The sequence below is a fragment of the Adiantum capillus-veneris genome, chromosome 20 (genome assembly GCF_014529385.1).
Source record: "Adiantum capillus-veneris isolate H3 chromosome 20, ASM1452938v2, whole genome shotgun sequence".
Lineage (NCBI taxonomy): Eukaryota > Viridiplantae > Streptophyta > Polypodiopsida > Polypodiales > Pteridaceae > Adiantum > Adiantum capillus-veneris.
Genome location: NC_140950.1, coordinates 41,083,579 through 41,227,757, shown reverse-complemented (window position 1 = coordinate 41,227,757; position 144,179 = coordinate 41,083,579). Strand labels below are relative to the sequence as shown.

At 44.1% G+C, this 144,179-nt stretch overlaps 5 protein-coding genes and 1 non-coding gene across 7 annotated transcripts; 5 read left to right on the top strand and 1 right to left on the bottom strand.

The window, feature by feature from the left end:
• The first annotated feature begins 34,987 nt into the window (after positions 1–34,987).
• Positions 34,988–103,724, top strand: LOC147432412 (U-box domain-containing protein 44-like). The gene is made up of 3 exons (XM_086492384.1): positions 34,988–36,536; positions 36,618–36,921; positions 101,668–103,724. The coding sequence occupies exons 1-3, from the start codon at positions 35,304–35,306 to the stop codon at positions 103,161–103,163; spliced, it is 3,033 nt and encodes a 1,010-aa protein (XP_086348510.1). The 5' UTR covers positions 34,988–35,303; the 3' UTR covers positions 103,164–103,724.
• On the top strand, positions 94,879–95,955 carry LOC147432414 (uncharacterized). The gene has a single exon (XM_086491486.1). It carries the CDS (start codon positions 94,879–94,881, stop codon positions 95,953–95,955), a length of 1,077 nt encoding a protein of 358 aa, XP_086347612.1.
• On the top strand, positions 95,920–97,150 carry LOC147432413 (U-box domain-containing protein 43-like). Its single transcript, XM_086492385.1, has 2 exons — positions 95,920–96,131; positions 96,231–97,150. The coding sequence occupies exons 1-2, from the start codon at positions 96,032–96,034 to the stop codon at positions 96,782–96,784; spliced, it is 654 nt and encodes a 217-aa protein (XP_086348511.1). The 5' UTR covers positions 95,920–96,031; the 3' UTR covers positions 96,785–97,150.
• Positions 103,725–115,258: 11,534 nt separating the features above from the next.
• TRNAN-AUU (transfer RNA asparagine (anticodon AUU)) lies at positions 115,259–115,334 on the top strand. The gene has a single exon. It is a non-coding gene; the product is annotated as a tRNA-Asn (tRNA).
• Positions 115,335–115,499: 165 nt separating this feature from the next.
• On the top strand, positions 115,500–131,648 carry LOC147432410 (HVA22-like protein e). Of its 2 annotated transcripts, XM_086492382.1 has the most exons (4): positions 115,500–115,595; positions 125,790–125,816; positions 130,321–130,443; positions 131,287–131,648. In XM_086492382.1, the coding sequence occupies exons 1-4, from the start codon at positions 115,528–115,530 to the stop codon at positions 131,525–131,527; spliced, it is 459 nt and encodes a 152-aa protein (XP_086348508.1). In that variant the 5' UTR covers positions 115,500–115,527; the 3' UTR covers positions 131,528–131,648. The 2 variants fall into 2 exon arrangements, with proteins under 2 accessions (XP_086348508.1, XP_086348509.1); XM_086492383.1 differs by lacking the exon at positions 125,790–125,816 and having other exon boundaries at positions 115,510–115,595.
• A 2,297-nt stretch (positions 131,649–133,945) lies between these two features.
• On the bottom strand, positions 133,946–134,723 carry LOC147432409 (stress-response A/B barrel domain-containing protein UP3-like). The gene has a single exon (XM_086492381.1). It carries the CDS (start codon positions 134,656–134,658, stop codon positions 134,005–134,007), a length of 654 nt encoding a protein of 217 aa, XP_086348507.1. The 5' UTR covers positions 134,659–134,723; the 3' UTR covers positions 133,946–134,004.
• Positions 134,724–144,179: the final 9,456 nt, after the last annotated feature.

Below are 144,179 nucleotides of genomic sequence, written 5' to 3'. Positions count from 1 at the left end.
CTCTCTCCCACACACTCACACACTCTCTCATTGTGTGAAGTGCAAAGTGCAAGAGCTCCATCTCCTTTTCCAAGCTTGTTGAGAAGTTGAGAGCCTACACCAACACTCTTTGCTATGGAATGCAAATCCAACCAAGATCCATGCTTAAATGCTTAAGCTTTCCATCCTCGTCATCATCATTATTATGCTATTATGCTATGCTATGAAAGAATTAGCATTTTCTTAGTCCCATCCACCCTGCTTTTTGCTTTGCAAAAGCTTGAGAAATTGGTTGATAAGTGAGTCTAAAAATAATCCCTTGTTAAGAGTATCATTTTGAATGTTTTGTCCGCGTCAATATCTTATATAATGTCACAAACCTTCAAAGTGTAAGCATAGGCAAATTCTTTGGAGAGAGGCACAAGATCTTGTGGCTTACAAGAGATTTGAAAGATTTCCAGTTGCTTGGTAGCTCTCTCATGCTTGACAAGTGGGCAATGCTACGAAGTTTACCATGGTAATGGGTGTCATATTCAAAAAAATGTACCTATATGATAGTATACATGCATCATCTAGATAGTCACTCTTTGGTTGCTTTAAAATACAATTAAAAAAAACCCACAAAGCTTGTCAGCACCTAAACAATGAACGTCAAGTTCTCATGGTTGATACCCTTTTCAACAGATATGGTTTCTATCATCTTAATTTCTCTTGCTCCGCTCCATTCATTCTTCATTATCTTTACTTACAACATGGGTCATCATCAATCCCTCCTACTTCGGTCTCTACGTTCTTCATCATGACCCTTTTAGCATGGGTTATCATCTCGATCCCTCCTGCATCAATCTCTGCATTCATCATGCTCTCTGTGAGTACTTTGATTACCATTTTTTTTGTCTCTCAACCATGATCTCCATCACCGTTTTGATCATGTCTAATGTGATCTCCATCAACATCTCTTTTGCCGACTGTCACGTTCACATCTGGTTGCTATTGTGTCCACCATGTCTCTCGTACTTTCCATGACTGTGTCAATCATGTTTACTACAATCTCTATCGTCATCTCTTCTGTGAATTCTACTAAGGTATCAACTGTCATATTACTATCATATCTACCATCATCATTGCTGCTTCTCTTCTTTCGACATCAGCGTATCGAATGTCACATGCACTTTTGCCATCATGTCTACCATCACCACTGCACTCTTCTTTCTACTTAGCCTCATGGTCAAGCTCCTTTTGCAAATCTTTGATTCTCCCTCTATTATCAGAAACAAAAATCTCAAGGAAGGCCAAATCTGCCGTTCGTTCCCCTATCAACCATGATGATCTTCATCAACATCTCTTTTGTTGAATGTTGCCTTCACTTTTGCTATCATGTCCACTATGTCTACCTTTTTGAGGCTTTGCTTACAAAAGCTTCATATTCTATACACAAGGATTAGGCCTTCAAGTTTGTAGGAGACAGCTATAGAGGTAGTCACACTCCGAGGGGAAGCGCCAGACACGGAGTCGCACTCCAAGGGTGTACATTGCCTAGCTTTGACGATTGTCTAATTTAGCAAAAAGTTACATCTTCTTTTCAAAATTTAGTCCCCCAATCACCATTTTCCAAGTGGCACTACTCTCCTTAGTATGTCCTGCACATTTTGAAATTTTAAATAAGACAAGAATCTTGAGAGAATCTCTCTCTCTTTTGTATCTTGTGCCGCTCATAATGTTTGCATGAGACGATCGACTCCTCTCTTCCACACATGTACACATAGTTCATTAGTCGGCTTGCATTAGTCGGCTCTCTCTCTCTCTCTCTCTCTCTCTCTCTCTCTCTCTCTCTCTCTCTCTCTCTCTCTCTCTCTCTCTCTCTCTCTCTCTCTCTCTCTCTCTCTCTCTCTCTCTCTCTCTCTCTCTCTCTCTCTCTCTCTCTCTCTCTCTCAGGGCCTAGACAAGGTAAAAAAATTGTAACAAATGACCTGGCAGATCCTTTTTGTCATGATAACTAATATCTAATTATCCTAAATGATTTTCTTATGTTAAATTAATCATTTAATATATGAAGAAGTGCAAAGGAGAAAAAGCTAGAATATTGGTTAAGCTGGCAGACCGGCCACAGTAGGGATCCAAAAAAGGGAAATGGGGATCCAAAGGGGGGGCCATCTGCAAAAGAGCAATGTGCAACAATGGGCTTTAAAGACCCTAACATTCAGCCCATTAAGATTTCCAAAATGCTAAGGTTCCAAAATTCAAAGGTTGTGTCCAATGGTCAAGCTTAGTAAAATTGGATGCTTTGTGAGTGTGCCAAAAAAGTCTTCAAGGCTCCTACATAGGGGGGGGCAAGCCCTGTAAGTAGGGGATGAGAGAGAAACACATACACACTCTCACAAACTCCCTTTACACAAAGGGAATGAGGGACACATGTCAGCTCCCTAGGCCAATTGCCCACAAGGTGCACTCAAATCCTATTGGATGGCCATGGAGGTGGACCAATGAGAATTAGGCTAGAGTAAATCTAGTTTAATTCATTTAAAAACACTTAATAAAAGAACCAATAAGAATTAAGCTCTCTAATAGACTATTGTACAGTCCCCCAAGGGGTCCAATGAGCATTCAACAACCCAATGGCTTGCCTGATTCCTATTGGCCAGAAGGCAAAGGGGTCCAATGAGAGTTTAGTTGCATTAATTAATTACTAAAGCTCTCACAAAAGAGGAAAGGGGGACACATGGCAGAAGGCTATCACTTATGCTTCTTAAATCCTATTGGCTAAGCCTGGAGAGGTCCAATGAGGTGCCAGCATGAGGATTTAGCAAGAGGGGTCGACCAAGAGAGAGAAGGGACTGAATTTGTCAAGGCATTATCACTTACACACTCACACTAGCTCATGTGTGAAGCAAGAAGACTCTCTCTCTCCTTCTCAAGCTTTAATGGAAAGCTCATCATCTACTCCAAGCTTGTGATAAGGGAAGCCTACACCAACAACTCTTGGCTTTGTGATGCAAATCCAACCAAGAGCCAAGCTTCAATGCATGCTCATCTCCTCTACATGCTAATTACCAAGCTATGCTATGCTAATATGAGTGATTATGTGAGGAGATGTACTTCTTTCTCGTAAGACTACTCCTTCTTCCTCTCAATCTACTCTCATACCCCGCTAGCTCTCACCATCTTCGAAGGTGTGTGAGGTCTTGGGTCTGAGACCGTGAGGGAATTGATGTTGTGTTTTAGAAGTGTTTTGCTTAGTGCTTGAAGCTTCCATCTTCATTGCACTAGCTAGTTATTGAAGGAACGCAAAGAATCATATTGTAAAATGTCTCCCTTGATGGGGAAAACCTATAATACAAAGCCTTTTGGAGGGAGGACCGACTCCATGTAAATCCGGTCCTCAAATGTTGTCAATAGCTTAATTTCTCTCTCTTTTGAAGTATTGTTCATGCCTATCTAACTAGGTGTTATGCTTTTTGTTGCTCTCTCCACCCAAGCACTCTTGTTATGCATATTAGGAATATATTCTAATGAAATGCTCACTATGTTCATATTATTTTCCGCTACACACAAGTTACTAGGCCATTAAATGTTACATTGGTATCAGAGCACAAGGTTTCTCTTTTCTTGCTCAAGAAGGAGGTCCTCAAGCTAGCTATAAGTGGTTGGTATTATTAATTGCAATTGAGTAAGTAGAATAGGGATTTTTCAACCTTGCAGTGCGCCTGCCTTTGTGCAGATAACGGGGTATCACCGTCGAGAGCTATGGTCTTTATAGTGGATTCCTACGGTGCTAACCGCTATTGAGCTATTAGAAGCTTGACAGGAGCCGGTGCTATTTTGGTGTTGAAAGACCCTCTCTTCTATTCCTTGCAATTAATGGTATTTGAGACATGGGTACAGTAGCTTGAGTGCTTTTCTAAAGGGGTAAAAAGGAGTAGCAACTGGGGCTTGAAGTGCCAAAGTAAACCTAGAAATGTTTACATCTAAAAGTTTAAGTTAGAGTGGCTGACAATAGTAAAGAGAGTGAAATTAATGTTGATAGCTTTGATTTTGCTAATGAACAGGCTACTAGTGATGCCCCTATGCTTGTTAACTACCTTGTTTCTAGGCTTCAACAAGCCATGGGCAATCCATCCCTCCAAAGTGAAGTCCAACGGCAACTTTGTGCTCATGGGATTCTCCAAAGTCCCCACCATGATGAGAGAGTACCTAGGAATCCTCCTTGTGAGACTTCCAAAAGAGCCTCTCTCCGATTCGGGAAGAAGAAGAGGATCCATACGAAGGGCTCAAAATTTTTCTTCTTGATGACGCATCTCCTTCCCAAAGGAGAACTCAAGAGCCCCCACCAAAGGAACGAGAAAGAAGTGAGTCTCCTGCCACCTCGGCGGAGATGGCTCCATGAAGACGGCGGGCAAAACGCTCTCCATCACCTCCTAAACGGAGAAGACCATCGCACACCTCTCCACACCATAATTCAAAGAGGGAGGATAAAAAACAAGAGAAGAAAAAGGCGAAAAGGAGGTCACCCTCTTCTCCATCCTCTTCCTCTTATGAAGAAAGTGATGGTGCAGACAAGGAGGACCAAGGTAAGAAAAAGGTGAGAAATAGGTCACCCTCTCCTCCATCTTCCTCAAATTCTTCATCTTCTGAAGAAAGCGATGGTGCAACTTTTGTATCATAAAAAAGAAGAGGCCATAGGAAATCCTATGCCACGTGGAAGAGGTCGTGCAAGCTCAAGAAGTTCAAAGAGGGAGGAAAAAGCATCTCTTTCCTTACCTACAATGGCACCTTTGGTGCTACGGACAAAGTCTTGGCTTTCATCCCACAATTCAATGCGGCGTTTGGAGATGAGGGCTTCACGGAGTCCTCTAAGCTCCGCCATATAGCCATGCACTTTCAAAAGTCTCCAGGCAATGGTGGTCTAGCCTACGGGCCAACAGTGAAGCCCCACGAACATGGAAAGCTTTAAGATATTCCATTATGAATCAGTTTTTGGCCACCGATGCCAAAGACAAAGTACTCACCGAATGGCGAAGCTTGAAGCTCCCTCCCTACGAATCCATTCACAAATATGTCGACAAGTTTTTCCACTGTCTTCAAAAAGATGGATTCTAGAGAGCAAAAACAACAAATTTGTGTGGGCTTAATTGAAGCAATGGTGGAGTATGTCAACTCCCAAAGGCCACACATCATATCTGTGGTTATACACCACACTATGGTGGCTTCTCGAATCAATTTCCAAACAGGGGCTAAGAGAAATCTTAAGCCCACAAAAAGCAAGGGTTCCAATGAGCCTAAGGGGAAGGATAATGTCCAAAAGTCTCCTAAGGGCAATTCCAATAACAACAAAGCTAAGCAGAAGGGAGTTTACAAAGGCAAAAATAAACTCTCTCCTAAAGAGCTTGAGTATTATCGCAAGGATAACCGTTGTTTCAAGTGCGGCGAGCAAGGGCATGCGTACCGCGCTTGTCCCCAAAAGAACACCCGCCATGAGCCTCCTAGAGCTACCTAGGTCGAAATCCAAGAAGAGGAAGCTCACCACAAAGGATCTCCTCTATGCCATGCTTGGGGAAAGGTAAGAGAACATGATGCTTTTATTCTCTTTGACCCTGGTTCTACTCACAATTTCATATCCACAGAGTTGGCCACCAAGCCAGGCATCCAAGCTTATGAGATGGGAGATGTCCTACCCGCAGATGGTGCTTTCAAGGGGCAAGAAGCTTCAGTCACTCCCTTAATCGGGAAATTGAGGCTCCATGTCCAAAGCTATGTGGACAAAGAGGACTTTATTATCTCTCCTCTCAAGCACGAGGATGTAATCCTAGGGGCACCATGGTTTGATCGCATGGCTGCCAATTTAAATTCTTTGAAAGGAAAATCTACTTTAGTACAGGGAACACGATATGTACATAGATGCCAAAGAGATGGGTAACACCATACCCATTGTACATATGCAAGCTTTCAATAAGTCAATAAAGAGCTCTATTTTCGTGTACATGATTTTTGTTAAAGATTCTCAAAATGAACCTAATGCTGTAGCAAGAGAAAATATAAGCAATCTCAAGGAATTAGAGTTATCCAATTTTCTCAAGGGGTTTCAAGATGTCTTTATTGACGACATCCCTTGCGGATTACCTCCTAAACGAGGCAATGATGACGATGCAATTGAATTTCTTCCAGGAAGTTCACTGCCTAATAAACCTCCTTAAAGAGTTTCTCAAGCTCAACAAGAGGAGATTATGCGGCAAGTACATGAGTTAGTTGAGAAGGGCATGGTTAGGCCTAGCTCATCTCCATTTTGCTCACCCGTGTTACTACTTTAAAAGAAAGATGGCACATATCGTATGTGTGTTGACTATAGAGCATTAAATAGGATCACTATAAAAAATAGGCTTCCCATTCCATGGGTAGAAGACCTATTTGATAAGCTACAAGGATCGACCTACTTCAGTAAGATTGACCTAAAAAGTGGCTACCATCAAATAAGGATAGTTGATCAAGACATTGTAAAGACCACATTTCACACTAAGTTTGGTGTTTATGAATATATTGTCATGCCTTTTGGCTTGACCAATGCACCAGCCGCATTCAACCGCTTGATGGAGAAGCTATTCAGGCCTCACCGAACCTTTACTGGAGTGTTCTTTGATGATATCATCATCTACTCTAATTCACTAGACGAACACAAGCAACACCTCCATGTAATATTTCAAGTCTTAAGAGAGAATAAATTTTATGTTAATCAAAAGAAAAGCGAGTTTTTCTTACAAGAGATTCAGTATTTAGGTCACATTATCTCTCAAGATGGCATCCAAATGGATCCATCAAAGCTAGAGGTAATAAAAGGATGGCCTAAACCAAGGAATCTTCATGAACTAAGAAGCTTTATAGGTATGTGTGCATACTATAGACGCTTCATAGAAAGGTTCTCACAAATTGTGTGACCATTACATGACCTAACAAAGAAACACGTTAAGTATACATGGTCTACCAAGGAGAACAATGCTTTCAAAAAGCCTAAAGAAAAGCTTATCTCTCAACCTGTACTTATACTACCAGATCTCTCAAATCTATTTGAGGTCCAATGTGACGCTTGTGGTGATTGCCTTGGAGCTGTTTTGCTCCAAGAAGGGCACGCCATAGCCTATGAAATTTGAAGGCTCGGCCCTGTTAAGCAAGCTCTAGGCATATATGAAAAGGAACTCCTCGCAGTTCTACATGCCTTAGACTCATGGAAGCAATACTTATTGGGGACTCCTTTCATTCTGTGGACGGATTGTTAGGAAATAAGGCATAGCTAAATAGATAATTGAGTAGATTAATTAATGGAGAGAAACAGATTTACATACACGAGATTATAGAGTAGAGAGAGAGAGAGAGTACACACGATATACGTGGTTCACCCAATGTGGGCTACGTCCACGGGAAAGCAGCCACTCAATGGCTTTAGTACTTCAAAACAAGAAGTAATTTACAAAGGGATTATACCCTTAATGGAGCTCCCGCCTTGCTTCACTCTCACCACCTCACACTCACCTTGTTGCATCAACTTCACACTATGAAATGTGTGTAGAAATGGCCTCCTTTTATAGGCCAAAAGGGCTGCCCTCTCTTATGAGAGACAGCCATGTGTAGCCGCCCTTGTGCGAATAAGTCCAAATCGGACCCTCCAATCCGCCCATGTGTGGCCGCCCTTGAGAAGGCAAGTCCGCTTTTGAATTCGGCCACCGGCCATTGAATTCGGCCACCGGCCATTGACTTCCGACCACCGGCCACCGGTCATTGACTTCCGACCACCGGCCACCGGCCAACCGACCGGTTGTTTTCTGACCACTTTCCGACCGCCGTCCGGCCATAATATTCCGGCGAAAAAAAGTCTCGGGGGCCTCCGCCCCCGAGGCCTTTAAAGTTGCCCCTGATTCTTGTCCGTGAAAATTTTGGTTTCCGGTGAGTGATTTTCCTTCACGCACGATGGCTTCTCCTCATAATGGGGGCCTTACAAATGTGCGCTTTTACCACAAAAAATTACAAGGGTAAATCAGGCTCCATACTTAACAATCTCCCACTTGGAGACTGATCTCCAAACCAAACCTGTGACTGCTTTCCATTCTGGCTTTTTATCCTTGAATGCCGATTGAAGATGAGCAAAAGCTCAACTTCTCCTTGTTGACCACCTTTGTAAACATGTCTGCAGGATTTTCACTTGTATGCACCTTTCCTAGCTTTAGTTGTCCCTCTTCCAAAAGAGTGCGTATGAAGTGATATCTCACCTCAATGTGCTTTGTCCTTGAATGAAAGGCTTAGTTCTTTGCAAGATGGATAGCGCTTTGGCTATCACTGTACAAGACACAATTGTCTTGTTTGAGTCCAAGCTCTTCTAAGAATCTGTGAAGCCACAGAATTTCTTTGCTTGCCTCCGTCATTGCTACATACTCTGCTTCCGTGGTAGAAAGTGAAACCACTTTCTGCAGCTTTGAAGCCCAGCTTACTGCTGTGCCTCCAACCGTGAACACATAGCCAGTAGTGCTCCTTCGAGTATCTTTGTCACCTGCCATATCTGCATCAGCATACCCTTCTAGAAAAATATCAGTTCCTCCAAAATACAAAGCATTTGTTGTTGTCCCTTTTAGATACCTAAGTATCCACTTCACAGCTTGCCAATGCTCTTTACCTGGGTTGTCCATGAACCTACTCACAACTCCCACTGCATGTGCAATGTCTGGCCTTGTCCAGACCATAGCATACATTAGAGAACCTACCGCTGCAGCATATGGAACTTTAGACATATAGGCTATCTCCTCTTGTGTCTTTGGACACATATCCTTCGTTAGTTTAAAATGACCAGCCAAAGGTGTAGAAACTGGTTTTGCATTTTGCATTGCAAACCTTTCTAGTACCTTCTTGATGTAATCTTCTTGAGATAGCTTTATTGTCTTCTTCGTCCTGTCCCTTGATATTTTCATACCAAGTATCCTCTTTGCAGCACCTAAATCTTTCATTGAAAAAGATTTGGACAGCTCCTCTTTTAGGTCTTTGATGTCCTGCATGTTAGCACTTGCAATCAACATGTCATCAACATACAACATTAGGATGATGAATTTCCCATCTCCCAAATTCTTCGTGTAGACGCAGTGATCCGAGTTGCATCTTGTGAATCCATGATCCAACATCCATCGATCAAACTTCAAGTACCATTGTCTTGATGCTTGCTTTAAACCATACAAGCTCTTCTTTAATCTGCAAACCATTTTCTCCTTACCTTTTACTTCATACCCCTTTGGTTGAAGCATGTAGATTTCCTCCTCTAAGTCACCGTGAGGGAATGCCGTATTTACATCCATTTGCTCGAGATTTAGATCATGAGCAGCCACAAGGCTTAAGACAAGCCTAATTGAGTTCATTTTTACAACAGGAGAAAATATTTCATTGAAGTCAATACCTTTCTTTTGAGAAAAACCTTTTACCACAAGCCTAGATTTGTACCTTTTCTTCCCACCTTCTTCTTCCTTTATCTTGTACACCCATTTGTTTTGAAGTGCCCGCTTACCTTTAGGCAACTCAACCAACTCCCATGTTTGGTTCTGATGTAGTGAGTCCATCTCCACTTGCATACTCTTCGTCCATTCTTCTTTGGATTCATGTTGCATAGCTTCTTCATATGATTTCGGCTCTCCAGAATCTGAGATCAAGAGATGGTTGAAGGAAGGAACAAACCTTTCTGGAGGTCTACTTGCTCTTGTAGATCTTCGGGGAATAGGTTGAGGCTCCTCATTTGGTTGATGTTGTTGCACATTGTCACCGTTTGCAGTCCTTGAGTCTTCACCGTCCTCAAGCTCCATGTACTCATCACCTGTTTCTTTTGTTTGTTTTCTTTCCAAGTAATCTTTGTACATATTTTGTTCATTAAAAATTACATCCCTACTCCTTAAGATTTTACCATCTTCAGGATTCCATAGGCGATACCCAAAGTCTCCTTCTCCATAGCCAATGAAGAAACACTTTTTGGACTTTGCATCTAACTTTGATCTTAGGCTTCTATCTATGTGCATGAAAGCCTCACACCCAAACACTTTGAGAAATGCATAATTCACCGGTTTACCTGTCCATGCCTCTTCTGGAACTCCCCCATCCAATGCCGTTGAGGGTGACCGATTGATTAAGTACACAGACGTACTTACAGCTTCCGCCCAAAGTTCAAGCGGTAGGCCTGCATGTAGCCGCATGCTTCGTGCTCGTTCCATAATTGTCCTGTTCATCCTTTCCGAAATCCCATTTTGTTGAGGTGTCCTTGGGGTTGTCCTTTGCCTCCGAATTCCATTGCTAGCACAAAAGCTTTCAAAAGCTTGGCTACAATATTCACCTCCATTGTCGGATCTGAGGCATTTAACCTTGGTACCTGTTTCATTCTCCACAAAGGCTTTCCACCTTTGAAATATGGAAAATACATCGGATTTATTCTTCATGACATAAACCCATGTTTTTCTAGTCGCATCGTCTATGAATGTTACATAGTACAATGAGCCACCAAGTGATGGTGTACTTGCAGGACCCCAAACATCAGAATGAACCAACTCAAGTTTTTTATTTTTTCTTTCATTTCCTGATTTTTGAAATTTTACCCTCTTTTGTTTACCATAAGCACAATCTTCACAGAACTCTAAGTCCACTTCTTTCAAACCTGGTAGAAGCTTCTTTGTTTGAAGGATTTGCATTCCTTTGGCACTCATATGCCCAAGTCGGTAGTGCCACACCGCACTGTCAACTTCTGTAGTTGCTGCACAAGCTGAAGGTTGCGTGCTAACAGCACACAAGTAAAGTGTACTGACTTTTTCACCCTTGGCAACCACCAAAGATCCCTTTGAGATCTTCCACCGTTTGTTTCCGAATGCAATGTTGTGACCTTCATCGTCCAATTATCCTGTAGAGATCAAATTTTTGCGAAGAGAAGGAACATGCCTAACATCTTTAAGCTTCCATTCATTTCCGTTAGCAGTTTTGATAGAAACTGTACCTTTGCCGACAATCTCACAAGCTTCATCATCTCCCAAGTATACATACCCAAAATTACCTTTGGTGTAGTCTTGGAAATGTTGCTTGTGTGGTGTCGCATGGAATGAAGCCCCGGAATCTACTATCCAGGAATTAGACACATTGTCTAATGAGAGAATTAGAGCATCTTGCTCTACTTTACCTGCCACATTGGCCTCCGATGTTGGCTTGTTGTCTTGAGACTCTGTCTCCTTCTTCTTCTTGGACCAACAATCCTTCTTGACGTGGCCCTTCTTGCCGCAGTTCCAACATTCAAGAACTGCCTTTGTTCGTGATTTGCTCCGTCTTGAGCGATCACGACCCTTTTGGTTTTTGAACCTCTCCTTAGGCCTTCCTCTTGTTTCCACTGATAGTGCAGCACTTGATGATTCTCCTGTGCTTCTCCTTCGCATTTCCTCGCTTAGAAGAACACCCACAACATCATCAAACTTAAGAGTATTTGTGCCAGAGATAGAATTACTTACAGCCATCACAAGGCTGTCCCAACTATCCGGTAGAGATGATAGTATAAGGAGAGCTCGCACTTCGTCATCGAAATCGATTTTCACTGATCGAAGTTGACTTATGTTTGCGTTAAAGTCATTTAGGTGTTCTGCAACTGAACCATTCTCTGCCATCTTTAGATTGAACAAGCGCTTCATAAGAAATACCTTATTGGATGCCGATGGTTTCTCGTAGAAGTCGTCAAGTGACTTCATCAAGTCCTCCGTGGTCTTCATCTCCGAAACATTGAAGGCCACCGTTGACGCCAAGCTTAACCGGATTGTTCCCAGTGCCTTTCGATCAAGGACAATCCATGCTTCATCTGCCATTGTTGCGGGCTTCTTCGCAAGACCGCCTAGTGGCAAATAGAGGTCCTTCTGGTAGAGATAGTCTTCAATCTGCATCTTCCAATGTTGGTAGTTTTTGCCGTTGAACTTCTCAATCTTGAGCTTCCCCTCCTCCGCCATAACTCCCACTCAATTCAAGGAATCCTTTCCTTGAGATAATTTAGCTACGAGCAAACCTTGCTCTGATACCAGTTGTTAGGAAATAAGGCGTAGCTAAATAGATAATTGAGTAGATTAATTAATGGAGAGAGACAGATTTACATACACGAGATTATAGAGTAGAGAGAGAGAGAGAGAGTACACACGATATACGTGGTTCACCCAATGTGGGCTACGTCCACGGGAAAGCAGCCACTCAATGGCTTTAGTACTTCAAAACAAGAAGTAATTTACAAAGGGATCATACCCTTAATGGAGCTCCCGCCTTGCTTCACTCTCACCACCTCACACTCACCTTGTTGCATCAACTTCACACTATGAAATGTGTGTAGAAATGGCCTCCTTTTATAGGCCAAAAGGGCTGCCCTCTCTTATGAGAGACAGCCATGTGTAGCCGCCCTTGTGCGAATAAGTCCAAATCGGACCCTCCAATCCGCCCATGTGTGGCCGCCCTTGAGAAGGCAAGTCCGCTTTTGAATTCGGCCACCGGCCATTGAATTCGGCCACCGGCCATTGACTTCCGACCACCGGCCACCGGTCATTGACTTCCGACCACCGGCCACCGGCCAACCGACCGGTTGTTTTCTGACCACTTTCCGACCGCCGTCCGGCCATAATATTCCGGCGAAAAAAAGTCTCGGGGGCCTCCGCCCCCGAGGCCTTTAAAGTTGCCCCTGATTCTTGTCCGTGAAAATTTTGGTTTCCGGTGAGTGATTTTCCTTCACGCACGATGGCTTCTCCTCATAATGGGGGCCTTACAAATGTGCGCTTTTACCACAAAAAATTACAAGGGTAAATCAGGCTCCATACTTAACAATCTCCCACTTGGAGACTGATCTCCAAACCAAACCTGTGACTGCTTTCCATTCTGGCTTTTTATCCTTGAATGCCGATTGAAGATGAGCAAAAGCTCAACTTCTCCTTGTTGACCACCTTTGTAAACATGTCTGCAGGATTTTCACTTGTATGCACCTTTCCTAGCTTTAGTTGTCCCTCTTCCAAAAGAGTGCGTATGAAGTGATATCTCACCTCAATGTGCTTTGTCCTTGAATGAAAGGCTTAGTTCTTCGCAAGATGGATAGCGCTTTGGCTATCACTGTACAAGACACAATTGTCTTGTTTGAGTCCAAGCTCTTCTAAGAATCTGTGAAGCCACAGAATTTCTTTGCTTGCCTCCGTCATTGCTACATACTCTGCTTCCGTGGTAGAAAGTGAAACCACTTTCTGCAGCTTTGAAGCCCAGCTTACTGCTGTGCCTCCAACCGTGAACACATAGCCAGTAGTGCTCCTTCGAGTATCTTTGTCACCTGCCATATCTGCATCAGCATACCCTTCTAGAAAAATATCAGTTCCTCCAAAATACAAAGCATTTGTTGTTGTCCCTTTTAGATACCTAAGTATCCACTTCACAGCTTGCCAATGCTCTTTACCTGGGTTGTCCATGAACCTACTCACAACTCCCACTGCATGTGCAATGTCTGGCCTTGTCCAGACCATAGCATACATTAGAGAACCTACCGTTGCAGCATATGGAACTTTAGACATATAGGCTATCTCCTCTTGTGTCTTTGGACACATATCCTTCGTTAGTTTAAAATGACCAGCCAAAGGTGTAGAAACTGGTTTTGCATTTTGCATTGCAAACCTTTCTAGTACCTTCTTGATGTAATCTTCTTGAGATAGCTTTATTGTCTTCTTCGTCCTGTCCCTTGATATTTTCATACCAAGTATCCTCTTTGCAGCACCTAAATCTTTCATTGAAAAAGATTTGGACAGCTCCTCTTTTAGGTCTTTGATGTCCTGCATGTTAGCACTTGCAATCAACATGTCATCAACATACAACATTAGGATGATGAATTTCCCATCTCCCAAATTCTTCGTGTAGACGCAGTGATCCGAGTTGCATCTTGTGAATCCATGATCCAACATCCATCGATCAAACTTCAAGTACCATTGTCTTGATGCTTGCTTTAAACCATACAAGCTCTTCTTTAATCTGCAAACCATTTTCTCCTTACCTTTTACTTCATACCCCTTTGGTTGAAGCATGTAGATTTCCTCCTCTAAGTCACCGTGAGGGAATGCCGTATTTACATCCATTTGCTCGAGATTTAGATCATGAGCAGCCACAAGGCTTAAGACAAGCCTAATTGAGTTCATTTTTACAACAGGAGAAAATATTTCATTGAAGTCAATACCTTTCTTTTGAGAAAAACCTTTTACCACAAGCCTAGATTTGTACCTTTTCTTCCCACCTTCTTCTTCCTTTATCTTGTACACCCATTTGTTTTGAAGTGCCCGCTTACCTTTAGGCAACTCAACCAACTCCCATGTTTGGTTCTGATGTAGTGAGTCCATCTCCACTTGCATACTCTTCGTCCATTCTTCTTTGGATTCATGTTGCATAGCTTCTTCATATGATTTCGGCTCTCCAGAATCTGAGATCAAGAGATGGTTGAAGGAAGGAACAAACCTTTCTGGAGGTCTACTTGCTCTTGTAGATCTTCGGGGAATAGGTTGAGGCTCCTCATTTGGTTGATGTTGTTGCACATTGTCACCGTTTGCAGTCCTTGAGTCTTCACCGTCCTCAAGCTCCATGTACTCATCACCTGTTTCTTTTGTTTGTTTTCTTTCCAAGTAATCTTTGTACATATTTTGTTCATTAAAAATTACATCCCTACTCCTTAAGATTTTACCATCTTCAGGATTCCATAGGCGATACCCAAAGTCTCCTTCTCCATAGCCAATGAAGAAACACTTTTTGGACTTTGCATCTAACTTTGATCTTAGGCTTCTATCTATGTGCATGAAAGCCTCACACCCAAACACTTTGAGAAATGCATAATTCACCGGTTTACCTGTCCATGCCTCTTCTGGAACTCCCCCATCCAATGCCGTTGAGGGTGACCGATTGATTAAGTACACAGACGTACTTACAGCTTCCGCCCAAAGTTCAAGCGGTAGGCCTGCATGTAGCCGCATGCTTCGTGCTCGTTCCATAATTGTCCTGTTCATCCTTTCCGAAATCCCATTTTGTTGAGGTGTCCTTGGGGTTGTCCTTTGCCTCCGAATTCCATTGCTAGCACAAAAGCTTTCAAAAGCTTGGCTACAATATTCACCTCCATTGTCGGATCTGAGGCATTTAACCTTGGTACCTGTTTCATTCTCCACAAAGGCTTTCCACCTTTGAAATATGGAAAATACATCGGATTTATTCTTCATGACATAAACCCATGTTTTTCTAGTCGCATCGTCTATGAATGTTACATAGTACAATGAGCCACCAAGTGATGGTGTACTTGCAGGACCCCAAACATCAGAATGAACCAACTCAAGTTTTTTATTTTTTCTTTCATTTCCTGATTTTTGAAATTTTACCCTCTTTTGTTTACCATAAGCACAATCTTCACAGAACTCTAAGTCCACTTCTTTCAAACCTGGTAGAAGCTTCTTTGTTTGAAGGATTTGCATTCCTTTGGCACTCATATGCCCAAGTCGGTAGTGCCACACCGCACTGTCAACTTCTGTAGTTGCTGCACAAGCTGAAGGTTGCGTGCTAACAGCACACAAGTAAAGTGTACTGACTTTTTCACCCTTGGCAACCACCAAAGATCCCTTTGAGATCTTCCACCGTTTGTTTCCGAATGCAATGTTGTGACCTTCATCGTCCAATTATCCTGTAGAGATCAAATTTTTGCGAAGAGAAGGAACATGCCTAACATCTTTAAGCTTCCATTCATTTCCGTTAGCAGTTTTGATAGAAACTGTACCTTTGCCGACAATCTCACAAGCTTCATCATCTCCCAAGTATACATACCCAAAATTACCTTTGGTGTAGTCTTGGAAATGTTGCTTGTGTGGTGTCGCATGGAATGAAGCCCCGGAATCTACTATCCAGGAATTAGACACATTGTCTAATGAGAGAATTAGAGCATCTTGCTCTACTTTACCTGCCACATTGGCCTCCGATGTTGGCTTGTTGTCTTGAGACTCTGTCTCCTTCTTCTTCTTGGACCAACAATCCTTCTTGACGTGGCCCTTCTTGCCGCAGTTCCAACATTCAAGAACTGCCTTTGTTCGTGATTTGCTCCGTCTTGAGCGATCACGACCCTTTTGGTTTTTGAACCTCTCCTTAGGCCTTCCTCTTGTTTCCACTGATAGTGCAGCACTTGATGATTCTCCTGTGCTTCTCCTTCGCATTTCCTCGCTTAGAAGAACACCCACAACATCATCAAACTTAAGAGTATTTGTGCCAGAGATAGAATTACTTACAGCCATCACAAGGCTGTCCCAACTATCCGGTAGAGATGATAGTATAAGGAGAGCTCGCACTTCGTCATCGAAATCGATTTTCACTGATCGAAGTTGACTTATGTTTGCGTTAAAGTCATTTAGGTGTTCTGCAACTGAACCATTCTCTGCCATCTTTAGATTGAACAAGCGCTTCATAAGAAATACCTTATTGGATGCCGATGGTTTCTCGTAGAAGTCGTCAAGTGACTTCATCAAGTCCTCCGTGGTCTTCATCTCCGAAACATTGAAGGCCACCGTTGACGCCAAGCTTAACCGGATTGTTCCCAGTGCCTTTCGATCAAGGACAATCCATGCTTCATCTGCCATTGTTGCGGGCTTCTTCGCAAGACCGCCTAGTGGCAAATAGAGGTCCTTCTGGTAGAGATAGTCTTCAATCTGCATCTTCCAATGTTGGTAGTTTTTGCCGTTGAACTTCTCAATCTTGAGCTTCCCCTCCTCCGCCATAACTCCCACTCAATTCAAGGAATCCTTTCCTTGAGATAATTTAGCTACGAGCAAACCTTGCTCTGATACCAGTTGTTAGGAAATAAGGCGTAGCTAAATAGATAATTGAGTAGATTAATTAATGGAGAGAGACAGATTTACATACACGAGATTATAGAGTAGAGAGAGAGAGAGAGAGTACACACGATATACGTGGTTCACCCAATGTGGGCTACGTCCACGGGAAAGCAGCCACTCAATGGCTTTAGTACTTCAAAACAAGAAGTAATTTACAAAGGGATCATACCCTTAATGGAGCTCCCGCCTTGCTTCACTCTCACCACCTCACACTCACCTTGTTGCATCAACTTCACACTATGAAATGTGTGTAGAAATGGCCTCCTTTTATAGGCCAAAAGGGCTGCCCTCTCTTATGAGAGACAGCCATGTGTAGCCGCCCTTGTGCGAATAAGTCCAAATCGGACCCTCCAATCCGCCCATGTGTGGCCGCCCTTGAGAAGGCAAGTCCGCTTTTGAATTCGGCCACCGGCCACCGGCCATTGACTTCCGACCACCGGCCACCGGTCATTGACTTCCGACCACCGGCCACCGGCCAACCGACCGGTTGTTTTCTGACCACTTTCCGACCGCCGTCCGGCCATAATATTCCGGCGAAAAAAAGTCTCGGGGGCCTCCGCCCCCGAGGCCTTTAAAGTTGCCCCTGATTCTTGTCCGTGAAAATTTTGGTTTCCGGTGAGTGATTTTCCTTCACGCACGATGGCTTCTCCTCATAATGGGGGCCTTACAAATGTGCGCTTTTACCACAAAAAATTACAAGGGTAAATCAGGCTCCATACTTAACACGGATCACCAAAGCCTTAAGTACTTCATGACGCAGACCAAGCTCTCCGACAAACAAATGAGGTGGGCAAATTTTCTTTCGCAATTTCATTTTCATATTGCTCACATTGCTGGCAAGCATAATCAAGTAGCTGATGCACTCTCAAGACGGCCGAGAGTGAATGCGGTTTCCATAGCAACTCACAATGATCTATCTTCTTTGATAAATGAGTATGCTATTGATCTCGATTTTATTTCAGCCCTTGCACTAGGGAAGAAAGAGGAACCATTTATCTTACAAGATGGTTATCTTCTCTAAGGCAATAGACTATGCGTTACTAGCTCACTACATGAGAAAGTAATGTATGAATCTCATGCTCCTCCTTATGCGGGCCATAGAGGGATTCAGTCTACCCTAGAAGGGATTGAAACTTATTTCTATTCACCTACCATGAAACCAAACATACAAGAGTATGTTTCTAAATGTGTGGTATGCCAAAAGACGAAGTTTGATAGAGGGAAGCAACCTGGATTGCTTCAACCGTTGCCAATCCCTAATTCACCGTGGGAGAGCATATCCATGGATTTTATCTTTGGATTGCTTAAGTCTATCCATGGGAATATAGAAATATGGACGATAGTAGACAGGTTCAACAAACAAGCTCATTTTATACATGTCAAAAAGACTATCAAAGCCCACCAAATGGCAACCCTCTTCATATCACAAATCTTCAAGTACCATGGCGTTCCAATGTCCATAGTGTCAGATAGAGATCTTAGAATGACCAGTAGTTTCTCGAAGGGTCTCTTTGAGAATTTAGGGACAAGGCTAAATTTCTCTTCGGCCTATCACCCGCAAACGGATGGCCAACGTGAAATAGCTAACCTAACAATTCTTGATCTACTAAAAGCCTATGTAACCGAAGTAGATCAAAGGTCCCAATGGGAGAAGTACTTACCCTTAGTGGAGTATGCCTACAATAACACTATATATACTTCCACGGGAAAAGCACCTTTCGAGGTAATTGAGGGAAGATCAAAAATTCCCTTACTACTTTATGTACACGGGAAGATCTTTGTTGCAGATGAGTATAGATGAGACCTACAAGAATCTTTTCAAAAGATTAAGGATGCTATCTCTATCTCACAGCAAAGGCAAAAGGCTGCTGTTGATAAGCACAAAAAATCCCAAGCCTTTAAAGAGAATGATTGGGTCTTACTAAACTTTCCCAAGGCTCGATTAAGGCACACGACGGGCAAGAATCATACGGGACACCAAAATTACTATGCTAAGTTAGCAAAAAGGTACTATGGTCCCTTCCAGATTCTTAGACCAATCAATGAGATGGCCTATCAACTCAAGTTGCCCAACCATTGGCTCATACACAATGCTTTTCATGTCAGCCTACTAAAGCCTTACAAAGGAGACCCACCTCAAGAACCAACTATAGAAAACCCACCGGAGATTGAGGACCAAGAAGAGGTGTTGCAACCCGAGTCCATTCTCCGACATGAAGACAAGGTATTAAGAGGCGGTAAGACTATCCGACGATATCTTATTAAGTTTAAGAATTATCCTTTTGAAGATGCCGAATGGATGCAAGGCGTACAATTAAAGGATAACCTAAACCTTATCAATGCTTACAATGCTTCCCTAGAGTAAGCAAATGTACAAATATTTAAAATGAACAAAGTTTTTGTCTTATAAGACTCTCTTTTTCTTTATTGTGCACAAATGTCAAATAATATGCATGCTTAGAATCAAGTTTGCGGAGACGACGTCTCCTAAACACCAAGTAGAGCTTGTCAATCTACTATGGAAGATTGATAGGACTAATGTGCAGACATTCTTGTGGCAGCTTAGGCTCTCAATCGCCAAATGAACTAGTCATCCATTTTGGAACGATGTCGTAGGTTAAGATAGGGATCCTCTACCCGCTAGAAAAAGGACTAATGAATACGCTTTATCTTCTCTACCCCATAGTCGAGGACGACTATGATTTCAAGAGAGAGGTAATGTCATAATAACTAATATCTAATTCTCCTAAATGATTTTCTCATGTTAAACTGATCACTTAATATTGGGAAGTGCCAGGGGAGAAAAAGCTAGAATATAGGTTAAGCTGGCAGACCGGCCACAGTAGGGATCCAAAAAAGGAAAAATAGGGATCCAAAGGAGGGGCCATCTGCAAAGGAGCAATGTGCAACAATGGGCTTTAAAGACCCTAACGTTCAGTCCATTAAGACTTCCAAAGTGCTAAGGTTCCAAAATTCAAAGGTTGTGTTCAATGGTCAAGCTTAGTAAAATTGGATGCTTTGTGAGTGTGCCAAAAAAGGCTTCAAGGCTCCTACATAGGAGGGGGCGAGCCCTGTAAGTAGGGGATGAGAGAGAAACACATACACACTCTCACAAACTCCCTTTACACAAAGGGAATGAGGGACACATGTCAGCTCCCTAGGCCAATTGCTCACAAGGTGCACTCAAATCCTATTGGATGGGCAGGAGGTGGACCAATGAGAATTAGGCTAGAGTAAATCTAGTTTAACTCATTTAAAAACACTTAATAAAAGAACCAATAAGAATTAATCTCTCTAGAAGACTATTGGATAGTCTCCCAAGGGGTCCAATGAGCATTCATCAGCCCAATGGCTTGCCTGATTCCTATTGGCCAGAAGGCAAAGGGGTCCAATGAGAGTTTAGTTGCATTAATTAATTACTAAAGCTCTCACAAAAGAGGAAAGGGGGACACATGGCAGAAGGCTATCACTTATGCTTCTTAAATCCTATTGGCTAAGCCTGGAGAGGTCCAATGAGGTGCCAGCATGAGGATTTAGCAAGAGGGGTCGACCAAGAGAGAGAAGGGACTGAATTTGTCAAGGCATTATCACTTACACACTCACACTAGCTCATGTGTGAAGCAAGAAGACTCTCTCTCTCCTTCTCAAGCTTTAATGGAAAGCTCATCATCTACTCCAAGCTTGTGATAAGGGAGGCCTACACCAACAACTCTTGGCTTTGTGATGCAAATCCAACCAAGAGCCAAGCTTCAATGCATGCTCATCTCCTCTACATGCTAATTACCAAGCTATGCTATGCTAATATGAGTGATTATGTGAGGAGATGTACTTCTTTCTCGTAAGACTACTCCTTCTTCCTCTCAATCTACTCTCATACCCCGCTAGCTCTCACCATCTTCGAAGGTGTGTGAGGTCTTGGGTCTGAGACCTTGAGGGAATTGATGTTGTGTTTTATAAGTGTTTTGCTTAGTGCTTGAAGCTTCCATCTTCATTGCACTAGCTAGTTATTGAAGGAGCACAAAGAATCATATTGTAAAATGTCTCCCTTGATGGGGGAAACATATAATACAATGCCTTTTGGAGGGGGGACCAGCTTCATGTAAATCCGGTCCTCAACTGTTGTCAATAGCTTAATTTCTCTCTCTTGTGGAGAACTCGAATTCGTGTCTACTACACGTTGACTAAAATTTTGGTCAACTGGTTGTGGCCCACTTGATGTGACTGGAACCGGAAAGGAGGGAGGCAAGCACTCCGATAACTAACCAACACCAACCATAATAAGATTTGGTATGATCGATCTTGCCAAGCTTTTCTGTCCTCATGTCCACTTTGACGTTTACAAGTAACAAGTTCTCTATTGCTTCTGGGGAACCTGAGAACTGCTTCTGAGCGTAATTGAGCAAAGCAGCAACGAAGAACTTCGACCTGCTTCTGGGGAACCAACGATGCCTATGGAGAACTTCGAACTGCTTTTGAGCGCAGTTGGTAGCTTTATCTAGATGGCAGCGTAGAGCTTTTCATGGTAGCACAACGTTTTTTATTTTTTATTTAAAATAAATGCCTTTGCTCACAAGGAAGAGCTTTTCAGTTGGTAGCTTTATCTAGATGGCAGCGTAGAGCTTTCCACGGCAGCACAATGTTTTTTATTTTTTATTTAAAATAAATGTAATGCCACGTGGTGGCTTCTCTCAAACCAATGGACTGCCAGGTCCCGGTCCATCCTGTTGGAATTAGGGTTGCAGAGAAACACACACAGCTTGGAGAAGACAAAGGAAGCTCAAGGCACACAATAGAGAGTGTGTTACTTAGTGTGCAATGGAAAGATAGATAGCCCTAGAGTGATGGGCGTATATACAATGCACGGGGGAAAAAACCTCCTCAAGAGGGAAAAAATGCCCCGGCGGTCCTAGTGTGTTCACACACATCACTACCACATGTATATGGTAGCAAATCCCCCCTGGAGTGATGCGGTGAACGAGAGCTGGCACATGAGTAAAGGGAAGTGCCATGCCCTGAGGACAGGATCAGTCCACAAAGGGGAGTAAGCCCAAAGATTTGCGGAAAGCTTCAAGCTTCTCACGAGACAATGCCTTTGTGAAAAGATCTGCAAGGTTGTCCTGTGTTGGCACATAAGCCAAGCTGATCTCTCCTGCTGAGAGCCTCTCCCTGACATAGTGGTAATGCACCTCAATGTACTTTGTGCGAGCATGAAAAACTAGGTTCCTCGCAACTGCCAATGCGCTCTGACTGTCAGTGTAGATAGTGTTGGCAGTGTCCTGTCCAACACCCAAATCAGCCATAAGGCGTCTGAGCCATACACACTCAACCGTAGCTGTGAAGACTGCCCTGTACTCAGCCTCACAACTCGAAGTGGCCACAGTAGGTTGCTTCTTGCTCAACCATGATATACATGAACTGCCAAGCATGAAACAAAAACCACTTGTGGACACTCGCGTGTCAAAACAACCAGCCCAATCTGAGTCCGAAAAAGCATGTAAGTCTGGCGGCAATGATCCCCCCTTGGGATAAAACAAGCCAAGATGTAAAGTGCCACTAAGGTAGCGGAAAATCCTCTTGACAGCCTGCCAATGGTTAGACCCTGGGCTATGCATAAATCTGCTGACCTGCGAGACTGCAAACTGAATATCTGGCCTCGTGTTGCATACATAAATGAGGCAGCCAACAACAGTTTGGTAAAGAGTGACATCAGCAGGATCGCCAGCATCATGTAGACTCAACTTCAAACCTGTTTCCATGGGAGTGGCAATAGGTTTGCAATCCTCAAGTCCAAACTTACATAGCAATGTCTCTATGTAACTTTTCTGACACAAGGCAATACCACCATCACACTGCTTAAACTGTATACCCAAGTAATGATGCAACAACCCCAAATCTTTCATCTTGAAAGTAGCATTCAAATCAGTCTTAAAATCAGCAATATGTCTCTCATTTGGTCCAGTGATCAGCAAATCATCAACATAAAGAACCACAATGAGAAATACATCATCCTCACGCTTTACATACAATGTGCTTTCTGTTGGACTATTACGAAAGCCTTGTTTAACCAAATGAGTGTCAGCTTTCTCATACCAAGCACGAGGAGATTGCTTCAACCCATACAAAGCCTTCTTACATCTGCACACTTTGTCCTCTTGTCCTTTTATGACAAAACTTCGAGGCTGCGTTACATAAACTTCCTCAAATATGTCACCATTCAAGAAAGCAGTAACAATGTCTGATTGATGTACATCCCAACCAAAATGAGCTGCCAATGCACATAGAAAACGCACAGTAGTCATACGACAAGTGGGAGCAAAAGTCTCTTCATAATCTATGCCTTTTTGTTGTGCATAACCCTTTGCAACAAGTCGAGCCTTATGGCGATCGATCTCACCATCCGGCTTGCGTTTCAACTTGTAAACCCACTTCGTACCAATGGCCTTTTTGCCAGGAGGCAAATCACATAAAGTCCATGTGTCATTCTCTATAAGTGCATCATATTCTGATTGCATGGCAGCCATCCAATTTTCTGAATTCTGTGCTTCATCAAAAGACAGAGGCTCCTCAACATCATGTAAAGTAGACACAGCCAAAGCATAACAATCTGATGCATAAGATGCATGGCGAGAGCCTGAACGATTACGACTAGACAAAGGTGCATCCAATTTATTGTCACGCAAAGTGTGCACCAGCCATTTTGGCATACCTCTAGCCTGCTCATTTTCAGCCCTTTCCTCATCAAGTACATCATGTACATCTGCATCAGTAATAGGCTGTTCTAAAACATTTTCAGAAACCCCCATAGGCTGTACATTTGCCTCATTGGAACTTACATTCGTATTTCCACCACTGAAAAGAGGCAACAAAGTGTCATAAATGTCCTGTGAGCTTACATTACTGTCTCTAGTACATGACAGCAAGGGCTGAACAGAATCTTCCACAAACACTACATCCCGTGAAACCAGAATACGTTTTGTTTGCGGATGATACAACCTGTAACCTTTGCTTTCAGCACTATAACCAACAAAAATACATTTGACAGCCTTATCATCCAATTTTCTGCGCTGCACTTGTGGCACCAAAGAATATGCCAAACAGCCAAAAACACGCATGTGCTCAATAGAAGGTTTTCAATCATGCCATGCTTCATATGGAGTAATAGACTGCAAAGCTTTTGTAGGACACTTGTTAAGTACATAAGTGGCACACATGATGGCCTCAAGCCAAAAAGAATGCGGCAAAGCTTGACTTTTGACCATACATCGTGCCATTTCCGTTAGTGACCTGTTTTTCCTCTCAGCAACACCATTTTGCTGAGGTGTATAAGGCACTGTACATTGGTGTTTTATCCCACGACTAGCCAGAAATGCATTAAATTCATGAGACATATACTCCCCCCCTCTATCGGAACGGAGGGTGCCCATAGTGCATTTTGAGACATTTTCAGCCATAGCCAAAAATTGTTTGAAGCACATAAAAACTTCGGACTTCGCTTTAAGCGGAAATACCCATGCATGCCTGGAGTAATCATCAATGAAAGTCACGAAGTACAGGTAATTGCCCAAGGACGGAGTTTTCATGGGCCCACAAACATCACTATGCACAAGCTGCAACCTACATGTGGCCCTAACTGAACCATCCTTTGGAAACTTAGAACGCTGCATTTTACCCAGAATACAGCCTTCACAAACATGTTTGACAGGTGCTTCAAGAGGCGGCAAAGAAGCAACCATATCAGATTTCTGCAAACGCGGCAAACTGGCAAAATTCAGATGACCAAAACGTGCATGCCAAAGTTTTGCATCTGAAATAGCCCTTGAATCTGCAACAGCATTTGCAAAATTTTGTCCACACTTGTCATACAAAGTGAGCTTATACAGCCCACGGCACAAAAGCCCAGATGCAACAATTTCATCACCAAAACTGAGATCATGAACTGTACATCTGTCATCCACAAATTTGACTACAAGTCCAAGTCTAGCAAGTGCGGATACACACAAGAGATTCTTCTTGATCCCAGGTACGTAAAGTGCATCAACAAGTGTGAAGGAACTGCCATTAGCAGCAGTGAGCACAATCTTTCCAACTCCCTGAACTGGATAAGAGGCATTGTTGGCACAAGTGACTGAGTTCCCATGAGGGACTGACTCGAGAGAGGTAAACAATTCACGATGTGAGGTAATGTGCTTTGTAGCACCACTGTCGAAATACCACACATGTGAATATTCAGCAACTGACAAGCATGCATCATGGACAGCAGGATTGTAAGTGCACTCTGCGCTAAAAGCCCATTCTGCATCAACATCAGCATTACAGTCTCCTTTCACAGAAGACTCAACAATGGCTGCATTTGTAGTGGAACCAGCATTTGCAGTGGAACCACCCTCTTTCTTCTTAGCCTCTTTGGCCTTCAACTTAGGACACGACTTGATCAAGTGATCATTAGCTTTACAATAATGGCAACGCATCTTCTTTTTGCCCTTATCACCAGAATTGCCAGACGAAGTGCTGCCAGCAGAAGCATTAGGAACATAATTTTTTGCCACTCGCAGCAGAACCATAAGAAGTGGCTGCATTACTGTTACCACTCTTTCTTTGAGAAGCAATAAAAGCCTGTTCAACTGCACGCTGCCTAGTCCTGTTTTTTTCTAGAAAGTGACTCTTGCAACAGCAATGTGCATAATGCATCAAACTTGACAACTTCAGGATTTCCTTGGGTCATAAGTCTCCAAGTACTAGCAAAAGTCTGGTAGGAATCTGGTGAGGCATCAAGAACAGTCTGCAGAAGGGAACTGTCTGAAATGACTTCACCTGCAGAAATAAGCTGCTCATTGATATCCTTGACACTAGCAAGGAAAGTGTCCATATCATCTTCCTCATGCATAATCTTCGACTCCAGCTCTTTACGCAGCAAAGCAATTTTAGCCTCATTGCGGCTTGCATAAAGACCTGCTAGAATATCCCAAGCCTGTTTTGCAGATTTTGCTGAACGGATGTGAGGAATAATGGTGCGCTTCACAGACAACGCAATCAATGCATGAGCCTGCGCATCCTTAACATCCCAACGAGCTTGTTCTGTCGTAGGCAAAACAACTCTAACAGCTGCAATCCTTGCAGCAAGACCTGCAACATCCTCAACATCGCCTACATCCTCAGAACCAGGACGTACATCAATGCCCTGCACAATGTTCCAGACACCTTTTGACACAAGAACATGTTGCATCATATAAGCCCACATAGGGTAGTTGTCCCCATCCAACCTGTCCTCAGCAGCAAACATCTTGAACACATCTGTGTTGTTGTTGTCAGCCATGGTAAATGCTGCACCTGATGTGAAAACTGCCCGAAAATAGGAGAAATGGAGCGGGAACAACTTGTGCTATATAGCACAAACCGTAGAAGACTATAAGGCACTTGTTATGCAGAAAATAGCACTGACAGAAAATCTGCACAAAATGACGAAATAGCCTGTGCAGTACTGCATGTAGTGGAAACGGAGGCCGAAATGAGCCCAAATCAAAATTCTGAGCAGACTGCGCTCTACGAGCACACCCAAAATATTTGTCGACCTGCGAACGCTCGCCAAAGCTCACTGAAATCGGAGAAAGTGAGCAGGCGTGTGCTGGAGCAGCTGGCGACTAAGCCCGGGAGGACGTGACCTGCTCTGATACCAATTGTTGGAATTAGGGTTGCAGAGAAACACACACAGCTTGGAGAAGATGAAGGAAGCTCAAGGCACACAATAGAGAGTGTGTTACTTAGTGTGCAATGGAAAGAGAGATAGCCCTAGAGTGATGGGCGTATATACAATGCACGGGGGAAAAAACCTCCTAAAGAGGGAAAAAATGCCCCGGCGGTCCTAGTGTGTTCACACACATCACTACCACATGTATATGGTAACACATCCGCCCAACCTCCCTTTAATAGTCTCCTAGCCACTTTCGGACCCCTTCCCACTGGCAGCCGGCCCTTGGCCGAGTCTGTGACCCCTTGGTTGGCCCTTGGCCTAACATTACTGCCCCCTTGGAGAAGCGTTTTCGTCCTCGAAAACAAAAGTGGGGAAGAAAAGAACACTAATGTTTTCCCAAGTGGCACCCTCTTCAGGGCGATCTTTCCACTTGACTAAAGCTTGACTACGTACATGATGACGAGTACGGAGTTCATGAAAATCTAAAATGCGTTTAGGTTCATGAGGTTGAATGGGAGGTTCAGTGAAATCAACCAATATCTGCTGGCCGATAACATTGTCGTCCCCATGCAAGCGTTTACGTAAACGACTTACATGAAATACCGGATGGACATGAGAGTGCGCAGGTAACTCAAGTTTGTAGGCCCTATCTCCAACTCGCTTGAGTATCTTGAATGGCCCACAATAACGTGGAGATAAATTGGGTGTAGGCCCAGTCTTCAGACTTTCTGAATGTTCTGGCACACGCAAAAATACTTCTTCCCCTTCCGTGAAGGTAACTTGCCGACGTTTCTCATCAACATACTTCTTATACCGATCCTATGCTTGTTGAACATTTTGACGAGCAAGTCTCAGCATTTCCAGTCTTGGAGAAACTCCTTGACCTGTTGGAGCTTCTCAGTTGCCAACCCCACCGTCAGTGGTGATCTAGGTTGAAAACCATACATAAGCATGAATGGACTAAAACCAGTTGTAACATGCTTAGCACTATTATATGCAAACTCAAGAATAGGAAGATAATCTTCCCAATCGGATTGCTTCTTGCTAACGTATGCTCGTAGCATATCCTCTAGCACTTGGTTGACTCGTTCAGTCTAACCATCTGTTTCAGGGTGATCAGCCGTACTTAAATTAAGTTGTGTACCCAATCGTTTAAAAACAACCCTCCAAAAATGACTGTTAAACTTGGGATCACGATCACTCACAATGTTACTTGGCAATCCATACAACCTCTAAAGATTGTCCACAAATAACTTAGCTAATTCTGGAGTCTTAATGGTTGACTTGGTTAGAATAAACCGACAAAGTTTAGTCAACCGGTCTACGACCACCCATACCGAGTCATGTCCTCGAATAGTGGTTGGTAAACTCACAAAAAAATCCATGGAGATACTTTCCCATTTACCATTGGGAATCTCTAAAGGATGTAAGAGTCCTCCTGCTTTCAGGCACTCTGCTTTATTAACTTGACATTTTTGACAATGCAAGACATAGTCTTGAACATACCCATGCAAACCTGGCCAGTTAAACTGTCGTCTTACGAGTGCATAAGTTTTCTTAATTCGCGGGTGCCCTGCACTTGGACTATCGTGACATTCATAAAGAATTTGGCGCCGAATGTCTGCGTCCGTCGATACACACACTCTCCCCTTGTGGAGTAGGTACCCATCATCTATGGAAAAATTCTTCCATCTCTGCAGTTCATCACTCGAAAGAGGAGAACTGGGTGTGGAGGAAACAAAACCACTACCAACATTGGAATGAGAAGGATCCCTCTTTCTAACGTAGCTCCACACCTTGGAGTATGCAGTATCATGCTCGCACTTACCTTTGAGAGATTCCAAAAACTCACTCCGCAATTCCGTGAAAAGGAGAGAGTTGATCTCTGGCATTCGGCTGAGAGCATTAGCCACTACATTGTACCTCCCTTTGCGATATCGTAGCTTGGTATCATACTCCTGAAGAATCTCAGCCCACCTGGCCTTGCGACCCTTCAAATCACTTTGTTGTGTAAACCACTTGATGCTTTCATGGTCAAACACAATCTCGAAGTGTGCACCATACAAATAATGTCGCCATGTCTTTAAAGCAGACACTATTGCATAGAGCTCTCGTTCGTCAGCAGAGTAATTCTACTGTGCTGAATCCAGCTTCTTGCTTTCAAAGGCAATTGGCCTTCCCTCCTGCAGAAGGACTGCTCCAATCGCACGATTACTAGCATCCGTTTCCAAAATGAATGGCTTTAAGGGATCCACAATAGCCAAAACAGGAGTTGTGGCTAATGTGTCCTTAAGTTTGTCAAAACTTTGTTGTTGTTCTAATCCCCACTGAAAGGTCTTGCCCTTGGCTTTCAGCTGATCTGTCATGGGAACAGCAATATGGGCATAGTTTTTAACGGATCGACGAAAAAAACCTGCAAAGCCTAAAAAAATCTGGAGCTCTTCCAAATTTTTGGGAGAGGGCCACCTCCGAATGGCATCCACCTTGGATTGATCCATGTGTAACCCTGCAGCCAAAATAACATGCCCCAAGTAGTGAATTTCCTCCTTGAGGAAATCACATTTGGATTCCTTGGCATATAACTGATTTTGGCGTAACAAATGAAACACTTGTTTCAAATGTGCTAAATGCTCTTCCTCAGAGGCACTATATACAAGAATGTCATTGAGGAAAACGATAACAAACTTTTCCAAGTATGGTCTCAAGACACTATCCATGAGTGTCATGAACGTAGCTGGAGCATTGGTTAACCCAAAGGGCATCACCAAAAACTCATAATGTCCAAACCTTGTTTGGAACGCTGTTTTGGGTATATCCGCAAGCCTGATACGTACTTGATGATACCCAGATCTTAAATCAATCTTTGAAAATATACGAGCGTGGGTGAGCTTATCAAACATCTCATCCACTCGTGGCAATGGGTACTTGTTCTTAATAGTAACCGCATTTAATCCACGATAATCTATGCACATGCGCATACTACCGTCCTTTTTCTTCACCAAGAGAATGGGAGAGGCCCATGGTGAAGAACTTGGTTGAATAAACCCTCTACTCAGATAGTCAGCAGCCTGACGTTCCACCTCAACAACCTCAGAATGACTCATTCTGTAAGGCGGTTTACTCACTGGCTTACTGCCTGCAACCACGTCTATGCCATGTTGCACAGAACGTGTCGGCGGTAGCCCTGGTGGTAAATCATTTGGGAAAACATCCTTGAATTCCCTTAAAAGTTCCTTTAATTCATTAGCAACATTTGCTTGTTTTGAATTAGTAGGCATAGCTGGAAGGGGAGAGAGAGAAGAATGCGGCGTTGAAGTTTTATTCAAAACATTATCAACATTAAAAACATCATCCACATTGGAAATAAAATGGCACAGTGAGTGACACAAAAAGAGTTCTTCTATTGCATCATCAGAAGAGAGCTTCATAAGCTCAGCTGTACAAATAAGTGGTGAGGAAGGTACATCCTTCTCCCCCAACAGCAGCACGTGCACACCATTGGATTCGAACATTAGACTATTATGCTCATAGCTACGTCTAAGTCATGATCCTAAACTATGTAACCATTCACGACTAAGAACCACATTTGCCCTCTCCATATTCATGACTTGGAAATCCAAAGAGGTACGGTGTCCTTGAATTTCCAGAGGTACATCTTTACCCTGAGTTTCCCATATCTCAGCATCATGGCCGTTAATCATTGCTACCTTGTAGCGATGAGAACTCGGGGTTTGGGGCAATTTGAATCGTTTCACCAATTTATAAATGATGAAATTGTGCGACGCACCATCGTCTACCAAGATCCGCACCCTGTGCCCTTGGATAGAGCCATGCATACGCACCAACTCATGTGGTCCGAAAGTCTGCTGCCACATGGAGGCCGTGATACAGCACTCATGCACCACCTCGGTGTGTGTTACCTCCACATTAGCAAACTGGGAAGAGGATTCAAGAGGTAAAAGCTGCACCACGTGCACTACTTTTTCCTTCCCCTTGTCTTGAGCAGCAGATTTCCCCTTGGGACAATCCTTTTTGCTATGTCCAGTTCCCAAACATTTAAAGCACAACTTTTCTTTTTTGGCTTTCTCAAACTCTTCTGTTGAGAGAGGACCTCTAGACCCCTTGGGCTTTTTGGAGGTCTCTGATGCAGCAGATGCAAATTTTCTTTTATGATGTACATGCTGTGGACGTGTTGAAACAGGTGTAGTGTCATGCACATGCGAACTATGCAATGCCCGATCATCGTGATCATCATGGATGTGAGCTTACACTATTGCGTCCTCAAGTGTTTGTGGATCCTGGGTTTTAACGTGCTTCTTAAGCTCGGGATTTTACCCACGAATGAACCCACGTACCTGCTGAAAGGTGTCCATCCCTTCCAGCTTGAGGATCACATCCCGATAATGGGAAATATATTCCAATAATGTTTTATGCTGGCGCATAGAACATTCGTCCCAGGCGGTCCAATTTCTATCCTTCTCATTAGTAGGTAGAAATTCCTTCCTGAAGACAGTCTCAAAAGCTGCCCAAGTCTATGGTAGGATGCCCTTCTCCTTGAGAGACATCCACCATTTGTAGGCCTTGCCGTCCAAAGTCAGACTTGTCTGCAGCACCTTGGCTGCATCTGGGGTACGTCGAAGGTCATGAATACCATCCCACTTACTGAGAAAAATATTCACGGTGTCCTTGTTTCGCTCACGCTCTTCTCCCCGAAAAATTGGTGGCTTTGTATTTTTCAACAAATCGTCCACCTCTTTTTGGGTCAGAGAGTGCAACGGTCCCGGAGGAGGGCCTTGCCCGGCACCCGGCCCCTGGCCTGGTGTGGAGCCGTGCTCCTGATTTTGCTGACTAGCAGGGCCCGTGGCCTGCTGCCGCATATGCAACTTAATCAAATCGGATAATGCTGTGACATTCTGATTTAATTGTGCAAAATTCGTTTCAAGCACAGTCATGCGTGTTTGCAATGCACGGAAATCTTGCATGTCCAGCAACTCATACGCATCGTCTGTCGCCGTTGTGGCACGATTACCCTCTGTGAGAGGAACCGTCCGCGTGGCATCCGCAGACGAAACGTGTGCGAACTGCTCGAAATCGAATGCATGATGCATATCTATGTCCGAATCCATGCTGTGGACGTACTGTGCGAGAAAAGAAAGGAGAATACCTGATTCTCAACGAGCTCGTAGCCGGTGGCGTTAATTAACTGTAGAATTACGCCGTTGATGGAAGAGAACGCCAAATTCGAAACCAAACGTCAATCTCAAACCAATCGCTGGCTTTTGAAAACTTTAAAATCCGAGTTTCAGCAGATTCGGACTGTAAAATTTGTAGTAATCCACAGCCGTTGTGTGCTTTGTGTGCCCACGATGAAAGGATGGGAGCGGAAGAACAAAACTCGCCTTGCCAATCCAAGTACCGTGGGTAGAGCCCCTTAACTAGGCCATTAGGGTTGGCCAAGTTCAAGGAAAAATTTTTTTTAACGAAAATCTGAGACCTGCATGTCGCCGACAGCGCGTGGAGAAGAAGCGGCTGCAACTCGCGATGGCGAGGTCCTTTGAGGCCGTCCCAAGCACGGGATCCTGCTATTTTTCCACAGCGCTCCCAACGAGCCCACTTTCGGCCAATTCCGTGCAGGTCGGAATTTCCTCCCTTCCCGTTGGCAACCGGCCCTTGGCCGAGTCCGTGACCCCTTGGTTGGCCCTTGGCCTGGCAGCTTCTGCGTTCAGATATTGCAAAGAGGGCCTTGGGCTCACCAAGTAACTAGAGGGCATCGTTAGCTACGTTCGTATCGAATTAAGATTAAGTAAAATATCAAAAACTGTATATGCCATTTCAACACTTCTCAAATGAGAAAAAAATTTGTTTATTTGATGCTGTTAATTTGTCTAAGATATTTATTAAATGGGAGGAGAGAATTCAAAATGGAGGAGAGAGAGAGAGAGAGAGAGAGAGAGAGAGTTCATCAAAGGTTTTTTGAAATTTTTATCCGAGAGGAAATGAAGCACGGAGAGAGATTTCATCAAAGCATGTTAGATTTTTTTACCTGAGAGTGTTTGGGATACCAATTGTCGTGGTTCAGAGGCGTTCTTTGCAAAAATGGGATACCGATCGTAGTGCTTCAAAGGGGTACCTCACAAAAAACCACAAGGAGGGTTAGAATTTTGTCAAGCTCAACGTTCGTGACCATACGAGATGTCAATGTTATTAATTGTTTGTTGTTCCATTTTCATGTTTCAAAAAAAAAAACATGCAAGTCTCCTTACATGGGGGAGTTTGCACAATCGTCCCCAATTTTTATAATACGAGGGAATGTGCCATTCCCACGACAACGTGCAATTTTCAGTGCATTCATTAACTACGTTCTTAGTGTCAAAAATAAAAAAATGATAATGCTTACTCGCCGTGGGATTGAATGTCTCTCGTTGATGCACTTCCTTGCATCAATGATGTTGGGCATTTGCAAAGAGCCACGTGCCTTCAAGATGCATGCATAGGTGATTGCATTTGGAGAGAGGCCTTCGCTTCGCATCGTTGAAAACAAATTAGAGCTTTCTGGCCCTGCCCCCGTGGGACAAATCTGACAATTAATGCATTCCAAGAGTCCACACTCTAGATCACAGGAAGCATGATAATTTTTTGCAACAGCCCGTGACTAGTAATCTCATCATTAATTCTCTCACCCATGTCAACGTCTTTCATAAGACTACACACCTTCAATGTGCAAGCATAAGTGATTGCATTGGGACAATTGGAAAGAGGCCTTCTCATGCTTTTGTGAGTCTACTTGATGTCTTTCACGAGTATTGCTTCTTCCCTAGAGTTGTTAGTGGATTTGTTGCCTTTCTGTGAACATTGTAAGTGCACCACATTTGCCATACATATAAAGAAAAGCCTTGCTAAGAACAACCTGTTTTTGAACAGCTTGTGACTGACTAAAACTCTCATCATAAATTCTCTACACCCTTGTCAGCATATTAGGGTCTTTCAAGGTGTTAGCATAGGTGCTTGCTTCCATAGATGATTGCATTGGAGAAAGGCCTTCTGCTTGCATATGCCTAGAACAGCCTTGACGAGCTTCCTTGCCAACATCCTGCATCGATTTGAAGCGATTACCCATCTTGTAGTTTTTTTCTGAAGGTACCAATAAAGAACAAAGGAAGCCGATCTCCTTTTTTCATTGAAAGGCTGTAATTTTGACGATTTCTCAGTTTGCGATGGGAAAGACGTCAGAGGGCCGAAACTATAGTTTAGAACAGGAATAGCTGAATAGCTGCATGTCTTGACAAGTCGACCGATGAAGGTCATAAAAAAAGCGAGCAAGCACTTGCTGTTGGATGGTCGATGCCACGTGGATGAAGGATTCTTGCTTTGCATCTGCTGGAAACAACCTAGGGCCAGAAGGCCCTGCTCTTGTTGCGCACATCTCGAATTAGCGCATTCCAAGAGATGACATTCCAAATAGGAAGCTCCTCAACCACATTTTATACATATCGACCAAGACAATACTGCCAAGCACGACATCTTTCTTCAATAGCCTCTGGCTCACAATATACTTCTAAGTTTTTGTGCCCATATGAGCATCTTGTGTAGAGCCATATACCTTCAAGGTACGTGCAAAGGTAATTGCATATGGAGAGAGGCCTTCGATTCGCAATTGCTGACTTTCCAAACAGAACATTAGACACCACAACATTGTGGTGAAGAGAGAGGAGAGAGAATGTGGGGATGAGCTGCCGCTCGTAATAAGCACCAGAAATTATCCTAACATAGCAGCGAGGTCTCTTTATGACTGCTAATGTAGCTTTGATAAGAAAACCACGCAAAATTTTTGTACAAAGGAAGCATGCAGCAAGCCGGGCGCAATGCAAGGAAGCCAAGAAACTTGCAGTTGACCATTACCCTGCAGGTATTGACGAGAATAATGAAGATGTTGCAAACGACGTGGACAGGCCATGGACTGCCAAGCGCTGCCTGCGATTAAAAAAGCGCTCACTCATTCAGGCTGCCGAGTGTTGCTTGCGATTAAAAAAGCGTGCGTTGGTTTGATCTGTCTGTGATTAATAAAGCGAGCATGAGCCGTTGGAAAAGCTCTTCCACGTGGGTTAACGAGATTACCCTGCAAGTATTAACGAGAATAATGAAGATGCTGCAAACGACGTGGGCAAGCCATGGACTGCCAAGCGCTACCTGCGATTAAAAAAGCCTGAACGAGTGTTGCTTGCAATTAAAAAAGCATGCGCTGGTTTGATCTGTTTACGAGCCGTTAGAAAAGATCTTCCACGTGGGTTTAACCAGAGACCACGGATTTGAAATAGGCTCTTACGCTAACGAAGTAAAGATAAAGGGACGTTGACAAGGAAAGTGAGCAGTTTCCACATTACTTTGGCGTCGACAAAACATTCCCTCTTCTTTGCTTGTCACAACGAGTTGTGCTTGTGCCCATTTCCGTGTGTGCGTGTGTGTGTGTGTGTGTGTGTGAGAGAGAGAGAGAGAGAGAGAGAGAGAGAGAGAGACCTGATTGCTACATGGCTTGACTTTGAGCTTGGTCACCATGAATATTGAGTGTCATCGATAAAGACCTCTGCAGAGCTCCAGAGAGTGATTGGCAAATTTTTACAGACCATTCCCAATCCTTCCCAATCCTTGCTTGGATTGGTAAGGTTTCTTGGGGTTTTTCAGTACATGGGCAAGGCTGAAGCTTTTTATGCTTGTCGCTTCTGATTGTGTCTGTATGCTCAACTATGCCCCCTGTGGCACTCAATGAAGTAACAGTCGCCCCAATCTCGGAGCTTCTGTCACAATCGCTGATTCAAATTGCCGAGACGGTGCATGCCACGCGCGATGTGCTTATTGAGAAGGAAAGCTTTGCTCAGCTCTCATCTTATCTTGGAAAGGTGAGCCCTATTCTCGCCGAGCTTCAGCTCAAAAGAATCAGGGACTCACCCACATTCAGAACTACTTTGGAAACTCTTGCAAGAGAGCTCAGAAATGCCAAGGATATTGTTGACACTTGTCGGACGAAGAGCAAGTTCTATCTTTTAATTAATTGCAGGTCTCTCATGAAAAAAATGCAGCACATTACCAATGAGGTTAGCAAGGCCCTGAGCCTTATGCCTCTAGCCCATTTGGAACTCTCCTGGGATTCTGAACAGAGGATCATGCGTATTCTTCAAGAGATGCAGGATTTTGAGTTCAAGACAGCCCTTATTGCAGATGAGGTTGTGGGTAAGATTGAAATGGGCTTGAAGGAACATAAGGAAAACAGTAACTTCTCCAATGAATTGCTGATGCAAATTGCGAAAGCAGTTGGCGTTGAGCTGTGTCCCTCATTGCTGAAAATAGAGCTTGAGCAGCTCAAAAAAGACAAGGAAACGGCAGAGCTGCAAAAGAACAAGGCTGAGGCACTCCAACTAGAGCAAATTGCAGGGCTTCTTAGTTGGGCAGATCTTGCTTGTTCTTTAGATGAACGGGAAAAGGTGTACCATGCGAAGAGAGTCTCTTTGGGTTCACAACCCTTCCCCCCTTTGCAGTCATTCTGTTGTCCTATAACACAAGACATCATGGAAGATCCAGTTGAAATTGCGTCTGGACACATGTTTGAAAGGGCAGCCATTCAGAAATGGTTTGCAGAGGGGCACACAATTTGCCCCATTACCTTCATAGCCATAGCAAACTTAGAGCTCAAGCCAAATGCAATTCTCAGACGCTCTATCAATGAGTGGAGAGAAAGGAACACAATGATTCAGCTGACAACTATGAGAACTAAACTTGCTAGTCAGAATGAAGAAGTCGTCCTTGCTGCATTGGGGCAACTCTGTGGTATGTGTGAATCAAAATTGATTCATCGGCATTGGATTGCAGCTGAAGGCTTAGTGCCTACCTTAGTCAACCTATTGAGATCCAGCAAAAGTAGTATAAGAAAGAAGACGCTCTTAACCATAACTATGGCATTGAAAGGGAAAATTGAGCTCAAGGTGAGTGCAAACTTAGGCTTGCTTTGTTGAACTCTCTCATCTTGCTTTTCTAAAAGTGGTGTGAACTGGCCTTGCACACAGGACAGGGCTTGTGAGTTTGGTGTTGTAGCTCTTGCTGTGCAGTCACTAGCTCGTGAGGTTGCAGAGTCAAGACTGGCTGTGGCTCTCCTTTTGGAACTGTCGAATGAGCAAAAAATATGCAAAAAAATGAGCAAAATCAATGGCTGCATTTTTCTTCTGGTAGCCATGACAAATTGTGAAGGACAACAAGCTGCTGAAGATGCAAAAGCTGTTCTCGAAAACCTTTCGAAAGTTAAAGAACAGAATGCAGTTTTTATGGCAGAAGCTAGCTACTTTGGGCCTCTATTACAGCATATGATTGAAGGTATGTCAAGTTAAACAGGTTGGTCTTCCTTACGCGCGCACGCGCACACACACACACACACACACACACACACACACACACACACACACACACACACGTGCATCAAGCCATCTTCATGCGTACTCACTCTAAACAAGGATAACCCATTCTCCACAAGTAGGTAAGATTGTTTTACAAATAATCAGAAATAGCTGGAATATGCAGAGATGCTAGTCCGATTGGCTTCTGGAATAGAAGGCAGGGAGAGGAGCATGCCAGACATAGCAGGCCCTAGAAAGAGATAGCTATCGTTGCCGAAGGCTCTTCCCAATGGAGGCAGCTTGCCTGTCACATGAAGGATCTCTCTCCTCTCTCTCTCTCTCTCTCTCTCTCTCTCTCTCTCCCCCCCCCCCCCCCCCCCCCCCCCACCCGTCCGTTACAGGCATGGCCACTCCAAGCGGGAAATCAATAGCAACACGAATAAGAACTAAACTTAAATAGAGACAGAGTAGGAGAGTCGACACGGCACGGTGGAGTTCCGAGCCAAGACGCACTGGCCCCAAAGACTGGTGCCCCTTTGAGTTGTTAGGTGCAACGGAATTGAAATGGTGAAGATCTAGACTTTTACACTTACTGAGTTCTTTTTTTTTTCTGACACACCAGAGGGCCCACAGGGGGAGGTGCTTATCCCTTCCAAATATTAGCCATGTTACATGGTCAGGCAAGGGCTGCGTACCATTGGGCAAGAGCCACGCGTAGGCATCACCATGGTCACCTAATTGATGCACAACGTGCTGGGAACGACGGAGAGAACTCGTAGCAACCAGCTAGGAACCTCCTCCGCGGGTGACCCACCCCAGGAGGAGGATGCACTCGAGTGTCCAAGGGCAAGAGCCCTAGCAACGTGAACACCAAGTGAGCACAAGGTGTCCCTCTAGAGTATGACCCAATGGGGGATTTGATCCCACAACCCATAGGTTGAGAGGCCAAAGCCTTACCGTTAAACCAACTGCCAAGACGCATTGGCCCCCAAGATTGGTGCCCCTTTCGGTGTTTCTTTATTATTTCACTTCACAAGGTACAACTCCCGAGGGTCTAACTCTCTAAATGCTCTGCGAAGAGTGGCCCTTTGGGCACTTTCAAACTTACAAGGGGTGCCCAAAAGCAGAGTCCCAAAAGCGCTTGGTCCAAAAGCATTGCACCCAGAAGCTCCACGCGGAAGTGCCCAAAAACTGCCAACGCAAATTACGGAAATCCGTATAGCCTACCACCTCAGCACTACGTCGTGATTTACGAAAATTTGTGCAACTGCCATGTTAGCATGTCAACGAGTTCCAAAGGTCAAGCTTTTGATAATTTTGGGCTAGGCCCCTCGGCCGGTGCTCATAAGTTCTTTATGTTGGTAGGGTTTAGGGTTTTTAATCCCTAACCCTCCTTAGGCCCCTCGGCCCATCTCTCTGGGTTCAGTTCATCAAGTTTCAGTTCCTCTTGTCCACTCAACCATTTCTCTTCCAGTTGGGCACGCCGCCAACCCCCCCCCCCCCCCCCCCCCACCCCCCCCCCCCCCCCCCCCAACACACACACACACACACACACACACACACACACACACGAGCAGTCTCTCTTTTTGTGTCTGACGGCGGAGGGGATGGTGAGGCTATGGGAGGGGTGAGTGGAGGGGAGCGGAGCAGAGCGGAGTGCTGCGAGGTCATGAAAGGAGTTTAAGTTTTCTACCATGCAAGAATTGATGTATCATGCAACAATTGCGATGATAGGAAATCTTACTTTTGCCAATGCATGCATCTCCTCTTCTTTTTTTTGGCAAGAAAAGAAGGGCTTCGTACCCTTTGTATTATGCAATCAAATCACAAGCCTGAAGGCATTACATTCGTGTGTAGGCACAACAAAAGATAATGGAACCTGTAGTGAAAAAAACCCTGCGATATCCAATAACAATGAAAAATAGGGGAAAAAATACCAGTGATGGAGATCAAAAGATGGGTGATGCATAAAAAGCTAGGAACAAGGGAGGAAGGAAGGAAGTAGTAGAGAGCTGAAACAGAAACAGGCTACCCAGACTTCGGCTTGGAGGTCGAAAACTCCACCAAAGGATCTCCAATATCAAATTTTGGATCTATAAACTCGCATGGCGCATCCCAACAGAATAAGCATCGCTGCACCTCCTCTTCCTACTCCTACTCTTCCTGACTCTAGTACCACACTTGCCGCACCTTCTTGCACTAACCAACAAACCTTTCAATCTATAAACTTGACTCTCTTACAACGAGAAGTTTTGAGAAGAAATAATAAATGCGATAGATGACATACATTTCGAACTCGCCCTACTCTTCGACAAAACCAAATTTACCCACTAATTCTCAACCTCCGAAGTGTGCCAAATTCTCTGTAGGATTGTTTGTTGGAATGGTTGGTATAGTCACCTTTGATCAGTCCCGAGAACTTCAAGTAAAAGCCTTGGTGTTCTTTGATCTGGGAGCCACATAGAATTTCCTTTCCAAAAACTTAATAAAAACATAGAAATAACATTCAAGCTGAAATGGCATTGGGGGAACCTGGCTCTTGCAGCTCCCCTCATTTTTTCTCTCCATGTTAAGGTACAAGATTATTCTAGATCTGTTGATATTCACATCATGAAGCTACCACAATTTGATGTCTTGTTGGGCTTGCCTTCGTTCTATGAAATTCTACTATTCATGATTCTAGAAGGAAAGTCATCACTCTGTTGAAGAGGCTGCAAAAATTGCGCTGTAGGCCTGTAAAATGCAGAACTGTTTGTATAGTCTTGACATGGCAGTTTTTACGCGTTGCAGATTTTGGAGCTTTTGAGTTATGAAAGAAGAAGACTTTAGGGGGTTGTTTTTTTAGCCCGTACTTTTCAAAGTTGCTTTTACAGTCAAATGCCTTTATATACAAGGCGTAGCCTCAGTTGTAAGGAGTGATCTTGGAGTGCGTGGTCGCACAATTGTCGATTTTATGATTAATATAAAAGATATACTGACAAGCGTGTTCTCTAGAGCGGAACCCTGCTGCTTATAAAAGATATACCGACAAGCGTGCTTGACCTTGAGGGAAAATACTCTCTAGATGGAACCCCACTGTTCTCGTGTCGCCAACAAAGTGCAAGTGTAATCTTTTCTGTGGTTTTCAAGTCTTTCACTCGCATTTTATGAGATTCGGTGAGTCATCCATCTAGTGGGTGATTACATTTATCACATAGCCCTCGACTTGTGGTGCTCTAGGCCTATAAACCTCTATAAAAATAGCCCCTCTTCCCTCATTTTCCCAGATTCAGCTAGTGCTACCCATCAGCCTTCCTGGCGATTTTGCTTCATACTGCAAGGTGCTTGCTGCTGCTGTGTTTTCAGCCTTGAGCAGATCGATCTAGCAGCCATCAGCCCTGTGCAGCCACTGGCCCCTCATCTTGAGCCCATTCCCTTGGCTCTGTCGGGTGCCTCCGCTGCCCATTCGCTGCACCATCATAGCCATCATCACCCTCTTTTCCCTTGCTACCCATACCTGAAAAAAACGCAAAGATCTGGCTGATTTACCAGCGTTTTCTACAGCCAGTATTCAGCCAAAGGAAACCTCTCACACAGGTGTACAAAGCAGCCCCAGGCAACCCATCTTTGGTGCCATGTGCTGCCTACTTCGAGAGGATTCATTGGCTACATCAGATCAGCCTGGAGGTGCTGTGTCAAAAGTGCTGACGTGGCTACTTCTCGGCAGAAGAGAGAGAGAGAGAGAGAGAGAGAGAGAGAGAGAGAGAGAGAGGGGAAATTATCATACAGAGTACGGACGTGGCAGCCTGCGAAATGCAGTAGGAATTCTGGGATCGTATGTAACGACACGGCAGCCTATCTGGTTTCTTTCTTGGTCAGAAAGTCAGAGAATCACTGTTTCTAGCAAGTGCCAGCTTTTGGCAACGCTAGCTTTTTGTATTAATTGCTTTTAGGCCTGGTGGCTTTAAATATGAACTTTGGGGTCAGTTCTGGCAGATTCAATGCATGGTTGCTTATCTGTAGATTGACTCCCTGGCAATTGTACTCTGTTGATATATAAAAAGAAGTACTGAAAGGGGCGCCAGACTGTGGGGCTAGTGCATTGGGCAATGGAACTCTGCCACTCCATGTCTCTTATCTATTTTGGAGAGTTCTCTCTTTCAAGTTTATGTGTTTTGTTTTTTCGATTCAGTTCGTTGATTGTTGTATCGATTTTACCACCTTGCCAGTTATATGCTTCATTTGGAAGAGTTGCTGTGGCGGTAATCCATCTAGAGTCGAGTCTTTTTTTTTCCCCCCGAGAAAAAGATCCTTCTATTAGTTAATGAAACTGCCCATAGGGCTACAACCACCTCTCGAGAGAGAGCTACAACAACCATGATGGGGAGACTCTCCCAATGAAAAAAAAACACCATATGTACAATGAGGCTAAATCAAGAAATGGGAGGAGGGAAAATCCACACAGGTGGACGGTAGTGCCATCTGAGTACACCCTGGACCATGGTGAAAAAAGGCCCAGGACGCCAGAGTCGAAGGAAAGCCTCTCTGCGCTCCCGCATGCGGTCGGAACTGCCCTGGAGTCTCTCGAGCTGTCCTCTGAGAGTGTGGATCAGCTCTAGCGCTGCCAAGAACTCAGCTGTGAGACCCTCCTCCTGCCAATGAGGTGCTGCAGCAGGGCGAGCCTCTCTGTGTGCTGCCAGTATGTGACGTCCCAGTCGAACAGTGTACTGAAAGAAAGGGACACCTGGGTGGTCTACAGAAGAGAAAGGGTCCCTCCAAAGCCACTCTTCAGGGTCCCACTGTACTCGTGCCAGTGGACAGCAGCCCACAGCCTCCAATGTCCAATCTCAAGAGCTACTGGGTCAGGATCGATGACACAAGTCCTCCACAGATGCCCACCACTCGGATCCTCTAAAAACAGCACTCTACCACCTGTGGGGCCTCTAGTGCAACTCCCTGTAAGCGTCTCCCACCCTGTAACTCGAAAAACAGGGAGGGAACAGTCTGAGCAAGCCCGAACTGAGACGAGAACCTCCAGTCGTGTGAAGGCTCCCATTGCTAAAAGTCTTTTCAGTATGTTCTTTTCTATTGGCACGTGGTGCCCGTCTTGTGACATTACTTCCTGTGCAACTTCTGGTTTAGAAGGGTACTGTTTTGGCATGTTCTTTTTCTTCTTTCGGTTATTCCCTTTTGTTTATCGATTACCTTCTACTGTTGGATCATACCAGTTGGCGGGGCATATGACTGATGCCGAACTCTAATAGATGTTCCTTGTCCTTTTAATCACTTGTGGCCTTTGGTGGTTTAGGTTTTTGATGAAGAGCTACAGAGTGCTTTTTAGGCGGAAGTGCCTACCTTTCAGAGGCTGTTGTCATCCTCTTTCCACTTAGCTTGCAGGGAACTTTTTCCTCTACTTACAAGAGGTTTTTACCTTGGCTTTCAATTTCTACAGTCTGCCTATGTGTGTCACAAAATGGTGACGTGGCAGCAGACCCCAGACACACTGACACATGGCAGCAGTACGGTCCATGGACCTCCGCATATTGCGCTGGCTGGCTGCCGTGGCCACTGTACGGATTTTCCGGATTTTGCGGTGGCATTTGCGGAGCTGCTGACGTGGCATTGCGTACGGAAATCCGCTGGCTGATTTACACAAGCTTTTGGGATTGGATGCTTTAATTTAAAAGGCTTTTGGGATAGATGCTTTTGAATTGGAAGCTTTTGATTTTAATGCTTTTGGGGCATCCCTTGTACTGATAAATAAGTGGGCTAGGCCTCACTTCTCAGAGCATCTGGACGCAGAGTCTGAGAGTGAGCACCTACCCACTCTCTTGTATTTTGAACACAGATTAATACAAAAAGAAAGACCGAAAAGGGTGCCAGTCTTTGGGGCCAATATCTCTAGGCACGGAACTGCGTCGGGCCGTGTCGACCTAATTGTGAAGTTTGAACGGTTTTGAAGTGAATCTCTGCTGTGTCGCGATAGAATCTTTGCGACACTCCAACAGAAATCAATCGACTTCTTTTGCATCTGCGAATACGGGAGGAGATCGCGGAGAAGAGCAATTAGAAGAGTACCGGCCATCTCGGCCTACTCAAGCTGAGATTGAAGAGATGGAACGTCGACAATTGTTTGACGAAGCAACAAAGCAGATGATTAAAATTGTGAAGGATCCAAAATTTACAAAATTTTTGAGACTCAGCAATCCCTCGCAGAGGTGCACCCCAATGGGGCAGAAGGCCACAGAGCCATCCATCAAACCGGCACTCAAGAAACCTCCTTCTCTGAGGATGTTTATAGAGCAAGAATTACAAGAGGTGGTTCAGACACAAATCAGTCGCCTTTTGGGTGCAAACAATAAAGCCAAAAAGCACGACAAAAAGCATAAGGAAGGAACTGACTTCCCGGGTTATTTGGGTCGTCAATCTACTTTTGCATTGGCAAGAAAGCAGAAGAAGCGTGTACGATTCGAAGGACTACCCAGTTCTTCTTCTTCTTCTTCTTCTTCCTAGAGTTCTTCTAGCTCTTCTGACTCGAGCAAAGAAGTCAGGAAAGGGAAAAAGCGAAGCAAAAAGCAAAGCTTCGGAAAGGGCAAGAAAAAGGCAAAGAAGCCTAAATTTTGCCCAGTTTCTGACAGTTCTATACAGAGGACTCACCCTCAGTTTCTGACAGTTTTATACAGAGGACTCACCCTTAGACAATTCAGACTCCGACAATCACATGTTTTATGCAAAGAAGAAGCATTTTTATAAAAGCCAACCAATACGACTTCCTCGAAGATAAAAGCAAGAAAGTAAGAGAATTCAAAGAAGGTGGACAGTCAATTAAGTTTGACTCTTTTTCTGGATTTCGAGATGCTCCGAGGGCTTTGGCCTTCATACAACAATTTGACATAGCTTTCTCTGGAGGGCATTACTTAGAGCACTCCAAGATTCGGAGGGCTATATATTTCTTCAAGGGAAATGCTCGAACATGGTGATCCACCCCTCTACTGAGAAAGGATTGCGTGGAATCATCTTTGGATGACCAAGGGAGATTCTCTGGACGCGTATTGCAAGAGATTTTGGAGCTCTTTTCGACCAACTTCTTCATTTAAGAAGGTCTCGTTTAAAGAACAGATTGAGTGGTTTTGCTGCGGACTTCCTACAGAGATCCGAGACTATTGCTTGAAACAAAAGTCAAATTCTATTCAAGAATTGATGGGTCATGAGAAATGGGGTTTTGCCATACATTCAAGCAATCTGACTTACCCTACTGATGAGATCTTGACTCAGAGAACCCAACAGACTTCTAATAATGAAAGTAGAAAAAGAGAGAGAGTTCCCAAGAAAAGAAAGACAAGGATTCACGACCCTGGCTCACTCTTCGAGAGAGGGCCAACTACATCAAAGAGGGGAAGTGTTTCGGATGCGGGGAACATGGGCACGTCTCCGCGAAGTGCCCTAAAAAGGCACAGCAATAACAGAATGAAGACAGGCTAGAGAGCTCGAGAGCAGCCGAGGAACGTGGAAGAAAAGGCAAGAGGAAAGCAGGACTGGTTCCAGATTGCATGGGTACTGATCCAAGCACGAATGATGAAAGTATAGAACTTTGCCGAGCTTGGGGCAAAGTGAAAGATCAAGAAGCTTTGATTTTCTTTGATGGAGGAGCCAAGGCCAACTTCATTTCATCTGAATTGGCGACGCAACTCGAGATTACACCCGATCGGATGGGACCACAAGCAGAGGCAGTTCTAGCGGCATCCGGACGAGACGTGGCCATTGCACTTGTCATGGGCAAACTTCGGTTGCATTGTCAGGGGTATTTGGGGCACGAGGACTTCTACGTAATGCCCTTGGAAGGTTTTGATGTCCTCCTTAGAGTCCCTTGGTACCATAAGAACAACGCCGTGGTCGATTATCGGGCGAAGAAAGCGACATTGACAAATGAAAAGGGCCAAAAAAATTGTACTAGATATGAAATTGAAGGGCTTGTCAGTGAGGCAACTAGAAAAGCAGATGCGGTGGGCTAACATCTTGTCATGGTTTCACTTCCAGATTGTCCATGTCTAGGGACAAAAGAACTTGGTGGTAGATGCTGTGTCCCAGAAGCGGTTGGTCTTGGCTATTTCCGCGATTCATCATAGAAGCTTCGAGGACATGGTCGATCAGTACGCCACAGATCCAGATTTTCAGATGTATTCAGTCGAATACAGAATGGGGAGATAGTAACGGGATATTCCATTTGGGATGGCTACTTGATGAAGAAAACGATGTTGTGTTACACAGCCGTTGAGGGAAAAGGTTCTAACCGAATGCTACTGATTACCATTTACGGGTCACCGCGGCACCTTGAAAGGTGTGGAGGGATACTTCTTTTGATCAAGACTCAAGAAGGATGTGGACGATTTTGTACGTAGTTGCTTGGTATGCCCGAAGGTCAAGTTTGACAGGCATAAAGCACAGGGATTGTTGTAGCCTTTACCCATTTCCACCCGCCCTTGAGAAAGTATTACTATGGATTTCATTTTTGATCTCCCGAAGACACAGAGTGGGCACGATGGTATCTGGACTGTTATTGACAGATTTAGCAAGCAGACTCATTTCATTCCAGTGAAGGACACAGTCAAGCCGGATCATTTAGTGAGACTGTTCATTGCCTAGATATTTAGATTACATGGCATGTCTGAGACAATAGTCTCTGACAGAGATCCCCGATTCACGAGTTTGTTCTAGAAGGCTATTTGGGAGAACATTGGCACTCGGTTGCAGTTCTCGTCATCTTTCCACCCGCAGACAGACGGGCAATCTGAGAGTGCAAATTTAGTCATACTTGATTTATTAAAGTCTTACATTTCTGATCAGAAGACTCAATGGGAAAGGTTTTTGCCCTTGGTGGAATTCGCCTACAATAACACGATTTACTCTTCGACGGGGAAGGCGCCATTTGAGATTATTGAAATTGCTACGAAGGTTCCACCCTTCCTAAGCACGAAAGATAAGATTTTTGAAGCCGACCAGTACACGAGGGACTTGGACACTGCTTTTGCCAAGGTCCGGGAGGCTTTAGCAAAATCTCAGGAAAGACACAAGAAGGCAGCACATGAACACCGTTGCAATTTGAAATTAAAGGAAGACGATTGGGTGCTCTTACAATTTGAGAAGGCAGGCCTGAGAAAGAAGGAGCGGCTTTTTCCAAAGCTTAGCATGAGATACTATGGACCTTTCCAGATAAAAGAAAAGATAAATGATGTCTCCTTTAGACTGAAGCTGCCCGATACTTGGAGAATTCACAATGCTTTTCATGTGAGTCTCTTGAAGCCTTTTAAAGGCGATGTACCCGATGATGGGGAGCGAGATGAGCAACCCAAAGTGGAGGAAAGCGAGGAGATACTCGTTCCAGAACAGATATTGGCACATAAAGATAGAAAGATTAAAGGTAAAGTGATTAGGCGGTTCTTGGTTAAATTCAAGAACTATCTTGCATTGGATGCAAAGTGGATGGAGGAGGAGGACCTAGCAGATACTCCTCAGATTGTGGAACTTTACCTTGAAGCATTCGGTTTAGCATAGCCTACTCCGATAGAACCCCGATTTCAGCATGGGCGAATCTAGTGTAGCGGGTTTGCACAAGAGGGGAGTCACTCCGCTTCTTTGTCAACAGATTACCCCGATTTTTGATATAGAGTCACTGATGTCTCTCTTGGCTTCATGGATACTGCTGAGCTGACAGTATACTGCTGTATGACTTTATGAACTGGAATTCCCAAAAATGAAAATGATATTGATTGATTTGTACTTGACTTGTTTGAGTGTAGGAACTGATAAACGAAAAGACTGCAACATTTCAGTCTCATAAGTCTCTATAGACATGATTGCAATATGGATTAGTTAATCGGGCTTTTGTGAGGTCCTGACTAGATCTAGATGCGATTGCTAAACACGTTACCGATTAATCATGGTCTGAGATTTGGAATGATTTTGAATGTGATTTGTATGTCATGTCCTGTGATGTCAAGTGATGTCCTGTGATGTCCAGTGATGTGACTGTCGATTGGTACATGTGCTATATGTGTTGTTCCTAGTGCGTCTGTACTAACAATCAGTGTCTGCTAAGACAATTTATGGACTTTGTCTGTTTTGCAGGTGTAATCAAGGGTGATTACAATGCTTTCAAGAGGGGGGTATGTCACAAAATGGTGACGTGGCAATAGACCCCGGACACACTTACACGTGGCAACTGTACGGACCCCCGCATATTGCGCTGGATGGTTGCGGTGGCCATTGTACAGATTTTCCGGATGCATTTGCGGAGCTGCTGATGTGGCTTTACGGAGTTGCTGACGTGGATTGCGTACGAAAATCCGCTGGCTGATTTACGCAAGATTTTGGGATTGGATGCTTTAATTTAAATAGCTTTTGGGACAGATGCTTTTGAATTGGAAGCTTTTGAGTTTAATGCTTTTGGGGCATCCCTTGTACCAATAAATAAGTGGGCTAGGCCTCACTTCTCAGAGCATCTGGACGTAGAGTCTGAGAGTGAGCACCTACCCACTCTCTTGTATTTGAACACATATTAATTCAAAAGAAAGACCGAAAGAGGCGCCAGTCTTTGTGGCCAATATCTCTAGGCACGGAACTACGCCGAGGCGTGTCAACCTAATTGTGAAGTTTGAATTGTTTTGATGTTCTGGTAGAGGAGGCAAACATCCCCATCTCCGTTTGCTTTCCGGGTTTGCGGCGGGAGTACTTACCACTTTTGTCCAGGATAGGCTCAGCCATTGGGACTGTCCTGGAGACACCTTGCACGGCAGCCTCAGTAGCTGCCAAGGCGGCTGGCATTCCCTCAGTTCGCGTTTTGGTCAGAGACACTCACACGCTCCCGAAGGTCATTCTTTTGCCTCGGGTGAGTGGGGGTTGGTTTAGGCAGAGTGTGGAGTATTCGGGCCTCCTGAACCAGTGCTTCATTTGTTGACAGATGGGCCATCTTGCGAAGGCCTGTCCACGGAGGAGGCCTCGACCTACATCATAGACTTAGCCCCAGCTTGCAAGGGCTGGCAAGCAGCCACAGACAGAGACTCAGCGCACACATGCAGAGCCACCCTCTGAGCCTGGGGCTCCAACGGAGGAGGGATGGCAGCAGGCCCGTGGTCGACGACGGCAGGGGCCACAGCGACAGCCTGGCACTCAGAGTGGTCCTCAGGCGCCTACCCAGCAGTAGTGGGTTTCCACGGGGAACTGGTTCGGTCCTCTTGAGAAGGATGAGGTCCCTGCTCCAGCCACCACCCCAGCTTCACCCTCGACAGCCTCTCCCCCCCCCCCCCCCCCCGCCCCCCAGAGTTCCCCCCCTCCTCATCATCCTCCCCCCCGCCTCTTGCTTCTACCGCCTCTTCCCCCGGCCCCTCTACCTCTGCCGCTCCCCCCCACCCCTCTTCTCCACCGCTCCCTCCTGCTCCTACTCCCCCCCCTCCAGCTTCAGTTCCACAGTCGACCCAGGGGGCAGGGCCTTCTCTTGCTGCTAGGAGATCTCTTGGCAGCGCCTTTGCCACGAGTCGCTTGGCGAGAGAGGGACAGCCTTTCTTGCGACCCCCTCTACAGGTACAGACGTCTCCCCTTGCAGCTATCCCTCGTGGTCTGACGAGCATCGACATTCGGCGCCGATGGACTTCTTTGACTAGGACTTTACTCGTTTTCTCGGCGACCCCTCAGCAGACTATGAGGTAGCTTGCTTCAGGGTCCATGTTCTATTTCTTGCAGCTAGGGGGACAAAGGCCTTGGACTCAGCAGTTGGCTTCTCCTTTCCCCTTTGCGGCAGGGGCCAGACTGAGTGGACTCTCGACTCAGTGTTGGGATGGTTGCACACACAGGTCCTAGAGTTCTCTCACCACATGGGAGAACTAGGAGTTACAGACATGCTTTAGACTTTGTGGCCATTGGCCAAGTTTGCGGTGACACCTCCAGATACAGCAGGATGTAGACACATTGTGGTTTACTTCTTTGCCGATACACAGTGCTTGCCATGCTATGTACACATTCATGAGGACTCCTGGACAAAGGAGGTTGCTTTGTGTACGGCTCGCTCTGCTTGGGCTTGGGCAAGACACTCGTTGCAGTCACGCCTATCTAAAGGACGCTCGGATGCGGATTACTCCCCATCTAAGCTAGCCTCGAAGATAGCCCGTTTAGCTGCTGCGGCAGCATCTGTTCTCTCTCGCTCCCCATGAGGGTTGTCTCGTGGAACGTGCAAGGACTTGGTGGGTCCTAGTTTCAGCGTCAGCAGGGCCGACTGCGTCAGGAGCTTCAGCGCTGCCTTATGGGAGGAGAGATTGATCTCCTTATGCTTCAGGAGCACCATCTGTGTGAGAGCCGCATTAGATGTTGTGGTCAGCTCTTGCGTGGACGATATGATACTTTTTGGTTAGCTGCTTTTGGACCTGGAGACATCTAGGGTGGGGTATATATGACTATTGCAGACTCTTTGCAGCAGACCATTGTGGGCAGAGGGATTATTGTGCCAGGCAGGGCTCAGTGGATTACTATGCAGGTTTAGGGTTGCCTTGTGGGCTTCCTGAACATCTATGCGCCCAATGTGGCGAGCGCTCGAGCAGAGTTTTGGTCACAGATAGTTGAGTCTCTGCCGCATGCAGAACACTGGTGCATAGGGGGGGACTTCAACATGTTGGAGGACCCTTTTGACAGGATTGGTGGTAGCCATGCTACTGTGCATGGAGTTGAGCTGGCAGCTTGGGAGAGGTTTTGTATGACTCTGAGGGTCTCAGATGTTTGGCAGCACTCTAGTTTTGTGAGGCCCCCAGACAGCCTTGCCTTCTCTCGTTTGGACCGCAGAGTGGGAGGAGTGTCCTCTTGAAGGTCCCCTTCTCCCCGGAAGTGATAGCACATTATGCCACGCAAATAGTCTCCCGGGACCGCAGAGTGGGAGGAGTGAATCTATTGCGGATAGATCACTTCTACACTAGTGACCATTTCAGTGACTTGGGAGGGACAGTTGGCATTCTGGTAGGGACTTCCTTCTCGGGCCATGCACCAGTGATCCTCACAGTGGCAGACAGGCAGAGGAGAGGGAGCATGATGCTTCGCGTCCCAGAGAGGGTCTTGTTGGACACTGCACATACAGAGCGAGTAGAGGCTATCTGGACAGAGAGCTTGGACAGGCAGGATTCTCTTGCTGACAGAGTGGCCTCAGGACTAGCTCAGATTAGCCGCTTCTTTCTCCAGGAGTCTTTGGCTCGTCGGGCTGCAGCGAGAGAGGAGCAGCAGCGTCTCAGACGGGGCATTGCTTCGTAACAGAGGATGCAGGAGCAGCATCCAGACAGTCCTTGGTTGGAGGAGCAGTTACAACAGGCTCGACAGGAGCTTGTTAGCACACAGGAGAGGCGACATGAGTTTGCTTTCCACCGACATGCATCTCATTGGACACAAGTGGGCGACAAAGTGACTGGTGCTTTCTTTGAGGCAGTGGGACCTTGGCATTCGCATGCCAAGGTCAGTCAGTTGCGGAGGCCGGACGGGTCAGTTGCTTCTGAGCGCGAGGATATGCGTGCAGTTGCTACTGACTTTTACCGTGAGTTACTGTCTGTAGAGCCTCAGTCAGAGCGTCGAGATGCATGCAGGGAGTAGGTTTGGGCACAGATGCCTTGTCTTGTGACTGAGGAGATGCGTCAGAGGCTTGAGCTGCCACTTCAGCTTGAGGAGCTGCACACGGCTCTTAGGGCCCTCCCCCATGGTAGCTGTCTAGGTGAGGATGGACTAACTCCCAGTTTTTTCTTGGAGTACTGGGACCTGCTTGGCCCAGATCTCTGTAGTGCTTTTCAGTACATTTTGCACAGTGGAGTGATGCCTGACAGCTTGAGTGAGGGCTTGATCTACCTCATTCCCAAGGAGGGTGGCTCCTTGGATGAGATTCGACAGTTGTGCCCCATCACCATCCTCAACTCAGCCTACAAAATTCTTGCCAAGGCTTTGAGTTTGAGGATTCAGCCACTTCTAGAGAGCCTTATACATGGGACTCAGACAGGTTTTGTCAAGGAACGCAGTATCCTTGACAACATCTTTACTTTTTGGGAGGCTTTTGCCCTAGCACGGTTCCGTGGTGAGGACCTAGTGATTCTTCTTCTCGATTTTGAGAAGGCGTACGATAGAGTTGATTGGGACTTTCTAGAGGGCACTCTACGCAGGATGGGCTTCTCAGATGCTTGGATCAGAGGGGTGTCAGCTTTGTACAGATAGGCTCACAGTCGGGTACTTTTGGCAGGAGGTAGAGGTGATCGCTTCATGCTCACACGTTCGGTTAGATATGGCTGTCCTCTTGCCCCCTTCCTCTTTCTGTTCTATGCGAAGGCGATGAGCAGGTTTTTGGTGTCGCAGCAGGTTGGTCTACGGGGCTTAGCACTCCCTATTCGGGGAGATGAGCTACTCGACGCTGAGTTTACCGACGATTCACCTTGTACTTAGATGGCCAGGAGGCCAAGCTTCACAGGTGTGAGCAGACTCTGGAGACCTTCTGTTGTGTATCGGGCGCACTGATCAACTGGAGAAAGACAATGGCTTTCTCGGTTGGTAGTGCTCCTATGCCCGATTGGATGCCAGTAGAGGTTTTTAGGTGGATTCCCCCAGGGATTGCAGTTCGGTACTTGGGTTGTCAGGTTTGTTTGGACTTGTCTCCCGAGCAGCAGATTGCTCCCCTCCTCCCGTCTATCAGGAGGAAGTTGTTACACTGGAGCTCAGCACGACTTTCTTTGGCTGGTAGAGTAGTAGTGGCCAACCAGGTGTTGTTGGCGATTATGTGGTACATCACTTCTTGTTGGATCTTCTCGAGTTCTTGTATCAGCCAGGTAGAGAGGCTGATCAGGAACTTACTTTGGTCAGGACGTGACACTCAGATAGCCCGAGCCAAAGTGGCTTGGCATGTCATCACTCTTCCTTGTTCACAGGGAGGGCTTGGGATCATTGACCCAACACAGCAGAGCAGAGCCCTTCTTGGGAAGTTCATAGTCAGAGGACTTCTTCCAGGTGAGGAGCCCTGAAAGGGTTCTTGCTACAGCGGCTTCGTGCCAGGGTGCCTCAGGCTGGAGGCCCCTGGCGACCCTCGACCAGATGGATCTTCATAGAGATGCGCAGAGTTGGTTTGAACAGAGACTGGAGGACCGCTTCACTGTGAGTTTGCTTTGATCTTGGGAGCTCTTGCGGCGAGGCCTGGAGCAGAGACAGCCTACTTGCACGGAGGAGCGCCTACGGAAGCCCCTTGTCTGGAACCCCATGGTTAGCACTCAGAGAGGCCACTTGGTTGGTATTTGGCCTCATGTTTCCTGGGGTCCCATGGCAGCGGGTCCAGCGCGCTCTTTAGGTGACTGGTTAGAGTTCACAGGCTTGTCAGAGGAGGTGCAGGGTTTCCAGCTATACAGGGCATGAGAGGGGTGCAGAGCATGTGCCAGGACATCTCAGAGGCAGTTCCAGCTGAGTGGCTCACGCCTCTCGAGCCAGTAGCACCCAGGTGGATGGGAGCCTTCACACGATTGGAGGTTCTCATCTTAGTCAGGGCTTGCTCAGAGACTGTTCCATCCCTTTTCTTCGAGCTTCAGGGTGGGGGACGCTTAAAGCGAGTTGCAGTAGAGGCCTTGCAGGTGGCAGAGTGCTGTTTTCAGAGGATCCGAGTAGTGGGCATCTGTGGGAGGACTCGTTTCATTGATCCTGACCCAGCAGCTCTTGAGACTGGACACTGGAGGCTGTGGGCTTGGGAGTGCTGTCCACTAGCACGAGTACAGTGGGATCCTGGTGAGTGGCTTTGGAGGGACCCTTTCTCTTCTGTAGACCACTTAGGTGTCCCGTTCTTTCAGTACACTGTTCGCCTGGGACGTCATATACTAGCAGCAAAGAGAGAGGCCCGCCCCGCTGCAACACCTCATTGGCAGGAGGAGTGTAAGGTGCAGTGGAATGAATGTTGTATTTTTTCAAGATTAGTGATCTATATTTGCTCAAGGTTCCTTTTAGTTCTTAGGGAAGGAGAGAGACTTCCGTCTTTATGGAGAGTGCTATGATCATGAACAAAGTGAGTGGATATTGTGCGTGCAAGTGTATGAGACTGAGAGAAGGAGAGAGAAGAGATACGACACCCGAGAGGTTGTAAAACCCTCCTCCGAAGGCCTCACTCTCGTCGGCGAGAGTGGTCTACTTTTGATTGCACAAAGGTGTACAATGATGATGCATGGACTGATGCAAATGGGGACTATACCGATGACGACGATGATGACTTTAGGGCTGAATTCGATGCTCTTCTATCTGCTGTCCACAAAGGGGTAATGGCTGAGAATCTGGACCACTTTGGGGGGGCTGAAAATCACGGTTTGCTGCTGTTTTTATGGCTGAAAATGACTGGTTTGTCGAGGCTCATACGGTGATGAAAAACGCTATCAAGCTGCGTTTTTGGGGGCTGATTTTACCTGCTGTAAAACGCTGTCATGGCTGCGTTTCCCATGCTGAAAACGCTGATCCAAAACGCTGAAGTCTGCAGTGGGCTGGCGATCAAAACGCTAAGTGTTGTGGCTGTTGGTCGCGGGGAAAAACGCCAAGGGGGGGCACTTGATGGCAATGGCTGTTGGAGGATAAACGCCAAGGGTGGAGGCTTGATGGCGATCCCAAAAACGCTGGGTTGATGGTGGTGGTCTCACCAAGGCATGCTTGACGAGGTTCTTGTTGAGAGAGGGAGGGAGTACCTCTTGCTTGGAAAGCCTGTTGTGCTCCTTGCTCATCTGCCCAATTGTGCTAACTTGGGTTTGCTTATATATTAACTTAGCAAAATTGCCCTACCTACTTTTGTTGGAAAGTCACTGTCACAAAGTGATGACGTGGTGGACAGCAGAAACCCTAATTTCTGCCAGAAACCCTAAGATTCCTGCAAACCCTAAAGATTGTCAGAAACCCTAATTTGCAGCAAACCCTAACTGCTGGAAACCCTAATGCTGGAAACCCTAACTGCTGGCTGAAACCCTAATTTCTGGCGCCAGTGCCACGTGGCAGGGTTGTACGGATTTTCCGGAAATTGCGCCGCAATTTGCGCTGGCAGCTTTTGGGCATTGCTTTTTGCATGAAAGAGAGAGAACTTGCTTTTTTTTTTAAATTAAAAAAAAAAAGAGACTCTCTCTAAGAGAGAGAACTGATGCTTTTGATTTTGAAAGCTTTTGGGGCTCTGCTTTTGGGCATCCCTTGTAACCTTTAAATTAGTGGTGAGGGCCTCACTTCTCAGAGCATTTGGACGCAGAGTCTGAGAGTGAAACCCTACCGCTCTCTTGTACTTTGATGATTGATTAATACAAAAAGAAATACCGAAAGGGGCACCAGTCTTTGGGGCCAATATCTCTAGGCACGGAACTCCGCCGGGCCAGTGCAAATCTATTGTGATCTGTGAATTGTTTTGAAGTGGTTATTTGGTGCTGTCGCGGTTGATTCTTGACTTGGAGTGTCCAAGTCTGTTACAGTGGTATCAGAGCACGGCCGATTTCTCTTCTACGGGAAATCCGATCCCCGAATTGTTTTTCCGCGGCACCTATGGCTTCAGGCAATGATCAGTCGACTCCCTCTGCATCTGGAGATGCGGGCTGGGATCACAACGAAGATTCAGGCAGAGAGTATGGCCCGCCTTGGCCTACTTAGGCGGAGCGGCGAGAGATAGAGCGTCGCTAGTTGATCGGCGATCCAACAAAGATGATGCTCAATTTTGCCAAGGACCCGAAGATGGAAAAATATATGAACCAGACCTCTTTGGAAGAGGTACAGACAGAGTGGCAGAGAACCACAACACCACTACCGAAACCCGCTCTCAAGAAACCTTCTGCCTCCAAGAAATATACGGAGAAGGAACTAGAGAACGTGGTTGATGCACGGATTGCTCAGCTTTTTGACACGCAAAAGAAAGCCAAAAAGCATGGCAAAAAGCAGAAGGAAGGCACTGACTTCCCGGGATATTTAGGTCGTCGGTCGACATTTGACAAGGCAAAGAAATTGAAGAAGCGCGTCAAGTTTGAAGACCTACCCAGTTCTTCTTCTTCTTCTTCTTCTGACAGTTCTTCTAGCTCCTTGGATTCGAGTGAAGAAGACAGAAAAGGTAAAAAGCGAAGCAAGAAGCAACGCTTTGGAAAGGGCAAGAGAAAGGCAAAGAAGGCTAAATCTCGCCCAGAGATTGACAGTTCTACTGAGGACTCGTCTATAGACAGCTCAGATTCCGATGACGGAAAGTTTTATGCGAACAAGAAGAATTTTTACAAAGCCAACGAGTATGACTTTCTCGAAGATAAAAGCAAGAAAGTCCGAGAGTTCAAGGAAGGTGGCCACTCGATCAAGTTTGATACTTTTCAGGATACTCAGATGCTTCGAAGGCTTTGTCTTTTATACAGCAGTTTGACATCGCTTTCGCGGGAGGACGCTATTCAGAGCACTCCAAGATTCGGAGAGCTGCCTCTTACTTTAAGGGGAATGCTCGTACTTGGTGGTCCACGCTTCTATTAAGCAAGACTGTGCCAGTTACATGGCTGAAATTCAAGAGGCTTTTTATTTCTTCTTGGTTGACTCAAGAGTTTGAGCGAGATATACGAGCTGCTTGGAACCATCTCCGGATGACCAAGAGCGATACAGTGAATTCTTATTGTGAAAGATTCTGGAGCTCTTTTCTACCCGCCTCTTCATTCAAGAAGATCTCGTTCAGAGAACAGATTGAGCGGTTTACCTTGGGTCTACCTACAGAAATCCGAAATCACTGCTTGGAACAGAAGTCAGCTTCTATTCAGGAGTTGATGAGTCATGCGAAGCGGGGCTTTGCCATTCACTCTTGCAGTTTGACCTACCCCACAGATAATACACAACGAGCCGAACAGACTTTTGGGAATGAAAGTAGAAAGAAAAAGAGCAAGCCAGAGAAAAAGGTTACACAACCCAAGCTTACTCCTGAGGAGAGAGCTCGCTTCATCAGAGAGGGGAAGTGCTTTGGATGCGGGGAACATGGACATATCTCCGCGAAGGAGCCAAGGCCAACTTCTTTTCACTTGGAATTGGCGGCTCGATTTGGAACTACGCCCGACAGACTGACGCCACAGGTGGAGGTAGTTCGACTGGCACCCGGATGGGATGTTGCCATTACACCGAGCATTGGCAAACTTCGTTTGCAATGACAGGGGTGTTCAGGGCACGCGAGTGACGTTCTACTCGGGATCCCTTGGTACCACAAGAACTACGCCGTGGTTGACTACCGGGCCGAGAAAGCGACTTTGATAAATGAAGGGCTTAGAGATTGTACTTGATGAACTTCAGTTTTCTTACTCATTCTTTTGGGAGAACTGAACGATGGATAAAAGTTGAAAATGTTTTGACCTAAAGAAAAGAACGCCAAGATTTTTTTTCTCCACGCTCATGCCGATTGATTTTGAGAAGGCCTGAAGATCATACCATTGATCTGATATCTGGAAGCACGCCACCGAATCGGCCACCTTATCGTGTGAGCCGAGTACAGAATGAAAAGATTATGAACTCAGTGAAAGACCTCTTGGAAAAGGGTCTTGTCCAGCCTAGTACTTCACCGTATTTCTCTCCAGTGTTGTTGGTTTTGAAGAAAGACGGATCTTGGAGAATGTGCATCGATTATAGCACTCTCAACGAAATCACCATCAAGAACAGATTTCCGATTCCTAGGATCGATGATATACTCGATAGGTTACAGGGATCCTCGTGCTTTAGCAGGATTGACTTGAAGAGTGGATATCATCAGATCAGGATAGCGCCAGGAGATGTCTACAAGACAGCTTTTCGGACGACTTTTGGGTTATTTGAGTTTTTGGTGATGCCTTTTGGCTTAACCAATGCTCCTGCGACATTTAACCGGATGATGGATAGGATTTTTCGAGAGTACAGGCTATTTGTTGGCACTTTCTTTGACGACATCATTGTTTTCTCCAAGAATGAGGCAGAACACAGAGATCATCTGCTTCAAGTCTTTCAGGCATTACGAGATCACACATTAGTGATTAATGCTAAGAAAAGTGAATTTTTCCTACCAGAGATACACTTTTTGGGACACATTGTGTCAACAGCAGGAGTGCAAATGAACCCGGCCAAGATAGAGACTATCCGTGATTGGCCCGATTTGAGGAATGTCCATGAAGTTAGAAGCTTCTTGGGACTGTGTTCGTACTACAGGCGGTTCATACGAAAGTTTGCAGAGGTTGCTTCCCCTTTGCATACCTTGACACAGAAAGGAGTACCTTTTTCGTGGGGACCCACAGAGGTGACTGCCTTTTAGACATTGAAAGAGAAATTGACTATGGGACTTGTTTTGACTTTACCGGACTTGCAGAAGTCATTTGAAGTGTATTGTGATGCTTGTGGTCGTAGTCTCGGTGCGGTCTTGATGCAAGAAGGCCATGTCATAGCTTACGAGAGCCGTTTGTTCTCTAGGCCGGAGATGACAGCACAGATCTATGGGAAAGAGCTTTTGGCGGTTATCCACGCTCTTACTCAGTGGCGGCATTACCTACTCGGAGCGGATTTTACTGTCTTTACAGACCATCAGAATTTGCGCTACTTCTTGTCACAGAAGGAGCTTTCGGAAAAGCAGATGCGGTGGGTGAACATCTTGTCACAGTTCCACTTCCAGATTGTCCATGTGCAGGGACAGAAGAATGCGGTGGCAGATGCTTTGTCTCGAAAACCGTTGGTTCTGGCTATTTCCGCGATACATCATAGGAGCTTCGAGGATATGGTCGATCAGTGTGCCACAAGTACAGATTTTGCAGATATTTTCACACGGATACGGGATGGGGAGGCAGTAGCTGGATACTCCCTTCGGGAAGGCTACTTGATGAAAAAGACTATGTTGTGCGTTACACAGCCGTTGAGGGAAAAGGTTATGACTGATTGCCACTGTCCACCTTTTACGGGTCACCGCGGCATTGCTACCACCATGAAAGGGGTAGAGAGAGATTTCTTTTGGCGGAGACTGAAGAAGGATGTGGAAGAGTTTGTGCGCAGTTGCTTGGTATGCCAGAAGGTCAAGTTTGACAGGCATAAGGCACAGGGATTGTTACAGCCTTTACCCATACCCACCCGCCCCTGGGAAAATATTGAAATGGATTTCATTTTTTTTGATCTCCCAAGAATACAGAATGATCACGATGATTTTCCGATTACATGGCACGCCTGAGACGATTGTCTCCGACAGAGACCCCAGATTTATGAGTTTGTTTTGGAAGGCAATTTGGGAGAACATTGGCACGCGGTTGCAGTTCTCGTCATCATTCCACTTGCAGACTGACGGGCAATCTGAGATTGCCAATTCAGTGATTTTAGATTTATTGAAGTCTTGTATCTCGCATCAGAAGACTCAATGGGAAAAGAACTTACCTTTGGTGGAATTTGCCTACAATAACACGATACACTCTTCGACGGGGAAGACGCCATGTGAGATTGTTGAAACTGCTGCGAAGGTTCCATCCTTCCTGAGCACGAAAGATTAGAAATTTGAAGCGGATGAATATTCGCGAGACTTGGATACGGCTTTTGCCAAGGTTCGCGAGACTTTGCAGAAGTCTCAAGAACGACAGAAAAAGGCAGCGGATCGCCATCGTCGCGATTGGAAATTGAAGGAGTATGATTGGGTGCTCTTACTTTTGAGAAGGCACGCCTAAGAAAGAAAAAGGGAAAGGAGAGGCTTTTTCCAAAGCTTAGTATGTGATACTACGGACCTTTCCAGATTACTGACAAGATAAATGATGTCTCCTTCCGATTGAAACTGCCAGATACTTGGAGGATTCACAATGCATTGCATGTGAGTCTCTTGAAACCTTTTAAAGGTGATGTGCCTGATGATGGGGAGCCTGATGAGCAACCCGAAGTGGAAGAAAACGAGGAGATCCTTGTTCCTGAACAGATTTTGGCACATAAGGATACGAAGAATAAGGGTAAAGTCCGAAGGCGGTTCTTGGTTAAGTTCAAGAATTATCCTGCACTTGATGCGAAGTGGATGGAGGAGGAGGACCTAGCAGATACTCCTCAGATTGTGAAACTTTACCTCGATGCTTTTGGTTTAGCATAGTCTACTCCAAATGGAACCCAGAATTCAGCTTGGCCGAAGATCTGGTGCAGTGGGATGCACAAGAGGGGAGTTACTCCACTCCTTTGTCAACAGATGCCTCGATTTTGATACTAAAGTCACTGATGTCTCTTTGAGCTTCAGGGATACTGAGAGCTGATAGTATTCTGCTGGATGACTTTATGAAATGGAATTCCTGATTATGATACTGATTTGTTCTTGACTTCTTGTGAGTGCAGGAACTGATAGACGAAATGACTGTAGCATTTTGGTCTGATTGATCTCGAATAGACATGGTTGCAATAGGGGTTAGTCAATCGGACATCGTTGAGGTCCCGATTGGACCTAGATGTGATTGCTAGCTACATTGCCGATAAATCATGGTCTAAGATCCGAATGAATGTTGAATGTCATGTGATGTCCTGTGATGTCTAGTGATGTCCTGTGATGTGACTGTCGATTTTGTACATGTGCTAGATGTGTGTTCCTAGTACGTAGGTACTAACAGTCAGTGTCTGCTACGACGGTTTATGGTTTTTGTCGGTTTTGCAGGCGTAATCGCGGTCGATTACAATGTTTTCAAGAGGGGGGTATGTCACAAAGTGATGACGTGGCGGACAGCAGAAACCCTATTTTCTGCCAAAAACCCTAAAATTCCTGCAAACCCTAAAAACTGCCAGAAACCCTAATTCGCAGCAAACCCTAACTGCTGGCTGAAACCCTAATTTCTGGCGCCAGTGCCACGTGGCAGGGTTGTACGGATTTTCCGGAAATTGCGCCGCAATTTGCGCTGGCAACTTTTGGGCGTTGCTTTTTGCATGAAAGAGAGAGAACTTGCTTTTTTTTTAAATTAAAAAAAAAGAGACTCTCTAAGAGAGAGAACTGATGCTTTTGATTTTGAAAGCTTTTGGGACTCTGCTTTTGGGCATCCCTTGTAACCTTTAAATTAGTGGTGAGGGCCTCACTTCTCAGAGCATCTGGACGCAGAGTCTGAGAGTGAAACCCCATCGCTCTCTTGTACTTTGATGATTGATTAATACAAAAAGAAATACCGAAAGGGGCGCCAGTCTTTGGGGCCAATATCTCTAGGCACGGAACTCCGCCGGGCCAGTGCAAATCTATTGTGATCTGTGAATTGTTTTGAAGTGGTTATTTGGTGCTGTCGCGGTTGATTCTTGACTTGGAGTGTCCAAGTCTGTTACAGTCACTTAAGAATAATAAGTGAAAAATACCAAAATAGGAAAAATAGGCTAAATGCACTGGAAAATTCCCCTGACTGAATCTGATGGATTCTGAAGGGAATACTGATGATCATGCTGTGTGCAACCAGAGGATATGCATCTATGCTAAGTGATTGGGCATGCACGGTCTACGAATAGACTCACAAAAGTGTCAGATTACTTTTAAATCTAGACTGACTGGACTGACTGAACCCTGATCATGCTGTAGCTTGTCCACGGACACATAGGGTTAGATGTGTCACGTGGCATCCCCTCCTTTTCAAAGTGAGGTACTGGTACCGAGCTGCATGGCTTCCTTGTAGTCTGCCAACAACTCTGGATAATCCTTGAAGAACTCTTTGTCTACCCACGCTGCTTCATGGGTTCCTCGATCTTTGAACTTCAAAAAATATTGTCGTACTTGTTTCTTTGAACTATGGCGAAACCGATGCAACAAGACTTGCTCCGGCTCCATGACTTCAGCTTCATCGATGATCTCCGGTTCTTCTTCTTCCGAAACGTCCTTTGGAGGTGTTCCCTGAAACACTTTCAACCAAGAAACATGGAAAACGTTGTGCATTGACCATGAGTTAGGCAACTGCAATTTCATTGAAACCTCATTAATCTTTTTGATGACTGGAAATGGACCATACATACGGAAAAGACAACTTAGGACATTTCTTTCCAACTTGCTTAAGACGCTGTTTCATGATTCGTAGATACACCCCATCTCCTTTCTTGATCGAGACCTCTTGACGATGCTTGTTAGCCTGTCGAGAATAAGATTCCTGAGCCTTGCTTAGCCGAAGCTTCACTCTCTCAGAAATCTTATCCAATGACTGACTCTCAGCATTGGCATCAGGTATTTGACTGACCGATCTAGTCAAAAGTGACTGGAACGGACGGCCAAAAGCTGCCTCATACGGAGTGCGACCAATAGCAGAAGAAAAGGAATCATTTAGAATAGCCTGAACCAATGGAAGATAGAGCTCCCATTGAGACTGTTGATCATGAACATAAGATTTCAACACATCAAAAGCCAACTGATTATAAATTTCTGTTTGACCATCTGACTGTGGATGAAAAGCGGATGAAGAATTCAACTTTGTGTCAAAATTTTCAAAGAGTGTATGCCAAAAGTTGGACGTGAACTTAACATCCCTATCTGAAACAATGGACTTTGGGAAACCACAAAGGGGGTACCAATGCTTAATGAACAATGGTGCAACATCTTGTGCAGTAACTGTGGCTTTACAAGGAATCAACATGCAAAATTTGCTGAAACGATCAACAATTTTTAAACATTGAGTGTTCCTTGAATGCAAACTTGGTGGTAAGTTAGTCACAAAATCCATAGAGATATCCTGAAAGGTCCCTCGGGAATAGGCAGCGGAAGCAAGAGGCCTTGCTGCTTACCTTGAGGAGCTTTTACTTTTTGACATATAGTGCACTGTGTGACATAACGAAACACATCTTTTCGCATTTTAGGCCAATAAAAAAATCGTTCAATCTTTTCCAATGTGGTGTTCATTCCCGTGTGCCCACCCGTGAGAGAATCATGTGCATCATGCAATATGGTTGGCATGAGAGAGGGCAACACACATAAACGTTGACGAAAAAATAACAATCCATCACGAATGAGATAGTTACTGGGCCCTTGGGAAGCAAGAGCTTGCAACCAATACTTACCAAACTCCGAATCTGCATACTGATTCTTCATGCTGTCAAAAGACTCACCCTGTATAGAAAATGTGGTTCTTGACTCAAGAGCCGCAATCTGTTCTTTGCGACTCAACGCATCTGCAACAATAGGGTTAGCTTTTCCAGGCACATATTCAATCAAACCGCCAAATTGCTCAAAAAATTGTGACCACCGTGCTTGGCGATCACTCCAATGTGCACTAGGCATAGACTGGAGCCACTTGAGGGCTTGATGATCTGTGTGCACTGTAAACTATCTACCATACAGAAAATGCTTCCAATGCTTAAGAGAGTGAATGCAGACAAAAGTTCTTTATCATAAACTGAATAATTCTTTTCTGCACTATTGAGCTTCCGGCTAAGGAAAGCTACAGGACGACCATGCTGCTAGAGCACAGCGCCTATGGCGACATTGCTCGCATCCATCCATACCTCAAAGGGATCATCCCAAGAGGCAAGGATAAGACACGGTGCTTCTGTCACCGCAACCTTGAGAGCTGCGAAAGCCTCAATGGTTGCCTCAGGTAAGTCTACACGCTGACGGCGAGTCTTTACCCCTTGCAAAACATCAGTCATAGGTGCAGCAATGCTTGCAAAATTCTCTATGTGCGAACTATATGCTTGACATAGACCAAGAAAAGAACGCACATCATATGCAGTTTTGGGCAAATCCCAATTACGAGTCTGTTCCACCTTCGCGGGGTGTAGCTTGATGCCTTCGGTAGAAATGATATAACCCAGATAAGTGACTTCAATAAGAAAAAATTCAGACTTCTTAGCTGCAATGTACAACTGATACTCATCCAAACGAGTTAGTACCCTTTCAACATCTCTTTCATGTTGCTCCCACGATGCAGAAAAAATGAGAATATCATCTAAAAAGATGAACACACATACACCTACTACATCGCCGAAACGACCTACCATGAGACGATTGAACGTACCCATTGCTCCTGTCAATCCAAAAGGCATAACAATATACTCCCATTGCCCTCGCTCGGTGCGAAAAGCGGTCTTGAAAATGTTGCCTTTGAATACCCGTACCTGATGGTATCCACTTTTGAGATCAACCTTGCTGAAGACCTTTGCCCCATTGAGCCTATCGAGGATATACTCAATGCGAGGCATCGGAAACTTGTTCTTGACGGTCATCTTGTTTAATGCCTTGTAATCAACACACCAACGAGACGAACCATCCTTCTTGCGAACAAACAAAATAGGGGCAGCAAAAGGACTTACACTAGGACGTATGAATCCTCTAGCCACCAACTCCGTGAGTTGTCGCTCTAACTCTTCCTCCTGTGACTTGTTCAAACGGTAGGGAGCCTTACCGACAGGCTGTGCTCCCTCCATAAGCTCGATGCGATGGTCCTCTGGCCGCTCGGGTGGGAGACGAGGTGGAAGATCATCCTACAAAAAGAGATGTTTAAACTTCGTAAACAACTTCGAATACTTACCTGCAGCCTAAATGCTCTGGGAAACTGGAGCAACATAGATGAATGCCGCTTGTGCTCCTCATCGTAATCAACGCTTTACCTGCACATGAGAGATGAGAGGCAAAGAATGCAAGCCCTCCTCAACACGAATGATGAGGGGGGAATCAGAATCGGAATGTAAAGTGATCGTGTTAGCACCAAATTTAATGTGAGCGTCGAGTTCACGAAACCATTTAATGCCCAAAATCATATCACATCCTGAGAGAGGAGATACAAGAAATTTCTTGCAAAAAGAAGCTTGTTGAACGGTAAACATCACATCAAGGCACTCCTTGGTGATGAGAGAGTCCATACCAGGAGCGAAGCCAGAAACCTCGAGAGGAGCTTTCTGACTAACCTCAAGGCGGGCTCTCTCAACGAGAAGGGGACTTATCACATCATGCATACTGCTTGGATCAAACAATATGATAAAACGTTGTCCCTTGACATGACCATAACACTTCAAGAGAGATCCATCAATGTGTGTGTCAGAGTCAGGAGAAGATGCAGGTTGTGTTGTGACAGTGCTTGTGGTAGCTGTGGGCGCCTTTGGTTCTTTAGGTGGGACTGTCTTAGGACAGGCCTTCTTAATGTGACCCTTGACGTGACATTGAAAACATCTACCTTCTTTAGCATCAATCACTTGTTCTTCAGCCGTGATGTATCCTCCTATAACTCCTTGTGAAGCTTTTTCATCAGGGGTTAGCTTAGGTTTTGCAAGTGCTTTAGCTTTACCCTTAGATTCATTGTTAGTTTTCTTTTCCGAGGAATTAGAGGAAGGGTAGAAGAATTACCATTCTTACCGTTCTTACCATTCTGTGTGTTCTGAGAATTCTGAGAGGTCTCTTGAGAAGACTTGTTCTCCTTAGGCTTTCCCTTGTTGTGCTTCATCTCTTGGGGAGAGAGCGATTGCTATCGCCTTGTTGAGATCCGCGGGGTCAAAGATTTCAACATCAAAGTTGATGTATTCGTCTAACCCAGAGAGAAAAGCCTCTTTGCGCTCATCATCCGATTTGCGTAATTGAGTGCCTAGCTGCAAAACACGGTTAGAAAAAGACATGACTGGCATACCGCGTTGCTTGAGATTGCGCCAATCCTCTTTCAATCGTGCGAGGTACTGAGGTGGCATAAACCGCGCCTTGAGCTTGTCTTGGAAATCAGCCCAACTAAAAGAGAGGGGCGTGAATTCGTCGGCTTCGTCTAGGTGCGCAGCTAGCTGTGCCTCTTGGCATGCGTGGTACCAATTGATGGCATCACCGACAAGGTACATAGCTGCCGTCAAAACTTTGCTATTTCTTGTTTTCTTAGTTGTTGCAAAATAAGCATTAAATTGATGCAACCAAGAATGAATCATTGTAGCATCCATCTTACCATCATACTTACTGAAAGTCAACTTTTCGGTGACTGGGTTGTTGGAATCCGCATTGTGGCTTGCACCACTTGAGGAACTCCCACGATCTTTGGGTGGTTTGGTCTTCGAGGCTAGCACTTGGGAAAGCAATTCTTGAGTGCGTAGCTCCCTTTGAGCTTCACGCTCGGGCTCCCTTTCTGCTTTTCGTTCATTTCGTTCATCGCGCTCGCGTTCGAACGCAATGCGATTGGTTTCTTGTTGTGCCAACGCAACTCGATTCGCTTCTAATGTAAGGCGAGTAGCTTCTTGTTGTTATAGTGCGTTTCTTTCATTTCATTCCATAGTAATGTGAGTCGCTTCTTGTTGTTGTAGTGCGTTTCTTTCATTTCGTTTCATCGTAAGGCGAGTCGCTTCTTGTTGTGCCAGCATCATGTCCATCATTGACTTGACCATCATTTCCATAGGAGTTAGAACAACTCGTGGTGTAGATGGCGAAGGGGGAGGGTTGGAAAAATCTCCTGGTGGGGAGAATCCTTCGTCGCCTCTCTCATGCTCATCACTTGTATGCGAAGTATCCATTCCGCTTCGGGTGACGACCATGCACTAGGATCTTTGGTTCTTAAGTTCACGAGGAACTTGGTTCTTGAGGGTCTTGAGGTTCTTGAGGTTTTCTTTTGCTTGCAAATCGCGTTGGAGAAGGATCTTCTCTTCACCCGAGTTATACTCTTTTCCGCGGGTGCACCCCTTGGCGGCCTTGCGCTCACACCAAGGTTGCTTTTTTCCACCTCACGTCGATTGGCCGGACGCTAAGTGCACGGTCCGCTCTCAATGAGTGAAAAGAGACACAAGGGGAGGCTGGACAAGCCCTTCTTTCTTGGGATTCCTGTCACTCTTCAACAAAACACGATTAGAAATCGCCATGCCCAAGTAAACTTGGGTTCGTGCGACCGCAACAAGCAAAAAAATTCTTGCGGTTCTTTCCTTGAGTAATACAAAACACTTCCAAAGCTCTGATACCAATGTAAGGTGCAGCGGAATGAATGTTGTATTTTCTCAAGATTAGTGATCTATATTTGCTCAAGGTTCCTTTTAGTTCTTAGGGAAGGAGAGAGCCTTCCGTCTTCATGGAGAGTGCTATGTCACGAACAAAGTGAGTGGATATCGTGCGTGCAAGTGTATGAGACCGAGAGAAGGAGAGAGAAGAGATACGACACCCGAGAGGTTGCAAAACCCTCCTCCGAAGGCCCCACTCTCGTCGGCGAGAGTGGTCTAGTTTTGATTGCACAAAGGTGTACAATGATGATGCATGGACTGAAGCAAACGGGGATTATGCCGATGACGACGACGACGATTTTAGGGCTGAATTCGATGCTCTTCTATCTGCTGTCCACAAAGGGGTAATGGTTGAGAATCTGGACCACTTTGGGTGGGCTGAAAATCACTGGTTTGCTGCTGTTTTTATGGCTGGAAATGACTGGTTTGTCGAGGCTCATACGGTGATGAAAAACGCTGAGGTTCCGGCACTATCAAGCTGCGTTTTTGGGGCTGATTTTACCTGCTGTAAAACGCTGTCATGGCTGCGTTTCCCATGCTGAAAACGCTGATCTAAAACGCTGAAGTCTGCAGTGGGCTGGCGATCAAAACGCTAAGTGTTTTGGCTGTTGGTTGCGGGGAAAAACGCCAAGGGGGGAGCACTTGATGGCGATGGCTGTTGGAGGATAAATGCCAATGGTGGAGGCTTGATGGCGATCCCAAAAACGCTGGGCTGATGGTGGTGGTCTCACCAAGGCATGCTTGACGAGGTTCTTGTTGAGAGAGGGAGGGAGTACCTGTTGCTTGGAAAGCCTGTTGTGCTCCTTGCTCATCTGCCCAATTGTCCTAACTTGGGTTTGCTTATATATTAACTTAGCAAAATTGCCCTACCTACTTTTGTTGGAAAGTCACTTAAAAATAATAAGTGAAAATAACCAAAAATAGGAAAATAGGCTAAATGCACTGGAAAATTCCCCTAACTGATGCTAATGGATTCTGATGGGAATTTGGATGATCATGCTGTGTGCAACCGGAGGATATGCATCTACACTCAGTGACTGGGCATGCACGATCTACGAATAGACTCACAAAAGTGCCAGATCACTGCTAGTCTAGACTTGACTGAACTGATTGAACCCTGATCATGCTGTAGCTTGTCCACGGACACACAGGGTTGGATGTGTCACGTGACAAGGAGGGTCTCACAGCTGAGTTCTTGGCAGCCTTCTGGGAGAGGTTGTGGGACTCCATACAGCTGAGGAGAGTCACCTTGTTTCAGTGGCTGATTGCACACAGAGCTACAGCAGTTGGGAGCTGGCTAGTGCATAGTGGTCTCTCGGCCGCATGTGTAGCTTGTGAGCATCTTGTGGAGAGTCAGCGTCACTGTCTTTGGGACTGTCCTTCGGCACAGCAGGTGTGGCTTCGAGTTCTTCGGCTGATGCCTGCTCTCTCCACGGCTCGACAGTACACTTAGGGAGCAGCGGCTTGGTCCACCCTCATGGGCCCGGCATTTCAGTTTGAGCTATCTTCCAATAGCAGGATGATAGTGATGCAGGAGGTCATCAGTGGCCTGACACTCTGGTTCATCTGGCGGGCCCGTTGCTTCCGCATCTTTGAGGCTCGCCCTGTGCCACCAGCAGAGACAGTTCGCGATTTTTAGCTAGAGCTGATCCACACTCTCAGAGGACAGCTCGAGGGACTACAGGGCAGCTCCGACCGCATGCGGGAGCGCAGAGAGGCTTTCCTTCGACTCTGGCGTCTTGAGCCTTTCTACACCATGGTCCAGGGTGTACTCCGATGGCACTACCGACCACCTGTGTGGCTTTTCCCTCCCCCCATTTCTTGATTTAGCCCCATTGTACATATGCTGGTTTTTTTATTGGGAGAGTCTCCCACCATGGTTGTTGTAGCCCTCTCTTGAAGAGGTGGTTGTAGCCCTATGGGCAGTTTTAGTAACTAATAGAAGGATCTTTTTCTCGAAAAAAGAAAAAGAACTAGGACAAAGATACTACTACTAGAATCCATCCTCATCTGCACTCTGGATGTCGAGAGAGTATGGCTCGAATCCTCTGCTGTAGTCTCCGTCGATGTTGTGTAGCCCCTCTCCTCAATCGTGGCCGTCTGGATGTCCGTAGCTCTAGTGCTCGGTCGAGTCAGTGTGGGCGGAGCTCTACAGTGATGGCTGCTCCTTTGGCTGTCCCATATCTAGTGAAAAGAAATGTGTAATCTGTCTTTGGGATTGTCTCTCTCTATCTCTCCCCAGTAAAGTGTCTCTATATCTGTGTAACTCAAGTAGATATAGCCCAAGACATCTCTGATCCTCATAACTCATGACCGAAACCCTCTTTGAATAAGCAGTGGAAATGGCCCCGTATCTCATAGTACACTGTGCAATGACATATGTAATGTTGCTCTGTCTCTGGCTCTAGCTTGCGTAAGGGGCATATCCTGCTGGGCATATCCTGCTGTCTGTTGGTATCCCTTTGAATCTACAGTCTCAATCTCCGGCTGATGTGAGGATGTGCGTATTTGACCAATGGCACACCGCAAATCATGAGACATATGTGTGTCCATGTAGCTGGGTCGAATCACAAACCCATCTTCTGTGAGGTGGAGAAGATTCTCTCTATAGAAAGCCATCTTCGTGTCCAACTCCTGTGGCGGCTCTATCCATGTCCTCATGGTATCCAGCTGGATTAGGTCCCTACGAATGAGTCTAGTAATCTCCACCCGTGTAAGAGACATTGAGGGCAGAGTTACCAGGGAACGGACATTTCGGGCCTTGGAACGCCGGAACGGCGTTCCGGCCGGCTGGGATTTTCTGGAACGCGTCGGAACGGAACGGCGTTCAGGCTGGAAACTGTCACTGGAACGGGACGACCGGAACGGGACGACCGGAACGGCCAGAACGGCCCCAACGGCCATAAACGGCAGTTTTTGAAATTGAAAAAAATGACTGTTGGGCAGCCAACGGCCATTTTCAGCAGTCAAAAAAGTATATAATGCCCCCCTCCTCCCCCATTCTTCACACACTCATCAAGCCTCAAGGCCCATTCTCCCTTGCTTGAGCCTTGCTCTCAACTCTCAAGCCAAGCTCATTCTCCCTAGCTTGCTCTCAACTCTCAAGCCATAGTGTGGCGCCGCGGCATGCCTCAAGGCTCAAGCTCTCAACCTCTCTCTCTCTTGGGCTAACTTCTAAGTTCTAACCCTGGGCTCAAGGCTCAAGCTCTCAACCTCTCTCTCTCTTGGGCTAACTTCTAAGTTCTAACCCTGGGCTCAAGGCTCAAGCTCTCACGGAATCAAGCGGCAAGCCTCTCTCTCTCAAGCCCTCTCTCTCTCTCAAAGTTCAAGATCAAGCTCTCTCTTTCACGGATAATCCATCATCCATGGCCTCTTCTTCTCGTTCAACCCCCTCCGTTTTGGATTATCCATGGCCTCTTCTTCTCGTTCAACCCCCTCCGTTCATGCGGGCAACACTCAAAAGGCGAAGGAATGGTCGTGGTGGGATGAAGTGACCTCGGAGGGCACCTTGTCGGCGGCGGGAGGTTCTCATGCATGGGGATGCAAGCTATGCTCTTACACGCGGAAAGGGGGGCATGACAAAGTGAGGGCACACTTTCTTCGAGTGCCGGGACATGAGGTGAGATTTTGTGCCAACGTAACCATCGAGAAGAGGAAGGAGCTCGAGGAAAAGGATCGACAATTCAACCATAAAGCCAAGCCGGCACGCAAAGGTATTGATCCAAAGACCCTCATTTTCCTTTCTTCCTCTCTACCCGGTGTAGGTGTTGGTGCATCTTCACAAGGTCCAATTCGTCGCCAAAAGACCCTTGCCACCTCTTTGGACCCAAAGAAGAAGGAAGAGGTGGATGCGGCCGTGGCCCGATTCTTCTATCACGACCATATCCCATTTGTCGCAGCGAGGTATGCTCATTGTTTTATGATTTATCAATCTTCTCTCTCATTTCTTCCGTTATTGTCGTTTCCACCTTTTTGATACTAACCTCTTCTATGTTTGATCGAAATAGGTCGGAGTATTGGAAAGTCATTGTGCAACGGATAGGAGAGTATGGCACCAGCTATGTGCCGCCATCTTCAGAGGCTCTCCGAACCACCTTGCTCGATCGAGAGAAGGCTATCGTGGAGCAAGCAACCCTCAACATTCAGCGTCTTTGGGCAAAACATGGCGTTTCCCTCATTGCCGATGGGTGGAGCGATACAAGGAAGAGATCTATCCATGGTCTCGTCGCATACTCCAGTGGTGGAGAGATGTACTTTGTGCACTCTCATGATGCCACTGAGAGTGGCAAGTCCGCCGATGTCCTCTCTGCAGAGTGGACAACGGCCATAGAAACCATCGGTGAGCAACACGTGGTGGCCTTTGTCACAGATGGGGAGGCATCAAACAGGGCAGCAACAGCTATCATAGAGGGCCACTATCCGCATGTGACAGTGTGCTTTTGCATGGCACACTGCTTGAACAACCTTCTAAAAGACATCGGCAAGCTAGACTGGATTGCTCCAATCATTGCTGATGCAGTGAAGATGGTTACTTTCATCAACAATCACAACTTGGTTCGGAGTGAGTACCTCAAGAGGTCGGGCGGCAAAGTGATTCTAAAGTATTCAGATACCCGCTTCGCATTCAACTTTCTTCTTGTGCGCAGGCTGTCTGAATGTCAAAATGCGGTTCGACAGGTCTTCATCAGTGATGAGTTCACCACCTCCCCCTATGCAAAGACAGTTGCAGGGATTTTGTGCAAGGATAAGGCAGAGGATCTTGAGTTCTGGAAGAAGCTCAAGAGTCTAGACGCACAGGTAAAACCGGTGGTTCATTTGCTTCGAGTTCTGGATGGCATGGATCCTTGCATTGGCAAGATTTATGAGGCAATGGACCGCATGATTGAGCAGCTTGCACAGCTTGAGCCGAACGCAGAGCGATATGAGGAGATCCATGCGCTTTGCAGCTCGAGGTGGAATTCATATGTCTCTCCTTTACACGGGGCAACGTACATGGTGGATCCAGAGTTCCAAGGTGCAGGGCAAGAGACAGATACGGAAGTCATGAACCAATTTACAGAGATCTTAAACAAGATGGTTCTAGACAGAGATGGGCGACGCATTGTCAGAGATCAGCTGAGACAGTACAGAGAGATGCGGGGGTCATTTGGCAGTCCAGATGCTCAGATTGATCGCAGGAAAATAGGTTCAGTGCTTTGGTGGGAGGACTATGGCTATGATGGCCCTGAGCTTCAGAGATTGGCGATCCGTATTCTCAGCCAGTCAGTTAGTACCTCATGCTTGGAGCAATTGTGGAGTACCTTTAGCCACATTGCTTCCAAGAAGAGGAATCGGATTGGAGTGGAGAAGGCTAATGATCTTGTCTTCGTCAGCGCAAATTTGAAAATGCTTTGCAAGAGTACAGACAAACAGAAAGATCCTTTTACACAGTGGGAGATGGAGCAAGAGGCTTCTCAGGCAGGTGGAGATGCACATCCACCAACACCAGGGTAACTTTGATTGAGGGTGCGTGAAGAGAGTATTGGAAAGGGGGGAGCCTGTCCATGGTGAAGCCATGCGTATGAAACCACGATGTCATTTGTGGATACCAGCATGAAGTGTCCCCTTGAAGAGCTAACTGTCTGGAAGACTCAAGGGCCAGTCTAGCATATCTGTCTCTAGTAGTATCCCACAAGCTGTGCACAAAGGAGATTGATCTGGTAATGTCACGTGACACATCCTCTGGTTGCACACAGCATGACCATCAGATTCCAGTCAGATCCCATCGGTAGCATTTTTACAGTGCATAGGCCTATTTTCCCTATTTTTGACATTTTTCACTTCTTATTTTTAAGTGACTTTTGTTGGAAAGTAGGTAGGGCAATTTTGCTAAGTTTGTATATAAGCAAACCAAAGCTAGCACTTTCTGGCAGAAGAGGAAGCAGGAGCACCTTGCTCAACAGGCAACTTCTCAGCAAGACCAACCCCCGCAACAACTCTGGCGTTTTCTATCAACAGAAGGCCTAGCGTTTTTGCACCAGATCAGCCAGTGTTTTTGCACTTGCAGATTCCCGGCGACAGTAGACAGCAGATCAGCCCTAGCGTTAGCAGATTCCCACAGCAACACAACGGATTTCCTAGCATTAGCAGATTTCCCCGCAAGGTCAGTTTTCAGCCCTAGCGTTTTTGGTTTGCAGATCAACCTCAGCGCTTTTGCAGATTATCGCGACAAAATCAGCCATAGGACCAGCGTTTTCAGTTTTCAGCCTTTAGCACTCGCAGAACAAGTCCCGAACCTCGCAGATCTCACCTTCCCGCAACAGTTCCTCGCCGCACGGTGGGATCCATCGAAGTTTACAGATGCAGCCCGGAAATTGCAGATTTCAGCATCTGCGTTATCAGCGCGTCGTCGTCCATCGTCGCCATCGACATCGTCTCCGACATAGAGTCAGAATTCAGCAGATAAAGGTCTGCAGATTTCAGCCATTAGAGTTTTCAGATTTCAGCCCGTCTCGTCGTCGTCCTCATCGTCGTCAAGTCCAAGCATTGTAGAGATTTGTGCAATCATAAGTAGACCGGTCTCGCCATAGAGAGTGGGGCCTTCGGAGGAGGGGTTTACAACGTCTCTGGTGTCGTATTCTCTTCTCTATCTCTCAGTCTCATGCACTTCCATTCACAGTGTCCATTTGCTTTGTTTGTGTCCATTGCACTCTCTCACTAAAGGAACGGAAGGCTCTCCCTTCCGTAAGTAAAAGGAACCCTTGAGCACATTTCGGAGCACTCATCTTGAGCAAAGTTAAACATTCATTCCGCTTTACCTTACATTGGTATGAGAGCTTTGGCAGTGTTCTGTATCACTCAAGGAAAGAAACACATAATTTTTTTTGGCTTGTTGCGGTCGCACGTAACCCAAGTTCAGTTGGGCGTGTTGATTCCTAATCGTGTTTTTGAAGAGTGATAGGAATCCCAAGAAAGAAGGGCTTATCCAGCCTCCCCTTGTACCTCTTTTCACTCATTGAGAGCGGACCGTGCACTTAGCGGCCGGCCAATCGACGTGAGGTGGGAAAAAGCAACCTTGGTGTGAGCGCAAGGCCGCCAAGGGCTGCGTCCGCGGAAAAGAGCAGAATTCAGGTGAAGAGAAGATCCTTCTCAAACACAGATTGCAAGCTAAAGAAGAACCTCAAGAACCTCAAGACCCTCAAGACCCGCAAGAACCTCAAGAACTTAAGAACCCCAAGAACCAAGACTCCCAAGAACCCAAGTTCCTCGTGAATTTAAGAACCCAAGACCACAAGAACCCACAACTTCAGTAAATGGTCATCACTCGAAGCGGAATGGATACTTCGCTTGGAGGTGATGAGCATGAGAGAGGCAAAGAAGAATTTTCCCCACCAAGAGATTTTTCCGACCCTCCCACTTTCCCATCTACGCCAAGGATTGCACTAACTGCTATGGAGGCTTTCGACAAGGAGCTAGAAAGCGACGAAGGTATGGTAGCCATAGATACGAAGAAAGAATGGCAGCCATAGAGCGTGAGCACGAGCGCGAGAATAAAGAAGGAGAAGCAAAATTTGATCGCGAGAACAAAGAAAGACAAGCAGCAATTGATTGTGAGAACAAAGCAAGACAAGAGAAGGGGGACCAACACATGAAAGAGTTGTGGCGACTTTTTTCTATTGTGTATGCCCAGTTTGCACCGAATCAAGAGAAGGAGACTTCTCAGTCTCTTCTTCTCCAAAGTATAACACACAGGATTTGCATGATGATACGCATGATTATTTGAATGATAATGATGAGCATGATGAGTTGGATGACACTGACAAGCATAATGATTTGCATGATCAAGATGTGATTTCTCACAAGCATGATGATTTGCATGAAGGTGACATGATTGTTCACAAGGATGATGTGTTAGTTGATGCTTTTTCTAGCGAAGCTAACCTCATTTGCAGATTCGATCAATCACGAAGGATCGATCTTGGCTCTCGACCTAGGTCCAAAGAACCCTCACAGGAAGTATTATGTGTTCACATGATTAGTCAGCATGCATTGATCGAGTGTTTCATTCGTGGTCGTTTCCTGTATTTTTGTCAGCGTCTTTATGTGATCCCTTTTCCTAGGCATGACATATTGTATGTTGAGCACATTTCACTCATGAATGAGCACGAATGTATGCGGATTGTTCATGAGAAGCTGAAAAGTATGCATTCAAGGAAGTCACATTCCATGTCTCTTCCTTGTCATGACACATTTGTAGAACGAGCACAAGAAAGTATGAGCACCAAGCATGGGCATTTCCGTTGTGAATTGCCACAGTTGATTGCTTTAGATCAGAAGAGAAAGATTCGATCTCATTGTTTGCGTGTGTGTGGTGAACGGTTTGACACTCCGTCTCTTTGTTCATCTACATTGCATGCACAGTCTTTGGGGAAGACAAGATTTTTTCGAGTCACTTTACATGGAATAGGTATGTTCATGGTTTTGTGTTGGAAATGGTTTCAGGAATTTTCAGCCATGGAGATTCTTGAAGAAGAAAGAAGTAGGACTATCGACGAAGTTGAAGCATTGAAGGAGCCACAAAAGACTTTGTGTCGCTTTCGGCGCGGCCCAAACAAGCAAGCGTTGCAGACCTTTATGAAGTTCAAGTACCGTACGACCCAAACATCAGGGTGAGTCGGCGAAGAGTCCCTTCCAAGATTCCGGATGCTATTGGCGATCTCCCTCGACGCCATACAGTTCGGTACAAGTACCTCACTTTGAAAAGGAGGGGATGTCACGTGACACATCCAACCCTATGTGTCCGTGGACAAGCTACAACATGATCAGGGTTCAGTTCAGTCAAGTCAGTCTAGAATAGGAAGTGATCAGAGTCTAGATTATGAATCGATCTGGCACTTTTGTGAGTTTGTTCGTAGACCGTGCATGTCCAGACACTTAGATTAGATGCATATCCTCTGGTTGCACACAACATGACCATCAGATTCCAGTCAGATCCCATCAGTAGCATTTTTATAGTGCATAGGCCTATTTTCCCTATTTTTGACATTTTTCACTTATTATTTTTAAGTGACTTTTGTTGGAAAGTAGGTAGGGCAATTTTGCTAAGTTTATATATAAGCAAACAAAAGCTAACACTTTCTAGCAGAAGCACCTTGCTCAACAGGCAACTTCTCAGCAAGACCAACCCCCGCGACAACTCTGGCGTGTTCTCTCAACAGAAGGCCTAGCCTTTTTGCACCAGATCAGCCAGCGTTTTTGCACTTGCAGATTCCCGGCGACAGTAGACAGCAGATCAATCCTAGCGATAGCAGATTCCCACAGCAACACAACAGATTTCCTAGCGTTAGAAGATTTCCTCGCAAGGTCAGTTTTCAGCCCTAGCGTTTTTGGTTTGCAGATCAACCTCAGCGTTTTTGCAGATCATCGCGATAGAATCAGCCATAGGACCAGCGTTTTCAGTTTTCAGCCTTTAGCACTCGCAAAACAAGTCCCGAACCTCGCAGATCTCACCTTCCTGCAGCAGTTCCTCGCCGCACGGTGGGATCCATTGAAGTTTACAGATTCAGCCCGGAAAACGCAGATTTCAGCATCTGCGTTATCAGCGCGTCGTCGTCGCATCGTCTCCATCGACATCGTCTCCGACATAGAGTCAGAATTCAGCAGATAAAGATTTGCAGGTTTCAGCAATTAGAGTTTTCAGATTTCAGCCCGTCTTGTCGTCGTCCTCATCGTCGTCGACATTGTCGGCAAGTCCAAGCATTGTAGAGATTTGTGCAATCATAAGTAGACCGCTCTTGCCATAGAGAGTGGGGCCTTCGGAGGAGGGTTTTACAACGTCTCTGGTGTCGTATTCTCTTCTCTATTTCTCAGTCTCATGCACTTCCATTCACAGTGTCCATTCACTTTGTTTGTGTCCATTGCACTCTCTCACTAAAGGAACGGAAGGCTCTCCCTTCAGTAAGTAAAAGGAACCCTTGAGCACAGTTCGGAGCACTCATCTTGAGCAAAGTTCAACATCCATTCCGCTGCACCTTACAGGTAAGCGCCTCAATCTCCATAGGAGGGGCAGCTAGCTTTGCTCGAATGATAGCGTGGGGTACGGAGGCCTTGGCTCTGATCAGTCGAGAGGTCATAGATACCAAGGGCCTCTCCATACATCTCCAATCATCTTGACCTACAAAAGGTCCCCATATCTGCACCCCATACAACATAGTTGAGGCTACTAAAGTATCAAAGAGCCATAACTTTGTTCGAGGTTCCTGGAACTGAACCTGCGAACACATCCTCTCCAAGCCACAAAAGCTCTAGTCAGTCTACTCTCTGCTGCTCTCCCCATAGAAATGGCCCAGTGAAGACAACCCCAAGGTAAGTGTATGCATCTGTATACTCTACAGTCTCCTAACCATATGTGAAAGTCGGTGCTGATTACTCGATCCACTGTGGTGTGGTGTTAAACACCATAACCTTGGTTTTACCAAGGTTTATAGACAATCCACTACTGTGTAATGCATCCAACTGTCACCGCATATCCTCTGGTGAGTCAGACATCAACACAATATCATCAGCATATAACAACAATGGGATCCACGTCCCTGCCAGCTGGGCAGCTCTATCACCCTCTTTGTCAATGTAATCAGACACCTCATCAACATACATACCAAATAGAGTAGGAGACAATGGGCAACCCAGTTTCACCCCAATGGTGGAGTGAACTAAATTAGATATCCCCTGCGGAGTGCATACCATAGTAACAAGGAATGGCCATTTTCAGGTCTCCGTTTCCCGTTCCCATCCCTATTTCCTGTTCCAGATTCCCGTTCCTTGTTTCAGACGTGAGTGTTCGAAACAGGGAATGGCATTTCATGCATGTTGCCGTTCCCCATTCCCGTTCCGATTTCCCGTTCCGGGCAACTATGGTGCATACATGTCCCATCACTGATCTGTATAGAGCCATAATCCCCCAAATCAACACTATGGGCATCCCCATCTCTTGCAGTCTGCCCATTAATCGGGCTCTCGGTACGATGTCAAATGCTCTGCGGAAATCCACAAAGCTACAATAAATTCGTCTCCCATGTGACCTGCCTCCTCAATGATGGCTTTGAGTGTCAGAATATGATCAAGAGTGGAGAAACTCCTTTTGAAACTGTCCTGGCCCTTTGCTCGAACACCCTCACCCTCTACCCAATTACTCAACTGCTGCTCAAGAATGAATGCATACAACCATGCCAATATGTGCTCAACCATAATAGTGCGGTAATCCCAGGCTCTGTAGGGTCACCTGCTTTGAAGATAGGCACAATAGTAGACAACCTCCAAGTCTCAGGTAACCCCTCACACATGGCACGATTGAACAACACTGCAAGAACCTCTACCAGCATATCTCTAGCATGTGTAACATGCTCTGCTACTAGACCATCATGATCATATGCCCTGCTGGTTTTCATCCTGCTAATAACTCTCTTTGCCATCTTAGTGGTAAAGAAGGTGCTGGTAGGTGGGCATGGCTCTATAGGATTTGGAAGGGGGTCCTGTCCAGGAACCGTATATAACGATAAGGCATACTGGCCCCCACATCAGGACAAGTAATTATTGGGGGAGGGGAGTGCTCAGAAAGAATCGCCATGCCTCTCCTGAGTCTCTACTGAAGAACAACTGATACAAGTCTCGCTCCATCTGGTAAGCTCGTTTCTTCTGTCGCACAAGGCGCCGGGTAGCAACCCGAGATTGTCTGTAAGTGATGACTCCTAAAAGAAGATCCCTCTGAAGCTGGGCTCTCATCTCTCTTCTGAAACCGGCCCGTAGGGCGGTAGGCGTTGGCTTTCACCCGAAATTCTTTACTTTATACACACACACAGAGCACTTTGCAAAGAGAACCTGTGACAGGAGTTAACACTTGAATACACACACGGCTCGGATGCTAGAATGCTCCGAGCAGACGCCGACAACCCGTAGGCCCCAAAATTGGCGCCCCTTTCGGTATTTCTTTATTCTTTAGGAGGGTAAATTACAAGGTAAGGTCCTGGGAATCCTTCACGTGTATCCACCTAGATACCATTTGATTTGGCCAAATTTCGGCAGCATAACAGCCCCAAAACTTGCGCGAAACCAATTTCCCTGCTGGAACTCGCTTGCACTGTCGTATACCCTCTGATTCCTATCCAAAAACAGTAAATTCAGTACACTATATTCACTGGTTTTTACATGTTTTCAGCCCCAAACAGTCCCCTAACTGTCCTCTACCAGTGGGGCACGATTCCCAATGGTCCTGGCGTCCGTATGGCTGAAAAACAGTGAATTTACAGCGCCTACACAGCGCTGATTTTGCACCTGTACGGTGAGGTTATGACCCTCACCAGTGCCTGCTTTGGAGCAGCAGTTAGCTACCCCTGTTCCTGCTCAAGGAGGCTCTTGCCTCAGCACAAAAGCATGAACCCACACAACTGTATATCAGTCAAATGAGTAGCCCTCTTGTGGGGCATCACATAACTGCACGTAGGGGAGAGAGAGAGCAGTGTGTAGTGTGCAGGGCATCACTCCTAGCACCACACTGTACATGAGAGGGAAAGGAAGCACTCCATAGCTCTTAACCTGTGACAAAAGCTGAAATGAGGCCTCTCCCAGCATAAAATTCAGCGCCCATTTTTCTGCAAGAGGAAAGTTCACGAAAATGTGACACTTGGCGCATTTTCAAGCATTTTCCCGTTTCGGGTTGGCCGCTTAAAAATATCCCAACCGACGCGTCAGTTGACTTCGCGGCAGCGATATAAAATGTTCCCCTAGTCATACCGGAGGTAATGACGAGAACACATTTCACGGCCCAAAATAGCAGTTCCCTAAATTTTAGGAGATGCTTCCGTTGGGCTCCCACTGGTCTTCTGACCATCTATCCTCATTGGAGCCGCATCCAAAAGTGCAATGTGGCCCAAATGTCGGATACTTTTTGTTGGTAGTCCCACCTTGACTTTACGCCTTAATTGAGTTCACTTCCTAGTATCCACCAACTTGCTAAGTGCGACGGGGGGACCTATATGATCTTGCTCTGAGCCTAGACATCCTCTTACCATACGAATTCCAGTGCCGACCACTTCCCGTCTGCGGGTGAATCTACCGTTCACATTGGCCATACAATGTACGACCGTTTGCTACTTCAAAAAGAGGGTCTCAAAACAAATAAAATAAACCCCATTGGAAAGAAACCAACAACCAAGGTTAGCAGTTGCCACATCTCTGTGACATGGTTAATAACTGCCACATCCTCGTGACATACCCCCCTCTTGAAATCGCAAATGTCCTCGATTGCATACCATAAATACATGCCACTGATGATCTTGTGCTATTAACACTCTTTTATCATCGCATGTATCCGCAAGAAAGGTCGTAACATACATAGATACAAATGACTTAATGAGGCCTTCATACTTTTGCCATTTCCATCTATGGCACTGAATTCATATGTACATTTGATGTACTAGCTCTATCATTACCCCTCCTTTGCACACGTTGGGTTGGGGCATAAGTAGGCTGTAACCCAAAGGCTTCAAGGTAAAGCTGCAATACATTTGGTGACTCTGACAGTTCATGCTCTTCCATCCACTTTGCATCCATAGGTGGATAGTTCTTGAACTTCACCAAATAGCATCTTGCAACTTGTCCTTTAACTTTTCTGTCCTTATGTGCCAAAACTTGCTCAGGTACCAGGATCTCATCAAGTTCCTCAACTTCTGGCTGATCCTCAACTAGCATATCTTCTGGCACATCACCCACGAAGGGTCTTAGAAGACTCACGTGAAACGCATTATGAATCTTCTACGCATCATGCAGTTTCAGCATGTAAGCCACATCGCTGATCTTGTCAAGCACTTGAAAAGGCCCATAGTAGCGCATGCTGAGCTTAGGAAACAGCCGTTCCCTTCCCTTCATCTTCTTTAACCTTGTCTTTTCGAACCTTAAGAGAACCCAATCACCAGGTGATAGTAGCAATTCACGACGGTGACGATCAACAGTCTTTTTCTGTTTTGCCTGAGTTTTCTCCAAGGTAACTTTAATCTTCTTATACATCTCATCCATGTTCTCAACATATCGATCTGCATCAAAGATCCTGTCCTTTGTGTGCAAAATGGGAGGAACCTTTTTGCCGCCTTCAACAATTTCAAAAGGTGCTTTGCCAGTAGACAAATGCACCGTATTATTGTACGCATACTCAAGCATAGGCAAATACTGTTCCCACTTGCCCTTATTATCTGACACATAGCATTTCAGCAGATCTAAGACAGTAGAATTGGCCTCTTCTGACTGTCCATGTTACGAGACTGGGCACCCTCTTGTTGTAGTGGTTAACTGCAATTGGGATAGCTGGGCGTAATGGTTAATTATGTGCTGTCTATTTATTTTACTAATTGAGTTGATGATGATTTTGTAGAGTGGAATGCGGGGAGTTGATGAAGAGGCGACGGCAATTATTCTTGGTTATTTTATAGTTGCACAGTATCTTAGAATCTCATTTCAATAAGCCACTATGGCTCTGTAAATATTTGTAGTGGGAACTCCCCTTATGGGTCATGCAAGAACTAATGAGCTTCACTCATTTACAAAAGTGAAGTGGTTGTAAAAGAGGGGCCTCAATTTTTGGCACCTCAAACTCAAAAATAATATATTAAATACAAACTCCACAAGAGAGGTGCCGTGGAGTTTGGGGCTAGATTTAAGCCTTTCTCTTGCAGATTCTCTTCTCTACTCTCTTAAGCTATGGTTATTTTGCTGTGTACTCTCTAATCTAGTCTCCACCTCTTCTTCCAATTTCCAAACACACACACTCACCTAGACTATGACACACACACACACAGTAAACAGAGAATTGATATAGACAAGCTTGTAAGGAGGTGTAAGAGATGTGCATCTCTTACACCTCCTTACAAGCTTGTCTATATCAATTCTCTGTTTACTGTGTGTGTGTGTGTCATAGTCTAGGTGAGTGTGTGTGTTTGGAAATTGGAAGAAGAGGTGGAGACTAAATTAGAGAGTACACAGCAAAATAACCATAGCTTAAGAGAGTAGAGAAGAGAATCTGCAAGAGAAAGGCCGAAATCTAGCCCCAAACTCCACGGCACCTCTCTTGTGGAGTTTGTATTTAATATATTATTTTTGAGTTTGAGGTGCCAAAAATTGAGGCCCCTCTTTTACAACCACTTCACTTTTGTAAATGAGTGAAGCTCATTAGTTCTTGCATGACCCATAAGGGGAGTTCCCACTACAAATATTTACAGAGCCATAGTGGCTTATTGAAATGAGATTCTAAGATACTGTGCAACTATAAAATGGCCAAGAATAATTGCCGTCGCCTCTTCATCAACTCCCCGCATTCCACTCTACAAAATCATCATCAACTCAATTAGTAAAATAAATAGACAGTACATAATTAACCATTACGCCCAGCTATCCCAATTGCAGTTAACCACTACAACAGGAGGGTGCCCAGTCTCGTAAGAGTCCATCAGTTTGTGGATGAAACGAAGACGAGAACTTGAGCGTAGTACCCATGTTCTCAAACAATCCTCTCCAGAACAAACTGGTCATGCGAGGATCACGATCACTGATAATCGATTGTGGCATACCATGATACTTAAACACATTGTACATGAACAAGTGTGCCATCTGATCAGATTTTATCTTCTTCCTGACAGGGATAAAATGGGCCTGCTTGCTGAACCTGCAGATAATGGTCCATATACCATCATTCCCTGTTGGCGTTCTTGGAAGATCAAAGATAAAGTCCATAGCAATGCTTTTCCATGGCTTATCCGGAATCGGCAGTGGTTGTAACAACCCTGGTGCCTTTTGCCTGTCAAACTCGATCTTTTGGCAAACTATGCATGCTCGCACAAAGGCATCCACATCTCTCCTCAAGGTAGGCCAATAGAAGAATGTCTCTACCGCCTTAACTGTTGCATCAATGCCACGATGCCCTGCATACGGTGGGACATGACTCTCTTCCATGACCTTATGTCGCAGTGGTCTAGTGACACAAAGTCTGCCATGCATCATCATAAAACCATCTCTGAGGAGGTAGTGCTCGTGATGTTGCCCCTCTTGTAACTGTTCAAAGATCCTTGCAAAATCTTCATCAGCAGTATACTGTTCCTTCATGTCATCTAACTCATGATGATAAGGAATTGACACAGCTGAAATTTGTGGCTTTCTTGATAACGCATCAGCCACAACATTCTTCTTGCCTTCCACATGCATAATCTGGAAGTGGAACATGGAAAGAATGTTTGCCCATCGCATATGCTTTTCGGATAACTTTGACTGTGTCAAGAAGTATCGCAAGGTTTGATGATCTGTTTGGACAACAAAATCAGCACCTAAGAGGTAGTGCTTCCAGCTAGAAAGCGCATGAATCACGGCCAAGAGCTCTTTCTCATAGACTTGCATAGTCCTCTCTTGCCCTTGCAAAATTCGGCTTTCATAGGCTACTACCCGTCCATCTTGCATTAGCACTGCTCCGATGCTACTGCCACACGCGTCACACTGGACCACAAATGACTTCCTGAGATCTGGCAAAACAATAACTGGATCTGAAGTCAACTTTTCCTTTAAGAGACTAAAAGCTGAAATCTCTTTTTGGGTCCATCTGAAAGTGACCTCTTTCTTTTGCAATGCGTGAAGAGGCGATGCTATCTCTGCAAAATTTCGGATAAACCTTCTATAGTAGGAACACAATCCCAAGAAGCTTCTGACATCGTGCACAGTCTTCAAGTCTGGCCATGTCTTGATAGCTTCGACCTTTGCGGGATCCATTCTAACACCATCCTTTGAGACTATGTGGCCCAGAAAGTGGATCTCTTCGAGGAAGAATTCACTTTTCTTAGGATTGACAAGTAACCTGTGACTGCGCAGCTCTTCGAACACAATGGTCAAGTGACGCCTATGCTCCTCTTCATTCTTTGAATACACAATCATGTCATCGAAGAATGTTCCAACAAATTGTTGATGCGAGCGGAAAATCCGGTCCATCATTCTGTTGAACGTGGCAGGAGCATTTGTTAGCCCAAACGGCATCACTAGAATCTCATAAAGACCAAATGTCGTTCTAAACGCAGTCTTGTGCACATCCTCTGGGCTTATACGAATCTGATGGTATCCACTCTTAAGGTCTATCCTGCTGAAAATTGCAGCATCCTCTAAACGATCGAGAATATCATCAATGCGAGGAATAGGAAACCTATTCTTGATGGTATTCATATTCAACGCACGGTAATCAGTACACATGCGCCATGAGCCATCCTTCTTCTACACTAGGAGCACTGGGGAGCAAAAGGGTGAAGAACTAGGCTGAATCAGCCCCTTCTCTAATAACTCCTCAACCTGGCCCATAATCTCTTTCTGCTGCGCCGCACTAACCCTGTAGGGAGGTCTATTTGGTGGGCTACACCCTGGCACCAAATCTATCCGATGGTCCTCAAGTCTCTCTGGCGGCAATTGCGACGGTAATGAATCAGAAAAACAGTCACTAAACTTTTGCAAAAATGCTGACCTTTCTTTATCTAACACAGATAAATTTGACTGATCCCTATCTGAGACATCACGTGCAAAAATCAAGTACACAGAAAGATGATTCTTTATTACAGAAGTGATAGCAGAAGCAGATACAATAGGGACCGACTCTCCTCTAAGCTTTACATCCAAGATGTGAGTTTTGCCCCTATGCTGTACAGTGATCTTTTTGTTGTAGGCATCCAAGACTCCATGCACTCGGAACATCCACGGGATCCCCAACAAGGCGTCACAACCTTCCAGCGGCATGATGTAAAACTCTTCAGTGTCCACATACGACTGAATATGCAGACGCAGTTTTCCAATGATGGGAGTAACACACTCTGAGTGGCCAGGACATGCCAACCCTGCCTCTGCTGTGTACCCCATCTCTTCAGCTCTGATGCTCAGCTTCATAGCTAACTCTGGTGAGATAAAGTTGGCTTTGGCACCTGGATCAAAGAAGATGAGTGTCGTCTGATCCCTAACTTTACCCCATGCCCTGCATAACTCACTGGCATCTGTGCTGGGCTTGTCACCCACCATGTCTGGCACTAAACCTGCCGTGGGTTTTGGCTTCTTGCCTTTCTGGTCTTCTTTATCCTCTGAGTCAGCTGGCCTTTTCCTTTGTGGACAATTGATAGAAATATGACCAGGCTGCTCGCATATAAAGCATTTGTTCTCAGCCATTAGGACCTTCTTTTCCTCGAGCGACTTGCGCACGAAAGGCTTCCTTTTCTGTTTCTTTGCCTGCGCTCCAGAAGTCCCAGCTGAATCCTTGTCTTTGGTGGCCTGTTCTGACCCCTGTGACGCATCAGGAGCCGTTTTCACAAAGGGCTTCTTCGCTGAATTTTTCTTTTGCTGCCCTCCTTTGTCACTGCTCGGAAATCCACTGTCTTCTCCTTTCAACAAGGCAAGACCAGTGTTCGCAACTTCCATAAGCTGAGTAAGAGTAGCCACTCTGTTCTTTGTACAGTAATCGCGAAGCCCTTTAGGCAGCCCACAACAATACTTCTCTATCTGCTCTGTCAATGGCACAAATCTGTAGGAGGTCACTGAGAGTAATGCTTTACAAAACCTCCTATTGTACTCCAGCAAGCTCTTGCACGAAGCTGCCGTAAGCTGGTGCCAATCTGTCAGGACATCGGCTTCAAATTCATTTGATAGCCAAGCAGATGCAAACATTTGCTTGAAGTAAACCCAAGTGGCGGGTGCCTGTCCTTGCATTAACAATGTCGTCCACCATGTAAGCGCATTGTCCTTTAAGAAAGTGGCAGCTTTCCTGACCTTCGAGGCCTCTGTAAAATTCCCTCCCGCATAAGCTGTATCAAACTGCTGGAGGAAAGTGAGTGCCTTTGTCTTGTCCTCGAAACCACTGAAGGTACTGAACTTTACTGCTGCACCACCCTCTTTGTAGGCCTTCGGCTTCTCTAGTGCCCCCAAGTTGTCATACGGGATGGTCTGCAACATGGGCACTGTACTAGGCATGATCGGCAGGCCTTGGCCATTCACATTTTGCGTCAGAGGTGCGATATCTGGCTGCTGTCCAGAAAAACCAGCCATGCCAAAATGAGCCTGTGGCACCCCAAACTGGCCCTGGTTGCCGAGGAAACCTTGCTGCATGCCGATAGTACCATACATGGGGTTTGGCATGATGCCTTGCATACCCCCGAACACTGTTCTTGGCATGTACAGCTGACTTCCAGACGCATAACCAGCCATACTTTGGAACACTGATCCACCCCCGAAATACCCAGGATGTACCGTGGGTGGTGGAAAAACTGAGTGCATAGCCTGGTATCCAGCTCCCTGTCCATTCAAGACAGCATGCTGGCTCTGAAAGGTGGCGGGCTGAACTGGCATAACCTGTGGAATAGGCGTTCTAGCCACCTGTTCAAGCACGGGAGGAACCTGCTTTGGAGCCTCCGACTCCGCAACATGCGAGTGTTCCCTTTCCTCCTGCGCCTCATGAAGTACGTGGGCTTGAGCTTCAACAAGCTCCGTACGCGGCGTAGGTTGCCTATTTTGATGTTGCACTGGTGGCGCTTGCAAGAATTCCATAAACCTCGGATTCTGCACCAGCTGTGAAAAGACATTCAACGCGGCAACTAACTGAGTCTTAAACGCATCATCCTCAAGTTGCCCTGTCATAAAGCCCTGTACTACTGGAGGGACATTCACGTTGACAGGAGGTACAGACTGACGTGGCCGTGAGCTCTCGCCAATCTCAAAAACCATAGGAATCTCCTGCCTGTCCTTTGGAGAGGAACCCTCTTCCATAATTCCCTTCCCCTTGTCGGCCATAGTGTAATCCCCGTGTTCTTGCACTGTGTGTCTTTACCCTGAACAATCCAGGCTCACTCTTTGAGGAAAAAGTGATTGATGTCCCGGCAATGGAACCATGAAACCGGCCCGTAGGGCGGTAGGCGTCGGCTTTCACCCGAAATTCTTTACTTTATACACACACACAGAGCACTTTGCAAAGAGAACCTGCGACGGGAGTTAACACTTGAATACACACACGGCTCGGATGCTAGAATGCTCCGAGCAGACGCCGACAACCCGTAGGCCCCAAAATTGGCGCCCCTTTCGGTATTTCTTTATTCTTTAGGAGGGTAAATTACAAGGTAAGGTCCTGGGAATCCTTCACGTGTATCCACCTAGATACCATTTGATTTGGCCAAATTTCGGCAGCATAACAGCCCCAAAACTTGCGCGAAACCAATTCCCCTGCTGGAACTCGCTTGCACTGTCGTATACCCTCTGATTCCTATCCAAAAACAGTAAATTCAGTACACTATATTCACTGGTTTTTACATGTTTTCAGCCCCAAACAGTCCCCTAACTGTCCTCTACCAGTGGGGCACGATTCCCAATGGTCCTGGCGTCCGTATGGCTGAAAAACAGTGAATTTACAGCGCCTACACAGCGCTGATTTTGCACCTGTACGGTGAGGTTATGACCCTCACCAGTGCCTGCATTGGAGCAACAGTTAGCTACTCTTGTTCCTGCTCAAGGAGGCTCTTGCCTCAGCACAAAAGCATGAACCCACACAACTGTACATCAGTCAAATGAGTAGCCCTCTTGTGGGGCATCACATAATTGCACGTAGGGGAGAGAGAGAGCAGTGTGTAGTGTGCAGGGCATCACTCCTAGCACCACACTGTACATGAGAGGGAAAGGAAGCACTCCATAGCTCTTAACCTATGACAAAAGCTGAAATGAGGCCTCTCCCAACATAAAATTCAGCGCCCATTTTTCTGCAAGAGGAAAGTTCACGAAAATGTGACACTTGGCGCATTTTCAAGCATTTTCCCGTTTCGGGTTGTCCGCTTAAAAATATCCCAACCAACGCGTCAGTTGACTTCGCGGCAGAGATATAAAATGTTCCCCTAGTCATACCGGAGGTAATGATGCGAACACATTTCACGGCCCAAAATAGCAGTTCCCTAAATTTTAGGAGATGCTTCCGTTGGGCTCCCACTGGTCTTCTGACCATCTATCCTCATTGGAGCCGCATCCAAAAGTGCAATGTGGCCCAACTGTCGGATACTTTTTGTTGGTAGTCCCACCTTGACTTTACGCCTTAATTGAGTTCACTTCCTAGTATCCACCAACTTGCTAAGTGCGACGGGGGGACCTATATGATCTTGCTCTGAGCCTAGACATCCTCTTACCATACGAATTCTAGTGCCGACCACTTCCCGTCTGTGGGTGAATCTACCGTTCACATTGGCCATACAATGTACGACCGTTTGCTACTTCAAAAAGAGGGTCTCAAAACAAATAAAATAAACCCCATTGGAAAGAAACCAACAACCAAGGTTAGCAGTTGCCACATCTCTGTGACATGGTTAATAACTGCCACGTCCTCGTGACACTCTGCACTCCTCATCATACCAACTATTCTGGGGCATGCTCCTAGAATATCACTTCCGACCCAGCTGAGTGTGTAGGTATGCCTCTGATGTTGCACCATGTAGTGTCTCAGTTAGTAAAGTGGTGCACTCCTCCACTAAGAGGCCAGGACCAGCTGTGCATAGACGGCTATAGATCTCCTTTGTATAAACTGAGTCCGCTCTGGTGTAAATGTATATTGGCTATGTGACCTACCTTCTTATGTCTGGACTGTACTATACTGAAATGAAATAGACAATGTCAAAAGTGCATGATCCATTGCTACGCCCAATGGTCTGGCTTCCACTATGAAATCATGAATACAAGGAATAAAGATCAGTTGTGCCATAACATAGTCCACTGTACTGGCCACGTGTCTATGTGGAAAGCAGTGAAACTAGCTGCTCCAGGAAATCGCCATGAGCCATTAAGTATGGCTAACCCATGTGTAGTCGTCATCTTCGTGATGTATCTCCCATACTCCGTCTGCTCTCTATCATGTGAGAATCTTTCAAGCCCCAACTCACCCACATCCAGCTCTCTAAGCATCTCATATGAAGTGTCGTAGAAGACTGTCTGAGAGTTACCCGTTCGGCATTAAGTTCCCTAAGAGGATGATATCACCATCCCTAGAAAACTATCATCTTGTATAGAGAAAGGCGATTGTCCTCTGGATGTAGCATATACTGACGTAATGGGGGGTAAGTAACATATGGCAATGTATAGAAATTGGCCTGCGTCAGCTCTCAATGTCACCCACATGTATCTAGCATGATCATCTCTCCATACAATATGTAGTAGTGGCTGTAACTCCTCCTTAAATAGCACTGCTGCTACTCTTGAACCTCTACTCCCAGGCTCAGATCTGACGACTGTCCTGTGGGTTGTCTCCCATTTGTATCCCACCACATGTGGCATAAGCTGTCCAGGAGCCTGAAGAGTCTCTGAGAAGAAAACAATGTCCTTGTCTCTGAAATTGTCCTCAAAGGCACCAACATCCAACCTCATAGATCCATTACAATTTCAAGTAGCCATCTTCAGTGTGGTCCCGTAGGTCTTGTAGAGCTCTGCAATCACCACCCGACCATCTTTGTAAAAGGCCATCTTTCCCTTCTCCCTTGCCGCCGTAATCTTTGGCATTACCTCTCTCATATGCGCAAGCTGTGAGAGAGAGAGATCATCACCGAGGAAAATACCTGTCTTCTTCAGAGTAGGCCTCTTTCTCAAGAATTCCTTCTTCTCTTCCAAGGAGGGGAAGCGTAGTATGAGAGCTCTCCCTTTTGAAGATTCTCCCGGGCCATCACTCTTCTTGCCCACTCTCCATGCCTTTGTGTGTGAAGGCTTGCCCACCCCCATCATGGATGTGAGGCTTGTGACCTCTTTTTCCACATTGTTTATGTCCTTGAGGCCGGTTACGCTCACATGTAGAGCCCGCATCCTCCTCCTTTGTTCCTCTTCGAGGGTCATGTTAATAAGAGTGGGTGTACAAGGAGCTTCCTTACCTTTCTCTTTCTTGGCAACCTCAATCCATTTTTCGGTCTCCTCTACTTCTTTTGTGTTGTGGAGATGACCGCGGTCCATGACTTCTTCTCCTCACCTTCCTTGATAACCCGTATTTCTTCTCTCATGATATTCAATTCTTCCATTATGGATGGCTGAATTTCGTCTTCTTCGAGCCGCCCATTTTTTGCTTGTAGATTTCGGATGATGGAATCTTGGATGACCACTTTCTCCTTGAGCGAAGCGATCCTCCTACACATGCCATTTCTTTCTTCGGTCCATCTTTGAAGAATAGTGCTCCTCTTTTTCCTCCACTCTTCCACTTCGTTTCTCTATTCTCTCAAGTCTTCACTGCAAAACTCGATCGCATGCTCAATGCTGTGACAGTCACCAATAGATGGCATGGATCACCACCGCCTTGTCAGTAGGTAGAGTGTCCTCCAAGTGAGACTAAGCAATGGCTATGTTCTCTGAGAAGAGGGATGGCCAAACTACGTTCTGTGTGCTGTAGTCGTTCTTCTCAAGGGTAGCCAGACTAAGTAGTCTCAGCTATAGTCATCCTTGTAGAAGAGAGCTAGGTTAGACAAATATGCATCATACCTGTATCTCCTGCCTCCAAATGTGTCAACCAAAGCATGATCCACACCGACAATGTCATATCCTCACTAGAGGAAGTACACCTGCAAACAAATCATAATATGAAAATCGTTACCTTTAAAGTCTCGACACTCGAAACGCAACTCGATTCTTGAAAACAATTCCTCGGAAGAGATCTCTACATAGAAAATCCTCTCTTCCAATCCTACACACAAAAGAGGTGTGTGTTGGCATGTCCTGGCCACTCAGAGTGTGTTACTCCCATTATTGGAAAGCTGTGTCTGCATATTCAGTCATATGTAGACACAAAAGAATTTTATATCTTGCCATTGGGAGGGTGCGATGTGCTACTTGGAATTCCGTGGATGTTCAGAGTATATGGTGTGTTGGATGCCTTCGGCAAGAGGAGTACCCTTCAGCATAGGGGCAAAACTCATGTTTTGGATGTAAAGCTCAAAGGGGAGTCTGTCCCTATTGTATCTGCTTCGGCTATCACTTTTGTAATAAAGAATCATCTATGTACTTGATTTTTGCACGTGATGTCAGTCAAACTTATATGTGTTTGATAAAGAAAGGTCATCATTTTTGCGAGAGTTTAGTGATTGTTTTTCTGATTCATTACCGTCGCAATTGCCGCTAGAGAGACCTGAGGACCATCGGATATATTTGGTGCCAGGGTATAGCCCCTAAATATGAAAGCGCTAAGCAGAAGGTGCCGGTAGGTGTGCGTCGCGATGTAGTGCAGGATTGGGGCAAGAAGCAGGAGGCGGAGTGCAGCAGAGAGGAAGCGCTAGGGATCAAAGCAAGGAGAGAGAGAGCTCACGTTTTTGGGGAAAACTCAATAAGTGAGTTTTGGGTTTTCCCACTTTTATTATAAGTGACTTAAAAAAATGTGTCCATGTTTAATATGAACCTGGACAAAGTATAAAAATGTACAAAAAGGGGTTATTTAGGCCTTTAACCCAACAAAATAGACCTCCCTACAGGGTTAGCGCGGCGTAGCAGAAAGAGATTATGGGCTAGGTTGAGGAGTTATTAGAGAAGGGGCTGATCCAGCCTAGTTCTTCACCCTTTTGCTCCCGAGTGCTCCTAGTACAGAAAAAAGATGACTCATGGCGCATGTGTATTGATTACCGTGCATTAATTAAGAATACCATCAAGAATAGGTTTCCTATTCCTAGGATTGATGATATTCTCTATCGTTTAGAGGGTGCTGCAATTTTCAGCAGGATGGACCTTAAGAGTGGGTACCATCAGATTCGTATAAGGCGAGAGGATTTGCACAAGACTGCGTTCAGAACGACATTTGGTCTTTATGAGTTCCTAGTGATGCTGTTTGGTCTAACAAATGCTCCGCCACGTTCAACAAGATGATGAACCGGATTTTCCGCTTGCATCAACAGTTTGTTGGGACATTCTTCGATGACATGATAGTTTATTCGAAGAATGAAGAGGAGTTTAGGCGTCACTTGACCATTGTGTTCGAAGAGTTGCGGTCACAGGCTACTTATCAATCCTAAGAAAAGTGAATTCTTCTTGGAAGAGATTCACTTTCTTGGCCACATAGTGTCAAAGGATGGTGTCAAAATGGATCCCGGAAAGGTCGAAGCTATTAAGACATGGCCAGACTTGAAGACTGTGCACGATGTTAGAAGCTTCTTGGGATTGTGTTCCTACTATAGAAGGTTTATCAGGAATTTTGCAGAGATAGCATCACCTCTTCACGCTTTGCAAAAGAAAGAGGTCACTTTCAGATGGATCCAAAGAGAGATTTCAGCTTTTAGTCTCTTAAAGGAAAAGTTGACTTCTGATCCAGTAATTGTTTTTTCGGATCTCAGGAAGTCATTTGTGGTCCAGTGTGACGCGTGTGGCAGTAGCATCGGAGCAATGCTAATGCAAGATGGACGGGTAGTAGCTTATGAAAGCTGAATTTTGCAAGGCCAGAAAAGACTATGCAAGTCTATGAGAAAGAGCTCTTGGCCGTGATTCATGCGCTTTCTAGTTGGAAGCACTACCTCTTAGGTGCTGATTTTGTTGTCCGAACAGACAATCAGACCTTCCGATACTTCTTGACACAATCAAAGCTATCCGAAAAGCATATGCGATGGGCAAACATTCTTTCTATGTTTCACTTCCAAATTATGCATGTGAAAGGCAAGAAGAATGTTGTGGCTGATGCGTAATCAAGGAAGCCACAAATTTTAGCTGTGTCAATTCCTTATCATCAGGAGCTTGATGACATGAAGGAACAATATGCTACTGGTGAAGATTTTGCAAGGATCTTTGAACTGTTGCAAGAGGAGCAACATCATGAGCATCACCTCCTCGAACATGATTTTATGATGATGCATGGCAGACTTTGTGTCACTAGGCCATTGAGACATAAGGTCATGGTAGAAAGTCATGTCCCACCGTATGCAAGGCATCGTGGTATTGATGTGACAATTAAAGCGGTAGAGACTTTCTTCTATTTGTCTACCTTGAGGAGAGATGTGGATGCCTTTGTGCGAGCATGTGTGATTTGCCAAAAGGTCAAGTTTGACAGGCAAAAGGCACCAGGTTTGTTACAACCATTGCTGATTCCGGATAGCCATGGGAAAGCATTGCTATGGACTATCTTTGATCTTCCAAGAATGCCAACAGAGAATAATGGTATATGGACCATTATTTGCAGGTTTAACAGGCATACCCATTTTATCCCTGTTAGGAAAAAGATAAAGTCTGATCAGATGGCACGCTTGTTCATGTACAATGTGTTTAAGTACCATGGTATGCCACAATCAATTGTCAATGATCGTGATCCTCGCATGACAAGTTTGTTTTGGAGAGGATTGTTTTAGAACATGGGCACTATGCTCAAGTTCTCGTCTTCGTTTCATCCACAAACTGATGGACAATCAAAAGAGGCTAATTTTACTGTCTTGGATCTGTTGAAATGCTATGTGTTAGTTAATAAGGGCAAGTGGGAACATTATTCGTCGACTGGCAAGGCACCTTTTGAGATTGTTGAAGGCGGTAAAAAAGTTCCTCCCATTTTGCATACAAAGAACAAGATCTTTGAGGCAGATCGATATGTTGAGAATATGGATGAAATGTACAAGAAAATTAAAGTTGCCTTGGAGAAGACTCAGGCAAAGCAGAAAAAGGCTGTTGATCGTCACCGACGTGAATTGCTGTTGTTACCTGGTGATTGGGTTCTGTTAAGGTTTGAAAAGGCAAGGTTAAAGAAGATGAAGGGCAAGGAACGGCTCTTTCCTAAGCTCAATATGCATTATTATGGTCCTTTTTAAGTCCTTGATAAGATCAGCGATGTGTCTTACACGCTGAAATTGAAGATTCATAATCCGTTTCACGTGAGTCTTCTAAGACTCTTTGTGGGTGATGTGCCAGAAGATATGCCAGATGAAGATCAACCAGAAGTTGAGGAACTTGATGAGATCTTGGTACCTGAGTAGGTTTTGGCACATAAGGACATAAAAGTTAAAGGATAGGTTGCAAGACGCTATTTGGTGAAGTTCAAGAACTATCCACGTATGGATGCAAAGTGGATGGAAGAGCATGAACTCTCAGAGTCACCAAATGTATTGCAACTTTACCTTGAAGCCTTTGGGTTACAATCTACTTATGCCCCAACCCTACGTGTGCAAAGGAGGGGTAATGATAGAGCTAGCACATCAAACGTACATATGAATTCAGTGTAATAGATGGAAATGACAAAAGTACGAAGGTCTCATTAAGTCATTTGTATCTATGTGTTATGAACTTTCTTGTAGATACATGCGATGATAAAAGAGTGTTGAGAACACAAGATCATCAAAGACGTGTATTTATGGTATGCAATCGAGGACGTTTGCGATTTCAAGAGGGGGTATGTCACGAGGACGTGGCAATTGCTAACTTTAGTTGTTGGTTTCTTTCCAATGATTTTTGTTTAATTTTTGAGACCCTCTTTTTGAAGTTGCAAATGGTCGGACACTGTATGGACAATGTGAACGGTAGTTTCATCCGCAGACGAGAAGTTGATCGGCACTGGAACTCGTATAGTAAACAGATGTCTAGGCTCAGTTCAAGATCATGTAGGTCCCCCCATCGCACTCAGCAAGTTGGTGGATACTAGGAAGTGGATTCAATAAAGGCACAATGCCAAGGTAGGGTTATCAAAGGAAAGTACTCGACAACTGGGCCACATTGCATTTTTGAATGCGGTCCCAGTGGGGATAGATGGTCAGATGACCAGTGGGAGTCCAACGGAAGCATCCCCTAAAATTCAGAGAACTGCTATTTTGGACCATAAAATCTGTTCGCGTACCTCTGGAATGACAAGGGGAACATTTTAGAACTCTTCTGTAAAGTCAACTGGGCAACGAGTCGGGAAATTTTTAAGCGGGAAGCTCAAAGCGGGAAATTTCTTGTAAACGTGCCAAGTGGCACATTTTCATGAACTTTCCTCATGCAGCAAGAGGTAGCGCTGAATTTCTAGCTAGGAGAGCTCATTTGCAAGTCTTGTCACAGGTTAAGAGCTATTGACTGCAAGCTTTCCCTCTCGTATACAGCGTAGTGCAAGAAGTCATGTTCTGCACACCTTACACTGCTCTCTCTCTCCCCTATGTACGGTAATGTGATGCCCCTCAAGAGGGCTCTTCATTTGGCTCATGTACAACTGCTTGGTCATATGCGTTTTTGTTGAGGCAAGAGCCTCTTTGAGCAGGAACAGGAGTAGCTAACTGTTGCTCCAAAAGCAGGTATCGGTGAGGGTTATAACCTCACCGTACAGGTGCGTTTCAGCGTTGGTTATGAGCTGAATTTGGACCGTTTTCCAGCCATACGGATGCCAGAACCATTGGGGAAAGTGCGGCTGAAAACAGGGCAAAAACCAGTAAATACAACATGCTGAATCTATTGTTTTTGGGGAGAAAACAGAGGGTTTATGTCAGTGGAAGTGAGTTCCAGCAGGGGAATTGGTTTCAGGCAAGTTTTGGGGTTGCTATGTTGCCGAAATTTTACCAGAACAGATGGTATCTAGCTGGATACAGGTAAAGAATTCCCAAGACTCTTCTTTGTAATTTACCTTTTTAAAGAAAAAAGAAATACCGAAAGGGGCGCCAATTTTGGGGTCTACAGGTTGTCGGTGTCTGCTCAGAGCATTCTAGCTTCCGAGCCGTGTGTGTGCTTTAAGTGTTAATTCCCGTCGCAGGTTACCTTTGCAAAGTTCTCTGTGTATTAAAGTAAAGTAAAGTTTTGGGTGAAAGCCGAAGTCCACCGCCCTACGGGCCGGTTTCATAAAGGCTAGCTGGAGTTAACATGTTGCATGCTTTTTGTTATTTGGCTGGTGAGGCCAAGCATGTTGTTTCTATATGCATGCAACACCAAGTTCATTTTTTAACATCCAAGAATCCCCGTCTATGGGCTACCCCATTACTAAACCGTATATGGCACGTCTTGACATTGGTTTGTGTTGGAGCTGTCTGTAGGTGCAGAGACGACAAAAATGATAATGGCCAGTGCTTTGTCTCGAATCGAGTTAACAGATAAGAGCAGGAGAGTTCTGGCTCAGATGGGAGCTTTGCCTACTCTTCTATGAATGTTATCAGAAGGCAACCTGGAGTTGAAATCAGCAGCCGTTGGAGCTTTGCAGAACTTATCTGTGTGTTTGGAGAATAGGAATGTCATGGTGAAATCTGGAGTGGTGAAGCTGGTCCTAGAGCTTCTTTTTACTAGAAAATCAGTGTTAATTACAATAAAGGAGCAGGCAGCAGTTGTTTTTGCGAATCTTGCTTCCTCTAGTGGCATGTTATCTTATGATTGCATCAATGACTTGCTGGGGACTGATTCCAATTTGACCGTATTTAAGCTTCTTTCTCTACTAAATCTTTCTGGACATCTTATTCAAAGCCTGATTCTTAAAGCTCTTGTTGGGATGTCCTGTCCACCCTCTTCAAAGGCCTTAAGAATGACATTAAGGGAAGCAGAAGCTCTCGTAAAGGAGATAGGACTAAAAGTAGTGCAATCATTCGTCGACCTGCTGGTTAATTCATCAGATGAGGATACAAGAACTCTAGTCTTGGGTCTGCTTTTCAACATCCCTGTGGACAACAGCAAGGCTAGTCGACTGTTGAAGGGGTTACGTAAGGGGCAACAGATCTTTGTAGTAAAACTTAATAAGGAAGATGATTCAAGGGACGACACAACTCTAGAATGGCTTAAGGAATTCTCAGATATATTTCCGGAAGATCTCTCAAATTTACCTCCTCCAAGGGATATAGACCACGAAATAGAAACCTTTCAAGGTAGTGAACCAATTTCAAAAAGACCCTACAAAATGTCCCGCCCTGAAGCTATTGAATTAAAAGAACAGCTTCGTCGGCTTATTGAACAAGGATTCATAAGACCAAGCATTTCACCTTGGGGAGCGCCTCTTCTATTCCAAAAGAAGAAGGATCGATCTTTACATCTCTGCATTGATTGTAGGGGGCTTAACCAGGTATCAGTAAAGAATAATTACCCTATTCCTTGCATCGATGAATTGCTTGATAGATTACATGGAGCCAAAGTATTCACAAAAATTGATCTCATATCAGGTTACCATCAAATCTGTATTAAGGACGCAGATATTTACAAAACTTCTTTCAACACCCTGAAGTCGAGGAGCGGAGCGTGAATCGACTCTCTCTCTCACACACACACACAGATACACAGAGAGCTTACACAGTACGTACAGAATCAGCGTTACGGGCATGCTTGTAGATGTAGGATTGCTGCCTGTTCTCGGAACAATCTTGCACATGGCTTTCAGTAATATGGCAGTGAAGGAGGAGCTTCTAGAGAATGCAGCAGGTGTGCTTTTGCGTTTCACCATGTCTTTTAACGTGCCTCTTCAGTAGAAAGTAGTTGCTGATGGGATTATCCCTATACTTCTACATTTGTTGAGGTCAGGGACTCCACTAATGAGATGCAGGTCAGCCATGTCTCTTGGACAGCTATCTGAAAGTACATGGAAGCAAACATCTCGCAGGAAAAAAGCAACTCGCTTTTGGTGCTTAATGCGACAGATGGAGGATGTTTGCAGAGTTCATGGCGGACTCTGCACTGCTGAGAAGTCCTTCTGTTTGGTAGAAGCTCAAGCTGTTCCTCTTCTTATTCAAGCATTGGTAGAACAGGAATCTGCTGTATTTGAGCCAACTTTAGGAGCCCTTGCGACCCTTCTTTATGATGAGTTCTGGGAAAGAGGTGCAGATTTTCTAGCAGAAGCAGGTGGAATACCTCCAATTATCCATTTGCTAACAACAAGTGATGCAAAAGTCGTTGAGACTAGCCTTTGGATGCTTGAAAGGATCTTTAGGAAAGAGCAATATGGGACAAAGTATGGCAACCTTGCCCAAATGGCTCTTGTGTCTTTGACACAAGATGGAGCAAGTAAAGCTCGTCACATGGCAGCAAGAATCTTGGCACATTTACATGTTTTGCAGGAACTGTCATCGTACTTCTGATGTGCTCAGTGTAGACATGTTTTGGCTTCCTATGGGTCAATGTAGCATTCATGAAGGGAGACGAAAGCAATGCAAGCAGTCATTGTTGCGGGATTTCTTGCGGTGTTCTGATGAATGTTTTATTTATATGGGCAGTACATGTGGGCTGTTTGGCACAAGAATAGTTTTCGTTACTAGAAGCCCAAATTCCTGCATAACCAAAGGAAGCTGAAAGGAGAAACCAAAGTTTTTTGCATTGGCTTTATTGTTATTTTACAGCTACATGCAATGGAACCCAAAGGAGCTGAATTCAGGGAGACTTACCGCACCTTAGCTGAAGGGCTTGTGCTACAACTTGCTGTACATCTAGGATCAAACCATTGTGAATAGAGAGAAAAGCAACGGAAAGGTAGCACCAGGCCCTCAGAGAGTTTGTTGTTCAAATTTGTACACACAATTTCTTCGCTGTAAACGATAAGTTATATATTAAAGACAGCTTCCCTCTATGCACATACATAATGCTTAGAGTGGCTAGTGCTGTACCAAATAACAAAATAAATCGAGTTTTACAATGGTGGGGTCTCTTCGGCATCCAACATGTGTTTCGTGTACTATGTACATGGCCTTGGAGTCTTGGTGTGGAAGTGCTACATGAGGATGATGTGTAGATGATTGGATGTCCTTTAAATGGTATACGTTCGGATTTTGGAGAGTGACATGATTTTCTTTTTCTTCTTTAAGCTTGTCTTTTGTAAGCATGTTAAGTTACTGTTATACAATGGTACCTGTTTAATCAGATGAAATAGAGGGGCCATATGAGCCTGGTTCAGGAAATATGGCGCTATTGTTGGAAGCATTATGTCATTGTAAATGCTTACAACAAGTGATACCTTGAATTTTGCAGAAGTGGAAACCTAAGATCTTCTGGTCAACATCCCTACTAGTTGGGATTTTGCAAGATCTCTCTCTCTCTCTCTCTCTCTCTCTCTCTCTCTCTATCTCTCTCTCATGGGTGTGCCTGTGTGTGTGAATACGAACAGGAAATTGGAATAACCTTTGTATCATCCGACTGTGGTAGACTGCTTATCCCAATTCCCTCTTGAATAACATGACTTGAGTTCAAGGCTCATCGGATAAATCTGAGATCTCTTGGGATTGTTCCTATGACGTTAGAGAGAGAGAGAGAGAGAGAGAGAGAGAGAGAGAGAGAGAGAGAGAGAGAGAGAGAGAGAGAGAGAGAGAGAGAGAGAGAGAGAGAGAACAGGCAATTGGAATAAGCTTTGTATCACCTGATATTAAAAACTTCTCTCTCTCTCTCTCTCTCTCTCTCTCTCTCTCTCTCTCTCTCATCAAGGCTATCCTTGAGCACCATAGGAGGATGCTAAAGCATCTCAACCGCGTAGAGTCACACTTTTGAGGAGGGTGGCATCGATTGCTTTGACTGTTGTTTGGACTGAGCTGCTGCGTACTCTTCTCAGGCACTGGGATACTTCAACGGGCTCCTCCAGGGCAGCGGAGCGGCGTAGATGCAATGAGGGACGGAGAGAGAGGAGCTCTTGCATTGACATGTAAGGCTCGGTTACGGCGGCGAATGATTATTAGTAGCATTCATGATTTGAACATTAAGTTCACGTACTAATAAAAAATAAGTAAGCAATCAAAAGTGCAAAACTATCAAAAATACATAGGTTGATTGATAGGACGCATATGTAGTTTGTACAATGAGTTGTGGAATTATATAGCAGTTAGGAAAGTGTAGCCTTAAGCCACATGTTGAGCGACGTCTTAATACATGACATAGGAGGTGACAGTCTTAGGTAAGAGGTAGTGGCATGTAGGTGGCACATAATAGTCATGACCCTTTATGGTTGTTTCCCACTAGAGTGTGTGAGAAGCACCATAAGAGATAGTTCACATAAACATAGGATGGAAGTAGGTTTTAAAACAATTGCCTCCTTAAACCTGATTTCATCCTAGGATTGTTTAAATACATCATGATTAGTTCTCAATGGATACATTAGCTCATGGTTCACTATGACATTTTTAAGAATAGGCACGAGTTCATATTTGGATTCATCAAGACACGGTTTTAATTAGATGCATCACGCTTGGATTCACATTTGGATACATCCATGCATGGGTTTTAGGGTAAGTTTAGTGAGTAGGGATTAATGGTTCATCCTTAGCATAATGTGATCCCATTCATCATGTCCCGAGTGTGGACTCTTGGAATGCACTGATTGCAAGATTTTCTCCACAAGGGCAGGGCCAAAAAGATGCGAAGCGAGGGCCTCTCTCCAGATGCAATCACCTTCGCATGCATCTATGTGTTAGATAATAAGGGCAAGTGGGAACAGTATTCGTCGACTGGCAAGGCACCTTTTGAGATTGTTGAAGGCGGCAAAAAAGTTCCTCCCATTTTGCATACAAAGGACAAGATCTTTGAGGCAGATCGATATGTTGAGAATATGGATGAAATGTACAAGAAAATTAAAGTTGCCTTGGAGAAGACTCAGGCAAAGCAGAAAAAGGCTGTTGATCGTCACCGACGTGAATTGCTGTTGTTACCTGGTGATTGGGTTCTGTTAAGGTTTGAAAAGGCAAGGTTAAAGAAGATGAAGGGCAAGGAACGGCTCTTTCCTAAGCTCAATATGCATTATTATGGTCCTTTTTAAGTCCTTGATAAGATCAGCGATGTGGCTTACACGCTGAAATTGAAGATTCATAATCCGTTTCACATGAGTCTTCTAAGACTCTTTGTAGGTGATGTGCCAGAAGATATGCCAGATGAAGATCAACCATAAGTTGAGGAACTTGATGAGATCTTGGTACCTGAGTAGGTTTTGGCACATAAGGACATAAAAGTTAAAGGATAGGTTGCAAGACGCTATTTGGTGAAGTTCAAGAACTATCCACGTATGGATGCAAAGTGGATGGAAGAGCATGAACTCTCAGAGTCACCAAATGTATTGCAACTTTACCTTGAAGCCTTTGGGTTACAATCTACTTATGCCCCAACCCTACGTGTGCAAAGGAGGGGTAATGATAGAGCTAGCACATCAAACGTACATATGAATTCAGTGTAATAGATGGAAATGACAAAAGTACGAAGGTCTCATTAAGTCATTTGTATGTGTGTTACGACCTTTCTTGCGGATACACGCGATGATAAAAGAGTGCTGACAACACAAGATCATCAGAGACGTGTATTTATGGTATGCAATCGAGGACGTTTGCGATTTCAAGAGGGGGTATGTCACGAGGACGTGGCAATTGTTAACTATGTCACGAGGACGTGGCAATTGCTAACTTTAGTTGTTGGGTTTCTTTCCAATGATTTTTGTTTAATTTTTGAGACCCTCTTTTTGAAGTTGCAAATGGTCGGACATTGTATGGCCAATGTGAACTGTAGTTTCATCCGCAGACGGGAAGTTGATTGGCACTGGAACTCGTATAGTAAAAGGATGTCTAGGCTCAATTCAAGATCATGTAGATCCCGGCATCGCACTCAGCAAGTTGGTGGATACTAGGAAGTGGACTCAATAAAGGCACAATGCCAAGGTAGGGTTATCAAAGGAAAGTACTCGACAGCTGGGCCACATTGCATTTTTGAATGCGGTCCCAGTGGGGATAGATGGTCAGATGACGAGTGGGAGTCCAACGGAAGCATCCCCTAAAATTTAGAGAACTGCTATTTTGGACCATAAAATCTGTTCGAGTACCTCCGGAATGACAAGGGGAACATTTTAGAACTCTATTGTAAAGTCAACTGGTTAACCAATCGGGAGATTTTCAAGCGGGAAATTTCTTGTAAACGTGCCAGGTGGCACATTTTTATGAACTTTCCTCATGCAGCAAGAGGTAGCGCTGAATTTCTAGCTAGGAGAGCTCATTTGCAAGTCTTGTCCAGGTTCAGAGCTATTGACTGCAAGCTTTCCCTCTCATATACAGCGTAGTGCAAGAAGTCATATTCTGCACACCTTACACTTCTCTCTCTCTCCCCTTCGTACGGTAATGTGATGCCCCTCAAGAGGGCTCTTCATTTGACTCATGTACAACTGCGTGGTCATATGCATTTTTGTTGAGGCAAGAGCCTCTCTGAGCAGGAACAGGAGTAGCTAATTGCTGCTCCAAAAGCAGGTATCGGTGAGGGTTATAACCTCACCGTATAGGTGCGTTTCAGCGTTGGTTATGCGCTGAATTTGGACTGTTTTTCAGCCATACGGATGCCAGAACCATTGGGGAAAGTGCCCCTTTGTGAGAGGATAGTTTAGGGACTGTTTAGGGATGAAAACAGGGCAAAAACGAGTAAATATAGCATGCTGAATCTATTGTTTTTGGGCAGAAAACAGAGGGTTTATGCTAGTGGAAGTGAGTTCCAGCAGGTTAATTGGTTTCGGGCAAGTTTTGGGGCTGTTATGTTGCCGAAATTTTACCAGAACAGATGGTATCTAGCTGGATACAGGTAAAGAATTCCCAGGACTCTTCTTTGTAATTTACCCTCTTAAAGAAAAAAGAAATACCGAAAGGGGCGCCAATTTTGGGGCCTACAGGTTGTCGGTGTCTGCTCGGAGCATTCTAGCTTCCGAGTCGTGTGTGTGCTTTAAGTGTTAATTCCCGTCGCAGATTACCTTTGCAAAGTTTCTCTGTGTAATAAAGTAAACTAAAGCTTTGGGTGAAAGCCAAAGTCTACTGCCCTACGGGCCGGTTTCATAAAGGCTAGCTGGAGTTAACATGTTGCATGCTTTTTGTTATTTGGCTGGTGAGGCCAAGCATGTTGTTTCTATATGCATGCAACACCAAGTTCATTTTTTAACATCCAAGAATCCCCGTCTATGGGCTACCCCATTACTAAACCGTATATGGCATGTCTTGACATTGTTTTGTGTTGGAGCTATCTGTAGGTGCAGAGACAACAAAAATGATAATGGCCAGTGCTTTGTCTCAAATCGCGTTAACAGATAAGAGCAGGAGAGTTCTGGTTCAGATGGGAGCTTTGCCTACTCTTCTAAAAATGTTATCAGAAGGTAACCTGGAGTTGAAATCAGCAGCCCTTGGAGCTTTGCAGAACTTATCTGTGTGTTTGGAGAATAGGAATGTCATGGTGAAATCTGGAGTGGTGAAGCTGGTCCTAGAGCTTCTTTTTACTAGAAAATCAGTGTTAATTACAATAAAGGAGCAGGCAGCAGTTGTTTTTGCGAATCTTGCTTCCTCTAGTGGCATGTTATCTTATGATTGCATCAATGACTTGCTGGGGACTGATTCCAATTTGACAGTATTTAAGCTTCTTTCTCTACTAAATCTTTCTGGACATCTTATTCAAAGCCAGATTCTTAAAGCTCTTGTTGGGATGTCCTGTCCACCCTCTTCAAAGGCCTTGAGGATGACATTAAGGGAAGCAGGGGCGGTTGAGCTCCTTGTTGGTTTGTATCTTGTGAATGCAAACATGGACGTGCGGATTCATGCCTTGAAGTTTCTTCACTTGTTATCACAAGATGGGGGTGGAGAAGCTCTCGCAAAGGAGATAGGACTAAAAGTAGCGCAATCATTCGTCGACCTGCTGGTTAATTCATCAGATGAGGATACAAGAACTCTAGTCTTGGGTCTGCTATTCAACATCCCTGTGGACAACAGCAGCGTTACGGGCATGCTTGTGGATGCAGGATTGCTGCCTGTTCTCAAAACAATCTTGCACATGGCTTTCAGTAATGTGGCAGTGAAGGAGGAGCTTCTAGAGAATGCAGCAGGTGTGCTTTTGCGTTTCACCATGTCTTCTAACGTGCCTCTTCAGCAGAAAGTAGTTGCTGATGGGATTATCCCTATACTTCTACATTTGTTGAGGTCAGGGACTCCACTAATGAGATGCAGGTCAGCCATGTCTCTTGGACAGCTATCTGAAAGTACGTGGAAGCAAACATCTCGCAGGAAAAAAGCAACTCTCTTTTGGTGCTTAATGCGACAGATGGAGGATGTTTGCAGAGTTCATGGCGGACTCTGCACTGCTGAGAAGTCCTTCTGTTTGGTAGAAGCTCAAGCTGTTCCTCTTCTTATTCAAGCATTGGTAGAACAGGAATCTGCTGTATTTGAGCCAGTTTTAGGAGCCCTTGCGACCCTTCTTTATGATGAGTTCTGGGAAAGAGGTGCAGATTTTCTAGCAGAAGCAGGTGGAATACCTCCAATTATCCATTTGCTAACAACAAGTGATGCAAAAGTCGTTGAGACTAGCCTTTGGATGCTTGAAAGGATCTTTAGGAAAGAGCAATATGGGACAAAGTATGGCAACCTTGCCCAAATGGCTCTTGTGTCTTTGACACAAGATGGAGCAAGTAAAGCTCGTCACATGGCAGCAAGAATCTTGGCACATTTACATGTTTTGCAGGAACTGTCATCGTACTTCTGATGTGCTCAGTGTAGACATGATTTGGCTTTCTATGGGTCAATGTAGCATCCATGAAGGGAGACGAAAGCAATGCAAGCAGTCATTGTTGCGGGATTTCTTGCGGTGTTCTGATGAATGTTTTATTTATATGGGCAGTACATGTGGGCTGTTTGGCACAAGAATAGTTTTCGTTACTAGAAGCCCAAATTCCTGCATAACCAAAGGAAGCTGAAAGGAGAAACCAAAGTTTTTTGCATTGGCTTTATTGTTATTTTACAGCTACATGCAATGGAACCCAAAGGAGCTGAATTCAGGGAGACTTACCGCACCTTAGCTGAAGGGCTTGTGCTACAACTTGCTGTACATCTAGGGTCAAACCATTGTGAATAGAGAGAAAAGCAACGCAAAGGTAGCACCAGGCCCTCAGAGAGTTTGTTGTTCAAATTTGTACACACAATTTCTTCGCTGTCAACGATAAGTTACATATTAAAGACAGCTTCCCTCTATGCACATACATAATGCTTAGAGTGGCTAGTGCTGTACCAAATAACAAAATAAATCGAGTTTTACAATGTTGGGGTCTCTTCGGCATCCGACATGTGTTTCGTGTACTATGTACATGGCCTTAGAGTCTTGGTGTGGAAGTGCTACATGAGGATGATGTGTTGATGATTGGATGTCCTTTAAACGTATATGTCCGGATTTTGGAGAGTGACATGATTTTCTTTTTCTTCTTTAAGCTTGTCTTTTGTAAGCATGTTAAGTTACTGTTATACAATGGTACCTGTTTAATCAGATGAAATAAAGGGGCCATATGAGCCTGGTTCAGGAAATATGGCGCTATTGTTGGAAGCATTATGTCATTGTAAATGCTTGCAACAAGTGATACCTTGAATTTTGCAGAAGTGCAAACCTAAGATCTTCTGGTCAACATCCCTACTTGTTGGGATTTTGCAAGATCTCTCTCTCTCTCTCTCTCTATCTCTCTCTCATGGGTGTGCCTGTGTGTGTGAATACGAACAGGAAATTTGAATAACCTTTGTATCATCCGACTGTGGTAAACTGGTTATCCCAATTCCCTCTTGAATAACATGACTTGAGTTCAAGGCTCATCGGATAATCTTTGAGATCTCTTGGGATTGTTCCTATGACGTTGGAGGGAGAGAGAGAGAGAGAGAGAGAGAGAGAGAGAGAACAGGTAATTGGAATAAGCTTTCTATCACCTGATATTAAAAACAGGCAATTGGAATAAGCTTTGTATCACCTGCTATTAAGAACTTCTATCACCTGATATTAAAAACAGGCAATTGGAATAAGCTTTGTATCACCTGATATTAAGAAAACTCTCTCTCTCTCTCTCTCTCTCTCTCTCTCTCTCTGATCAGGGCTATCCTTGAGCACCATAGGAGGATGCTAAAGCATCTCAACCGTGTAGAGTTATGCTTTTGAGGAGGGTGGCATCAACTGCTTTGACTGTTGTTTGAATTGAGCTGTTGCGTGCTCTTCTCAAGCAGTGGGATGGGCTCCTCCAGGGCAGCGGAGTAGCGTAGATGCAATGAGGGATGGAGAGAGAGAAGAGCACTTGCACTAACATGTTGTAAGGCTCAGTTACGGCAGATATTGATTAGTAGCATTCATGATTTGAACATTAAGTTCACGTACTAATTAAAAATAACGTAAGCAATTAGAAGTGCAAAATCATCAAAATACGTAGGTTGATTGATAGGACGTGTATGTAGTTTGTACAATGAGCTGTATGATTATATAGCAGTTAGGAGAGTGTAGCTTTAAGCCACATGTTGAGCCACGTCCTAATACATGACATAGGAGGTGGCACTCTTAGAGTGTGTGAGAGTAGCACCATAAGAGGTAGTTCACATAAACATAGGATGGAAGTAGGTTTTAAAACAATTGCCTCCTTAAACTTGATTTCATCCTAAGATTGTTTGGATACATCATGGCTAGTTCTCAATGGATACATTAGCTCATGGTTCACTATGACATTTTAAGGAATAGGCATGAGTTCATATTTGGATTCATAAAGACACGGTTTTAATTAGATGCATCACGCTTGGGTTCACATTTGGATATATCCATGCATGGGTTTTAGGGTAAGTTTAGTGTGTAGGGATTAATGGTTCATCCTTAGCGTAACGTGATCCTCGTTCATCATGTCCAGAGTGTGGACTCTTGGAATGCACTGATTGCAAGATTTTCTCCACAAGGGCAGGGCCAAAAAGCTTTAGTCTGTTTTTAGCAGATGCGAAGCGAGGGCCTCTTTCCAGATGCAATCACCTATGCATGCATCTCGAAGACATTTCGCTCTACGCAAGATGTTGATATGGGCACAAAAATTCACAATTATATTGTCAGTAAGAGGTTTTTGAAAAAAGATGGCGTACTTGGCACTGCCTTGGTCGATATGTATGCCAAATGTGGTGCGCTTGAGAAAGCACAAAAATTTCTTGAGGAGCTTTCTGTCCGGAATGTCGCCGCTTGGAATGCACTGATTGTAGGATACGTGCGACGGGAGCAGGGCTCGAAAGCTCTAGGCTACATTTCAAGGGATGTTTGAGTGCGAGTGGGTAGAAAATCTTATTGTGGTTTTGGAAGCAAAGCCGTGAGTGTCTCTTGTGTCGATTCAGGAAATGTTTGACAAGAGGATGGTGCTTTGCGCTGACCCGAGGAGGTCTTTCTTACTAGAGATAAATTATAGCGAAAAAGAGCACACACTTGTGTGTGCACATATGTGCAAGACTGAGGATGGTGGTCCTATACGGAGCCAGGCACGATCTGCTACAAACGAGAGCACGGTGTCCCTGAAAAAATATAAAAATAACATGCTACAATCCTTGAGCGACCGAATCTGCATACCTGACGACTCGCACAAATACACAATCCAAGCTATACGCGAATAGAGGGAGACAGAGCGTGAGAGTACGTGCAGGCGCACCTCCTAGAGCGGAGTGCTACGCCGGCACGGCGAGAGAGAAGAGAGGAGAGGAGAGGAGAAAATACGACACTGGGTGCAATCTCCCTTCCGTGCAAGAGTGAGCATTTTCCTCTTGCACGTATTTCATTTATAGATTTTTCAATGCTAAAAATGAATACACATTGGCCGGCTAGCATAAATGACCATAGCTCCTAGTAATAAATGTACAGATCCCATATCCATAACATACTCCGGGGTTGAAAAAGCAACTGCCCTCAGTTGCGAGGTACATTATTGATGGAGTCGAGTGCGAGGTACAAGACGGTAGGTATATTCCTGCAAAGCACAATGAGTAACCAAAAGAGTAGCATTGAAAGCAATCTAAAAGTGAAAAAATGTGTAATATGTGTATGGTGTGACGGGGCTTCATAAAATGAAGTAAATGTGCATAGGTGCGGAGTGCAACCTTGCTTAGAATTTTTGTTCCAAGTAGGCCTCCATTTATCCACCTTTCCATACCAATTTATCATATCCTTTCATATCAATCCATACCAAATGTGGTGGGCCAATTCCACATATAATGTAACCATGGAGTCTTGCCGTGCCAGGCGTAGGCACTCTAATACACATGTATCAACCATTATTCCATAACATTATTGCAAAGCGGAGAGCCTTGCCTCACCAGGCGTAGGCACTCTAATACACATGTATCAACCATTATTCCATAACATTATTGCAAAGCGGAGAGCCTTGCCTCACCAGGCGTAGGCACTCTAGGACACATGTATCGACATCCAAAAAAAATTCAGAACAGTATTGCAAAGCGGAGAGTCCTGCCTCACGAGGCGTAGGAGATCTAATACATGTGTCAATAACCATAAGTTCCTATAACAAGGTGTGAGGCAGAGAGTCCTGCCCTTTTTAGGGAAAGGAGCTCTAACATGTGTAGAAATGTAACCATTCCCATTTAGGAGAACCGATAAGATCCTTGCCAGAACATTGCACAATGTCGCAACCAGTGTGTTGGGTAATGTGTCCAAGGTTTGTGGAAAAATATATACCTGGAGATTCTCTGACGTGAAACCATTACACGTAGCTTTATCTGCAATAGTAATTCTCAAAATCAAAGCAATAAAAATACTGTCTTGTCAATTGTAAAACTAAATAAAGCACACACTAATCGTATTAACATTTTAAAAGTTTGTAATCAGAGTTGTGTACAATGTAGGGATGGGAGTCAATAGAGATTAGTTTTGTGTGATAACAATACGAAGGTCAAATAGTAGTTCCAATTAAGAAACTAATAATGGGGCTTTTGTTTAATATATTTTTAAAATAATATTGAAAATGTACAAATATAATAAAAATTCATTTCAACTATATGACCTTGTATTCATCATGGTTTACCTTAAGCAGCGATAGAGGAGCACTAGAAACAATAGCATGGATGTCATACAGAAGCAAATAAATGAAACTATATCAAGTAATATGTAACAAAAATTGCACTACCATTATACCATATGATGAAACATTAAAGATAAAATAGAGCAATCAATTTGAAAATCAAATTCCATTACATCACTACTAATGGGTATAATCTTACATTACATAATTAATGGCGTAAAATACAAATAGTGATGATAGAGTAATTTTTTAATTTATAGTATATAGTTGCTTACATAATTGGATCTGCATTCTTGTAAGCGGGATAGCAATCACTTTAAGGTTTGGTGGTAAGAAGTGGATCTAGTTAGAGGTTTCATATGGTCATCCTTTTGAGAATACGTAGGCCAGAGACATTTTGACTATGCGCAAAATATTTAAGGGTATTGAAAATACATCCCATTGACACATACTTAGCATGTCACAGATGCTATAGCTATAATTTAAGATTTTAATATCTCAGTATGTAGAGATGACATATATGATATGGGTAATATCTCAAAGACAGACTTAAATAAAATAAAATAAAATTTGGTACATGAAGAAAATAACCGTGAGTCTCCTCTGACAGAACCTAATAACTTAAGCCGTAGCAAAAATTTGTTGTATTGTTGCATGATTTGGACAATGATTCGAACATCAAATCTTTTGACAATGATTCAAACATCAACTCCTAGCTATGAAAGACCTTATAGAACACTCACAATGTGTGTGTGTGTGTGTGTGTGTGTGTGTGTGTGTGTGTGTGTGTGTGTGTGTGTGTGCGTATATCATCAAAATTGACGAGTGAGTGTGTGTGGATGGCAAGAGAGCATCAACGTGCGAGGTTGGGGACAATCAAATACAAAGGTAGGGTCCGCAGCTTGGTTGCATTATTGAGATCAATCAAAAGGTAAGGGGGAGAGGGGGGAAAGAGAGAAAGGAAATGAAATGTTATATTAACCGTTGTCAAAAGGCCAAAACTACCTATGAGACCAAATCCTTGTGGTTGTAAACCAATGCCTGGGTATAAAAAAAAGGAAGTACAGTGAAAGACCAAAACTAAAAGCCTAAAGGCGTGAATAAAATCAGCATCATGATCATGGTATGCTAGAGGATACGCGACAAAGGGCGTCATGCGAGAAAGTCTTGCACTAGGTGTTGAAAAGCTTCGTGAATGTTTGCTTCTGTAGGGAGTCGTAGTGGAAGGGGGTGGGGGAGGGAGAGAGATAAATGAAAAGAAGTGTTACATTGCTCGTCTTCAAAAAAATAAGACCAAATTGATACAATCCTTAATGATCTAAGCCAATGCCTAGGTATTAAAAGAAATTGAAGTAATGTGAAAGACTAAATTGAAAAGTCTAAGAATGTCATACTAAAATCATCGTCGTCGTCGTCGTCGTCAATTCTCGTGGATGCTCGACAGTGGGCGTTTATATGAGAAAGTATTGCAATGGTTGCCAAAGAGCTTCCTCAATGTCTGCCGCAGTAAAGAGTCATAGTGGGAGGGAGAAGAGAGATAGAAAAATGAAATGAAATGAAATGTTATATGACTCATTTGCCAAAAGGACTATGGGACCAAACTGATACAATTCTTATGAATCTAATACAATGTTTGGGTACAAAAATAAAATGAAGCAAAGTAACGTCCATGCAATCACATCATTCCTAGATTCCATTTCTTTTGTTAATAAAGTAAAATAAAATTATAAACAGAAGGGTACACATATCAGCTTATTTTCAAAGCTATAGTTGCAGCCCCCTTAGGACTCAAAAGCTTCCTAGAGTGGATAATACGCAGTTTGTTGCCCTTGATAATTGATAATAGTTTTGTTTTTGCGTAAGAATGCAGAAGGCTAGGCATGCAAAGGAGAAACGTGGGCTCTGTGCCATATGTTGAGTGTATTATGAATTGAAGTGATTGATCCTCATATGAAATAGTATAACTCACTATGCAACATGGCGTACATATTCCAAGTAAGTGACCCTGAATGTGTACGCGCCTACTCACAGTAGAGCGATTCCTTTCTTGACTTGGACTCTGCAAAGAATAGGAGGAGCACAAATGGCCCATCTCAACTTCTTATGCAGTGCGGCCACAAGCCTTTACGACGCAAATAGTGGTTGCATGTGGAGAGGCATCTTCACTGTGCACCAGCCAAAAATAGAGACGCCAACATGCCTAGCAATGAGTGATAGAAGAGGGTCCAGGGGGAGCGAGTTTCAGGGTATGTGTTGTGTAGCCGCCAGCTCACCCCACACACACACACACACACACACACACACAGATTGATTTATCGTCCATGAAGGTCAGATATGACCTATGGGACCAAAGAAAAAATAGTACAACGATACCTTCCGAGTGAAGGTATGGGATACATATCAGTTAAGGTCTGAGGGACCATCGATAGAGTAAAAGAAGATGAAACAGAAAAACACAACTAGAACTAAAACTAAGGAGGGTTAAGGGATGGAGGTGTCGCTTTGGGAGTCCGAAACTCTTGGATGATCGCTTACCATCTCGGTAGACCGCCCATTTACCTTGTTTGCAGGCTTCATGTATCTTCTTGAGCTCATTTGCTTTGAGTTTCAGCTTGTTGGTAGTCAATTCCTCTGCTATCCAAAACTTGGTTCCCTTGAGGAGGCGGGCGCAATAGCTTCATCCGCTCCTCCTTTGTCTTGAAGGTGATGATGCAGTGCTCAAGTGGCACGCGTCTATTTGTGTCGTTGATCCAAGAGATTGTGTTGGGCTCAATGGTGATTGATTGGAGGGTGTCCTTGAGATTGGCGATCGCATCCTCTAGTGTGTCCTTGTCCGTGCACCAAGGTGATGGAAGTCCCCCAATTCTCACTTTGAGACTGAGAGATTCTATAGTTTGCGTTCTTGAAAGGCAGCTTGTATTTCAGTGTCGATCTTCTTTGTGATTTCATGTGTTACCTTGTGGACTTTCTCTTGAGCAATTGTGACTTCGGTGAGGGAGGCTTCAACCTCGCGTGCCTTTGCGAGAATGGTTTGACTCCATGTTTCTTGCAAGCTCGCAAACTTGTGTACCTGTTTGAGAGCTGCGTTCTCCTCTATGAGGACTTGGACTTGAGCCTCGAGGGCAGAGATTCTTGATTCTTGGCGAGCGGAGGGATCCTTCCGGGGGGCGATAGCTGTAGCAAGGAAACTCCGTGGGCGAGGTGCCAGCGTGCCAAAGGTGGACATATCATCTGTGGGTTGTGTGGCTGAGGCTCGTTGAGGTTGGGTTGAGACCTTAGGCATTATGGCACTCTCTGTGGGACAGTCAGACTTTTGACTGTGGGACCGTCCCTTGCAAGACATCAAAACCTTCGACTGCGGGACTCGGTCCAAGCTCTCAATGACAAAAACGTTGGACAGGTCCGACGGTAGGGGAAAGTATGGTCGCATGTAGCGTGGTTGCAGATTTAGCAGGGCGCAGATGAAGTAGGAATTCAGCAGGGCGCAGGTGTCGCAGGTGACGAGACCCTTAATGTGCTTGGCAAAGGGAGGCAGAGCTGTAGATTAACCCCCCCAGCCACGTGTTGCCTTGCAGCCTAGTAGGGAGTTCATACAAACGCTAAGCTAGGGAAAACGCAGAGAGAGAGAGAGAGAGAGGAGAGAGAGAGAGAGAGAAGAAGAAGAAGAAGAAGAAGAAGAAGAAGAAGACGGGAAGGGTCGTAAGCATTCGCTGAAGAGTTTAGACAGTGTCCGCCTCTGCAGGTAGTTGGATTGGGAAAGTGAAGAGGGAGAGAGAGTAGGTACGAATGCAGAGGGTGGCCTGTGAACGAGAGAGAGAGAGAGAGAGAGAGAGAGAGAGAGAGAGAGACTGCTTGTTCGGGGCACATGGAGGGAGGGAGAGAGATAGATAAAGAGAGAGTTCGACTGCTTGTTGCGGGCACATGGAGGGAGAGAGAGTTGGTATGGAACTGCACAGATCAAGGTTGGCTGTAAGCGTTGACGGTGGCACCAAACACTGCGTGATGACTGGCGATTGGGTGGGTGGATCAAGGGCAACTGATTATGTTCAGTGCCGTGTATGCAAGCCTTAGAACCACATGCAGTTGGAGAAAGAAAGAGCTGAAACATGTATGAGAATAAGCTAGAGAGATAGAGAGAGAGTTTAGTGGGTGAGTTGGGTGGCCGCCGCTTCGGTGCAGGATGTGCATGCAGAGGTGGTGGGTAGCCCACCGTTCGTAGTAAGTGGTTGGCGGCTCTGGTTGATTGCAACGCCACTTGTGGAGACATGTGTGAATGGTTGATCCATGGGAAGAGAGGTTCAAGGAAAAGGTGGCTGCCAGCTCTGACGAGAGAGAGAGAGAGAGAGAGAGAGAGAGAGAGAGAGAGAGAGAGTTTAATGACGTGTGGATCACTCATCCGCTCCCTGACGGTTGCTACTGCATGTAGCATGAGTGCCGAATTGGCGGCATCAACTCCCAAACTGGCAGCATGCATGGAGGTTGTTGGCTGGGTGGGGTGGGGGAGGGGGGGGGGGGGGGGGCAAGGAGGTAAGCGAGTGGCTTCTCTCTGGAGTTTGTCGGGCAGCAAAGTCCTTAGTATGGTAGACATGCACAAGGATCTCCAAGCCCGGCGCCAGTCCAGAGCTGTGGATGCTACGCCATCGGTGGTCCATGCCATGCCGTAGAGGGGGGAGGGCTTTCTTGTATCGGAAGCAAACTCTATTGCACTATGGGGCAGTCGCACCAATCTGTGCAGAGAGCTCCATTTTTAAAAAATAAATAAACTTTAAATAAGATCAACATGGGGTAGGTTCTCACGATGACTCTAAGCGCCCGAAAGGTCATCTTTGAACTAAGTGCGTGTCAAACCACTCTTGAGCGTCTCCTTGGAGTGAGACCTTGTCTTATAGCTAATGAGTTCTACAACACATATATTTCAGACACGAATCTTTCTTCTTCATCTTCGCTTGTACCTTTTTCTGTTTGAAAATCTACAAGGATTTCTCCCAATGCGATTCCCTTTTCTATTGCTTACTCAATATTCTATCTAATGTCGAGAATTCTTTTTCTTCTAACTTCTTCTATCAGGTCTCTCCTTGATCTTATACATCTATTGCCATTGCATACCAAACTACCTATGTGCTCACTACTCACATAATTATTCATGCAGATGATATCGTAAATGAAATCTAGTGCTAACTAATTAGGATATAACTAACCTTTGATAATCATAAACAAGTAATTTCTTTGTGATGCAGATCAAGCAACTATGCATAATGTAATTCATTAAAAAAAACAATATGATAAAAACTTAGCCTTGATATATGGAATTGATAACGATCGTCAATCACCATAGCCATAAGTTGGTTGCTACATCTTCCTTTGTTGTTCTCCACAACATGTGGGAACGTTTCCTTGAGCTCCAATACCACTACTACAAATGGGAGCGCAGGGTCCCTGCAAAAATACAAAAATAACATGCTACAATCCATAAAGGAACAAATCTGCATACCTGACGACTTGCACAAGCACATAAACCAAGATATACGCGAATAGAGGGAGACAGGGAGCGGGATAGAGCGTGAGAGTATGTGCAGGTGCACCTCCTAGAGCGGAGTGCTATGCCGGCATGACGAGAGAGAAGAGAGGAGAGGAGAGAAGAATAAGACAACGTTGGGTGCAATCTTCCCCCCGTGCAAGAGTGAGCATTTCCCTCTTGCATGTATTTCATTTATAGATTCTTCAATGCTAAAAAATGAATACACATTGGCCGGCCGGTATAAATGACCATATGAGCACTTGAGTAATAAATGTACAGATCCCATGAAGTCTCTTGGCATGCTCTAATTGGAGGATATACGTGGCAAGGGCAGGTCGAGGAACCTCTAAACTATTTTTGTTGAATGCAATACAACCTTGGTAAGTGTCCACTGACGAAGCAATATTTTCTACACAAGTCAAGCATATACAGGAAGATCATGAGGAGTCAAAATGAATGAACTATATTTATGAGATTGCTACTCAACCGTTGTTCGAAGAACATACTGTGCTTTGTGGTGCTTTGGTTGATATGTATACCAGGTGTGGTGCCCTTAACGAAGCACACAAAGAGATTTTTGTGTGAAATGTCGTCTATTGGAGCGCATTGGTTGCAGGTTGTGCAAAACATTTTTGTGGCAAGGAAGCTTCGTGCTGTTACCTCTTGGTATCCTCTAATAGGATGATATGCCCAACAAGGGCTAGCACAAAATGTTTCAATTGCATAAAACACGAACTCACCTTGTGTTCTTGAGGTGAATTTTCTATTTGTAAGTGAGTGTTGTCAATCCAAGTCACCATGAGATTGTTAGTCAAGGGGTCCTTCAAAGAAGATGTTATGTTAGCCATGTTTTGATTTACATCTATTTGTTGAAAGAGAGATCTTCTTGAATGCATTGATTGCAGGGATATACTGATGGGAGGAGGTTCGGAAGCATGTCACCAAGATCAATGAGAAAGGTTCAATTGACAACATTGCATTGATTAGGACAATCAACAAATGAACGTCAAAATAAAAAGGTATGTAAAAGTTTTTTACTTCTTCACTCAATATGAACAAAGCAATGAGTCATATTTATGACATTACTCCAAGGAACTTCTAAACTATTTTTGTTCGATGCAACACAACCTTGGTTAAGTGTCCATAGATGAAGCAATATTTGCTACACAAGTCAAGCATAGGTAGTCAGAGTATGATGAGAAGTCAAAAGCAATGAGTCATATTTATGAGAATGCTATTCGACGGTTGTTGGAAGAACATATTGTGCTTGGCGGAGCGTATATATATTATGTTGCGTTGATTGTGAAGCTACACATTCTCTCTATGTTGCGTTGATTGTGAAGCTACACATTCTCTCTATAGGAGTAGAGACTACATGAGAGGTCAAAGGGAAGTTGCGTGTATCAGAGGACATCGGAACACACGGTGAGTAAGATGACAACATTTTTATTTTGAACATTAGAACGCAATGAACAAATAAACCAAAATTTGTATGCTACCGTGGGAATGGAACGTTTCTCTGTATTATATAAAATTGGGGAGAATTGTGCAAACTCCACCATGCAAGGAGACTTGCATGTTTTCTTTTTCTTTTTTCAAACATAGAAAGGGAACAACATTTTAAAGTGAACATATTGCAAATGATCTATATCATCACTTCATATAAATTCTAACCCTTTTTATGGTTCTTTTGCGAGGTACACGACTCAAAATTGGAGCACCATGATCGCAATGCACTAGAGACGGTGCCAATTAAGAAATAAGAAAACTTGCTTTGATAAAAGGTAACAAGCTCCTCTCTTCTCACAAACACACAATCCTTGACGGACCTAAAACTAGCTATATGAGCACTGACGATAAATATGCACACACATAGACACACCATGAGAGACATTTGTGAAAGGACTTGTTGTTTGTAATTAGCGATGTAGACAATCACTAGCATCATATAGGGAACTTGGTGAAATATTGTGTGTGTGGGGAGAGGGAATATAGGCCTCGAGCTCAACCCCTCCATGTAGCCTTAAGGTAGGCCCATATAGGGCGCTCTTGGTATCTAATATGACTTGTGCATTGCAAGGAATGTAGGTGAGTATAGACAATTAATCTTCTTCACCTTTTGCTCGGTTCTTTGAGTGGCATTGCAAAATTTGAAATGATATTAAGGGACGTTGATGATCATGTTGCAAGAGTATGCTTCAGCTAGGTAATCCCTTATGAACCTAACAGTCTTAAAAAAGCTTGTACCCTGCTGGCTAACTAGCTTTCATAGCTCAGTTGGTTAGAGCACCCGTTTATTAAGCGGGGGAGGTCTTGAGTTCGACTCTCAATGAAAGCATGAAACTTGTAACTTGATTATTCAGTAAACCTCTTGTGCTATTTTTTGCGTTGTTTGCGTAAGCATCTCACTCAATAAAGCTTTCTCCTGCTGCGAAGGCAAAAGGTGCTGAGCATCTTTTGCGTAGGCATCTTTTTTTTAACGTGTACATAAGAGGACGGGCGTTTGTGTGGAGAGAGAGTGTGTGGTAGCTATGGCAGGCGACCCTTTCCCCACAGCCCTAGCCAAGGCAGTTTGCTCCCATTTCGACATTGTTGCCGGGTAGGTCTACACTATTCTCGGCGTAATTGTTTCATTATTTCAATTACTTTAGTGTATATTATATTAATTATGGTTCTCATGTTTTGCGTTATTGAGTTGTATTGCTATTCCATATATAAACCATATTTGATCGGTTTAAGATTCAAAACAAAATAACATTGACGTCTTTACGTATGCCCATCTTTTTGGCTTTCTAAAACAAGCTTCGGAGGAGAAGATATTTGAAATGTAATATTTTTTTTACGCTTAGTAAACGGCGCCGTCGACATGGCCCTTCTTACCCTCAAACCCCTCACTCTGACCCTCAAGACGTTAATATATCATATCATTTTATATCATCTCTCTCTCTCTCTCTCTCTCTCTCTCTCTCTTTCCTATTTCTCTCTATCCTTATCTCACCATATCTATCCCTCTGTCTCTCCATTTTTGTCTCTCTCTCTCTCTCTCTCTCTCTCTCTCTCTCTCTCTCTCTCTCTCTCTCTCTCTCTGCACGCGCTATCCGCCTATGTCGTCGACTTTGCAGGGAACACAGTCGGATCAAGTCGCTTGTGACACGTGGTCGGGGGAGGAGCCGAAATTCCTCCCTTCCTATATATAGTATAGATAGCGTGTTCTTTTCAAGCAACCCACCATCCTATTGCCTCGGTACAAATCCTTCTTCTTAGCATGTGTTTGTCTCGTTGTTGTGCCGTGCCTTGGAGCCTAAGCTACAACGTCTCATCGCAGATCTCCCCCTTTGCCTTGCCATGTTTGCCTTCAAGATGCAAGTGAACGTGATTGCATCTAGAGAGACACCCTCGCTTCGCATCTGCTAAAAAACAACACAGAGCTTCTTGGCCCTGCTCAAGTTGGACGTATCCCACAATCAGTGCATTCCAAGAGACGACATCCCAGATAGGAAGCGTCTCGTGCATTTTTTGTGCTTTATGAAGTGCACCACATTTGCGATACATGTCGACCAAGGCAGTGCCAAGCATAAACCCCAGCCTAACAATATCATTGTGAATTCTTTTGCCCATATCAACATCTTGGGTAATGTCACAGGCCTTCAAGGTGTAAGTATACGTGATTGCATTTAGAGAGATGCCCTCTCTTTGTAGTTGCTGAAAACATCCAGGAGCTTCGTGACCATGACCCTTGCCTTCCCTTCCCCCCGGTATAGAGCCCGAGCTACAAACGTCTCATCGCAACCCTTCACCTTGTCATGTTTTTCTTCAAGATGCAAGTGAACGTAATTGCATTAGGAGAGACACCCTCGCTTCTCATTTGTCAAAAACATCACAGACCTTCTTGGCCCTGTCCAAGTTATACATATCCAGCAATCAATGCATTCCAAGAGACGATACTCCGGACAGGAAGCTCCTTGTGCACTTTTTGTGCTTTGGGATACATGTCAACAGAGAAAGTGCCAAGCATGACGTATTCTTTCAACAACACAATCTAACAATATCATTGAATTCTTTTTCCCTCTCTCTACATTTGATGAAAATAGCACAGAGTTTCGTGACCATGACCCTTGCCTTCCCTTCCACCCATTATAGAGCTCGAGCTACAGACGTCTCATCGCAGCCCTTCGGCTTGCCATGTTTGCCTTGAAGATGCAAGCGAATGTGATTGCATCTGGAGAGAATCTCGCTTCGCATTTACCAAAAACTGCACTGAGCTTCTTGATCATGCCCAAGTTGGACGTATCCTGCAAATAGTGCAAGGCCAAGAGACGACATCCCGGATAGGAAGCTCCTTGTGCACTTTTTGTGCTTTATGAAGTGCACCACATTTGGGATACATGTCAACCAAGGCAGTGCCAAGCACGACACTTTCTTTCAACAACCCTAGTTTAGCAATATGATTGTGAATTCTTTTGCCCATATCAACATCTTGTGTAATTCCAGATGCCTTCAAGGCGCAAGTGTTAGTTGGCTACTAATTATTGATCTTCTCCAAATTGGGTTACTATTATAAGTGTGCATCTATGGTATGACTGGAAGCCTTGATAAGAGTGACTGTGGAAAAGCACCTTCTCTAAGGTAAACGCAATGTCGCAATGTGAGTGTGCATAAACTCCATGAGATGTTCTGCTATGTGTGTGAGAGAGTGAAATTCACTACGATGCGTATCCATATGGTTGCAGGCATGGGGTCTGAATTTGCTGCGTTGTTGTGCGTGTGTTGGGACTCAGGTTCAAAGTTCAATTAGGCTCAAATTCAATGTTCCAAGTAGTGTCCAGAAAAAATCAATTTTCCAAACATGCAAACTTTCCTTGAATTTGCCAAGAGGAAATTTTTAAAATTATGTTATTTTTTCGTGTTTTTACACTATTTTTTTGAAATTGAAAACGGCACGGTATTAAGCTGAGACACATTTTTCCCAAACATGTAAATTGCAAGGCTCTCTCTCTCTCTCTCTCTCTCTCTCTCTCTCTCTCTCTCTCTCTCTCTCTCTCGATAGTTTCCTACAGGCTACGGCGTTAAAATACTACTCTTCTTCTTCTTCACTCTGCGCCAGTCTCTGGCTTTCATTTGAATTCCCATTTCCCACTCTTTGCCCTCAAGAGTCACAAACACCTGCATTTGACCTCTACTCGCGCAACGAGCATCATGAAAAACTCGCCCTCAAGACTCTTCTCTCTCTCTCTCTCTCTCTCTCTCTCTCACACACACACACACACACACACTCCACTCTCCAACACCTTGTGAAAGCATGAATAAATACTGCAAGGGTTGCTAGCAGAAGCAATGGTAGCTGAGTGCTCGCTCGTTGGCTCAGGAGGAGTCAATGCCCACCATCCACGTGTTAATGAGAAAAGAGAAAGAGAGGCAAAATAGTTGTAGTGTTGCATCATATTCGAGCTCAGACATCTAGCTGTGAGACATGAGCAGATTTCTAGAGAGCACTGTCATGGGAGCCGAAATCGACACGTGTCAAGCGGTTGTGGCCTGTTTTGAGAGTGTTTGCAGGACCACCCCAGGTGAAGGGTGCTGCTGTCGGCTATGGAGCCAGTGCCTAGTGCCATCTGCTCCCCTTTCAATTATTTGCCCACTTTTGAATGCTTAAGTCAACTGCTACAGCACATCAAGTGCATGGCCATTGCCCCACCCCCAATCTCAGGTCACGTCTCACTCTCTCTCTAGGCTTCATTGCAACGTTGGCGGCATCTCTCTCTCTCCTCTTGTTGTTTCACTGTTTGCGCAAGGCACACTGCCTGAACATGTCGGAGCAAGCAAGTTTCACCATGTGTCAAAGAGGGGGGAGGGGATCCCTCGCCCTTTTATTATAGTATAGATTAGGTCTCCCCAATCTTGAAAAAATAAAAAGTCTTTCAAAATATCAAAAGAAAATAAGTGGAGGGTGAGTTTAGAAATGAAAAGACCCACGAAAGTGGAAAGACAAAAGACTTTTTGTGTTTATATAAAGAGAGATGGTCGAGTGCACATTATTACATTTATGTATTTCTTTGTTTAATTTCTTAAAGTTTTCTTCTTTTTAGAGTATCTGCACTATGTAAGCAATGCATATATTTATTTTGATGTCATTAGGTATACCATTTGAATAAGGTGAGCAATTGATTTTTTTGCTTTCTAAAAGAAGCCTTAAAGAAGAAGTGTTGTGTTAGGAATACTTTCAATGTTTTCAGGGACGATTGAGACTTATTTTAAATGTTATTTTTGTTTTAAAGTTTTAAATATATTTTTTTATTTCACCTTTCATTTCACTTTTTTTTTTTTTGTAAAACTCACAATAGTGAGTGAAATTGAATTATGCAGAACCAAAAAATTTTACATAGATAGCCGTGCTCAACATCCCGAGCTAAGGCATCAACCCACCATAGAGTCACCTTTCATTTCACTTCCTCACATGGCTTGACTTCTCTTGCATTCTATTCTTTTAGAATGATAGAAGGAAGCTTCACCTTGTATAATTCTAGTAAGTTCTATACATATACACACACACACAATATAAATAAGTAAATATATAATATATGTTGATGAGTTTTTTTACTATATATGTAAATTTATTAATCTATTTATACACACACATATATATTAATGAACAAACCATGGTAAAGAGAAGAAAACCGGTGCAATGATGTCAAAACTTAGTTCAAAATCTTATAAATTTCAAAAAAATTGCTAGTGTTTTTGGTTTGCTTCTTTGCGAGGCGATCACTTAATAAAAAAGACATTTCGAAACACTGTTTCACCTTATATAATTAAAGTTAAACTCAATCTAATGATTTTATCATTTTCTTATTGTTTTAGAAAGCCATCGTGACCCTTTCATTGGTTTAAAAATAGCAAAGCTCACAATTGATTTTTATAAAAAAAAGCAAAGCTCATATAGTGTGAGCATTCACACACCAAAAACAAGCTCATGCACAAATAGTGCCATGAGACTTAGAAAGAGAGTTGAGAGAGATCCGATCACCTAGGGGCCCTATAGGGAGCCCATACCCATCCACAATAAAGTTGAATGGGAGAGAACGAAATACCAATCAAGACAACATCAATCAAACTTGGTATAGGAAGCACCACAACCCAAATAGAGGACGCTGCAAACGATCAGAAGCTAAGCGGGAGTCACCACTGGCTATCGAAGGGTGTGAGCAACCAATCTATCACATCCGTCGCACGCCTCGTCGAGCCAAGGACAAATCACCAATTTTTCCCCCCATGTGAGGGGCGGGAGGGTAGACGTCTCATGGAATGCAAGAAACTAGGGGCTTGGGGGGTTTTCAGGATCTGTAAATAAGACTGGGCTATCAGAGCCCCCCTCTTGAGACAACCTCAATCCCTTGGGCGCACCCTTTCCTCAATGATCTCCAGACCCAACCCATGCCACATGGCTTCCGCCCTACCGCAAACCATCGGAAGCATCCTACTTGTGCGCCTCGCATGCTGTGCACACTGTGCAAAGCGATCCAATGCTTCCTTTCATTTCATAGTCTATATTTTGTTTTGGACATAGTCACAATTGTGAGTGGAAGTGTTGTATTAACTCAGAAAAGAATGTACAGTATGCCTCAAGCACGGTTTGTGCCTTGAGGTACCCAAAGAGACCAAGGGGTGCTTATAGGCTGAGTCAAGCAGGTTTACAGCTGGTAGTTGGAAGCTTGAGCACTTTATGAGTAGCCAACATTGAGTAGTGTCTGCTTCCACTCTTCAGAGATTTTGTGTTTTTCTATAGAGAGTATCCACTCACTGCTTTCCTAAATGATTTCTTCAAATTTCACCGTAGTAGGGTTTCTTTCGAAGACTTGAGGATTCCTTCGTTTTTGAGTTTGTTTGAGATAGCAAAAGCAAACAATCTGTGTACAAACCAAAATGACTTGATTATTGAGCGCCTTTCCTCCTAAAATCAGTCCATTCTTGGAAAAGTAGATTTTCCAAGTCTTTTCCCATTTGCAGATTATACCTGCAAGGCCTCCTTTGGCTTGGCAGTCTCTAAATAGACAGAGGGGGTCTTCGATTACAGTTTTACATCTTTGACATAGGTTAGTGCCTATTCCTTTGGCTTTAACTTTGATACCCATTGGCACAGCCCCCCATATTACCTTCCACATGAAAATCTTCATTATGCTAGGCCAGGGAGGATCACACATATTGTGTGAGACTACTTTCCACTTCGCCTCAGGCCACTGTAGTCTCCACTATTTGTTAAGTGACGAGAACCAATCCACATTATAGCATAGTTTGATGTAAGTTTTCTTTTTTCGGATAGAGCAAAATTCGTCTTGATGGGCTAGTGCTAGACTTTCCAATTAGATCCAATCTCATAAATAGGTGGCGTAACAACGCTCAGACCTTCGACCACTTTGTAGATCAGTAGGCATTGATTTTCGTTGAGGTCGAACTCGATAGTGAGTTGGTCTGCTTTTTTGCAGTTTAGACTATCTTTGTCCTAGAATTGAGTAAAATGCATTAATCCTTTGTTTTTCAGTTTCTCTCTAGAAGGGCTTCAAGGAAATACCTCCAATCTTAGTGAGCTAGGGGGACCAATGGGTGATAACTTGAAGTATGTGGTTGTTTCTCCCTATTCGAGTGCTTCTGATGCTTTGGCACATTTGTGCACAAGCTCGCTTGTGATGCCGCCTAGTTTTACTTTTTCCCACACTAGTGCCAACAGTTTGTCGTGCATGCCCATCCATGTTCATATACCCCCAAGAGAGCAGAGCTTTGTCTTGTCAGTCATATCCCATGTCATAGTGGCCGAGGCCTGATCCTGGTTCGCTATTTCCGTGACAAATTTAGCACATTGGGCCTCCGCATGGATTAGTCGGTTGAGTATCCTAGTTCCACCCTGCTCCTTGGGTCGAGTAACGCATTTCCATTTTCCCCACTGTCAAGGTGTCGTATCCTTGGGATTATATTTTCATAAGAAGCGATTCACAGGTTTTAAGAACTCTTTCATTTTAGCCTATAGTCTTACATGACTTACTTCACATGACTTACTTCTCTTTTATTTAATTTTTCGAAATGCAATAGTAAGAGAGAGAAAGTTCGTCCAAAGGAGTATTATATCTTTTTATTTGCTAAACAGTTCTACACCCTTCAAGAATACAAATTTTTACCTATCATGACCAATTTCAATGAAATTTCACCTAGTTTTTGCAGTATTATCAGTGAAGAAAGGAGCTAGCCACACATTTGACACTCATTAAAATTTTGTTTGATATATTAGTTTGTAAGAGAGTCCTTTCATTTAAGAGCCTTAGATAGATCCCTTTCGTTAAACCAGAATTCCAATGTGACCCTTCACCTTGTTTTTGTAAGATATTTCGCCAGCTGGGAGCCCTTGGGGGTGGGCATAACGCACATACAAAGATTCCAGTGGGTGTTAGAAAAGGTCAGGAACAAAATGAGAAGGTGGTACTTTTGCCCTTGCCTAGCTGGGTCAAAGTGATCAACTCCTTCATGATCCCTTATATTGCCTTTACTAGCCCGCTCCTCAAAATAGCCAAATGTAAATGGAAAGAGTTCTTGAAACCAATTAAAAGGTTTTTATGGAAAAATAACACTAAAGCCTCGACGCCTTGGCAGTGGGCGAAGACTAGTGGAACAAGGTGATGTAGGGATCCTCAACCCTATTGTTCATGCAGAGGCCCTTTGTGCCAAGTTTGCGGTCTCGATTACACAACAAGACTAGGCATGGGTTATTATGACCTACGATATGATGGACCAAACGAAGCTTTACTCAGAAGGGGCGGTGGTAGAAAGAAATTCAGGCTCATGACAAACTGCTAGCCCCCCCTTAGTGGATCAGCTTGAGACTGGACGACACTATGGGTGAGTTGGTGCACAAGTACAATAGAGTGACGGAGGCTTTGGAGTGGGGAGAGTTAAATAGATACTTTTAGGACTCCATAACAATCTGGTCTTCTTGGCTCTCCAAAGCTGTTATCATACTTTTGAACCCTTACTGGAGAGCAATTGCTAGAAAGGTGAACAACAAAGGACTCCATAGTCTGACCCATCTGTGGGTCGGCATTAGCATGAACTAAGAAGAGGTAGACCTTGTGGCTGCCCAGTTTCACCTTAATGACACAAAGAGATTGTTGATTAATAGAGCTTTGGAAAAGATGGGCAATCTCCTAATGCCCTTAAGCGTACCCAATTTTGAGTGGAAAGCCTAGCAATGGCCATAGAGTAGCCACTTTTGAACCACACACCAAGGGCATATACCTAGTTCTTATGGACAAGGAAGGGTTCGCCCCTCTCAACAAACAGTGGGGAAGCAATAGCCGGAGGCTCAGTGGTTGGCGTCTACAAAGAACATATGGAACCCTCAGTTTCCCTTGGCACTGAAGATCTATTTATGGAAGGTGTTATGGGGGGCCCTGCCTACAGGAGTCAAGATCTTAGCTCGAGGCATCTGCTTCGATAGGTGCTCGGGCTGTAGAACGACTAGGGAGGACTTGCCCCACTTATTCATGGAGTGCCCAGGGGTTAAAGGCCTGGTTGGTAAGGTGTGCAAATGGATCCAAAGGACTTGGAAGATAGGGTTTTCAAGAATGATATGTTGCTTGGAGGAGAAGGGATGAAAAGCCAAGCGCTTTTGATATGTACTCAAGTTGTTAGATTTTGCTTCTTCCAAGGCTAGGAACGGCACAGTGTTCGCCCAAGATATTTTGACTAAAACTTAGAAGACCTCCACGTGGGGGAAAAAAAAGAGGTGATTGACTACAAGTAAAGATTTTTTACTCCAAATTCTTCCACATATTGTGGGTTTTCTTGCCTTCTAAGTTGGATAAAAAATTTGTACACTAAACCCATGTTTTTTTTTTTCGAGCATTGATAAGGACTTTGTGGGGTAAGGAAGAAACAAAGGGGGAGACAAAATAGAAAACCAAAAAAATAAATAAAAATCAAGTAGAAGTTGGAAGAGCTTCAGACGCAATACGTTCTCTGGTGGCAACCTACCATCATTGTGTTGGTTCCAAGGACCTTGGGCACGTCTGTTGCCTTCTGTCCTCTTGCTATTGCAAGAGGACCTTGGGCACGTCTGTTGCCTTTTGTCTTCTTGCTATTGCAAGTCCCGACCCCCCCCCCCCCCCCCCCCCCTTAAAACTTTTGCTGGTATTTACGCTAAAACTTGTGTAAATTTCCCGGTTTCTTCAAGGAAAAGGTCAAAATCTAGCGGGAATTTTATGATTTCATTCAGTTAAAATACATTGGACCCCGGGTTTTTTCTAGAATTTTTGATGGAGTCCTCCCATGCTTTCCTCCTCGAGGTTATTTGCACCCCCCATGCTTTCCTCCTTGAGGTCATTTGCAGCTTTACATACTCGTCAAGGTCGTGGGGAGGGGCCCAGCTGATTTGCACCATCAATCTGCTGTCCATTCTCCTGCAAAATCTTAACCAATTGCTATGGATGGCAACCAACTCAACTCTCGGAATATGCAGGCCTACAGACCAGTAGATGCCTCCCAGATCAGCATGCGGAACTGCACCTGCTGTGGACACCTCAGCAAGCAGAATGTAGGAACTTGGATTCACGCAGGGGCTGCCACATCAGCACACAAAAATTGAAGTCTACTGTCAGCTTCGCGACTGTCGCCCGGTTGCAGGCAGGTGTACTGGCCCCCCTCTCCCACGACCATTGACAGCCGAGAATGGTCGTGCACAGACCATTCCCGTAATCAAGGCTCCTGACCTCTGCCGGTCGCCCATGATTAACGGGAGTGGTCAATGCACGACCATTCCCTACACCTTCTTAACCTTTTTTTCCAAACCCCTCTTTTCTTGTCTCTTCTTCCTTATTGCTCAGTGTTGGACATCACTTCCTGAAGGTAATCAAACATCTTGGCCCAGCCTCAAGAAACCCCTTTCATTGACTCCCCATCTTTTGCATCCTCTCAAATAGTTGCGAAATCTCCAATGGCTACACCTTCTCAAGGTATGGCTCGACTCTAGTGGTTCATGTTTCCTCTTTGGTTAGATGACTAATAACTGTGCTTCAAGAGCCGTCATTGGGTTTTTTAGCCCATGCCCCTACTTGAGGCCATTTTATCATGACCAAAATTCCATTGGGCCCCTTTTCCCTCACACTATCTAACACGGGATATTGAATGAAGTTAAGGGGGTGGGATCAATGGTGGAGAAGTGTGGGCACAAAACCAAAGGCACATGCATACGTTAGATGTGAAAAACTAAACAAGGGCACAAAAAGTAAACGGATACGAAAAGTAAACAGGGGCATAAAGGGGGGGGGGGCGGGGAGTAAAAACAACGACAAGCTTTATGATAATGTGAGTTCGCATGGGTGTCAACAAGCCACACGGGCTTGCATGGTTAGCTGACCGGGGTTCCAACCACAAGGCGGTGGGTTTGAATCTCTAATTGTCTCCCATCGTTGACTTTTTCTTGTGTCATTCCCCCGCCTCAAGATCTATGCGCTTCAACTCGCACCGCCTTGGGGTCATTAAGACCCCATGTTAGATAGTGCTAAGGCTCCCAATGACAAAGAAGAGTCTCACATATAGGAATAAAATATGCAGTTTGGTGCTGCCCAAGACACCAAGTTTATAAACGTGTGTAACATATTCAACTATTAACATGCCATTTCTATACCTTCATGTCAAATTATTAATTATTTGTTTTTCGAATTAAAAAAATGTAAAACCATTTTTAGATCCATTTAATTTTTAAAAAAAATTGTTGCACCTTGTGATAACTTCAAATTTATCTTTGCAACAGGGCTATTGTCACACTAATTTACCCACTGTAAGTTTATTACTTGGTCCTTTTATGTTGCTAATCTTCTTATGTCACAAATAGCTTTAGTCATATATGAGCAATTTCAAAGTGCTTTAAAAAAAATTTGATATAGCTGCTAGCAATGTGAATAAACTTGATGATGTGTGTAACCTAAAAGCTAGTTTAAAATTTAGAATCTTAACATCACTACCCCTACCATTCCCACCCTACCCTAAAAATCTTTACAAGTGAAATTTGGATGCAATGATCACACTCCCTAAAAGCTTTGGATCCATAAATGACATCATAATGTTAGGATAGAGAGAATTGCACTTAGAATTTTTAAGAAAAGAAGAAGAAGAGAGACCAACGATATAAAATATAGAAAACGAAAACGATAACTTGAAACCTATATTGACACCTTTGCCTCAAGCATTTGTAATCTTATATCTATATGTATTCTAAAAGGCACAGGGAGTTTCGTTTACACGTGTCAAAGCCTGTGATATGAAGACTAAATTCTAAAAAGGAGAGAAGCTCCTGTGCACGCAATAAAGAGGGAGAGGAAAAGAGAGAGAGAGAGAGGTAGCCGAAGGCAACCGGTTGTACTTGTATCTTGGGGAGTTCATCATTCACTTACCCCTATATAACGTGCATTCGTGGGGTATTAAAAAAAATTTCTTTTAACATTTTGAATGAATAAAATGATTTTTTATTAAGGATTTTTTAAAAAATTTGAATATAAAAATCCCTTGTTTTAATGTATCTCTGTTAAATTGTCTAAATTTTTTGTATTTTAAAATCCTTCATTTCGAACTCACGTTATACATTAACATGATTACATAGTGCACCCCCCGAAACTCATATATATAAAACAAAGTGAGATTTCACGATGGCTTTTCAAAAAGGAAATCAAGATATGAAAAAAATACACACAAAATATATACATTAGTATTTGTATTTTGGCTTTATAAAAAACACAATCAAGTAATGAACAAACATAATTCAAATCTGATGATGGCTTGCTGAAAACATGAGAGAGAGAGAGAGAGAGAGAGAGTCACAATGGCTTGTCCTTGTGAAAAAGGCTCTTTACTCTTTAAAGGATTTAAAAATAGAAAGGTACACAAAATAAAAACTATGTAGTCCTATCCTAAGCAAAAAGAACAAGTATAGATTGTGTATTCATGCTGAAAAGAATATTAGATGAGCAAGAACAAAAAACAAACAAGAATAAACAAGGCAAAACCTTAAAAAGCCATGTAAGGCTCTGAAATGAACGGACCCATTTGACAAACTCCATCATAACATTTAAGATAAGTCTCCATCATGACACTGAAAACATTGAAAGTACGCCTAACCCGACTCAACACTAAGGCTTCTTTTAGAAAGCCAAAAAGACAGAGATGAGCATCCATGTGGTAGCTCTCATCTTCTTTTACTTCTCATTATAGATTCTTTTTGGCTTTCTAAAAGAAGCCTTAGTGTTGAGTTGGGCTAGACATACTTTCAATGTTTTCAGTGTCATGATGGAGACTTATCTTAAACTTTATGATGGAGTTTGTCAAATGGGTCCCTTCATTTAGAGCCTTACATGGTTTTTTAAAGGCTTTACCTCCTCTATTTTTTTGTCCTTGCTCCTCTAATATTCTTTTCAACATGAACACACAATCTATACTTGTTCTTTTTTCTTAAGATGAGACTGCATTGCTTTTATTTTGTGCACCTTTTTATTTTTAAAGCTTTTAAAGAATAAAGAGCCTTTTTCAAAAGAACAAGTGATTGTGACTCTCTCTCTCTCTCTCTCTCTCTCTCTCTCTCTCTCTCTCTTGCATTGCTTTTATTTTGTGCACCTTTTTATTTTTAAAGCTTTTAAAGAGTAAAGAGCCTTTTTCAAAAGAACAAGTGATTGTGACTCTCTCTCTCTCTCTCTCTCTCTCTCTCTCATATTTTCAGCAAGCCATCATCAGATTTGACCTTGTAGCAATTTGGTTCTTTCTTGCTCATCAATATTTGTTTGTGTTTCTTTAAGTAGAAATATAATTATTGTACATCTTTTGTGTTTATCCTTTTTTTAGAAATGGTTTTGATTAGGCACCTTTTGTTTTTCTTTCTCTTTTTGAATTATGCTTGTTCATTACTTGATTGTGTTTTTTATAAAACCAAAATACAAATATTAATTTATTTATTTTGTGTGTATCTCCCTCGTATCTTGATTTCCTTTGTGGAAAGCCATCGTGAAATCTCACCTTGTTCTCCTCCATGTCCATGCTGGATTCTTTCCTTGGGTTGCAGGCACGGTTTGTCCTACCACTCGTTGGCATCCCGCCCTATTGGCATCGCACGGCCCAAGAGTATCCCGCAGCCCGGGTCCGGGGCTTGCTTGCACAAGGTTCTCTCTCTCTCTCTCTCTCTCTCTCTCTCTCTCTCTCGTGCAGAGAAAAGGGGCTCCAAGCAAGAACTGCCATCCTGTATGATCGCATGAGCCGGCAGGCTTGGGAGGGCAGATGGTCCTAGCTTCTCTCTCTCTCTCTCTCTCTCTCTCTCTCAGAGACACACACACACACACAAACAAACAAAATGCAGCTCTGCAGCAGTACCTCTCTCTCTCTCTCTCTCTCTCTCTCTCTCTCTCTCGCACGCGGGGGAACCGTTACAGATGCAGCCCTCTGGTATGGAGCTTGTGAGTTGATTACCACTCAACACCAGCTGAGCTAGCTTCTTCATGCTTCCAATCTCCGGCCGTAACGGTCCTTCCAACCCATTATCCATCAGCACTAGCGTCTCAAGCTGGCTGAGCTTGGCAAGCTTCCCTGGTAACTTCCCCGCCAATGCAGGATTCCTCATGAGGACAAGATGCTGCAGAGAGCTCCCAAGAGATGCTGCAGAGGGAGGTATTTCTGTCTTGTAGAAAAGGAGCTTCAATAGGTAAGGAAGCTTCATCAGAGATATGCTGATGGTCGCATGCCGGCAGCATTGCGGATTGTTGTTGCTCTTTGCGACCCAACCAAAACTGAATTCCACAATATGCAATACATTTTTCTCATCTGCATCGCAGTTGACACCATGCGGGCCGTAAAGGCAGAGGTTGTCTAGATGGAGAGTTCTCCAAGGAACCAAATGCAATCACATACACTTCCACCTTGAAGGCATGTCGCATTATACAAGATGTTGATATGAGCAAACGAAGTTACGATGATTGTGTGAGTCAGGGGTTGTTGAAAAACATCGTACTTGACACTACCTTGGTCGACATGTATGCCAAGTGTGGTGCACTTCATAAGCACAAAAAATGCTTGACGAGCTTCTTGTTCGGAATGTTGTCTCTTGGAATGCAGTGATTGTTGGATATGCCCAACTTGGGCAAGGCCAAGAAGATCTAGGATATTTTCAACGGATGTGAAACTAGGGTGTCTCTCCAGATGCAAGCACATACACTTGGATCTCGAAGGCAACGGTTAGGAAGCTTTGGGCCGTTTTCAATAGACACAAAGAGAGACATTCTCTCAATTCAATCATGCACACTTGCACCTTGAGGCATGTGGCATTACACAAGATGGTGATATGGGCAAAAGAATTCACGATGGTATTATTAGCTAGGGGTTGTTGAAAAGAAATCCACATAGCACTGCCGAAGGCGGCGACGTCATACTAGTATGTATATAGAAGAAAGGTGGTTTTTTTTTTTTTTGGGGGGGGCTTACTATATGTAACCCCTTTGTATCACGTGCACTCAAGGCCTAATTTAAAAACCCCATATATATCAAGAGTTCTTCTTATTCAATATGTGTATATTTCCTTTGATTGGTACCCTTTTATATGCTGAAAATGTGTTTACAAAATGGGGCTACCCCTTTTGTTGAACTCATGTGCTATACTTACATAATGACAAGTGCATTTTGCATACATGTAGAAGTTAACATCTTGCTTGCAATACCGTGTTTGCATATTCATTTATCTATTCACGATTGAAAAATTGAACTTCAAGTTATTACCATCAATATGCTATCCTATACGAATAGAGAAAGCAAAGATGCACCATTCTATACTATAAATTAAGAAATGTTTGTCCCATTAGCCTTAATCATGCTTAAGAAGACAAATCGCGTGCTAACTAACAAAACATCTTACATATGTTTCACTATACACACTCGAGGAGTTTACCTCTTACACATGTAAGTTATCACGTGAGTTTAAATAAAAAGATTTTTTTAATGTTAAAATGTTAAAATTTAAATAGGATTATATTAATAGAAAAGATTTTATAATTGATTTTAAAGAAAAACTCGTAAGTTTTTGAAAAAAAAATCATTTTATTAATTTAAGCATGTAAATAAAGAGGTTTTGTGAACGCACGTTATATGAATAGTTTCTTAAAGGTGCACCTCCTGAGTATACACATGAGAGGCAACAAACTTAGCTTCAAAGCACATTCTATAACCAAGTTTTTGATGTGGTGGAAGCTATATCATGGTTAATTTTACTTAAATGTGGAAAAGCAAATTTCTCTTTATAAATTTTTTCCTTGCAGAATTTCTTCAATCAAAGCAATAGAGTCCAATGACAAGCTCCATTATCAACAATGGTTGACATATTGGATCATCTACTCATTTGTGACTCTTGTGGAGCTATCACTTTGGAGTTTCTTTTATTGGTAACTAACTTTGTCCATTTCTATTTTTTTCCACTTCTATTTCAATCCCTAAGAGAAAGCATATTCTTTTTGGCTTTAATAGATATAATTAATCCTTTTTTCCTTAACTTTGTCTATTTCTACTTTTTTAAACTTCTATTTCGAAGGATCCCTAATTACTAAAATCGAAAACAAAGGTTTAATTTTTTTGCTTTAACTGATACAATTAATCCTTTTTCTTATAGTTCAAAAGTACATACTATAAGTTTGTAAATCTTCAATAAATATGGTTTTCTTTCTTGGTCAATGGATAGCTGAAAACCTTGCATCCTGTATACCAAAACAAAAACATGAAATACTTCAATTAACTTGTTTAGATAATTGTGCTTCAACTTTAATTGCATTCCATACACAATTTAAGGTATTCATTGCCAACATACTTAATTCTTCTACAACTCACTCATATTTTCATCAACATTTTCATGCATATAGAACATTTTAAGACACATAAAAAATTGGGTAAACACATCTCCTTTTATTCATATTACATTTTGTCCATTATAATGATCACGGTCTATTTTTGACGGGCATACATGCCCTTCATAATTCCAAGTTTTTATTATGTTTCAAACATTTTAGTGTATTTTTTGAAGGGTAGCTGACATTTTCATGTGTAAAAAACCGATAAAATGCCTAGGAAAAAAAGAAAAAGTAAATTGGTAATAAGGAGGATCGAAAGAACTTCTTATTGATTTAAATGAATTTGAGAGTTTAAAAATGTAGAATAGAGTATGAATTTGAGCAATTTTGGGAATTAAACATGTCCATGTTGACAAGGGCTTGTAATTGTGGTTTTGGATACAGGATTCCCTTTTGGGGGACAATAAAGGTAATGGGTGCATGCTGGCTTGTATTGCCACAATTCAATGGTGCAGCTTACATGTATGATTACTTTGTTGGGAAGAAAGTCATAAGATTAACAAATGTTGTCCCTCAACAAATACAGCATGGCGTAAGGCCCGTCCCGCAAATGCCAAGACCAATGGGAACACATTCAACTTCAACTTCAACCAACATTGATAAACCAAGTCATAGGATGTATTAAAGAAAACTATGTAAGATTTTAAGTGCAGTACAAAATGCCCACTCGATAGTGCCATCTTACCATGTACAAAATAAGGTGGATATAAGCCAAATTATTTGGCAATTTGACAAAATTCTCTCTCTCTCTCTCTCTCTCTCTCTCTCTCTCTCTCTCTCTCTCTCTCTCTCTCTCTCAAGTGTGGTAGATTGGTTATCCCGATTCCCTCTCGATTAACACCTCTTGAGTTCAATACTTGTTTGATAGTACTTTGAGGTCTCTTGGAATATAATCAAATAACCTCTTAAGAAAAGTGCATTTATAAGAATCACGTGATGGGAACAATGGAGAGAACTCATAGCAACCAACTAGGGACCTCCTCCTCCTGTGACCCACCTGAGGAGGAGGAGGCACTCGAGTGTGCAAGGGCAAGAGCCCTAGCAACGTGAACCTTAGCACAGGTGTCCCGCTAGAGGGGACCAAATGGGGGATTTGAACCCACAACCCGTAGGTTGAGAAGCCCAATACTTTGGGGACAAGAACTGGAGAGGTTATTTGAAGCTGAGATGGAAAAAGTTACAAAAATTCTCACAAAAATTTAGCTTTTCTATGTTCCATGAAGTGGTAGAGAAAGGTCATTCAGTGACCTTTCCCAGTAAAACCTGCGACCCCATGGCGATCGGCGGGGAGCCCCGAGCCACGGCGGGAGTGTGGAAAGGTCACTGAATGACCTTTCCTGGCCGTCAAGGTCCAAGGGAGGGGGACCAAGCACTGGTCTCTGACCACAACGCAAGTGTAGTCCTGCGGCGCAAGTACAAGCCGCAAAAACAGGCGATAATATTCTGCATGCTGAAGTGTCGTACAATCATTGGCAATCATTGCCATGCACATTACGGGTGCTGACTTGTCAGACATAGGTGGGGCCTCGGCAGAAATTACTGTTTATAATGGCTAGTAGATGCACGATTGAGATGGCTTGCCCCACGACCCTGGACCTTGACGGAACGTACTCATGAATACCACGCAAAGTTTGATGATCCAATAGCAAGTTCACATGTACAAGTTTCTCCTAATTACTGTTCTTTTTTATAGTGTCCAAGATTTGCCTTACTACAAGAAGATTTCGTCGACTTTACAAAATTTGAAGCACCGGACATTTCAAGATGTTACAAGTAGCTTCAATTAGAAAGGAGGAACACAATAAGCAAGCACCAAATGACACAACAAGAACAAAAGAATTATAGACCAAGACCAGCCAATTGTACCCACAACAAACATGCTATATTTATGGACAGATAAAGCATGCTGAATAAGATTGTTTTCACAGAAATAGACATAAAGCTAATCTTCTTGTTGAAGATGCAAAGTATAACGAAGTTCCTATTTGACCGCGTTTCGAATCGAAGTACCCAAAAGATGATATGGCTAGCAGAAGGAAGCCTCTATAGGACACTGTCCTATAGTTAGGTGTGTTGGCAAGGCAGTTAGGTGACACACATTTGTTCGTCAACCTCACATACGGTAGATAAGGTATGCAATGTATTGAAGAAAAAAAAATTATTTCTAGAAAGATCAAAGATAAATGTTCATATAAAGTACGTATGCAGAAAAGATATTGTGAGGCTGCAACAATGCATTGAAAATATAAGAAAGAATTTAAAAGGGTAAAGGAGACTCTATTGCCACACCTTCTCAAAGGGCAGGTCTTTCAGCACCACCCTTGGCATAGACGTCCACAAGAGCAGCAGCCATCACCATATGATGCTCCAATAGCCTCTGCGTCGGCAACAGTTCCCATCGCCGCACAAGTTTTGAGGATGCATGGACTGGTCACTTCTTTTGGAAGGCATCAGGAAATTGGGATTTTGTCAAGCTGCATTTGCCTGACATAGTGCAAAGGTTGCTGGCTGTTCCCTACGCATCCGTAGCCTACAAAGCACTCAAGTACATGCCTTTGCAATAAAGGCACTCTTTAGGGACACAATACTTACCATGCATGTCCATGAGAGCCATATCATGCTCCAACACCCCCCCCCCCCCAAAACCATTATGGCCTTCTTCTCTTGTCAATAGCTCCCAACATGGCACAAGCTTTGACGATATGATGCTCTGACAACCCCATTGGGGACTTTTGGCATAAAGGGCAAGCTGCAAACCTAGAATCCGTCACAAGGTCGGTAATGTGGGTGGTGTGGACAAAATGCACTCCTCCCCCAAAACACACACACAGAGCTCGTATTGAATTGCTGCAGGAATTATTGTGTCCACAATTAGACCAAACCCATACTATTATCTTCTTGACCAAATATTCCAACCAATATACAGCTCTCTCTCTCTCTCTCTCTCTCTCTCTCTCTCTCTCTCTCTGGGCTATTACTATTTATACATCTAACACGAGTTGCAATAGATATCGCATATGTCAGTAATGAGACAAGACCAACCTTGATGAAGAAGTTCCAAACTTGTCCAATCCCTCACTGTACAACTTGTCAAAGGCTCCATCACATGCGCGAGGATATGCCATTGTCGGTGACAAAATCTATACAAAGAAAGCTCCTGATAGAAAGGTTTTGAGTGAGGATTTCTAGAAAGCCATCTTCTTGGGGTGTGGAACAAGTGCTGAACAAGGCAGCAAACCCCCAGTGGAAGCCACGAGCACGATCCGGCGAGAAGTTGGGGCCGCATGTGTGGGAAATCAAAGAAGAGGGAAGGGAAGTAGCAAGGGCTTGACAAAGGGTGGTTTCAAGCTGTGGGGCATGTGGGTGATGCATCCACTGCACGAAGATGATGTGAACAGCCGCAAAGAAGAGATTTCCAATGTGGGGGCATGGGGCGGGAGTGCCACCAGCAGGGGCCTCCCAATCAAGCGCCATCTTATCTTGAAACAGGGGATCTGCAAGGGCAACTGCGTGCACATGAGCAGGGTGCTTGGCATAGGCATGCAAAGCCGCCTTGTCCTTGTAGCGGCCATACAGCATGTGCGTCCAGGCTCCGTCTTCTGGTTGGCATGTGCGAATGGCCCCTGCGTGAAGGTAGACGACCGCCTCTAGCTCGGCGAGTGCCCTGAACCGAGAAATGCAGGCCTTCAAGGCCGCCTGCGAGGCGCTCTCCTTGGCTTTGAAGAGCACTACGTGCTCCACTACTGAAGCTGCCATTCAATCGTGGCTGTGAAAGAGATTAAAATCACAGAGTAGCCTGAGAGGAGCTCTTCAACTATAGAAACTCTAATGGATTTGTGGCTCTATTTTGACACGTCATCATAGAGTGCTTGGTGAGCATTCAAACAAAGCGAGAGAGAATCACAAGTGCCTGCGAAAATGTTATCCTGTAGTCCTCTTGGAGTGAGCTTTCTAGACACTTTTAGGAGGGTTAGAATATGTTGCGATTGGTTTCACAGCATGCTAAGCCCCGCCGGGAGAGGGAGAGAGAGAGAGAGAGAGAGAGAGAGAGAGAGAGAGAGAGATGGATGCAGAAGTTGGAGGAAAAGAACTCGAAAGAAGGCGTCTACTCGATCGGATAGACTAGTCTACCGTAGAGGATTCTTCGTCACAAATTTCTAGTCAAGACTATCAGTAATAGGTAGAACCGAGGAAAACCTTGATGTCTTTTAGCAATTGTGTCAAAGAATCTCTCAGGCACATAACAAGAAGTATAAGGGTTGATGCTTTTCCCACAGCAAATGGGGTTTGGCATCATGGCTAGGCCACTTAACTTCTTGCGAGTGGAGTCATAAGCTAGAAGTCTTCCCTGCATTCGTCGACAGTGAAAAGTTGGCTCGCAAGGCTTTATTCGGGAGGAATGGGCTACATGGTAGGTGCGGATATGAATTGCTCTTTTATTCAACCACATCATGCCACAAAGGACACATGAACCTGCCCAAAGTGTTTCTCTCGATAGTCTGAACACTACCGAAGCATGTTTAACTACTCAATGAGTGTGTAGTGTTAGACACCTTGAGCTAGAAGAAGCCTCTATGGATGCCAAGGGCAAACTCGATCCATTTAGGTTATGAGTAGAGAAGTGTTCTTGAGGCACAATTCAGAAAGAAGGAATGCCACAATGCACAGTGAGTGAGGAATATATCTAGGGGTCCACCTTTCAGAAATACCTATAGCACGTGCTTTCAAGAGGTATGTATACAATTCATCATGAAGTTTGTTTCTTCATAAGCCTGTAACTATTTTTAAAATGTTCATTTTATAACCCCTCGTGCATATGTATTTTTGCCACTCTTTGAAATATAAAAAACCTTTTCGGATGAACTCACGTGCTACACTTACATATTTTGAGGTGGGCCCCTTGAGAGATATATTGTCAAAACTTTGCAAGCTAGGTTGAGTTCACACTGTGCATGTTGAGGTTACATGGACCAATCAATTGAGCTACCTAGCAGTTTGTGATTCACATTGCACAAGCTCCAAGCAAGGCAATGTTGTTGTGGCATGCTGACTCATGCCAGGCACCCAATTTAATGTTTCAACCTAGTTGAGCTGCCCAAGGATGGGCAACAATCTGAATAGCCAATCAATGGTCAATCATTACCTACACAACATCACTTTTTCCAACTTTTTTTGCGCATTGTGGAAAACACCAAGATGGATTGGGGCAAGGCTAAAATCCTTGGGTGGAAAAGTGCATTACACTATATGGACAATCTGAATGCACGCTTAGGTAGAAGCACTGGCAAACAAGATAGATGAGGCTCACAAGGGAACTTTTGTGATAGCTCTAGAAACTTGTAAGATTACATGTTCTTCTACATTGACAAAAAGGTGAAATAGTTAGAAAGCTAAATAGGTTACACACTAGCTACCTCGGAATAATTGACACTAAATAATACGACTATCTTTTGGGCCTATGCTTGGGACTTGTCTTGGAAGGGGCACCCACCTCCTATGAAGAGATTCTTTCTTAAGAGCTCTTCTTGTCACATTGTGCCATGAGAGAGAGAGAGAGAGAGAGAGAGAGAGAGAGAGAGAGAGAGGTTAATATAATGGAGAGAGAGAGAGAGAGAAGGAGGGAGAGATGAACGTGTGTGTGTGTGTGTGTATGTGTGTGTGTGTGTGTGTGTGTGTGTGTGTGTGTGTGTGTGTGTGTGTGTGTGTGTGTGTGTGTGTGTGTGTGTGCAATGGGCAATTCAACTTCAGAAGGAAAAAAATGATTCAAGAGATTTTCCATGGTCTATATATGTGGTGAGCATGTAGATGAAAGGAAATTCCTACTTGAAGCGCCACTTCAACAACAAAATGCCTATCAACTTATGTGTTTTAGATTCGATAAAGCACTCTAGAGGCATTTTGGAGTGGAGAGAGGAGACATTTAACAATACTTTGGATGGAATTTTGGCTATTGTTGGAGGGTTAAAAGATCCTAGATTTGTCTTTCTTGCTTTTGTGGATTTCGCTAAACTTACTAAATTCCAATGTGCATTCCAAAGATTGGGACATAATCTGAGTTACCATTCTTGTGGTGCCTTGCATCACTTTCCATTAGCACCTTGTAAAGGATCAATTTAATTCCTATGAGTTATTGCCTTCTTGGGATAAGGTAATGAGTTTGAACGTTTGAGAAGAAAATCAGAGGAACGTCCCGTGTCATCAAATGGTTGGCTTGTTGATCTGTTTGGTGATGGATCCTTGGTTGTAGGAGAAGGAAGTCTACAAGAGAGAAAATAAGTCCTATGCTTAGTTGAGAGTGCAGGAGCAAAAAACCTTAGCAACCAAGCTTCTAGACTTTGTTAAGGCCCATGCTGATATAGAAGAGTGGGTTGGCCTTCAATCCCAACAATCCACTTTGAAACCAGGACAATGTGCCTATTAGACAAGTGGAAGAAGAAGAAGAAGAAGAGAGAGAAATGGAGGACTATTTAGAAATGGAGAGACGTATGTTTTGAGCTTCTTGTACATGTTAATGTTTCTTTTTTTTAATTTAATATTCTTAATGCTATATTTTGTCTTGTATAGTATTGCTTGACTATCTTTTCTATCTTAAATATTTAAAGTTCGAATGGTGAATCCTTGGAAAAAAAATATAACACTAACCTTAGACTTAATGACTTAAGACCTTGAATTTAATAAGTTTTAGACCTTGTATTCATAACCCCTTCATCTGCTACATTAGATCCTAGCATGGAACTAATGATGCTCCATAAGTGAAATGATGCTTGAACAAGTGATTAAGCCTAAATTTAAAATGTTGTTTTTAGAAGAGAGCTTACTTTTTGGCTCTTGAAAACTAGCATAAGTATGATATTTGAGCATATATTAGACCTATGGTGGTCTTAGAGACCAAAATCTTAATGAGCTTGGACAGGGATGTAAGTATTTTATCTTACTTGACTTTTAGTACTCACTAGAGGCACATCTTGACAAAAGGTGAACCTTACATGGAGCCTAATTTCAAGAGGTGTAATAGACCTTCAAACAAAGCCCATATAGTTTGGTGACCTAGCATGGAGTCTAATTCAAACAAGTACGGTAGACTTTGAAACAACACCCATTTGTTACGTTAGCTTGGACAAGTGGTGGACCTTGCTTCTATTTATGTTCAATGGATAATGTCTTGGGAAAGCGGTATACCTTCTTTCTATCCATGCTTCGATGAATTGTACCTTAGACAAGTGAAGTAATTTGAAACCAAACTACCCATGCATAGCTAGGACAAGTGGTGAAACTTGCTTCTTTCATGTTTCAATGATTCTATCTTGGACTAAGGTATATCTTACTTCTCTCCATGCTTAAATGGATTCTAATTTGAACACAAAGTGGACCTTCAAACAAAAATCCATATGCTGCAATATAGCATATGCTGACAAATCATGGGCTTTGTAGAGGTTCCCCCATGTATATTTAGGAAAGTTGGTGTTGCTTCTCTTCAAACTTCAAAGGATCCTAGATTAGATTGGTGGTGGACCTTTCTTTTCTCCATGCTTCAATGGAGCCGAGGTTAAACAAGTGGAGTGTTTGACATTGAATTGAAACCTCTCTTGCTACTCTCCATCATAGACTATACACACGGTGGACCTTGTAATTCTTTTATATGTCTATCTTGGAGAAGTGGTGGAGCTTTGATTATCTCCATACGTCAAGCCAAGTTGGATAGGTGGTGAATCTTGCTTCTCTCCATGTTTAAGTGGAGACTAATGTGGACAAGTGGTGGAGCTCTATGTTGAAAAGGATCTTAGATTAAAAAAGTGGTGCTCCTTGAAACAATACCAACCATGTATAAAATATCATGGCCTTTTCATGTTTCAATGGATCTTAGCTTGGAAAAGTGGTAGAGCTTGCTTCTCTCCATGTTTCAATGGACCCTAGCTTATACAAGTGGTGGAGATGTGCTTCTTTCCATGTTTCAATGGAGCCTAGCTTGGATAAGTGGTGGACCTTGAAATGAAAGCCCCATGGAAAACATATCATGGATTTTCAAAGTGGTGTGAAAAAGTACTAGCTTGGGTGGTGGACCTTACTTCTCCCCATGCTTCAATGTAACCTTGGTTGGACAAATGGTAGAGAGGATATGGTAGACCTTGAAGTAAGACCTTGCATGCTAATCCCCTCATATGTTGTGCATGTGGTGGACCTTCAAATTTTGTTATATGTCTAGCTTGTAGAACTTGTGGACCTTTGATTATCTGCATATATCAGCAAGCAAAGTTTGGTGAACTTTTTATTGTTTCGCCATGCTCAACTTACAAAATGGGTACACCTTTCATCCTCAAAGTAAACCACATATTATCTATGTACCCTAGCTTGAAGAAGTGGTTGATATTTGATTCTATCCATGCTTCAATGGATCCTAGCTTAGGTGCATGGTAGGCCTTGGAACCAAAACACCATGTATAATAAAACTATCATGTGTTTTTAATGTTTTTATGAACTTAGCTTGGACAAATGGTGAAGCTTGATTCTATCCATGCTCCAATGAAGCCTGATTTAGACAAATAGTGGATCTTTGCCACTCTCCATGTCTCACTAAAACTAAGTAAAAAAAAAGAAAAACCCTTATGTACAAGACAACTCGGGTCTTCCATGTTTTGATGGAGTCTAGCTTTGACAACTGGTGGAACTTGCTTCTCTCCATGTTTCATTTGATCAAAGCTTGGACAAGTGGTGGAGCTTTGCTTCTCTCCATGTTTCAATGAATATTTAGACCAAACATCCCCACACCTAGCTTACACAACCAACTTACCTTGCACTTGTCTCTAAAAATTGGAAAGTGTGAGACCTTTGAACTAAATGAACTACTATCTACAATGAATCCCAGGTAGGACAAGTGGTGGAGCTTTGGTTCACACCATGTTTCAATAGATCCTAGCTTAGACAAATGGTGGACCCTTGAAAAAAAACTCTCCATGTACAACATATATATGGGTTTTTCAATAATGCCTAGCTTGGACAAGTGGTGGACCTTCAAACCAAAATCTTTATGCTACAATAGAGTGTATGCTAAAGCTGTGGTGAAATTTGAGATCAAAATAGCCATGCTACTAGAGAGGATAAGTTGCACGTGATGGAGCATTGTATCAATGTCTTATGCCCAAGTTTTGACTAGGGATGACTTTGTAACAAATACTTTAGTCTACAAGAAAACATAGATGGACCAAGAGGTTAGAATACCTTTGTTTCATCAATGCATCCCATGCTACCACCATACTATATGTTTCAATGATAAATGTCAAGATTGGACAAGTGTTAGACCTTGGTTCTCCCTATGCTTTAAATAGAAAATATGTATATGGGGAGTTTTGTTCCAAGGTCCACCACTTTTCCAAGCTAGAATCTATTGAAACATGGTCTGAAGCAAAGCTCCACCACCACTATAACAATGCGCGGTATTTTCGCCCGCATTACCGCAGAAAAACAAACAAATTTGTAATATGAAATTTTCCATATGCGGAAAAGCGTGCGGCAAACATTGTGGTAATGGTCTAGCGGTAAAGTCCATGGTAAAGGATGCGGCTACATTTCCGCGAGTATTACCGCGTGTATTACTGCAACCATATCCGCTATTGTTACCGTGCAAATGTTATCGCAAGCATTACCACCAACGGGTTTATTATAAAAAAACAGATGACTGTTTGGATGATCCTTTGCAGGACCATCCAAAAGATCATCTATTTTTTTATTTATTTAAAATATTTTACAGAATTATTATTAATTACTAGCAATTTAATTACAACAAAATATCACAATTGAACAATACATTGAGCCAAAAAAAGATTGATAATTTCATTTACATAAGTGGAATTACAATTGGAGGAGGTATTGAGCCAAAAAATGATAGGTAATTGCATTTACATAAAGAGGGCAAAAAAAGCCCGCGTATACAAAATAGAGGATGGTCATGGCCAAAACGCTAACGCGTTTGTGCAATTTGCTCATGGGGGAGAGGGCGGCATTTCGCGTGGAACTCCTTGACTTTGCAAAACCAGAAAAAGAAACAATTAACACTTTGTTATTTAATATTTGATATAAAATCAACAATTTGATAATTTAAATAAAATTAAACTTACATGTTGCAGACTTCTGCACGCATTTTCAAACTCCTCTCGAGAGACCATTTGATTTTCAAACAACCAACACCAAGTTTGATACTCGGTATGGTTCTCTCTATATCTCTGCACATCTCTGGTCAGGCGACTCATGGTAATATTATACTGACAAAAAATAGCAACCAATTAATTAAATGAAAAACATTAGGTTTTTTACAATATAACTAATATTTTTACTTACATATTTGTCTTTCCAAGCCGTTTTTCCTCCCGAACCATAATGTGTAGGAGTCTAATGGGATCTGGCCTCAACTTGGCGCGTATACATCCTCGCGCCTGTTGCCCTTTCGTCCTCTTTCTCTTCATAACTGTCTCCCACTCCACATCATGGACATTTCCTGGCCGATAGCTGTGCTCAGGAGACTCCATTGTCTTCTTTGCAGCTCTCCTCACACTAGATTTTTTGTTCTTGAGAAATGTTTCGACATGCTCTTGCAACCATTGCCTTGAGAATTGTTGCCCCTCAGGGTTGGGGAAACGCATGTGCATGGTTGTCTCTATATATGTGAGGTTGTAGGGATCCTGCTGATCAAATTTGAGAAAACAATTGATATATGTAGAGTGGATTAATTGGTTGACATGTGTGCGGAGTCTCCTGCCCTGCGCTGTCCCGAGATCCACCATACCTCCTCTATGAACCTGGTAGTATAACCCGCGAGCATCTGGTGCAGGCATGTCATGGTCCTCATCTTCTGTTGGAGCAGGGAGTGGTGAGTGTGGAGGAGAATCTGTAGTACTCGCCCCCCTCCAAAACAACAACTAGCTCCGCTCCCTCGTCGAGATCGACCGGCGCTAGCGCGCAAGCTGCCCTGGCGCTGACTGCCAGAAGAGCGCCGACGTGAATCTGGGATAGAAGGTGGGATAGGTGATGGATAGGTGGACGCCCGTGGCGTCGGATCCTGTGGCGTCGCACCCAAGGGTGTCGCACCCTGGGACGTCGGACCCTGTGAAGGAAAAGATGAACCTAGAGCTGTAGGTGGAAAAATCTGTAGGTATGGAGTGCCACCAGTCGGAGTAGAGACCTCAGATAATCCAAAAGCTGCTAGCTGCGCCGGTGAATAGCGCTACGTAAGGGTCTGTTGCGAACCTCACCACTCAGCCCGAAGACGCAATGCCCTCTCCACATCTGGATCGGTCACAAGTACGATAGCGGATCCACCAAGAGCGTCCCGAAATCAGCCGAACCTTGATGATGACTGCTGAGGCGACGGCTGTGAATGATAGGTAGAGAGAGAGAGTCGGGATATGACATCCCGTCCGCCATGAACTCCTCAATGCTGCAAAAGCGTGGTGTGAAAGAAGAAGACATGGTCTGCATTTATTACGACAAAGATTAAACTAGGTAATAAAAATTGGAATATATGATTAAAAATTTACACATTGATTTTTTTCAAACATTGGATTTTTTAACATTGGATTCTCTATTGTATCCAATGTTGAAAGAATTTAATGTGGAAAGAATCCAAGGTGTGTCTACAACCTATAAAAGAACCTTGCAAAGCTTTGAGTGCTAATAAGATATTAGTGTGTGTATTGGCTAATAAGAGATTATTGTGTTTATGATTAGTGTGACCGATTGCGCGATCACTTGGACGGTCATTGAGGCCTAATACGTCACCTACGACTTAATCATAGAGGTATGTTTATGTTTTTGTGTTGATTACTGTTTAATTTAACATAATTAGTGTGTGTAATTGACATGTACGCACACTAATTAGTGTGTAATTGACATGAACACACACTAAGTAGTGTGTGCATTGGCTTGTGTAATTGACTTCTGCACACACTAATTAGTGTGTGTTAACATACACTAATTAGTGTGTGCATTGGCTTGTGTAATTGGCTTGTGCACACACTAATTAGTGTTTGTTAACATACACTAATTAGTGTGTGCATTGCTTGTGTAATTGGCTTGTGCACACACTAATTAGTGTGTGTTAACATACACTAATTAGTGTATGCATTGTCCAATGCACACACTAATTAGTGTGTGCATTGGCTTGTGTGATTGGCCGATGCACACACTAATTAGTGTGTGTTAACACACACTAATTAATGTGTGATTAGTGTGTGCATCGATCAATCACACAAGCCAATGCACACACTAATTAGTGTGCGCATTAGTCAGCACATTGGTCAATGCACACACCAAAATCACACACTAAATAGTGTGTATTAACACACACTAATCACACACTAATTAGTGTGCGCATTTGCCAATCACATTGGTCAATGCACACACTAAATAGTGTGTGTTAACACACACTAATTAGTGTGTGCATTGGTCAATCCCATTGACCAGTGCACACACTAATCACACACTAATTAGTGTGCGCATTGGCCAATCACATTGGTCAATGCACACACTAAATAGTGTGTGTTAACACACACTAATTAGTGTGTGCATTGGCTAATCCCATTGACCAATGCACACACTAATCACACACTAATTAGTGTGTGCATTGGCCAATCCCATTGACCAATGCACACACTAATTAGTTTGTGTTTAGTGTAATTAGTGTGTGTTAACACACAATAATTAGTGTATCCATTGGCCAATGTGATTGACCAATCACATTGGCCAATGGATACACTAATTATTGTGTGTTAACACACACTTATTACACTAAACACAAACTAATTAGTGTGTGCATTGGTCAATGGGATTGGCCAATGCACACACTAATTAGTGTGTGTTAACACACACTATTTAGTGTGTGATTAGTGTGTGCATTGGCCAATCCCATTGACCAATGCACACACTAATCACACACTAATTAGTGCGCGCATTGACCAATCACATTGGTCAATGCACACACTAATCACACACTAAATAGTGTGTGTTAACACACACTAATTAGTGTGTGCATTGGTCAATCCCTTTAATCAATGCAAACACTAATCACACACTAATTAGTGTGTGCATTGGCCAATCTCATTGACCAATGCACACACTAATTAGTGTGCGCATTGGCCAATCACATTGGTCAATGCACACACTAATTACTGTGTGTTAACACACACTAATTTGTGTGCGCATTGGTCAATTACATTGACCAATGCACACTCTAAACACAAATTAATTAGTGTGTGTTAAGTTGGTCAATGCGCACACCATGCGCACAC

What these genes read in the sequence shown, in the direction of transcription:
- LOC147432414 (XM_086491486.1), top strand. Translation starts at nt 94,879, where the DNA reads ATGTTATCAGAAGGCAACCTGGAGTTGAAATCAGCAGCCGTTGGAGCT.
- LOC147432410 (XM_086492382.1), top strand. Translation starts at nt 115,528, where the DNA reads ATGGCAGGCGACCCTTTCCCCACAGCCCTAGCCAAGGCAGTTTGCTCC. An exon ending in CATTTCGACATTGTTGCCGG is followed by an intron (nt 115,596 to 125,789) that starts GTAGGTCTACAC and finishes TCTTTGCAACAG; the next exon opens with GGCTATTGTCACACTAATTT. An exon ending in GTCACACTAATTTACCCACT is followed by an intron (nt 125,817 to 130,320) that starts GTAAGTTTATTA and finishes TTTTCCTTGCAG; the next exon opens with AATTTCTTCAATCAAAGCAA.
- LOC147432409 (XM_086492381.1), bottom strand. Translation starts at nt 134,658, where the DNA reads ATGGCAGCTTCAGTAGTGGAGCACGTAGTGCTCTTCAAAGCCAAGGAG.
- LOC147432412 (XM_086492384.1), top strand. Translation starts at nt 35,304, where the DNA reads ATGCCCCCTGTGGCACTCAATGAAGTAACAGTCGCCCCAATCTCGGAG. An exon ending in AAGGGAAAATTGAGCTCAAG is followed by an intron (nt 36,537 to 36,617) that starts GTGAGTGCAAAC and finishes CCTTGCACACAG; the next exon opens with GACAGGGCTTGTGAGTTTGG. An exon ending in ATTACAGCATATGATTGAAG is followed by an intron (nt 36,922 to 101,667) that starts GTATGTCAAGTT and finishes AGCTATCTGTAG; the next exon opens with GTGCAGAGACAACAAAAATG.
- LOC147432413 (XM_086492385.1), top strand. Translation starts at nt 96,032, where the DNA reads ATGCTTGTAGATGTAGGATTGCTGCCTGTTCTCGGAACAATCTTGCAC. An exon ending in GCTTCTAGAGAATGCAGCAG is followed by an intron (nt 96,132 to 96,230) that starts GTGTGCTTTTGC and finishes TGTTGAGGTCAG; the next exon opens with GGACTCCACTAATGAGATGC.